At 47.7% G+C, this 140,163-nt stretch overlaps 9 protein-coding genes across 13 annotated transcripts in view; all 9 read left to right on the top strand.

The window, feature by feature from the left end:
• The window catches only part of LOC114079795 (zinc finger protein 264-like), a 21,225-nt gene extending 3,933 nt beyond the window's left edge, over window positions 1–17,292 (top strand). For 2 of the 5 annotated variants that reach the window (XM_071605140.1, XM_071605141.1), the window contains exon 4: window positions 3,516–6,490. In XM_071605140.1, the coding sequence (XP_071461241.1) occupies window positions 3,516–5,074 (1,559 nt within the window). In that variant the 3' untranslated portion in view covers window positions 5,075–6,490. Of the gene's footprint in view, window positions 1–3,515; window positions 6,491–16,199; window positions 16,278–17,209 lie in introns of those variants that run through there. The other 3 variants (XR_011705384.1, XR_011705385.1, XR_011705383.1) reach the window with 3 other exon arrangements.
• Aurkc (aurora kinase C) lies at window positions 14,687–21,238 on the top strand. The gene is made up of 7 exons (XM_071605162.1): window positions 14,687–17,685; window positions 18,064–18,103; window positions 18,323–18,514; window positions 18,807–18,945; window positions 19,650–19,798; window positions 20,613–20,787; window positions 20,972–21,238. Exons 1-7 carry the CDS (start codon window positions 17,574–17,576, stop codon window positions 21,140–21,142), a joined length of 978 nt encoding a protein of 325 aa, XP_071461263.1. The 5' UTR covers window positions 14,687–17,573; the 3' UTR covers window positions 21,143–21,238.
• A 14,165-nt stretch (window positions 21,239–35,403) lies between these two features.
• Window positions 35,404–54,449, top strand: LOC114108520 (NACHT, LRR and PYD domains-containing protein 7-like). The gene is given in 12 exon segments (XM_071604892.1): window positions 35,404–35,507; window positions 35,509–35,555; window positions 35,558–35,605; window positions 41,134–41,205; window positions 41,307–42,903; window positions 44,422–44,589; window positions 45,604–45,774; window positions 47,623–47,796; window positions 48,086–48,256; window positions 50,175–50,342; window positions 51,723–51,893; window positions 54,311–54,449. Coding segments are annotated over 12 exon segments (3,030 nt in total).
• Window positions 54,450–57,734: 3,285 nt separating this feature from the next.
• Window positions 57,735–69,304, top strand: LOC114079746 (zinc finger protein 805-like). Its single transcript, XM_027921128.3, has 4 exons — window positions 57,735–57,946; window positions 60,334–60,460; window positions 62,403–62,498; window positions 64,693–69,304. The coding sequence occupies exons 1-4, from the start codon at window positions 57,917–57,919 to the stop codon at window positions 66,318–66,320; spliced, it is 1,881 nt and encodes a 626-aa protein (XP_027776929.2). The 5' UTR covers window positions 57,735–57,916; the 3' UTR covers window positions 66,321–69,304.
• Window positions 69,305–74,230: 4,926 nt separating this feature from the next.
• Window positions 74,231–85,262, top strand: LOC114079794 (zinc finger protein 460-like). The gene is made up of 3 exons (XM_071604890.1): window positions 74,231–74,446; window positions 76,527–76,632; window positions 81,744–85,262. Exons 1-3 carry the CDS (start codon window positions 74,231–74,233, stop codon window positions 81,968–81,970), a joined length of 549 nt encoding a protein of 182 aa, XP_071460991.1. The 3' UTR covers window positions 81,971–85,262.
• A 7,767-nt stretch (window positions 85,263–93,029) lies between these two features.
• Znf304 (zinc finger protein 304) lies at window positions 93,030–101,541 on the top strand. Its single transcript, XM_027921129.3, has 3 exons — window positions 93,030–93,124; window positions 94,949–95,075; window positions 97,817–101,541. The coding sequence occupies exons 1-3, from the start codon at window positions 93,110–93,112 to the stop codon at window positions 99,523–99,525; spliced, it is 1,851 nt and encodes a 616-aa protein (XP_027776930.3). The 5' UTR covers window positions 93,030–93,109; the 3' UTR covers window positions 99,526–101,541.
• Window positions 101,542–107,275: 5,734 nt separating this feature from the next.
• LOC114079752 (zinc finger protein 548-like) lies at window positions 107,276–115,327 on the top strand. The gene is given in 4 exon segments (XM_027921141.3): window positions 107,276–108,528; window positions 110,756–110,882; window positions 112,137–113,500; window positions 113,503–115,327. Coding segments are annotated over 4 exon segments (1,608 nt in total). The 5' UTR covers window positions 107,276–108,471; the 3' UTR covers window positions 113,563–115,327.
• Window positions 115,328–123,977: 8,650 nt separating this feature from the next.
• Window positions 123,978–125,200, top strand: LOC114079793 (zinc finger protein 17-like; the record flags this gene model as incomplete). The annotated part of the gene is given in 2 exon segments (XM_034635295.2): window positions 123,978–124,116; window positions 124,119–125,200. Coding segments are annotated over 2 exon segments (717 nt in total), but the record flags the coding sequence as incomplete, so codon positions are not given.
• A 13,065-nt stretch (window positions 125,201–138,265) lies between these two features.
• LOC139702806 (zinc finger protein 773-like) lies at window positions 138,266–139,342 on the top strand. Its single transcript, XM_071605163.1, has one exon. The coding sequence runs from the start codon at window positions 138,317–138,319 to the stop codon at window positions 139,253–139,255; it is 939 nt and encodes a 312-aa protein (XP_071461264.1). The 5' UTR covers window positions 138,266–138,316; the 3' UTR covers window positions 139,256–139,342.
• Window positions 139,343–140,163: the final 821 nt, after the last annotated feature.

The following is a 140,163-nucleotide window of genomic DNA, read 5'->3' as shown; positions in this document are numbered from 1 at the left end:
TCATGAGGGTGATTGAGTTGGTACAAGGCTCAGCGGCTCAGCATGTGTAGCTGTGATTTTCACTGTCCCCAGGTCTGCGTGGGGCATGGGGAGCTCTACAGGTTCTTTCTCTCATCAGCCTGTTGTCTTATGGTTTTTCCACTATTCCCCCTTCCAGGGACACCAGTCCCCTCATGTTCCATCCTAGGGAACTAGGCATTGGCCACAGTTGGGTCCGTGTGCTGGGATAAGTGGCTGGGCTGTGTGTTCAGGGAGAACTGATGGTGTGATTGACATTTCAATCCAGTCCCTTCGGGTAGTCCTCAAATGTGCAGTCACTGTAGTCTCAGGCGTTGGGTTGTATCTGGAAAGATTTGTCACCTGCTGCATGAACACAGAACAGCAGCGTCCAAGTATAGCAAAGGGCTCCTTGAAAGTAAGCTTTATTGTTCATCTCATGTTAGTCGAGCCAATGAGAATGCCTCATATTTCCTCCGAAGCCTGAGGAAGGGGGCTTTTCTCTGCCAATTTTCTTCTCCAGCTGTGTTCTGCCTGTCCTCCTTGCCACCTCGCCTTCCACTGGACCTGAGTGTCAGACACCAGCAGACACTGCCCCTGTCTTCCTGCTTCTCCTGCTTTGTCAAGGAGACTTGGCTGGCTGTCTTCCACATTTGGGCTTTTGAGGCACTGTTGCCATCTGTGGGTTGGCTGGTGCCATGGCAGAGTCATGGTCTGTGCCCTCTGTTTGTCCCTTGGCCTGCTGAGTCAGCACGGGGGTCCTTGTGCAGTGTCCCCTCAGCCCCTCAGAGTCACCTTCTCCCCTGTTGGCCTTGGCCCTCCACTTGTGTATCTGAAGAGCCTAAGAATGAAAGCGCCAGTGACTGTTCTGCCACCCACGCAGGTTAGACTGCAGGGTGTCTCCCTCGGTCCTGACCTCAGCCGTCCAGACAGTTGCCGTTTGCCAGGCATAAGGTTCCGGCATAGGTCGCTGCCGTGTCGGCACATGTTCAGGTTGGAGATGACGCGTCCCTCTCAGTACTGCTGGACTTTCAGCCCACACACATGCGTCTCAGGCTCTGTGGCTTCTCTTCTCCTGATGGACGAGCTCCTGCCCTGGCCATAGCCAGTTCCTGTGCTCACAGCTTTCCGTGGATATTCTTCTATGCCTTTTTTTTCCTTATAATTTTCTATTTCATTCTTTCTCCAAATAAAAATATGTTATTCAAGTTCCTTATATTTGAAAATTAAACAAATGTTTGTAATTTACATTATATTCATACGTTCATTCCTTTTCTGTGTATTTAATTGTTTACATGTTTTTATGCTCCTAAGCAGTAAAGCTGTAAGTGTTCCAATTTATTGATCATCTTCACATGTGTAGGGGCATTTTTAATAATGAATCTAGGATTAAAATGATTGGATTTGAGACCACAGTCATTGAAGTTTGTGGGATCATTCTTTTTACTTTTTGGCACTGGGGATTAAACCCAGGGGCACTTTGCCACTGAACCACATTCTCAGCCCTTTCTTTTATTTTTTATTTTGGTCTAACCAAATTGCTTAGGGTCTTGCTAAGTTGCTGAGGCTAGCCTTGAACTTGTGATCCTCCTGCCTCAGTCTCCTGAGCTGCCGGGATTACAGGTGTGCACCCTACACCCAGGTGTATGATCATTTTTACTGTTTATAAAGGACCTATACCAATTTGCTCTTCAGGAAAAAATGGTGGATTCTATCAACATATTTCCTGTCCAGTATTTCATAAGCAAATTGCTCAATTTTTGCCATTAAGTTGGCACAAAATAATGATATATAATTCTTCCATGGATAAATTTTAGTTTGTTTTTCTCTTTTTGTTTATAGGGATTCTTTGTTCCTGGTCATACTTACTGTTTATCAATTGTATAAGCTACAAATATATTTTTGTAGTTATATTTCTCTTTTTGTGGCTCTCTTTAATGTGTCTTTGATTTCATATAGGTTTTATTTATTTATTTATTTATTTTTGGTTCCAGAGATTGAACCCAGAGGTGATTAATCACTGAGCCACACCCCCAGCCCGTTTTTAATTTTCATTTTGAGACAGGGTCTCATTAAGTTGCTTAGGGCTTCATGGGGCTGGCTTTGAATTTGCCATACTCTTGCCTCAGCCTCCCAAGACACTGGGATTATAGGCATGTGCAGCCATGCCTGGCCAAGGTCTTCATTTCAATAAAGTCTAACTCATGGCTTTCTGTATAGGACTAATCACTTTGTCTTATGTAAAACATGTTTTATCCTGATGTAATCATTCACTACTTAGGTTTTGCTGATCTTAGTTTGGTTCAGAACATACTGTGAGATATTAGTGCTTTCACTGTCAGTTCCCATGGGGATAGATAATTTTAGTGCTCTGTTCAGGGAACAGCTCTCCTCCTCACATTGAGCTGCCGTGCTTTCTTCTCCATCCACCAGACCTCCATATGTGTAAATGGGTCTCTGAGCTTTTGTTCTTTCTTCATTGCTAGTCTCATTGTCTTTGTGCCAGTCCCTCGTGGATTTGGGGAGAGTCATCAGTTTATATTAATTCTTTGTTGATGTAGACCTCAGTGTCTTTATATGCAGTGTTAAAATTTTCTCCATCAAAGGGCCCAATAAAATCTTCTTTCTCTTAAGTTGTTATTGTTGGGTGTTTTGGCCACAATGGCCAAATAGCTAACTGTAACACATAGCAGTATGTGCCTGGGTGTTGGTAACCCAGGAAACTCACCAGAGCCTGCGTGCCCAGGTTTTCATTGACACTTACTGACTAAGCTCAGTTGATGGAATCACCCACCATGTGGCTCAGTCTCCTGCTTCTCTCAACGGAGGTCCAGCTTACATGTTGTGTCTTAAGCCCTCCATCAGACATGTTTTGTCTTTCTGGTGTGGACAGATCTTTCCCTAAGTCATCTCTTTAGGATAAATTGTTTAGGGGTCCAGATTGAGTTAACTGTTTGCGTAAACTGTCACTTGTAATCCTGGAAGCCCACCATGATTTGAAACAGGAATTCTAGAAATGCCTAGTGTTTGAGGTTTTATGTTGATCAAATACCAGACATGATTTTTTGCTGTGATTTCTCACCATACACTTCCTGTCTTCTATGTGGGCCATGTTCCTTGCGCTTTCCTGGTGTCCCTGGAACAACACAGGATGGCGTTGGTTAGAGGAAGCTTACCCCACACGGTTTCCCTAGCCATGTGCAGGCTGCAGTTGTAGGGCCTCTCCCCCATGTGGATCATCTGGTGCTGCAGGAGATGCCTGCTCTTGATGAAGGTCTTCCCACACTCTATGCACTCCACTGCAGACCCTCTGTGTGCTGACTGACCTCTCCCCAGGTCTCCCTTTCAAGGTGTTTGGGGTCTAAGGGCCAGGAAGAAAGATGTTCAAACCTAAGGTTCAGAGGTAACAGAGTGGACAGAGAGGCTGTGTTTTGAGTTCCATGTTTTCACTGAAGTGAGGATCTTGTCCTTCTGTGTTGTTATTAACAGGCCCTGTTGTGTGTTGAATTTTCTTTCAGGTGACAGTGGAAAACCTCAGGCCACCGAACCTACTGCTTGTGAGCCAGCCTTGTCTGAGGGTGCCTCACTCCAGGGACTGTTAACACAAGGGGCCTCAGGGTGCTCCCAGGTGGTGGCAGCCAGAGGTCAGGATGGGCCATCAGCAGTGCAGGAAGGACTCTTGAGACCAGGTGTAGAGCTGCAGGAGAAGCTTCCTGGGAAAAGTATCCCTAGACCTGGTGGTTCAGGGGCAGCCAAGGACACACATTCAAGGATGGTACAGGAAGAGGAGGAAAACATCTTCAAATGCAGTGAATGTGGGAAGGTGTTTAACAAGAAACACCTTCTTGCTGGACATGAGAAAATCCACTCTGGAGTGAAGCCCTACGAGTGCACGGAGTGTGGGAAGACCTTCATCAAGAGCACGCACCTCCTGCAGCACCAGATGATCCACACGGGAGAGAGGCCCTACGAGTGCACAGAGTGTGGGAAGGCGTTCAACCGCAGGTCCTACCTCACCCAGCACCAGCGCATCCACAGTGGGGAGAAGCCCTACAAGTGCAGCGAGTGTGGGAAGGCCTTCACCCACCGCTCCAATTTTGTCTTGCACAGCAGGAGACACACTGGAGAGAAGTCCTTTGTGTGCACTGAGTGTGGGCAGGTCTTCCGGCACAGGGGAGGTTTCCTCAGGCACTATGTGGTCCATGGTGGGGAGAACCCCTATGAGTGTTTTGAGTGTGGCCAGGTCTTCAAGCACAGGTCCTACCTCCTGTGGCACCAGCAGACTCACACGGGCAAGGAGCCCTACGAGTGCAGCGAGTGTGGGAAGGCCTTCCTGGAGAGCGCGGCCCTGATCCACCACTACGTCATCCACACTGGGGAGAAGCCCTTCGAGTGCCTCGAGTGTGGGAAGGCCTTCAACCACAGGTCCTACCTCAAGAGGCACCAGCGCATCCACACCGGGGAGAAGCCCTTCGTGTGCAGTGAGTGTGGGAAGGCCTTCACCCACTGCTCTACGTACATTTTACATAAAAGGGCCCACACTGGAGAAAAACCCTTTGAGTGCAAAGAATGTGGGAAAGCCTTTAGCAATCGAAAAGACCTCATTCGCCACTTCAGCATCCACACTGGGGAGAAGCCCTACGAGTGTGTGCAGTGTGGGAAGGCCTTTGCCCGCATGTCAGGCCTCACGAGGCACAAGCGGATTCACAGTGGGGAGAAGCCCTATGAATGCATCGAGTGTGGGAAATCCTTCTGCTGGAGCACAAACCTCATCCGGCATGCCATCATCCACACTGGAGAGAAGCCCTATAAGTGCAGCGAGTGTGGAAAGGCCTTCAGCCGCAGCTCATCCCTCACCCAGCACCAGAGGATGCACCGTGGGAGAAACGCTGTCAGCGCAGCAGAGGAGGGGCCCCCTTTCCCAAGTGCTCACGCCTCCGTCACCCTCCGAGAACTCCTTATGGGAAAGGACTTTTTGAATGTAACCACCAAGAGAAATCTACTGCCAGAGGAAACATCGTCCTCAGCCTGTGATCGTTCATACCAAAGAGAAACCCCTCAGGTGTCTTCACTGTGAGGAATGTCATGTGTCACCTGAAGACTCAGTTGGAAATGGGTTGAGAGTTCATCCAGGAGAGACCTAGTGGTTTCAAGCACACAGGACGATCTTCAGCTGCGCCTTCCTCCTCGTTTACGGTGCAGTGTTATCTCAGGAACTGTTTCTAAAAGGAGGGATGTAGAAGAAGATGAAATGCAAACACAGGTGTTTTCAGAATTTTCTACTAAGCTGTGGCACTTTATCATTAATTTCTTAGATTATCTGGGGCAAGCGGTGTGTAGTTTCAGAGGTAAAAGGCCTTGACTTTTTGTGTGTGTCTTATTGGTATTGAATATCAGGAAAGTTAGTTGGGGGAGTCTGGAAATGTCATTGTATGCCTTCTGTGTTCCGTGGTGTTTCTGTACTCCTGAGGACCATGGCTTTATGAGAAATGAGGGGCTTGAGCCATGAAGTGCTGTGTATTTAAGGCAATAAGAACTCACGAGTGAGGGGGCTGGGCTGGGGCTCAGTGGTAGAGCGCTTGCCTGGCACATGTGAGGCACTGGGTTCGCAGCACCACATAAGTGCTTAAGTAAGTAAAATAAAGGAATGTGTCTATCATCTACAACTAAAAAATATTTTTAAAAAAGAATTCATATATGAAGCTGGGCTGGTGGTGCATGCCTGTCCCAGCAGCTCAGGAAGCCGAGGCAGGAGGATTGCGAGTTCAAAGCCTACCTCAGCAAAAGCGAGGTGCTACGCAACTCAGTGAGACCCTGTCTCTAAATAAAATACAAAATAGGGCTGGAAATGTGGTTCAGTGGTCGAGTGCCCCTCAGTTTAATCCCTGGTACCCCACCACCACCAAAAAAGAAAAAAAAGAATTCACATACTAATGGACTGTGGTACCAGCTAAGACTATTTAAGGGCTGACGGTTTTTTAAAAACGACAAACCCTTTTTCACATAGTTTTTCAATTTATCTTGGAGGGTTTGGTTCTGGAGATCGATCCCAGGGCTCCCACGTGCTAGGCAAGTGCTCTGTCATGGAGCTATACCAGATCCCTTTTTCTTTTCCTTCCTTCCTTCCTTCCTTTAAGTTTTGTATCATCAGGGTCTTGCTGAGTTACCCAGGGTGGCCTTCAACTTGTGGTCCTCCTGAATCTCAGGAGCAGGGATTATTGACATGTGCCATTTCTCCTGATTCTTTCTGTAGTTTTAAAAACCTAACTTGTGGACATTTTCTTGGTTTCTGTGTATTGATTGTTACAGCTGTATGATAGTTCTTCAAACTGCGTAAAGTGATTTCTCTCTATTATTTAAAACTGATTTAGCATTTCTAGTTCCTTTAACTTTTTCCATATTTGTTTTAGGATAAGTTTGTCAATATTACCAAAAAAGTCTTGGTAGACTTTTCATAGAAATTAAATCCGATGATCAGTTTATTGAGAATCCATCCATCTGGTGTGTTGGGTCTTTCAGTTCATGAATATAGTGTGTGTCTATTTAAGATCTCCACATTTACTTCATGAGTGTTTTATAACTTTTAGCATTTATAAACCCTGCACATTTTTGTTAGGGCTCATATCTAGGGCTTTTTGTTCATGTTTGGTTGTTTTAATGTCTGTGTGGTGTTGCTGTGAATTTTCAGTTTTCACATGACATTTGAGAATATGCAGAATGATGATGTCCTTGTGCACTGTTTTGCCATTGTGCAACCTTGCTTAACTAATTATTTCTAGCTCATTTTTTTCACAGAATCTTAGGGATTTCCCACCTAATAGTGTTCTCTGCAAGTCACTCTATTTCTTCCTCCTGATGTCAGTAGCATGTTTGCTACTTTTGTGTGGTTAGGGCATAAGCGAGGGTTTCTCACATGAGGAATGAAAGCCATCCTTGCCTGGTCCTTCAGACCAGAGCAGAAACATTGAGTTTCCCTTGTTACGTACACACGTTGCTTGTCGTTGCTGTGGAGAGACAGGCTGTTGTGATTGCCAGGGCCTTGCATGCTAGGCACACTCCCCACCATTAGGCTGTATCCTCAGACACAGAAAATGTCCCTCTGTTCCCAGTGTTCTGAGGTTTCGTCATTATGAATTTTGTCAAATGCCTTTTTTATATCAAATGATAGGATCGTGTGATGTTTCTTCTATATCTTATTGATATAATGTATTACATTGACAAGAATTTGGAATATTGAGCCAGGCACAGTGTGTACGCCTATAATCATCAGCAACTCAAGAAGCTAAGGCACAAGGATCAAAAGTAAGAGTTTGAATATTGAACCAGCCTGCATTCTCAGAGTAAACCACTGTTTGTAGAGTGTAATTCTTTTATATATGTATTTTTAGTTGCTGATGAACCTTTTATTTATTCACTTATTTTTATGTGGTGCTGAGAATGAATGCTAGGCAAGCACTCTACCACTGAGCCACAACCCCAGCCCTATAATTCTTTTTATATGTCATATGACATCATTCCATTTTTTTGTAATTTGGTGAGGAAGTTTTTCTCTATTTTTTCGTGTCCCTCTTCTAATTTTTTGAGTGATAATGACATATATATGTATGTGTGTATGTGTGTGTGTGTGTGTGTATTACTCCCCCACCCCCACAGTACTGGGGGTTGAACCCAGGGACACTCTGTTACTTAGCTAATCCTTGTTTTTTGTATTGTTTTGGTTTTGTAAAGACAGGGTCTGGCCAAGTTGCCCTGGCTGGCCTTGAACTTGGGATCATCCTGCCTCAGCCTCCTGAATAGCTGGGATAACAGTTGTGCGCCACTGTGCCTGGCTGGCGTGTACTGGACTGTATGTTTAATTAGTGTCATTTATTCTTGTGATGGTTGATAGCATTCTGTAGTAAACTGTTGTGCTAAGATTTCTTTTTTTTTAGGCTCTTAGGTTACTTGTTTATTTTATTAGGTATAAAAGTACTCAAAGCACTTCATGGGAGATAAGTTTTGATTTTTTTTTTTTTTTTTTTTTTTGGTGTGGTGCTGGTATCTGAACCTAGAGGCTTGCCCATGCTAGGCATGTGCTTTACCACTGAGCTATATCTGTTTCATGTAAGTTTTCTAATTTATTTCTCTTACTGTTGCAAGTATTTCCTTACTACCCTTTTGCTGACTGCAGGAATAGGTTGCCCTTGCTCTTAAGCCATCCTCCTGCTTCCGCTTCCCACAGGACGCTGGGATTACAGGTGGGACCACTGGGCCATCTTCTGTTCTCTTTTGATCTTCATCAGTCTTAGATAATCTATCATTTATCTTAGACACAGAGCACATGTGTCTTCTTGGTCATTTCAAATTAATCAGCACTTTGGGTTGTTGATTTTTTTTTCTTTTTCCTGTTTCTGTTAATTCACTCGTTTCTGCTCTGATGTGCATTATTATATCTTTTCTTCTATTTGGTTTCCTTGTGTTGGCTCTTAGCAGTTTTCTTATGTGGGAGTGATTATTGACTTGAGGCTTTTCAGTTTTCCAATGTGAGCAGTTAATTCTGTAAATTTCCCTCATAGAACTATTATTTCATTCAATACTGAAATTTCTTTTTTCATTTCTGTGTGTGTGTGTGTTGCTTATGGAGCCCAGACCCTCATGTGGGGCAAGTGTTATCCTACTGGGCCACACCCCCAGCCCCTCAATTCTGAACTTTCTTGATTCCTTTTGAGACTTAGTCTCTGATTCATAATTATTTAGAAGTATGCTGTTTAATTTCCTAGTATTTCACATATTTCCTGCTGTTACTGATTTCTGATTGTTTTACATTTGACCTGGGTTTTGTTGTTGTTGTTTGTTTGTTTTGTTTTGTTTTCATTTGTATGAACCAGCACACGGTCCATCCTGTTAGGTGTGCTGCCTGAGATGAGCCTGTGTTCTGCTTCCCTTGGCTAGAGTGTCTGTACATGTCTGCTTGTCCTGTTGATGATGGCATTCAGATATTCTGTGTCTTAGCTGATTTTCTGACTAGTATTTGTTTTTTGTTTTAAATCTTTGTCCAGTGTAGTTTTTTTTGTAAAACTTTATTGAGGATTTTAAGTCAGATATCCAATATAAGATAGCTTGAATTGTTTCAGCTTGTCTTTGTTTAAACCTCTGGTTGACCTTCACCTACTCTGGCCTTTCACAGGGCCCTGGATTTGACATTTTCCATCTTGACATCGCTTCCAGGACCTCCTTCCAAGACCTCCAGTCTTGCAGGGACTTTTGTGGAGTTCAGCTTCCAGGTCAGGCCCTCAGGGCTCCGTCCCCTCTTTCCTGGCCTGGTGTGGCGTCTTGCCTCTCAGATGGTGGCTGCTCTTGTTGGAGTTGCTCACCGCTGCAGTGCTGGGAGGTCACAGGCCCAGCTGGGGAGAAGACCCTCATTCCTCTGCTTTTCCTCTAGATTTACATCGTTGTCCCTCTCATATTTCACATGAACGAGTCTCAGAGAGGAGAACTTGTGTCGCATTTCTATCAGTTGCTGAGAGAGCCCTGTTGATGTCTTGAACTGTAATTGGGGGATTGTGTATTCTGCATTAGATTTCTGTCCCTGGGTCAGAATGTGTGAGATGATCTGAAAGGAGGGAGGTTTCTCTAGCTCATGGTCTTGAAGTCTCGGTCCATGGTTGCTTGGCTCTTGTTTGGGGCCTCTGGTGCGGGAATGCCTCACGGCAGAGAGCCTGTGGTAGAACAGAGCTGCTCACCCCGGCAGACAGCATGCAGAGGGAGGAGGGGTGCCCTGGGACCCCACGTCCCCTCTGTAGGTCCGCCTCCTTGGGGTCTGTCACTTTGCAGTGGCACTTGGGCCCGAGGAGGACAGGAAGACTTTTCCTCCCTTAAATTCCGTCAGGGTTTATATCACGTAGCTCAGTGCTCTGTGGCTTGGCACATATGTTGAAGACTGCTGTCATCATTTATTGACCCTTTACCACTGGGTAATGTCCTTTTATGCCACTGTGAGTTTTCTTGGCTGACTTCTGTTTAGTCTCTTTAATCTTGATTTAATCTGTTTTGTGTCATCATTACTGTAATTTTTTTAATGTTTGTTTAGTTTACATTTTATTTGGATTTTTTTAGCCATGTCTGTCATTTGAAGTGAGCTTTTTATGAACAGTATACGCTTGCATCATGCTTTTTTATTTATTTTGGATATTTCTGACAATTTGTATATTTAGACAATTTAAAATAACTACTGATGTTAATGCTTTTATCTGCCATTTTAATTTGTTTGTGTTCCCTATTTATTGTCCTTTCTTTTTTATTGTTTTTCTTGGTGGAGGGTGGGTTCTCTTTTCTTGTAGGTTAGTGTATTTTTTTTAGGCGATGTAAGGTATTTGAATGTGTGTATTTAATTTGCCACAATTTCATGGTATTCGCAGTTTACATTCTGTATAGCCCCTGTCGTTGCCTGTTAGGTTTTCTTTGTTTCTCTTCGGATGCTCAGCGCCATATTGGGAGATGTGCTTTCTGACTTGGCGGTCAGACGTGCCCGACAGGCATGAGAGTGTTCCTGCCCCTGCTACCCAGGCTGTTGGTTTTTCTCCAGATCCCAGGTGGTCTTCCCTTCTGTTTGGTGAGTGTCCTGGGCTTTTTTTCTGGGGTAGTTCTGCTAGTGACCGCTAGTTTTCTTCGTGTTCTTCTGTTTCTGAGGGACGTTTTTGTGAGAGATAGGATCTGGGCTCCACAGGCCTGGCCCTGGGTAAGCCTGTCTGTTCCTCTGTCCACTTTGGTTTTTTCCTTTCTTTTTTCTCTTCTGATTGTTCACTGTGGCTTCAGATAAGGAGTCCCCTTCCGTGTGGACCATTATTTTATTGCAGGTTGTCATTTCTGTCAAGCTGGGTTCAAATGTTGTTCCTTGTCTGTGGGGTTCGGAAGTTTGATCGCGTGTGTGATGTGGAATGTTTGGAGTTGCTTTGTGGCTTGTGATTAGTACCGCTGGTCACCAGAGCTCCTGACCAGATACCACTGCAGTTCTGAGGTAGTCCTGTAGTGAAAGATGACCAGGACCAGAGTGGGACGTTGTCAAGTTCATCTCCCAAATAGGAATCTGGTTGTCCAACATTGATTCCCAGATCCCGCATCTAAATGTCTTAGCAGAGATGGGACAGCAGTGGAAAGAAATGACCTAAAGGAACTCTGGGAGAAAGAAAAAACTGTTGTAGATGTTAGTTTGAAAAACCATGGATGACCCAGAATTCCATAATAGGGCTTATATCAGGTGAAGGGTAGGAGGCAAGGGAGATGTCGTATTTGCTTGGAGCAAAGACTAAGAGTAACATGATAGGGTTAGGACAGGACAGGATGGAAGTTGGCTAGGCAGACGGACTTTCTATACAGGCACCCATGTATACAGGACTGTTGGCCGCGGTACTCATGCAGTAGAGAAAAGGGACTCTGCCCACCCACAAGGTGCTGCTCCAGGGAAGCAACTCCTCAGGGATCCTCAGGGGTCCTAGGGCCACACAGGAGTATGGATACACAGGAGATGGAAGTGTGTCACGAGCCAGTGCGTCCCAGCTGGGGTCCTTTAGGATTGAGTCCTTCAAAGAGCAACTGGAAGTACAGACTGTAGCTAAAGAACGTGGGTAAGTTCAACATAGTGGTGCCTGCCTGTAATCCCAGTGGCTCAGGAGGCTCAGTCAGGAGGATCGTGAGTTCAAAGCCAGCCTCAGCAACTTGGTGAGACCCTGTCTCTAAATAAAATATAAAATATAAAAGGGCTTTGGATGTGGCTCAGTGGTTAAGCACCTCTGGGTTCCATCCTCAGTACAAAAAAGAGACATGGATAAATGTCATGATATTAATCAAATTATACTTTTATGGACGTTCAAGTAGGCCACAGTGATGACCACCGATCTCTAAAATGTGCTAATTTAGAGAAGAGAACACCTGTGAGAAGTGAAGGTGTGAACCTGCAGCTGGTGGGCCTCAGAATGAGGACTTCTGTGCCTGGAAACCCTCAGCTCCCTTCGACCACTCTTCCAAGTAAAATCTTAATGTCATTTAAGCCCTTTATGAGGCACTTGTCGTCCCTTCATCCAGGTCGTGGTCCTCCAGCTGTGTTGTGGAACACTGAGTGTTCAAGGGGTCCATGAGATGGAGGGGTAAACACTTTCACCCACCCCAAACAACGCTGCCCTGGGGGAGAGTTTAGAAATAAGAAATCAGTGGACGCACCAAGAAAGCACCCTGCGTGCAGGTCATCCTGTGGTGCGGTCTGAACTCGGAACCTCATGGTGATTTCAAGCTGGAGGAAACAAGGCTTGATCCAAGCCCACCCTTCTGAGGACCTCCACAGGCTGCTGGAGAAGGGGTGCTGGCCGCTGTGTCGTGAAGAGCCCCAGGGCATGCTCCCATTGGGTCAGACTGTCTCGGTGTCTGTTCTCTCTGCTGGAAGGCTCATTCCCAGAGCTGGGCTTGCCAGGTTGGTTCTGAGGTCCCAGATCTGGGGAGATCAGGGAGGTGGTCTTTGAGGACCCGCCAGCCCTTTCTGTCACTGTGCCACAGTCTTTGGAAGAAGCTGCTGTCGTTCCACGTGTTGTGGTCACTCACTTTGATCCAACTGTCTTCTTGCTTGACCAAGGCAAAAGTCTTAGGGAAAATCGGGTCCTCTGGGTCAGGCTCACCTCCAGTTTCTGTTCCTGGCCTGCGGTGCTGGCCAGCCGCCTGCGTAGGGCCTGGTAACTGGGTGCTTTCCCCACAGTCCAGTGAGCTCAGCTCTGCGGCCTCATCCAAGGTCTGGGCTGCCCTGTCTGCCCTCGGAACATGACGTTTCCTTCACCTTCTTTCTCTCACAGGCTCGGCCCCTGTAGCGGTCTGTGGCCTACTTGTCCCCATGCCCCCACACTCCCTTCACTCTGGGCACCTTCACCTGACTTGAGGCTCCCAAGTGCTCTTTGTCCCCTTCTCTGTTGCGTCTTTGCAGTGCTGGCCCCGCCTGGGCCTCGGTCCTCTCCTGCCTCAGTGTCTTCCCTTGCGCTCCAGGGCTCTGCAGCCTGCCCGGGCCCTGTTTCCAGGTGGGCTGGTCGTGCCTGCGTGCCTCTTGTGGGCCGAGTGCTGTGCGCACCTCAGCTCTTGCCTCTCGACCACCACTCTGGCACGTTTCCTGGCCAGGACCATTAGGCACAGAGAGTGGAGGTGGCCAGGGCTACACAGACAGGCAGCTGGAGTCTGGGGACTGGAGGCCACTTAATGTGCTGCAGGCTCCCAGCCCTGCCCGTTTCCTGGGTCTCCACTCGTGGGGAGGGTCTTTGTTCTTCTAGTCACTGTTCTGTAGGGGGTTTTGGTGGTTTTTTGTTTTTTGTTTTCCTGGCAGAAGGGATTGAACCCAAGGGTGGTGATTAAACACTGCCACATCCTCAGTCCCCACCCCCCCTCCTTTTTTTTAATATAGAGACAGGTCTCACTGAGTTGCTTAGGGCCTTGCTAAGGTGCCGAGGCTGGCTTTGAACTCGAGATCCTCCTGCCTCAGTTTCCTGAGCTGCTGGGGTGACAGGCGTGGCCACTATGCCATTTCTGTCTTTAACATGCCACTCACTCATCTGGAGCCGGCTGTTCCTGTTTGATGGTGTATTGGGGCCATCTCTTCAGGTTGGGTGAGGTCAACCAGATTCGGTCTTTGTGGTGGCATTGTCTGTCATAAGTGGAAATAGAGGTGTGGGAGGGAGGGGGTCGAGAAGCCATGACGGGTCCAGACCAGGTGTGCTGTTTGGAGTGAAGACCTCTCTGAGCTCCCAGCTTCAGCCCCATTGCCACACCGGGCGCACTGCGCCCCTCCCCTCCCTCAGTGTCCCACATCCTGCCCCTGCCCCTGCCGTTCAGGTGTGTTTGGTGCCGGCCACATGCACAGCAGCTTGTGTTTAGGAATTTTGTCCTTCAAAGTGTCACCATGTGTGACAGGTTGACCTTGAGGCATACCAGCAGGGACAGGAAGTACACAGTTGTAGAGGTCGTGATGAATGACAGTGGGAGTACTGGAAGATCACCTCTAGGTTATTGATCTTGGAAAGACCCAGGACTCAGGATTCTGTCACACTCGCAGCTGTGACTTATCACAGCCAGAGGAGACATAGCAAACCCCACAGAGCAAAGAGCCTCCTGGGGCAATGTCCAGAGAGCCAGAGTGTCCTTCTCGTCCTGCCTCAGTGAGGTCACAGATGGGCCTTGTTGGCACGTCACCTGGGACTGGCCTAGCATGTGAGAAATGTCTCCTAGGAAGCCTGTTGGGAAACCCCTGCCAGGGTGAGTGTTGGGCACACTGTCCTCTGTCCAGCACATACCAGACTCTGGACCTCCCGAAGGGTTCTGGTGTTCATTGTGAGTCCCATGTTTCCACAAAAGACCTGGCCACACAAAGCTGCCTTCTCTGGAGCTGTGGGAAGCCTCCCAACATCTCAGTCCCAAGCTGCCACCAAGGCTCACCCTGTGAGCTGCAGGGTGGTGGTCTCTGGCCCCACTGTGACTTCTCCTCACAGAGACCCAAGTGATACTAAAGCACTGTGTATGTTCGGGTGTCTGTCACTTTAAGCAAGTACTGTTTCCTTCAGTGAAAAATGAAGATCTTAATTTCGAGATGAAGACGCATATAACTGTTGTAATAAAAAATCCAAGCCACAGTGGAACGTGTTACAAACCACCGGGACAGGATTTAGTTTAGTTACAAGGTACAGAGGACACTGCTGAGAGACGGACTTGGTGCTGGTACACGTGTGTACCTGTATGTGTGTGCCCAGTGTGTGTGTACCTACTGTGTGCATGTGTGTGATACACACGAATGGCTGCGAATGGTCTGACCTGAATTCTCCCTCCACTTGCCTTTGTCTGTGAAGACAGAGTGGCCAGGGGGCGAGGTGTATTTCCATGGTTTATACTGAAACTCCCTTTACTGCTGCTATCTGAAGCCTTGGCTTCAGCGGAGAACTAAGGAATATGACACTCATAACAGTTCCTGCATCATTAAATGCAGATAACTTTAAAGGACATTATTGCAGACACTTGTGGGTCTGTTGGTTTTATGTCTGAGAGGGAGTCATTGACCCCAGCTGAGAGGCCCTCTGCAGACACTTGCTGGAAGCATCTGAGGATGGCTGTCCTGCCTCAGCTGTGGGAAGCTAGTGCCTCCTGCAAGGTCTAGTGATGATGTCACTGTGTTCTGGGGGCTAAGGATTTTCAGTCTTGGCTGGGGTGTAGCTCACTAGCACACACAAGGCCCTGGGTCCACCCCTAGCAGCAGCTCCCACACACAAGGTGTTGCACATCTTAACAGTGGCATGGTCTCAGCTAGGTCAAGTGGGCAGCTTGTCTTGCCTGCTTGGAGCAGAGGATTGTCGTGCAGGGAGGATCCAGTAGTCAGACTGTGGGTATTTCCTGTCACTGCTCTTACCTGTAGGGTGGCTATGGAAGTTCCTGGCCAAGGTAGGAAGAGACTTCACATAAAGAAATCCTATCTCCTTGTGTTTCTTGGGCTGTGGGCAGGATTCCATCCTGCTGACCACTCCCTCCATTCTTGACATAACTCTCTCCTTGGTTCTGTGCATCCTTCTCCTAGGTCACTCCCTCTTTTCCCTGCTGGCTCATCCATGGCTGGCCACCTATGTCATGCTGGAATTTCTAAGTCCCTGGTCTGCTTTGCCTACCAACACCTAGCTTTATCTCCCCAATCCTGACCTTGTATGGTGCTCTAGACCTGTACACCAATGCCTGCTGTCAGCCAGTGGGCTGTCCACGTGACTTAAGTAAGGTCAGTAAATGGTTCCCTCTTGAGCTGTGCCCTGCACCTGAGGTCCCAGCTACTCAGGAGGCTGAGGCAGGGGGATCTTTTGAGCACAGGTGTTGGCAACATAGTGAGACCCCATCTCAATGAATAAGTGAGGGCTGGGGTGTAGTTCAGCAGCACAGGGCATTGGAGGCCCTGGGTTCCATCCTCAGCACCACCCACACTCACACACAAACACCTGACCCTCTGCATTAGAATCCCTGCCACTGGGCTGGGGATGTGGCCCAAGCGGTATCGCGCTCGCCTGGCATGCGTGCGGCCCGGGTTCGATCCTCAGCACCACATTCAAACAAAGATGTTGTGTCCGCTGAAAACTAAAAGATAAATTAAAAAAAAAAAGGATCCCTGCCACTGTGAATTCTGTCTCTGCAACTGTGAGACTAATTTTTTTTTTTTTTTCCTGTACTAGGGATTGAACCCAGGAGCACTTTACCATGGAGCTACATCCCCAGCCCTTTTTATATTTTATTTGAAGACAAGAGTCTCTAAAAGTTGCTGAGGGTCTTGTTAAATCCTCCTCCCGCAGCCTCCAGAGTAACTGTGAATCTTGTTAGAAACCTCCTACCAGTTTTGCAACCCAGAGAGTCTTCCATCTCTGGCACATAAACATGGAGGTAGACAGCACCCCATCTCCCAGGTTCTGTGGGAGGGAAGGAGCCTGACTTCCCTGGGTACCTTGATCCAAGTTGCAAACTACCTGCTGTTGTAAACAAAGAAGTTTCTTCTCCCCTCTGAAGCCAAATTAACTCAAGAGTCACAAGGTAAGTTAGGATGAACTGTGTGGCAACTCCTGACATGTCCCCTCCCTTGAAGACCATTATGTATTTTGAAAACAGCATATAATGGTCTGCCTGGGCATATGAAGGGTGAGGTTTTACTCTGTCTTTGCAGTGTCTTACTGTATAGCCGGTGATGTGAATCACATTCTGACCTAGTGTTGTTCAATAATACAACTTTTCTTAAATTGGGTAGGTGGGATGACACCCGTACCCATCCCAGCTAATCTGGAAGTCCAGGCAGGAAGATCACAAGATTAAGGCTGGCCGCAGCAATTCAGCAAGCCCAAGTCTGAGAAAGGGCCGGGCATGTAGTTGAGTGGTAAGAGTGCTTGCCCAGCAGCGCCAAACAGCAATATGCCACCCGGCCCGCGCCACCCAAACCAGCGAGAGCTTCATTTCTCTACGACATGTTTTCTTGGTAGAGAGCGAGCGTTTTTACCCATCTTTCCCCAACACGAGTGACACACCCTCACTCGCAGGCTCTATCTATTGGTTACGGAGATTTTTTTTTTCAAGTATAAACGACATATCCCATTTCCCGCCTAAAAATATTCGATTTCGAATGTTCTTGGAAGCCTCCATACTTGCCAAATATGTTCTGCTTTTCCTACATTTGAGACCAAAATTGCAAACGTTACAGGGTTCGCAAAGACACCGAGACCAGGACCTGGCGGCCTGATACTTGCACCCCCAGGGTGACTGCCTCAGACCCGCACGTGCGCTTGAGCCTGCCCTGCGTCAGCCTCACCCTGGCCCCGCCCCTGCTTAGCCCGCCTGTTCCGCCTCATTGGCCCATGCTCTGATAGACACGCCCAACTCCTGTCTTCATTGGGCACGCTGCCGATGGCGTCAGAGATTTCGACCAGTGGGAATGAGGAACCTTATCGGCCCGCCCTGGAGGCTGGGGACGGCTATAAAAGGCCTACTGCCCAGCCGGTCAGGACTTCCCGCCACTTACCTCTTGCTTACTTTCGTGTTTCCTCGTGGCCGCTTTTCACAACCATATGGACCCCGGCCGCCAACTCCAAAGGGCTCAGGAGGGCCCTGGCTCCCCCTCACCCGTATCAGCATCCACCCGGAGGCGGCGGTCCTCTCGGGTACCGCGTGGACCAGCAGGTGAGGGGGGAGCAGCGGGACCTGTGGGCAGGGGCGCAAGGGCCAGCCCCTGGAGGGCTGGGTGCGCTGAAGAAAGAGTTTGACACCTCTCTCTTTCCCTGCCCCCTGCCCTCCCTCCCTCCCTCCCCATCTCCCTCCCTCCCTCCCTCCCTCCCCATCTCCCTCCCTCCCCATCTCCCTCCCTCCCTCCCTCCCCATCTCCCTCCCTCCCTCCCTCCCCATCTCCCTCCCTCCCCATCTCCCTCCCCATCTCCCTCCCTCCCTCCCTCCCCATCTCCCTCCCTCCCTCCCCATCTCCCTCCCTCCCCATCTCCCTCCCTCCCTCCCTCCCCATCTCCCTCCCTCCCCATCTCCCTTCCTCCCCATCTCCCCTCCCAGGAGCTGCAGCGGGCCAGACGCAACCCGGAACCCCCGCCGTGTGAGTGCTTAGCCTTGGCATCTGGAAGGGGAATGGAGGGGCTTCCGAGGGCGCCAAGCTCGGCCTGGGCGAGTGGAGTGGAGGGTCGGCGCCTGGACGTGCGCTGCTGTTTTCCAACCAAACACCCCTGGCTGGGCCCTCAAGACGGGGAAGAGGACCTCGGGCCCCTTACTCCCCTCCACCTGCAGAACTGGGGATCCTTTCTTCCTGTCCACTTAGGAAGCGCTTCACAATCGATGACTTTGAAATCGGGCGTCCTCTGGGCAAGGGCAGATTTGGGAACGTCTACCTGGCTCGACTGAAGAAGAACCATTTCATTGTGGCCCTGAAGGTCCTCTTCAAGTCCCAGATCGAGAAGGCGGGACTGGAGCACCAGCTGCGCAGGGAAATCGAGATCCAGGCGCACCTACGGTAAGGACAGGCTCTGCCTGCGCCTCTCACGCTGGCTCTCTACACCTGTTTCCCCTTCCTGCTGCACATCCCAACTCGGCCTTTCCCACTGCCCTCAAGTAAGCCCTTGGCCTTGATTATCTGTGCTGCTCATTCCAGTTCAACCATATAAAGTTTCCTCCCTGGGTGGACATCCGATCCTGACTACGGTCCCTGACCCCAGCACTTTTTGCCCTTGTGTGACCAGTCACTGGTGATAGCAGCAGTTTTGGGCTCAGGGAGAAGTTTGACCCACCCTCTGTCCCTCCTGCAGACACCCGAACATCCTACGCCTCTACAACTATTTCCTTGACCCTGGACGCATATACCTGATTCTGGAGTTTGCTCCCAGGGGTGAGCTCTACAACTTGCTGCAGAGAAGCGGCCCCTTGGATGAGCAGCGCACAGCCACGGTGAGGGGGCCTGGGCTCTGGGGGCCTTGGGCTCACTGCTGGCCTGTGGTGGGGCGTGGGGGCTCTGTGGCTGGTCAGATTGCCGTTTAAGTTTATTTCTGAATTTTATTCTATAAATTTTATATAATGATGCATCCTCACATTTTTACATCTTAATTGCCCCCACTGTGCTCAGAATATTGTGTGTGTGAAGTTGGATTCATTTCTCATAATCAACAATCTAACTCCACTATCTTATACAAAATATGAAAGCAAAAAACACATATATTGAAAGGCTACGAGGGATTTGCTGAATAAATGGATGGAACTGGTAACTGGAGATTTCTAGGGGGCACCAGGACAGGACCCACAGCCATGGCCATGCCAACAGCGGTGGCTGGGCCGCTTGCCGTCAGGATGAATGAGTCTTTGTTGCCTCCTGATCCTCCTATTCCCTTGGTCAGGACTCAAGTCTTTTGGGAGATGGTGATTGGCTCAGTGGAGGTTCTGTCTGGCTAATTGCTGTGGGAGGGCAATAGGATCTGTCCAATTCAACATCCATCCTTTCCCCTTCCCAAACTGGACCTCTGGTGCCACTAAAAGGTGGTATTGGGGTGAGTTGCCAAGAGCAAGATTCCTCTGCACTCCCAAGGTTCACGAGGAGCATTCTGTCTGATGGGAAGTGTGGAAGGCTTGCCTTTCAGATGCCTTCACTTTGTTCACAGATAATGGAGGAGTTGGCAGAGGCCCTGACATACTGCCACAACAAGAAGGTGATTCACAGGGACATTAAGCCAGAGAATCTGCTCCTGGGGCTGATGGGTGAGGTGAAGATTGCAGACTTTGGCTGGTCTGTGCACGCCCCCTCCCTCAGGTAGGTCAGATCGCGGTTGGGTAGGCCCCGGGTGCCAGTGAAGAGTGGTCCAGTTGAATTCATTGCAAATGTAAGACCCAGATACAAACCTGGGTTTGTACCTGAACACTGCCTTTTTTTTTTTTTTTTTTTTTAAGAGAGAGAGAATTTTTTGATATTTATTTATTTATTTTAGTTTTCGGCGGACACAACATCTTTGTTTGTATGTGGTGCTGAGGATCGAACCCGGGCAGCATGCATGCCAGGCGAACGTGCTACCGCTTGAGCCACATCCCCAGCCCAACACTGCCATTTTTAAGTAGAAAATTGTCAGATATTTTCAGGGCTGGGGATGTGGCTGAGTGGCAGAATGCTTGTCTAGCAAACATGGGGCTCTGGGTTCAATCCCCAGTACTGCAACTAAAAAGAAAACAGACTTATTGTAGCCCAACTGGAACTTTTATTTTCTGATCTTTGTTAATGTATGACTTTAGCAATAAGATTTCGTGTAAATACCTAATAACTTATGAACCATTGCCCCATACTTCCAGCAGTGTATTGTTCTGTATGAATAGATTAGAATCCATTCACTGGGTCCTTAATGTACCATCACTCTGTTTCTTGATGCTGAGAATATTTTTGTGAAAGTGTTCTGGATCATGAGCTAAATGATTGCATGAATTTCAACACACATTGTTATGGTCCCGGTCCTTCTTTCTCTGTACCTTGGTCCATGTTAAACGTTGGTGTCTTCAAACCCCGGTGCTTGGGCGGGGACTTCCAGGATTTCCCCTGATCGGGGCCTCTGCTCAGTGCTCCCCTCTCCCTCCACCAGGAGACAGACTATGTGTGGGACTCTGGACTACTTGCCCCCAGAAATAGTGGAAGGCAGGACCTACGATGAGAAGGTGGACCTGTGGTGCGTCGGGGTGCTCTGCTACGAGCTGCTGGTGGGACGGCCACCCTTTGAGAGCCCCTCTCAGAGCGAGACCCAGAGGCGCATCCTCAAGGTGGGATGGCCACACAGCGGGCATACACGGGGAGCTGGGTGGGGGCAGCTGCTGAGCCTGGGGGGGACTGGGGCACACACATGAGGTCACCTGCTACGGTCCCGAGGAGTGCCTCAAAGAGTCACAGAGAACATGGAGCAAAGAAATGAACCAGACTTCCCTTGTTTCTCCTTGGCCTCATCAGGTGGATGTGACGTTTCCCCCCTCCATGCCCGAGGGGGCCCAGGACTTGGTCTCCAAGCTTCTGAGATACCAGCCCTCAGAGCGGCTTCCCCTGGCTCAGGTCCTGGAGCACCCCTGGGTGAAGGCGCACTCCCGGAGGGTGTTGCCTCCCGGTGCTCAGAAGGCTTCCTGAGCCCATCTACCTCTGTCCTTCCTGTGCACCCAGGGAAGGCTTCCTCGTTTGTCTTTTTAAATATAGGATGCTAATTAATAAAAACTGAATCATTTACTACAAGGGCTATTTGGTTGTGTGCGATGATGCACAACTGGGCAGAGTCTTTATGTTTTTTTGGAATCAGGAAAACTGCCCGAGATGGGGCTCTCTTGGCCTTGGAGATGGTGGCAGGGTTCTCCTTGAGCTCTGGTGGATAACTTCTGATAAAGGCCCTGGAGGTTCCCAACCTGCTGCCTATCAGTGGTTCCTCCTCTCAACTATTCCCCATGTTTTCAGGACATTTGTAACAGGGACCATCATCACACCAAAGCTCCACCCTCTGGAGGCATCTGGTGTGCTGCCATTTTTGAAGTAAAAGTAGTTCACTGCATTCCAGGGCCACAGGATTCCCAAATGCACCCACAGGCACTCCGTCCTGCATCATCTCTTTTTTTTTAGAGAGAGAGGGAGAAGGAAAGGGAGAGAGATAATTTTTTAATATTTATTTTTTTTTTAGTTTTTCGGCGGGCACAACATCTTTGTTTGTATGTGGTGCTGAGGATCGAACCCGGGCCCCAGCCCCCTGTCCTGCATCATCTCTAGTAGCAAACGCAGCTTCTCTTCTGAGGTCTGTCACTGTGCCTGCAGCAATCTCAGTGTCCCCTTCCAGACTTGTTCACAGTCCCAAGTGGCAGCCTCTGTGCATCTGTGAGAAGCTGACCACACCTGAGTCCACCTCCAGACCCCAGCTGTAAGGTCCAGGGTGTTTCCTGTGCAGTGCAGCCATCACTTCCGCCAGTGGTCCTTGTGACAGTTTGCCTTGAGCAGGGTCTCCCCTGTGGCCATGTCCAGCCAACGTAGGATGATTCCTGGTATGACGGGAAGTACCAGTGTCAATCATGCAGATGATAGAGAAGAAAAGCCGGCTGGGGGCTGTAGCTCGGTGGTAGGATGCTTGTCTACCATGCAGGAGGCCCTGGGTTCCAAGCCACCCCTGCAATCAGGAGTAAAGCCCACAGTCAAGGGCCAGGCACAGTGGAGCACGTCTGTAATCCCAGCAGCTCAGGAGGCTGAGACAGGAGGATCACGAATTCAAAGCCAGCCTCAGCAATGGTGAGGTGCTAAGCAACTCAGTGAGACCCTGTCTCTAAATAAAATACAAGATAGGGCTGGGGATGTGGCTCAGTGGCCGAGTGCCCCTGGGGTTGAACTCTCTGGTACCAGAAAGCAGTCAAGTCATCCTGCCCCTCTACCTCAGGTGAGCAGCTCCCACTGAATCCTCAGCAGCAGCTCCGGGACGCTGGTTTACAATCTGCATCCTCAGAGCTTGCATCTCTGCTTTCTAGCCTTATCCTATCCGTTTTCTTGAGTTTATGTTTCAATTCAACACTTGGTGATTTTTTGAAAAGGAGCTGGCTGGCTTGTATAAACCCTGCAGTTTACACATCCGAAGAGAATAAACTCATCACTGCTTTGGGCAGGCTTATAAAGAAAGCAAAATCACTAGGGCCTCAACCCTGGCCACCAGATGGTGGTACCTTGGTTTACCTTTTAAAAAGGACCCCTGAAAACATGAGAAGAGCGAGGGTATGCTTTGGCTTACCATTCTGGAGGCTTCCATCCATGGTTGGCCCCACTGCTTGTGGGTCAGGGAAAGGACAGGGTGTGAGAGAGGAAGGGGTCCTGCCCCCTCCGATCCCCTTTAGGGGCACACCCCCAATGGCTGGAAGGCTTCCCACCTCCTCCCAACAGGATGGAGCCAGGAGAAAGCCTTCAACACTTGGGTCTCTTGGGAGCATTCTAGACATGAACCGGGCCACACAGGTCCATACTTAGACAAGGTTACACTGGGGGTTTAAAGTGCACCCAGTGTCTACACAGCTTTCCTCATTCACTGATTCCACTCTGGCCTCCCATGAAGCATGGAATGTAAACATGTTTTCTTTTAATTTTTTAAATTTCTGGCATCAGGGATTGAATCCAGGGGTGGTCAAACACTGGGCCACAGCCTCAGTGCCCCCTGCCTTTTTTTTCTTTCTTTTTTTTTTTTTTTTTTAATTTACAGACAGGGTCTCAGTGAATTTCTTAGGGCATCACTAAGATGAGATGCTGACACTGGCCAGGAACTTGGGATCCTCCTGCCTCGGCCTCCCCCATTGCTGGGATTATGGGCATGTGTCACCACCCTCAATTCAAAATGTTCAATGTCATGAGAGCCTTTTCAGCACAGTTTCCATTTTCATAACCGTGCATATCTTCATGAAAAGTTGGCTTGTGCCTAGTGTGAGCCAGGACTTCCGTTCTGTCACCTGCACCGCAAGGGAGAAGCCCCAAAGCAGTTTACTCTCGGGTTCATGATAAGGAGAAGAAAAAGGCCACTGTCGCAGGCTACTCTTGTTAGGGGAGGACATGAGTGTGGGGACGTGAGGTTAAGGGAATGAACCTATAAAAGGGGGGCTGGGGTAGTGGCTCAGTGGTAGAGCACTCCCCTAGCATGTTTGGGGCCCTGGTTTCGATCCCACCACATAAAACAAAGGTATTGTGTCCAACTACAACTAAAACATAAATTTAAAAAAATCTATAAAAGGGGCCCACTGTGCTGACCCCCACGTTTTATTTCCAAAAAGCATTTACCTGCAGCCCTGACTGGCTGAAGAGGGCAGAATGTGTCCCAGTCCTTGCCACAGTCTGGCTGGGCACAAATGCCGCAGTCTGGCTGGGCACACAATCACGAGCCACCACACAGCTTGTAGATTCAAACAGCAACTCTTTATTCCCGAACTCACACCAGCCGTCTACAATCACGTTCTCTGCCCAAATCCACCTCCACTGGGCTTCTATCTCCAAAAAATATACTGTCTGAATCACGTGAGAACTCAAGGGGAACTCAGGCAGCAGGATACGCCCTATTCCCAGGAGGAATAATCTTAAACCTTAAACCTGGAACCTAAACTGGGAACGCCCTAATCTGCCTTGGTCCTTGAGCAAGGTCACCTACATTCAATGTCGCTGCAACATGTCAGCAACATGGGGTACGCTGGCAAGGAAACTGTCATACCTATTTGGCTAATGGCTCCCAGCAAGTCCTCAGCAAACTACCTGTTATTTGCAGGAGAAATGAAAGTCTAAAATGAAGTCGCTAAGAGGAAACCAAGTTTCTCTGACAGGAGAGACTGTGACCCTTTTCATGCACCAGATCCTGAAAGTCACAGATAAGGATAAAAGATAACCATTAAATCTAAGAATACATCATTAAGAATTCAATTAGAACCAGTGACCATGGGCCAAGGAGTCCTGAGTGGCCCTGCAGTGCAGACCTGAGAGAGACATCATCCTGCTGTCAGCTGACACTCAAGAGGAAGAGTTGAGTGGACTCTGGAAATTTCCCCTATAAACCCAGAGGGCAGGAGGAGGCACACCGTCCCTCTCCTCTCTGAGAAGACCTACCCTGTCCCTTGAGAGTGTCCCTTTTCCTTCAATAAACTCATTGCCTGTTGGAAGCAGATGAAAGAGAAGACAAACGAGAAATGCAGGTGGACCTCAGTGGGTCAGCCATGCTTTATTAAACAGCCAGGGGCAGGTTTTCAAGAGGGAAAATGGCAACTGGCTGCAGTAGGGTCTAAGTTTTATAGGGCTGACAGGGACTGAGTGCTGGCAGGAAACGTGTTGGTTACAGCTGAGGGAGACCTTGGGCAGTCAGGGCTGTGGTCACAGGTGATAAGAAGAACTGCCACAGGTTCAGAGCCCACCACGCTCCCTTTCTCCTCGGGGGTTAATATTTTCCATATCCTTCACCTGTTACTCTGAGCAACATGCCTGAAATCTTCCTGACTTCCTTACAAGGACTGGGGTTTGAAGGAGCAGGTTTCATGCTGCCCAGTTTCCTGGAAGGCCCAGCTCTGTAACTCTGACTTTGCATAATGCATTTCTGAACGGAGCGTCACAATTTCCAACACAATGTTGTTGGTTTACTGTCTGCAACCACTTGATGTGTGGTGGTTCAGGGCTCACTCTTCCCATTGTTTTTTCTTTGTCTATATTTTTATGGTGGTGCTGGGGATTGAACCCACGGCCTTGCATATACAGGTGCCCTACACCTGAACTACATCACCAGCCCTGCTCATTTTATTTCCCCGTGGTCTTACCTGGGATCATGATTTGAAATAGCAGCTTCACATGTCCCAGCAGGATCCCTCTCCCAATAAACCAGGGTTGAATTGTCTGTGACCTAGACACTTTGTGGTCCTGGAGACATTTCAAACAGACAGTAGTTGGAGTCCTGAGCTTTTCGAGTCCCTCCCCCTACAGCAAAACCCTCTATGGTGCTCTGGGCCCACACACTAGGCCTCATTTGAGGGGGACACATTCCAAAACCCTTATGGTTGACTGAAACCAGACTTGTCCTGAGCCTTATAGATACACGCATCTATAAGGTAAGTGACACCTTGACACTTCAAGGAGACACTTCAAGGCTTTTGTCGCTGGATGGCGAGCATGACCTTTGCAGTGAGAGTTTGCTTTGGCTGACGGTCTGGAGGTTCCCATCCGTGGTTGGCCGCACTGCTTGTGGGTCAGGGCAAGGCCAGGGTGTGAGAGAGGAAGGGGTCCTGCCCCCTCCTATCCCCTTTAGGAGCACACCCCCAATGACTGGAAGGACTCTTAGCCCTCGACTTCCTCCTCCCCACTTCCTGCCCTAGCCTCTGGCTCATAACTTTCAAATTCGTTTTTCATTAAATACACAAAGGCAGCCCAGGGAGCCCTACACACTGCTTCACCTGCTGTCCATCATTGAGGACGCATGGGGAGGAGACGCTGCAGCTCTGGCCTTCCTGAGGCCGCCTCCCTGGGGTGGGGGGACCAGAGACCCTGACAGCACCTGCTGCTGTGCCTGAAACCTCAGAGCTGCTCAGAGGTGGGAGAAGGTGCTGGGCATGAATTGATGTAGACACACTGCCCCTGTGTCCAGGGGCCTTTCCTTTCTCTGCCCTGGCTGAGATCCTGCAGATGCTGGCCTGGCTTGGCCAGAGAGGACAGGGAAAGGTGGTGAGTGAAGAATACGCAAAATAACAATCCGCATCCCCCAGGAGAAAGGAGGGCAGTGTGACTGGGGCGAGGGTGGGAGGGGCAAGCAACGCCCTGGGCTCGGCTTTCACCCTTTCCCAGCAACAATGGGTTTCGAACTTTCCCAGCTGGTTCCCGGATTTAGGCTTTGAACTCACACAACTGCTCCCCCTGACTGCCCAGCCAGTGAATCCTGCAAATGGTTCAAATCTCACTCAAACACTATAAAAATCAGAGCCCTCCTCTAATCAGTCACCATTTTCTTTCCTGAAAATGTGCCATTCCGCTGCTAAATAAAGAAAGCTTGCTGATCCATTGAGGTCTGTTCCCCCTTTTGGTTATTTTTGCATTCAGTGAGCTAGACTAGGTCCAGGGCAGGGAACCTGTGGGGAGGAGCCCAGGTGGAGGAGGGAGAGGCCAGGGAAGGAAGGGAAGGAGGCCCTGGGTGGAAAGGGCACAAGACTGTCCAGGGCTGGTGGGTGGCTCTGGGCTGCAGCACTGGCCTAGCACGTGTGCTCCTGGGCTCAACACCGATCACTGAAAAAACAAGGCCTGATCCCACGCAGCAGGCTCCGCACAGGTGTGGAGAAGGTGCGGGTGTCCCCACAGTCTCATGGCTGTCCGGCTGGGCACTTGTCCTTCTCCAAAGACCTGGGAAGCAGGTGGGCTCTGCAGGACTTGGAGCTGGCAGGCCTGGGCTGGCTCTCAGCTGGGAGCCAGTCTACAGGGCAGGCACTTACACTGTGGTTTGCTGTCCCCCCACAGGCAAAGGGATTAAAGGCAGGGGCCTCAAGGGAGCTTTTGCAAGGATATTAGAGCACATGGGACATCCACTGTCACATGGAGGTGACAGGCTGGAGGGGGAAGCCCACCCTGGTTGTGGGAGTGAGGAACTTCTGAAGGTGTTCTCCCCTCTGTCCCTCATCCCCTCAAGTGTCCTGTGGGGTCTCAGGTATTCTGTGCCAGGGTCTCTTTGGTAGGCGGGAAGGTTGTGCACGGTGTCCAGGCAGTCTGTCCCCTCCCCACTTCCAGCCACAGCCTGATACGTCCCTCCAGTCCCCACTACTTCTCCCTGTGTCCCGCTGAGCCTGGCCTGGCCTAAGACGATTACAACATTTGCTAAGTGGGACCAGGACTGGGTCAGAGGACCAGCTGTGGGGACACCTGGGGACTAGGATGGCCACATAGGGATGGTGGAAGAAGGAGAGGAAGACAGAGAAAGGCAACACATTACTGATAGAGAGGAGAGAGAGACCATGGGCCAACGTAACTGCAGACAGACACACTCCAGTGGACCCTTGACTCTCGACAGATTATGAGCTTCTCAATAAACTAGCCATTCCACGGGGAGGAAACCCCTAGGTCAGCCAGGTGGGTGGCTCATGTCTGTGTTATGCTCGAATTCCGGACCCGCAAAGACCACCAGAGACCCAAGATCGATGTAAGCAGCAAAGAGGTGTTTATTGCGAGCTAGGTCAGTCCTCTGCGCGCACACAGCAACTGTTGACGCTGAGAGGTCCCCAGCCCCGGGTTTGCAGCAGTTTTATACATTCTTTGGAGAGGGCAGGGACCTCACATACATCATAGCATCTCTTAGCAAATCATCACACACCGCGAGAAAATCAAATAACAACTCTAAAACATGATTAGCACATTCACTGGCGGGAACAAATTGGGTAGGGGTGATTGGTCAGTACAAAAGGGGTATTCATTTGAACTGATTGGTTTAAGCCAAGAGGGGTGTTCCTGCTGAACTACATGGTTTCCCAACTTGTTATCAACCACCATAAACTACTGGGAGGGTCATCTGGCATCCCAGGTATTTCCCTGTCTCATGCTAATTGGTGGCTGCTAGGGGGCTGCTATGGATCCCCACCTAGCCTGACTGAGTCAGGGACACCTGGCGCAGCAGATCTCTCCTGTTATTTGTAGATAAACAACTTAGCAGGGTGGGAATGTGCCTAGGAGTGCTCTGTGGGTCTTTCCAAGGACAAAGGCATGTCCCTTCCTTGGACAGGCTTTGCTCTGAGATAGAGGCTGGTTTTTCAGTCTGTAATCCCAGTGACTGGGGAGGCTGAGGCAGGAGGATCGCATTAGTGAGGCCCTACCTAACTTAGGGACACCCTGTGTCAAAATGAAAAACAAGGGCTGGGGCTGGGGATGTAGTTTTGTGACAGAATGACCCTGTCACTAATGCCCCTGTCACCCCCACCCCCAACAGTAAGAAAAATTGAAGTTTCCATTAAGCTTCACATCAAGGCTTCAAAACCTGGTATCTTGCTTGCAGTAGCCCCAGGGCAGCTCAGCAGCATCACCAGTGTTGGACAGCCGTGTGCTCCATAGCCATGTGCACCTACAGGCCACCGAGCCTGTAGACCAGGGACAGGAAAGTGACTCTGGCCTTAGGAGCAGGCGGTGGTGCAAGCTGGCCTCCAGACACGGGTATTTCCTCTGAAGTGGGGGGCCTCAGAAGAGAAGGAGGTTTTGATCTTACCCAGAGCAGGGGAGTGGGCACATGGAATTACAATACCAAAAGCCCCGACCACAGAAAGGTGGTGCTGATCATCCGTCCATCAGACCCCCGCCAAGCCGAGGCCTTGTCTTCTTGCAGCCGGAGCTGCGAGGGCCAGAAAAGCCCACGTCCACAGCCGTCGTTCTGATGCCCAGATACTTCTGGTTCTTACTGACAGTTCTCAGAAGCCGTTCTTCAAGGGAACGTTCCCTTCTGTCCTTAATGGAAGTTTTTGTAGATAGGGAGAATTGAAGGTAATGACTGTTTTAAAATAGACTTACCTGGGCTGGGAAGAAAGCTCAGTGACAGAATGTGCGTTTGGCATTCAAGAGGCCCAGGATTTAATCCCCAGCCCTGTGTCCTCTTGATTCAAAAAGCAAAGGCTGTTCTAAGAGCAAAGTGAAAACAGAAATGGTTTCTTCCAACCGGAAGTGATCAGAGCTGAGCATGTTCTTCTATTTCCTGTTGTTTCCCCTGAAACTTCATCCCCAGCAATGTACCTCTTCCCCACATACCGGTCTCTTTCCACACACACAGTCACGTGTTGCTTAGAGAGGAACATGTTCGGTGAGATGAATGCATGCCTAAATGATTTTGTTTTGTGAGAACATCACAGAGGGTAACGGTGACGTCCCCTGGCAGCATGACCTACCAGGTCTCCATTGCACACTCATTGTTCATTGTTGACCAAGCTGCTGTGTGAGTGCATGTGACTGCACAGATCCACACACACAGCACATGGACACGAGTCGTGCATAGAATGACGTGAAAACTAGTCACCTCAGTCCTACATGTGAGGAATGTGTCCTCCCTCTGCCCACAGCTGTGTGTCACCTGGTCTAGCAGGTATGCATATACAACGCCATATACAGATGGACACAGAACACAAGTGTGCAGTCATGAATGACAGTCACACCACAGGCATGATTTCAGTGAAGTTTTTTGTTTGCTCAAGTACGTAACTGTCCATCATCTCCAAGGCCTACTTTTGTACACTTTTTGTTGGTGTGTGTATTTGTGTGTGCATGTGTTTGTCTACCTGTGTGTCAGGAGCCGTCTGAGGGTTGCATGTGGGTCACCATGCATGGAAGCCTTGTGGATAGAGACATCTGGTATCTGGGAATGACCAGTGGTCATTTGTTCTGGTCAATTGCCCAGGGACAATGTGAATCTCTTTGCTGCTCTGCCTTGGCCCACATAGCACCTGATATGGGTATCACCTGCCAAGATGTCAATCAACCTGCTGACTGCAAGACGTCAGGAATCAACACCTGGCCCTTGAAACCTTATCCCTACCTTTGATGTACCCCCTTAAATAAACCACCAGAGCCCTTTTGTCTTCTATCTAGTTCCAGAACCCACTAGGACTAGATCTGTCAGGGGCTTCCCATTCTGTAGACATATTTCTGAGTATTTGTACTTTGTTACTTACTGATTATCTGAGATTGTCAGTTTTAGGGTGGCTTGGATTATCCTGGGCAGGAAGAAGGACCCCTTAATGACATGCTGGCTGTTGTCCCTGATAGGTGTGCATTTGTGTGGTCTTTAAAGAACTCTGAACTAGAGCTGGGCATGGTAGGGCACATCTGTAATCCCAGATACTCCGGAGGCTGAGGCAGAAGGATTGCAAGTTCAAGGCCAGCCTCCCAGCAATTTAGTGAGGCCCTAAGCAATTTAGCAAGAGGACACTCTATCTCAAAATTAAAAACAAACAAACAACTAAACAGGACTGGGGTGTGGCTCAGTGGCTGAGTGCCTTCCTAGCATGCATGAGGCTCTGGGTTCCATCCTCAGCCCCACAAAATAAAACAAACATCCCGGACAACAAAGGTCTGCACTGGGGGTCCCCAGGAGACAGTTCCACATCATGACGTGGCCACTCTTGAGGTCCATTTCTGCCTGTGGCACACCTCTCGTGCTGAGGCACCGGCTCTGCCCTCCAGAAGCTCTGAGCCGGGGGACACGCGGCCAGCTTCCTCTTCTTGCTGACGCAGGTCTCCTCAGGTGCCCTCTGTTCTGCTCCAACCTTCTCAGTGGCTCTTTCCAGACCCCAAAGAAGAGCATGGACAGAAAACCTCAGGACTCTGTGCTCCTGATTGTTTACCCTGAGACATGTCACACCTGCTACGCGCTTGGACACAGTTAAGGACCCGAGGACTCGCTTTTTCCTAGAGAGTAGTGCCACGCAAGTGAAGAGCGACTGCCACACCGGTCACCAGGGGGCCATGTCACCCACGAGGCAGGCACGGCCCACACCTCTCCTGTCTGCACGCAGTGGGGACAGCTTCGTCTCACCCGAACGCTGTGCTTGGGGCTCCCGCCCGGCTGCTGCCTCTTCCTGGGGCCGCGTGAGCTGGCTCCTGGCTTCCGGAGTCTGTCTAGAGGCAGCCAGTTCAGACAGGGTCCTCCGAGGCAGACATCCCCCTGCCTGCGCTGGGAGCCCCGAGCTTGCGGAACTTGGTGGCCTGGGCACTCTGCTGACCTGCTCTCCCCCCGGGCGTGGAAACCCAGCCTTTGCCGCTGAGCACCCTCGGCCCCGTGGATGGCTTTGGATTGTGGCTTCTTACCAGTTCCTCAAGGGCTCTGTTCAGGCCACACTCTTCCTCTTCCACACAGCCGGTCACCTTCGCAGGCTCTGTCTACCCACCCCAGGCCACTCATCCCAACAGAAGTCTGTTTCAATCTGTCATCCTCCCCAGGGAATTACGTAACCATGGGGATGCTACCCGACATTTCAGGCCCGATTCCTGGGAAGAACAGAAGTCAGAAAGAAGCAAAAGATAACTTCTCAATCTCCACGCATCTGTATATTTTAAAACCTCCACAGGCTGGGGTGGGCTCAGCGGTGGAGCGCCTGCCCAGCGTGCCGAGGCCCTGGGTCGGGTTGCTAGCACCACAAAGTGTAACAGATAAAAATGTCTTTTAAAAAGGCTGACTTTGCCAGTGCATCTGTGATCCTAGGGACAAAGGAGGCTGAGACAGGAGATCCCAAGTTCTAGGTCAGCCTGGGCAACTCTGTCAAAGCAAAAATTAAAAAGGGCTGGGGTGTAGCTCAGTGGTAGAGCGCTTGCCCAGCATGTGCAAGGCCCTGGTTTTGATCCCCAGCACGAAAAAACAAAATGTGGAAAGACCTTCACTGGGACCACTGCCAGGTTCACTGCCTGGTTAACCACAGCCAGGGCAGGGGCCAATTAGAGCCAGCCAGGGGGTGGGCATGGATGGAAAATAGGAAGCAGCATTAGGGATGGGGTCCTCACTAAGTGGGGCTGGGGGTTCTTGCTGAAGGCAGGGGTGACCAGCGGTCACCTGGGGGTGGAGGATGGGACATGGAGTGTGAGCAGGTATGGCGGTGGGGTTCTGGCTACACTGACTTGCTAAAACTGGATTTCCCGGGAGGCACACGTGGGCCTAGGGGAAGGTTCCTAGGGGAAGGTTCGGGAGCCTGACAATTTGGTCAGAGAATCTTTGCCACCCTCCCATCCCCCTTCTCAGTTCAGATGCCAGTCGAGTGCCCCAGGCTCTGCCCTGGATCTGACCACCTGCCTCTGAACTGGGGGCTTCCGTGACCCCTCCTGGTGTTCAGTTAAGTGGCTGGATGGGCTCGCAGAGCTCCGGGACACGTTCTCACGTAGACCCACTTCTTACAAAGCTGTTTTAAGGTCCAGGTGGACAGCTGGAGGCCGAGGTGCTTGGGAGGGGCTCCCTGGAGCTCCCCTGCACCCAGGGAGTTGGGGGGCTGCGTGCTCCTGGACACATGTGAGTGTTTTCCCGGCAAGGAGGCCTGTTTTGGGAGCTTCCTCAGGTGGGCCTGGTTAACCACATTATTGGTCATCAGAATTTCCCAATTTCTACCACTGGTTCCCTGGTAATAACCCCACCTCCCGTGGCACGTGTATCTAGGGGCTTTCCAAATAGCACCCATTAACACAAACTCAGGTGCGCCTGATAGAGCGTGTTCACGAAGAGCAACAGACATCTCCACTTTGTGTGTGTGACCGACCAGGGATTAAACCCAGGGCCCTCTGCACGCTAGAAAAGTGCTCTTCTGCTGAGCCATGTTATGCTCGAATTCAGGACCCCCAGAGACCTAAGATCGATGTAAGCAGCAAAGAGGTGTTATTGTGAGTTAGCTCGGTCCTCTGCGCACACACACAGCAACTAGTGATGCTGAGAGGCCCCGAGCCCCGGGTTTGCAGCAGTTTTATACAGTCTTTGGGGAAGGCAGGGACTTCACATACATCATAGCATCCCTTAGCAAATCATCACACACCGCGGAAAAAATCAAATAACAACTCTAAAACATGATTAGCACGTTCACTGGCGGGAACAAGTTGGGTAGGGGTGATTGGTCAGTACAAAAGGAGTATTCATTTGAACTGATTGGCTTAGGCCATGAGGGTGTTCGTGCTGAACTACATGGTTTCCCAACATGTTATCAACCACCATAAACTACTGCGGGGTCATCTGGCATCCCAGGTATTTCCCTGTCTCATGCTGATTGGTGGCTGCTAGGGGGCTGCTATGGGTCCCCACCTAGCCTGACTGAGTCAGGGACACCTGGCGCAGCAGATCTCTCCTGTTATTTGTAGATAAACAACTTAGCAGGGTGGGAATGTGCCTAGGAGTGCTCTGTGGGTCTTTCCAAGGACAAAGGCATGTCCCTTCCTTGGACAGGCTTGGCTCTGAGGTAGAGGCTGGTTTTTCAGCCACATCCCCGGGCCTTTTTTTTTTTTTTTTTGGTACTGGGGATTGAACCCAGGGACACTCGACCACTGAGCCACATCCCCAGCACTATTTTGTATTTAATTTAGAGAGAGGGTCTCACTGAGTTGCTTAGTACCTCGCCTTTGGTGAGGCTGGCTTTGAACTCGAGATCTTCCTGCCTCAGCCTCTCAAGCCACTGGGATTACAGGAGCGCGCCACCACCCACGCCCAGCTCCCCAGGCCTTTCGATCTTTGCTACAGGTCTCTCTGAGTTGCCCAGGCTGGCCTTGAACCTGCCACTCCTCTGCCTCAGCTCTGCCTCTGCCTCAGGCGTAGCTGGGATTATAGGCGTGTGCCACTGTGGCCGGCTTCTTTCACTGTGTTCAACCTTGGGAGCTGTTTCTGGGAGGGGGGAGACAAAAGGTCAAATATTTAACAAAAGACACACCTATTAGAAAAATCCTAAAAGGCTTTTGAGAGAGCCAGGGGCCCTGCACAGAGCTCAAAGTGTATGTCTCCTATTGCCTCCTGATCGCCCACCGGACCCAGGGGATCCAGAAAGGGGCTTGGACCAAGGATCCTGATTCCTAGTCCCCCAGGCCAATTAAGTTAGATGGTCCCAGGGCAGGCCAGGTGCCTCCTGTGAGTCCCCATCAGAGGTGAGGACCACCCAGCAGCAAGGCCTGGGGTGGGAAGGAAGTCCTGCCCACCCCGCCCAAGGGCCAATCGCAGAGCCAGGCTGGTGGAGCGCCTCATATAGCCCCATCCTCTCCCTGGTGCACGCGGGAGCAGGTCCTGGCCCTGGGGAGTCAACTCCTCATCTCCTCTGGGGAGCGGCAGTTCCCGGTGGGATTCGACCCTCGAACTTCTGAGTCTGGAGCATTGCTGTGAGCCTTGGAGGATTTGCGAGGGCCCTCGAGCTGAGCTCTCCCCTGGTGAGTACAGATTTGGAGAGAAGAGCCCCCAGTGATTCTGTAGTTTTTCCTAACATTGGTCTTGTCTGAGTTTTATAAAATGCACTTCTTCTAATATTTTTAGTTATTGATGGACCTCTATTTTATTTATTTATATGCGGTGCTGAGAATCGAACCCAGGGCCTCACACATGCTAGGCAATCACTCTATCATTGAGCCACAGCCCTAAAGTGAAATTTCTATCCCATTAAGTTTACCCACTTTAGATGAAGAGTAGCTTTGATTGGGTTTATGCAGTGGAGCAAATACCACCTGGGTTAGGACAAAGGGCGCACTCCTGACAGAGGTGGGAAGCAAACCTCAGGTCAGCAGGCTTTTCTCTATTCTGTATTTAGTGGCAGAGTCAACCGTGGACCCTGGCATGGCTCATTTTCAGGGCAGAAAGTGGCGGCCAGCTGAAGCCAGGGTCTGGGTTATCTGGGCTTCCTTTAGGGTGGAACAGGAATGTGAATAGGGAGTTCCCTTGGCTTATTGTATTGGCCTCTGGTGACCCATTAGGGTGGAGGGTGTGGTGCCAATCAGGAGAAGTTCCTCTGTGTTCCTTTGCTCAGGCTGAGGCCTGGGGTTTTAAATGACAAAAGCTTAGGAAAATGGCCTCAAACTTATTTTCTATACCCTTCAACTCCCCCCTCATTGGGCAGCATTTGCACCTCCCAGAGAAGGTCCCTTGGCCCTCCACTGCAGCGGAGGCCTGTGCCTGTAGTTTTGAGCTGGTGCCCTGTCTACAACTTGGACGATATCTTGATCCCCCAGGACTTGGGTAGAGCTTCACAGAGGCTGGGGGCAGTGACCTGTGCTCAGGAAGGTCACAGGTCTGTGTCCCACGCCCCACACCTGTGGGACTGTGCTTGCAGGAAGGGGAAGGCTGAGCAACCAGGTGTTGTCCAAGGGCCCTGCCATCCCAGGCTAGAGCAAGCAGGTTGCTTCCTGCGTCTTTGCAGCCAGAGTTTAACCTGCAGGCCCTTCTGCAAAAGCTGACCTGAACGAAGATGAATGAAGGAGTTTTAATCTCCATTAAGGATCCTCCCGAGCCGGAGGACGACCTACAGAGGCCCTTGTGGTGTGAGTGGAAGAGGCCACCAGCAAAAAAACTGACAAATTCTGATCCACAGATTCCCAGACAATTGGCTACAGAACGCGACCTGCACATCTTGGAAAAGATGAGTTGCACAGAATCGTCTCCAATCCCAGGTAAGGACACTGGGCTTTTGTAACCCAGAGCCGTCGTCCCCAGGGGGTTCAGAGATGCCTGGAGTGTTGTTGCAACTTGCAGCCCCTGCTCTGATGTCAGGAGGTGTGAGGGCCACCTCGCTGGGGGGTCCTGCCACACGTGTTTCTCATCCTCTTCTGACTACCCCAGGCTTTTCCCCGCTCCGCTCTCCCTGTTGTGGTAACTTGATGATTGCAGCTGTATTGCACCAGTATTTGTGATTTTATTTTACCTCCTTTGATGGTATGTTCCACATTTTAAAAGCTATTTGTTTTGGAATAATGTTATATTTATAGAAAAGTTGCAAAGACGGTACCAAGAGATCCCATGCACCCTTCACCCAGCACCCCCTAATGTCTGCAGCTCCCCTTTGTCAAAACTAAATAGTAAACTTCATGATGCTGTTAATGAAACTCTAGACAGAGTTCATTGGCCTCTCCCTAATAACATGTTGGTTTCCAGGTCCAAAGCAGGAACTCCCCGCCCATTTAGAAGATGTCTCCCCAGCCATGAGTACTCACTTTCTCTCTTTCACGAGTTATGTGGGGTTTTAGGGTTTGTTATTTTGTTTTTCAGTACTGGGGACCAGACCCAGGGCCTCATGCATGCTAGGCAAGCACCTACCACTGAGCTGACCCCAGCCCTTCAAGTTGTGTGTTCAGTGTAATTGAAAAATGAGTTCCTAATTAGCTTCCATTTAAATCGGCATTCTGTGGATGCTCCAGTTCCCACATAGAAGAAACCCACCCAATTCTATTTCTTTGAAAGAAAAAAGTCCACTCAGCATCTCCTCCAGGGTAGGAGGGGAATTTCTTCTGTAAAGTTCCAGTAGTAAATTATTTCAGGCCTCAGACCGTGTGGTCTATGTCAGAATTGCACAACTTAATTCTTGTACCATTTATGGGTTGCAATCGCTGCACAATTCTGTCTTCTGTAGTGCTGGGGTTAGAACCTAGGGACTTCCCGGGTGAGGCAAGTGCTCCACCACTGAGCTGCCCTGGCCCTGCTGTTGCGTTTGGTGATAAATGGGTGCAACGTTGTACCAATAAGACGTTATCTGTAAAAACGAGAGGCAGACCACACCTGGACTGTGGCCAGTTTTCCAATCGCGCACTCAGGCAGCTGATCTGCACAGGCTATCAGAGAATCCTAAATACTGTTGTGGTCCTACCCAGAGAGATTCTGGGGAGTCGGGGAATTTGAGTGCTAAAAGCTCCTGTGTGGGGCTGACGTGTGGGTGAGATGGAATCTCGGCTCCAGGTAGGTGCGTCTTACCTACGGCTGGGATACCGTCAGCTCCCTGCTCCTGTTTAGCAGGAAGACCTCTAACAGCCAACGCTTTTAAAAGTTAGAATGTTCCAAATATGATCATTTCAACATGTAAATCATATAAAAATTATATAAAATTATTAAAATGGGGGCATTATAATTACACAATAGTGGGATACATTGTGACAATTGTAGGTGCACAAACTACAACCTGCCAGTTTGCTTCCAGTCCCTCCCCTGCCCTCTCCTCCTGCTCCCTGGTTCTCTCCCCACCACCCCCTCCCCCTTCCTCCTCCCCCTCCTCCTCCCCCCTTCTCTTCCAGTCCCTCCCCTGCCCTCTCCTCCCGCCCCCTGGTTCTCATCCCCCCCTTTCTCTCCCCCTTCTCCTTCCCCTCCCTGGTTCTCTTCTCCCCCCCTTCTCTCCCCCCCCCACCCCTGGTTCTCTTTCCCCCCCCACCCCAGGTTCTCTTCCAATCCCACCCCCTGGTTCTTTTCCAGTCTGGCCCCCTGGTTCTCTTCCCCCACCCCCTGGTTCTCCCCCCCTTCTCTTCCCCCCTTCTCCCCCACCTTCTCTTCCAGTCCCGCCCCCTGGTTCTCTTCCCTGTTCTCCCCCCCCCTCTCTTCCCCGAACCCCCGCCCCCTGGTACTCTTCCCCCCCTTCTCTTCTCTCCCTTGTCTTCCAGTACTGCCCCCTGGTTCTCTCCCCCTCCACCCCGCCCCCTGGTTCTCTTCCCCGCCCCCTGGTTCTCTTCCAGTCTGGTCCCCTGGTTCTCTCCCCCCCCTTCGCCCCCTGGTTCTCTTCTCCCCCCATCCCGACCTCTGGTTCTCTTCCAGTTTCTACCCCCCCTTCTGTTCTCCCCCCCCACCCCCTGGTTCTCCCCCCCCTTCTCTTCCAGTTCCACCCCCTGGTTCTCTCCCCCCACTGCCTGATCCTCTTCCAGTCCCGCCCCCTGGTTCTCTTCCCCCCACCACCTGCTTCTCTTCCAGTCCCACCCCCTGGTTCTCTTCCCCCCCTTCTCCCCCCCCCCCGCCCCCTGCTTCTCTTCCAGTTTCTACCCCCCCTTCTGTTCTCCCCCCCCACCCCCTGGTTCTCCCCCCCCTTCTCTTCCAGTTCCACCCCCTGGTTCTCTCCCCCCCCCCCCCCCCCCCCCCGACTGCCTGATCCTCTTCCAGTCCCGCCCCCTGGTTCTCTTCCCCCCACCACCTGCTTCTCTTCCAGTCCCACCCCCTGGTTCTCTTCCCCCCCTTCTCCCCCCCCCCCCCCGCCCCCTGCTTCTCTTCCAGTCCCGCCCCCTGGTTCTCTTCCCCCCCTTCTCCCCCCCCCTGGTTCTCTTCCCCCCCTTCTTCCCCCCCCCCCGCCCCCTGCTTCTCTTCCCCCCCTTCTCCCCCGCCCCCTGCTTCTCTTCCAGTCCCGCCCCCTGGTTCTCTTCCCCCCCTTCTCCCCCCCCCTGGTTCTCTTCCCCCCCTTCTTCCCCCCCCCCGCCCCCTGCTTCTCTTCCCCCCCTTCTCCCCCGCCCCCTGCTTCTCTTCCAGTCCCGCCCCCTGGTTCTCTTCCCCCCCTTCTCCCCCCCCCTGGTTCTCTTCCCCCCCTTCTTCCCCCCCCCCCCGCCCCCTGCTTCTCTTCCCCCCCTTCTCCCCCGCCCCCTGCTTCTCTTCCAGTCCCGCCCCCTGGTTCTCTTCCCCCCCTTCTCCCCCCCCCTGGTTCTCTTCCCCCCCTTCTTCCCCCCCCCCGCCCCCTGCTTCTCTTCCCCCCCTTCTCCCCCGCCCCCTGCTTCTCTTCCAGTCCCGCCCCCTGGTTCTCTTCCCCCCCTTCTCCCCCCCCCTGGTTCTCTTCCCCCCCTTCTTCCCCCCCCCCCCCCGCCCCCTGCTTCTCTTCCCCCCCTTCTCCCCCCGCCCCCTGCTTCTCTTCCAGTCCCGCCCCCTGGTTCTCTTCCCCCCCTTCTCCCCCCCCCCGCCCCCTGGTTCTCTTCCCCCCCCTTCTCCCCCCACCACCTGCTTCTCTTCCAGTCCCGCCCCCTGGTTCTCTTCCCCCCCTGCCCCCTGGTTCTCTCCCCACTTCCAGTCCCGCCCCCTGCTTCTCTCCCGCCCCCCTTCTCCCCCCTTCTCTCCCCCCTCCCCCCCACCCTGCCCCCTGGTTCTCTTCCTCCCTGTAGAACGCTCCCTAATCTCCAGACGTGCAGGTTCTTTGCCTGCTCTTCCTGACCTGGCAGCACCCGGTGGCCAGCGGGCTGCTTTGCTGCCCTTGTCCCAGTCCATCTGTCATTGAGCTACCTGATGCCTCCCCAGGCCCTGCAGCCAGTCTCTCTCGCAGGGGGCCGCTCCTGTGATCCTCTAGGTCCCAGGGTAAGTTCAACTCTTCCCCATCAAACCCCGCCGGCCGGTGTGTGCCTCCCCTGCCCTCTGTGCTCAGCCGCCTGCACCTCCCCAGGCCCAGGTCACAGTCCCTCTCTGTGACAGTGGAGAGGACCCCTGAGGCCTTTTCTCCTTGTGCCGAGCCTGGTGTTGAGTGGCATGTGAATTCCCTCCTGGCTCCCTCTAGAGTAGGGCGCCACGGAACCCTGAAACGGGGTTCCTCCGGCTCTGATCTTCAGCAGTCATGAACCCCGTGCTGGGGACTCAGTGATGGGCTCTGGTGCCATAGTGACACTGCCCCCAACTGTGTATCCGGTGTCCCTGGAGCCTGGATTAGCTGCTGTATAAAGGCTGGAGGGAGCAGCTTTGGTCCTCCCGTTTGCGCCATGGTGAAGCGTCAGAAGCCGGCGCCAGGTGAGGGGACCTCCCAGCACCTCCCTCTTGGACTTTCTAGCCTCCAGAACTGAGAAGGTCCCATTCTGTATCAACCACTGAGCCTCGGGTATCATGGCACAGCAACAGGAGAGGATCGGACCCCCAGAGCCGGATTCAAGATGTCTTCCTGGTGTGCGTTTCAGGGGTGCTGTGACAAAAAGCCCCACTGCCCTCACTTTCAGAGCTCCCTGGGGCCCCAGACTCTGGAAACCTCTGCAGGAGAACAAAGATGACTCAAGGGAGCAACGGGCTGGGATCATGTTACCGGGGGCTGGGGCGGCGTGATAAGTGACAGCCCAGGCTCCGGTGCTCTCTGCCGCCACCGTCCACAGTTGATGGTGTCCCCTGTGTGTCATGGGGCTTGGTTCCTCATCAAACCAAGAGGCCTCATGAGCGGGAACCCAGCCTCCTGGAAGCCCAGCAGTGCCGGGCCTGTGCTTCTGGTGGCTACTGAGGGTGCTGGTCTCCTCTGCGCGGGCTGCCAGCGCCGAACACCGCAGACCCGGTGCCTTCTGCAAAAGCTATTTTCTCACGATTCTGGGGGCTGGATGCGCCAGATCAAGGTCTGCGGGCTGGCCTCTCCTCGTCTTGCAGGAGAGCTGCCTTCTCTGTGTGCCTCCTGGGCCCCTTGTTACCAGGACACATGTCCCGTCGGCCTCATTTGTCCTCCACGGCTTCTCGTCTTCAGAGTGTTGGGGTTAGGCCTTCAGGGTCAACCCCTGGTGCACAGAGTTCAGTCCATGGTGCCTGCTTTAGACTTCTGATTTTTCTCCTGGTTAATTAGCATGTTTTCCGGCAGTTCGGTGGTTCTACAAGAATAGAATCACGTCTAACTCGGCAATTCTCCTAGGTATATGTGCAAAAGGGTTGAAGATGGGTATTGAAACAAGAAAATGTGAGAGTGTACGTTGGCAGCATGAGTCACAATTCCCAGAAGGTAGGCACAACCAGATGTCCCCCGTGGGTGAGTGGACGAATGAAATCCCTGTCCATGCCATGGGCATTCCCCGCCACAGAGGGCAGGACACTGCAGCTTGGAAGGGCAGCCAGCGCTGTTCAGGGAAGGGAGTCACAGAAGGCCACTCCCTCAGGAGCCTGTTTATATAAAACTCCCCAAATAAACCCAGAGACGAGATGAGGGTCAGTATGTACCAGGAACTGGGGAGGGGTGATGGGTGGTTCTAGGTGTGAGGGATTGGAAGGAGTTTGGGACAGACGGTGGTGATGGTCTCGACACTGTGGAAGTACCAATTGTACACGTTTCCATCTTTCATGGTGCTGGGGACTGAACCCCAAGTCCCCTGCTGAGCTGTCCCTCCAACCTGAAAGTGGTCGGTCTTGTGCATTTTGCCACAATAAAGCAGACCCGTCCCGGAGGCCTTCTTTGCCTCCTTTGACTGTTGGTGCAGGAGAACCCATGGCCCCGCAGTCCAGCTTCTTCTGTGTGTTACAGAGGATGCCCAGGGGCTCACGATGGAGCACGCCATGCTGCGAGACCTGGAGGAGTCCTTGCAGAAAGAGGCAGGTGGGTGAACTCCCTCTGATGCCACAAATTTGGTGTTTGAGGGCACACAAGGTAAATCGCCTTCCTGGCTTTTCTTGTTCCTGGCATTCTATGTTTTTCAGGAGAGGAGGAGGACGGGAAGCCCAGCGTTCTCAAGGATAAGCCTGCTTCAGCCTGGAAAAGTACATTTTGGCCTGAAGACAGTGACATATTCCATGACATCACCCCGAGAAACCAGAAGCTGATACCATTCTTGAGTCCCCAGACAGGCCCTGAGGCCAGGCCGCACACAGTGGTGCTGCACGGTGCTGCAGGCGTTGGGAAGACCATGCTGGCCAAGAGGACTTTGCTGGACTGGTCGGAGTTCAGTCAGAGTACTCAGCACTGCGCCTTCTACCTCAGCTGCAGGGAGCTCAACCGCATGATCCCATGCACCTTCGCAGAGCTGATCTGCAGGGACTGCCCCGAGATGCAGGACCTCGCGCTGGAGGTCCTGACCCAGGTGGAGAACGTCCTGTTCGTGGTGGATGGCTTCGAGGAGCTGAAGGTGCCAGCAGGGGTGCTGACCCATGACATCTGTAGTGACTGGAACCAGAAGAAGCCAGTGCCCGTCCTGCTGAGCAGCTTGCTGAAGAGGAAGATGGTGGCCAAGGCCACCCTGCTGGTCACCACGCGGCCCGAGGCCCTGCGGGAGCTCCTGCTCCTTGTGGAACAGCCGCTGCTGGTGGAGGTGGAGGGCTTCTCGGAGGCTGACAGGGAGCTGTTCTTCCTGAGACACTTTGAGGACACGGACCAGGCCCGGCGAGCTCTGGACACCGTGAAGCACAGCCCAGCCCTGTTCCACCTGGGCACTGCGCCCGCCGTGTGCCAGCTGCTCTGCGCAAGTCTAAAGCTCCTGATGGACGGCGGAGAGGACCCTGGCTTGGCTTGCCAGACCACCACATCACTGTTCCTGAGGTTCCTCTGTGACCAGTTCCCGCCAGCGCCCGGCGGCCATCCCCAGCACCACCTGCGACGCCCTCTGAAGGCCCTGTGTCTCCTGGCTGCCCAGGGCCTGTGGACCCGGGTGTCCCTGTTCGACACAGAAGACCTGGAGCCACTTGAGGTGGAAGAGGCCGACCTCCGTCCCTTCCTGGACAAGCATGTCCTCCAGAGGGACAGGGACCATGAGGACTGCTTCTCCTTCATCCACCTCAGCATGCAGCAGTTCCTGGCGGCCGCCTTCTACATCCTGCGGTTCCCGGGGGACAGCGAGTGGCCGGGCTCCAGGTTGGACATCAGGGGTGTGCGGGAGCTGTTCTCCACGGAGGCCAGAGCAAGGAGTCCCCAGCTGGCCCAGGCCGGCCGCTTCCTGTGGGGCCTCCTGAACGGGGCCAGGGCCAGGGAGCTGGAGGCCACTTTCGGCTGCCGAGCGTCCTTGGAGGCCGGGCAGGAGCTGCTGAAGTGCACGTCGGAGGGGGAGGAGCCCGTGCTGTGGGCAGTGGGCCTTCTGGAGGTCTTGCACTGCCTCTACGAGTCTCAGGACCCAGAGCTGGTGAGCAAAGCCACGGCCGCTCTGAAGGACGCATCCCTGCACCTGACCACCAGCCAGGACCTCCTGAGCTGCGCCTTCTGCCTCCGGCAGTGCCAGGACCTGCAGAGGCTCTCGCTGCGGGTGGCCAAGGGGGTGCTCCCGGAGGAGAAGATGGCGGCGCTGGAGCCCTGCCTGCGGGGTGTGAGGTGAGCCGTTTCCTGTACCAGCTCCTCCACCTCCTCAGGTCCCATGAGGATGAGGCTGGAGTCCCCTGTGGTCTTGGCTTAAGCTCCCAGCGTCCTTCCCACTGGGTTCCCTTCCTGTTTAGCTCTCGACGTGGGAGGGGATGTTGCAGCTTGGTAGGGCCTTGGAGTTGACCTTGCTTGGTGCCTGTGTTCACGAGTGGACGGGGCCCTGGATCCTCTGTGGTCCTATACCCTTTTACATATTCTCTCCATCAATACCTGACATTTTTCCCACTTTTTGTTTTTCTTAACACTTTTTTAGATTAAAAAATTTTAGTCTTTTTTTTTTATTTTTGAGGGGGGCGGGCTGTGGGAGCGTACAGGAATTAAACATGGGGGCACTGAGCCACGTCTCCAGGCCTATTTCTTGTATTTTATTTAGAGACAGGGTCTCATGGAGTTTAGTGCCTCCCTTTTTGCTGAGGCTAGCTTTGAATTCATGATCCGCCCGTCTCGGCCTCCCAAGCTGCAGGATTATAGGCATATGCCACTGCGCCTAGCTTAAAGACTCATTTTTAATTGGCAAGTAATAACTATACATACGTATGTGTGGGACACAGGATTGTGTTTTGATTACATGGAGGTGACAGATATGTTAATGAACTTGATCTTGGTGTAAAACATTTACTGTCTACTCTTGGAAACATGGATCCTTATAGTCCACACTCGGGACACTGGGCCCAAAGCTCATTCCCAGTTACTGAGGGATGCTTACGTGCAAAACGCTGGGCACCGTCAACAGGAGGGGCCACACGTCAGTATTACCAGTCAGTGCCTTAAACCTATCTGCCACCTCCCATAGATTCCTCTGCCATCTTATTATAAAACTTAAGAGATCTATCCTTTTAGTAAATTCTTGCACACTGGATGCAGATTTTTAACTACAGGCATTAGCCTTTTTAAGAAATTCTTTTTTTTTTTTTTTCTCCTTGTAGATGGACACAATACCTTTATTTTATTTATTTGTATTTTGTGCTGGGGATTGAACCCAGTGCTCACACATGGTAGGCAAGTGCTCTGCCACTGAGCCACAGCCCTGGCCCAAGACTTTTCACTTTTGAGATGCAGTCTGGCTGTGTTGCCCAGGTTGGCCACTATCTCCTGGCCTCAATCGATTCTCCTGTCCCTGCCTCCTGTCTTAAGACGCTGGGACCAATGCATGTGCCAGGGCACCCAGCTGGGCGGCGTTCTATGCCTCTGAGTGATGCAGTTTCAAGTTCTGGTCAGAATTATGTAAAATCACATGGCTGAAGCTTTCCCCACGGGACAGACCCTCACATCAACACGCCTTAGACTTCGTTAGGCCACAGAAAGTGGAGTGCTCTCACTGGGTGACAGTCCCTATGACCAGCATCTGAGGAGCTCTGCGGTCACTGGCACGGACTAGACTAGTCGGGCCTGGAAGGGAGCAGTCATCCTCGAGACCTGCTGCACCCCACTGCTCTCTCCAGTCTGCTCCTTTCCGTCCCTTCTTTGCAGGTCTCGGCCAGACAGTGACCCACTCTGCCTCTGGATGGACCTCTGCTCTGTGGTCTCTAACAAGAACCTGCGTTCCCTAGACATCAGCAGGAGCTTCCTGAGTGAGCCAGCCGTGAGGCTTCTCTGTGACAGTATGACCCACATTTCCTGCCGTCTGCAGAGTGTGACGTAAGTAGAGGTCTCCACGGAGAGCCTGGGGCAGGGCTGAGCTTTGCATCTTGAAGACAGGAGCCCTATTGGAATACCTGACTGGACTCTGACCAGGTGCTCAGAATATGAAGAAAGGAAATGGTTCCCGTCCTCAAGGTTCGGGAAAATTGGGTCAAGAGCTTGGATGTCTGCCAACCTCCCCCGTGGGGTGTAGTTTGAACCCAGCAGATACGTGACTGGTCACCATGGGGTGCAGGTGGCCACTGAACTTCTTCCTGTCTGAGATTTTTTATGCTCCAATCTTTCTCCCTCCAGCCTTAGCAGCCATCATTCTCCTCTCTTAACATGTCAAACTCGGAGGTAGAACGATGGTGGGTACCTTAGGCTAAGCCAAATAAGCCACTTTGATTAGAAAAACCCTGCTACTCTATACCAGGTGAGAGTCACTCCAATCCCTCTGACACCTCCACAGCTGTTACAGCTAATAGGAAATTGCTAGAAACAGCCCTTAAGCCATCTAGAAGATCCTCCTGGACCCAGGCCCTCGGCATGGGTCACTCCATTCCTATGGACAGGGAATTTGGACTGGCCTAACTGAGGCCTGGCCACAGCCCAGGGACAGTGAGAGGTGGGCCATGCGAACAGCATAGTGGGCAGGGTTGCTCCCACACCTGCCTCATGCTGCAGACCATCCTGGCTGGGGGCCCACCTGCCCTCCATCAGGGGGTTACAACGTGGCTTCTTGCTGCTTTTAAGTCAGGGGGAAACTGACTCGGAAAGATGGTGCTACCATCTCAGGAGTCGGTGATGTCACCACCTGTGAGTGCCCCACCTCCCCTGCCCTGTTCTCTTCAGCTTGAAGGAGGTCACGGGCCTGCTCACATTCGGGGACACGTCCGTCCACCTGGGTTCTTGCGAGGTGGCTGTTCCCAGGGATGTCGCCCTGTCATCCTTTCTCCCCAGCAAACGCTTGTTGGAAATGAAATAGGGCTCATCATGTCCCCCGTGACCTCCGTCCTCCTGTCTCCCCAGGGCTAGGAGCGTCTTCCCTGAGACTGCTTACCAGGACTTGTGTCTGGCGCTGGTTGGCAAGACGACCCTGACTCACCTGACCTTGGGAGGCAGCGTCCCGGAGGCACAGTTGCTGCTGCTGCTGCTGGGAGAGACCCTCAAACATAATCGGTGCCGCCTGCAGTGCCTGAGGTGGGCCCTGCGGTCACTGCTGCCCCCTCCCCTGAGGTCCTCAACGTGGGCCACAGGGTGTTGCGTGCTGGACCAGGAGAGGGGAGTGGCTCTGACTGAGTACCACGTGGACACGGAGCTGCTTCCCCAACAGAGTTGGGCGCCTGGCTCTGGATGTGATCCCCGGGGGCAGAGCAATGCCCAGGAGGCTGTGCCCCTGACTGTGGGGCATGGGGTGGGTGACATTGCAGGCTGCCTGTGGTGATCCAGGACAGCCATGGGCCTTCATGGGCCCCACAGTGACTATGCCCAGTCACGTGTTCTGGCTCCTGGGTGGCTCCCTGGCTGGAGAAGCTGCTGTCACCCGGCTCTCAGAACAGGTGCTCCCCGAGTTGTCTCCACAAGTGGTCACCAGGGGCCTCCTTTCCCTTTGATTGAGGACACTGGCTGGTGGCACAGGTTTCAGACTGAGAAATGCCATGTCCTGACCTAAGTATGTGTGAGCTCTCGTCATCCACGAGGGGGACTTTAAGAAGTGGGAGTGACTTGCTTTCCTTGGGCCAGAGGGAAGCTCTTGGTATTGATTTCCAAGCAGGCTGTTTTCCGTTTGTTCCCCTGTAGCTTTAAGATTGATAAGGTGACCTCCTTAGTGACACTGAGTGAGGGCAGGCTGCGTGTCTCCTGTGCTCCTTGGACTTGAGGCCCTTACAGTCCCACTTTCCCTGGGCTCTGGAGTGGATCCACAGTCTGGGTGGTAGGATCGAGTCCAGGGCAAGGCGCTGACCTGCGCAGCAGTCCTACGTGGCAGACACTGCGCTAAACGTACCCTTCCTGTGGCCTTGACTTGGCTGGCATGGTGTTCATGTTCATGGTGTAGACCACCCAATGTGGGAGGAGAACATCCCAAAGGCTAAGCCCGGGGCAGAGCGTGGGCTTGGGCAGAGCTGTGGGGTGGGCAGTCCTGTCTGATCTGCCTGGAGTATCCGGTGGAGCTGGGGCCGCTCGGCAGGGTGGGTTTGAACTGCAGCGTGGGGGAAGGGAAGAGCTGGGCCTGGAGCCCGGTGCACCTCCTGACACCTGCGTCCGGGCCACCCACACCCATTGGCCAGAGCCCCAAGTTCTCTATCCTTGTCACACTGAAGCCCAACACGCCTTGGACCTGGCTGCTTGGGTACCAGGTTGCACCTTGTCACTTCCACCTTCTCATGTCCTAATAACTTTTGAAACAAGATGTCTTCTGTGTGGACAGGCGACTAAATCAGGGTCACTCCAAGTGACTTTGGGCTGATTAAAGACACAGAAAGTACCTTTTCTTGGGTTCAGTGATGGCTCCTCAGCCACAGCTCCCACAAGGTATGGGGCAAGACCGGCAAGAAAGAGGGAGCACACTGGGTTTTACTGGGGAGAAGTCATTCAAATGAGGCAAGGGAGAGGGCTACAACAGACAAGTGGGTGTAATCCACCCCCATAGGGTGTCGCCCACCCCGAGCTGCACCTCTTATCTGAGCGGAGGTGAGGTCCAGTTGCATTGCAGTGGGTGCAATGCCAGTTCAGTACCTCTTTACTCGGGACTTCAAGGTGTGCACGGAGCTCCTGGCCAGAGCGGCTCCCAACAGCCTAGAGTACTGAGCATCAGCTTTAAGCCGGCTGTGTTGGTGAATATCATAGAGTTGTATTAGCAGTTTTATTTTCTCTCTTGGAGACCAGGCAGGATGTTGGTCAAATGGCCGTGGGATACTTGAACAGGCAGGGCAGGCGGGGCTGATGGTGGAGGAGCCAGATTACTCAGGGCACACCAGGCAGTGGAGCACGGTGAGCTGACCTGGTCTCTGTCCTCCCAGGAAATGACGGGCTCCATCTCCCCCACAGGCTGGGGCTCTGTTCTGCCCCCACCCAACAGCATTGGTCATACCTCTTCGTGACCCTCCAGTTCAATCACTCCCTGACGTGCCTGGACCTCTCCGACAGCGAGCTCCTGGACGAGGGGGCCAAGCTGCTGTGCGCAGGGCTGAGACACCCCACGTGCCCCGTGCAGAGGCTGTCGTAAGTCTGCCCCCTCCTGGGTGTCCTGTGGGGTCTGGGGACGCAGGGGAAGAACGGTGGCCCTGGACATGCAGGCAGCCCTGTGACCCTACGCCTGCTTCCTTCTCTGGTCCAGGTGAACAGTTCCAGCCAGCATCTCACTGCTGTTCTTCCCGTCCCCACGGGGTCACCAGCAGGGTGGGAAGAGGACGAGGAACTGAGACGGGCTTTAGGGACCCCCTGTTTGGAGACGGCTGGGAAGACTGGTGTGGGGTGCTCTGCTCACTGCCCTTTCCTGTGACTCCTGCAGGTTGGAGAACTGTCAACTCACAGAAGCCTGTTGCAAGGAAATGTCTGTCACTCTGGTCGTCAGCCAGAGGCTGACACACCTGTGCCTGGCCAGGAATGACCTCAGGGACAATGGGGTGAAGACCCTATGTGAGGGCTTGCGCTACCCCTACTGCCAGCTGCAGGCGCTGGTGTAAGTCCTGGGGCTGCCGCGTGCGTGAGGCCCGTGGGTCGGTGTGAGCTGCCGGGAGCACTGACAACCCATTCGGATGGGACTGAGAGCCTGGTGGGAATTGGGGAAAGGGCAGGTGGTCACGGGAAGGGTGCTAGCATTTGCCTGTTTTTCCAACGACTCTTCAGCGTCGACTTGCATAGGCAGGTGGTTCTGCGTCAGGCCTTGTGTGTGTGGTCGACCTTCATACCATGCCCTCGCCCTGCAGTGCTGATGAGATGGAGTTTACGGTGGCACCAGGGAAATGTTTTGTGTAGAGGGCCAGAGGGGTGACTGTTCCTGGTTTGCTGGGCTGTGAGGTCTCTGTTGTGAGCCTGTGAGGACGAGGCCGACTGTTCCAGTGATGCTGGGCAGGAGGACTGGGTCTCACCCGTGGACTGTGGCTCTCTGGCCCTTGCCATGTGGAGGCAGGTCCGGCACAAGCCACATGTCCATGAGCACAGCTGTGACAGCACTGCTGAGATTGCACGGGGCTGGAGACCTCTTTCTGTTCAGAAATTCTGTCCTCTTCTGGTTTCTCTGGGGCTCCTGCTGCCCCATAGACCTCTTGCCTACAGGCTTGCACTGTGGCTTCGAGGGACCGAGAAGCTCCCAGTGGCCTACCCCAGGATCACCGTAGGTCCAGGCATGTCCCAAACACTGAGATTCAAGTGTTCAGACTCCAGGGGCAGATGCGAGGGGGAAGGTCGTGTCTGTACCCAAAGATTCCTCAGCAGAGTGTGGGCTTGATGTCACGCAGGTCACCGCCAGGCAGAGGGCCCTGTCTTGGAGCTGACTTGGGCATCTAAACAGTGCAACTTGCATATGGGGTCTATGCTAAATTTTTCAAGTATTATTTTTCAAAATCCTCACAATCTTCTGAGAGTGATGCCTTGATCTTTCTAACTATAGAAATCTAAAGCTTGTCCACGAAGCTTGCCCATGGCTACATCTGTGAAGTGGGCATGAAGCCCACTCTATAGGCAGAGTTGTCAGTCATTACTCTAAATGTGTAAAGTCATCTTCTGACCACACTTGTATTTCTGTAGCCTGTTGTAACTTCATTTGGTCTTTGGTTTAGTATTTGCTCCCCAAACACTCTAGGTTCATACACAGCTTTGGGACTCTGCACAGTATGAACTGGTAGCTCTTGTCCTGGTCTTTTAGTGTTCCTTGAGTTCTGTGGCCTTCTGCGATGCTGGGCTTGGGCACAGGGTGGGAGGGCTGAGATGCACCAGTTGGCCCTACGGTAGGATTGTCTGTCTGGCAGCATCCCACATGACATGAGGTGTCACATGCTGCCGATGACTCTGTATCTGCCACTCAAATCTGAACAATCCTCAGTGCTTGGGTACAGGCTGTGAGGTCCAATTGCCTGGATGTCTGATGTCACTGTCCTCTAGTGAGGCATCCCTGACAGGAGCACTGGGGAAGTCCAGTCTTACCAGAGGGTCTGCAATATTCAAATAGGAAGTATGTTCCCTGAGTTGTGAGGAACGTCCAGCTTTCTAGGTGCCCCTCAATTCTGCTGGGCCAACAAAGTCTGAGATTTGGAATAAAACAAAAGGACAGCAGATGGACCTCAGTGATGTAGGGATGCAGGAAGTGAATGAGGCCCTGGCTCCTTACAGGTCTGGAGGAACCCGGGCCCAGGCAAGACAGGCTGTGCCTGAGGAAAACCTGTCTCTTAGGAGGTGTGCGTTTCCCTGTAGGAAAGGTGCTAGACTAAGGCCAGTCCTGTCCCCTGCCACTTGGGCTGGGCAGAAGTGTCCTGTGTCTGCAGTGCTGTGTGTGCACATCCACCTGGAAGCAGCGGTCTCCCATGAGGCTGAGGTGCTGGGGGCTGGGCAGGACGGGGGCCTGGGAGGGTGTCGCGTCTCTTCATCTGATTGCTCTGCAGGCTGCGGGACTGCAATGTGGGGAAACGTGGATGCAAACTGCTCTCGACGCTGCTCCGGGAGAATTGGAGCCTCACACACTTGGACCTGGGCCTGAATCCCATAGCTGCTGGGCTGTGGTTTCTCTGTGACGCCTTGAGGAATCCAAATTTCCAGCTAAAATACCTAGGGTAGGTGTTTGTGCTCTTCTAAAGTGTTTGAAAGCTTTAGTTGCTATATTCCAAAATACCTTGGATTGTGGCAATGTGTATCACCCGAGTTTTTAGGATTGGACCCCTCCCGGGGGAACATAGGTGAGTGGGAGCTCACATTTATCAGAGGTGAGTTTCAGAAATGTGCTGCTTCTGCTGGGATCCAGGATCAGGAAGCAAAGCCGGTGCCAGTTCAATGCCCAGGGGCTGAAGATGGGCTCCTGCCCCTTAGGATACCCATCAGCCCCATAAATAGGTTGGTGATCTCTGCCTCCCTTCTCAGCCCAGCCCTCACATTGATGCCGCCCTCTTTGCAACTGGACAGAGGATCTGCAAGCTGGAAAGGTGGTCTGGGCTGTGTAAGGACTTCCTCGCTGTGGTTCAGAGACCAGAACAGACACAGAATACTGGTGCTTCTGTTTTGGGGTCCTGGCTGTTCCTGGGGAAATCTTGGCATTCTGGTGGTCAGGATCCAGTGGAGCCACATGCAGACTCGCATGATGTGCCTTTTCCCTCACGGAACCTCCCCACCTTCCACAGACAAAGGCAGCGTGGTCTCCAAGGGGCTCTGTGGAAAGCGGGGGATGTGAGGTGACAATAATGTCATACATTCTAATGACCGATTGGGCTCTCAGCAATAAGGTCTATAAAAGCAACCTGACCATCCCCCGGCTCCGAGCACTACTCATTTCTCAGCTGGTCCAGCTGCCTGGGATCCGACCACCTGTCCCTCTGTGGCAAACCCTCCTCTGAACCTTCAGCTCTCCCAGGGATTGTGTTTCTATCTCGGACGTGACCTGCACGTTTCTCTTCTTAATTTCCTAGCAACTCTTAACCGATCACCCCGAGGGACCTTTCCAGTTGCAAGTTATACCACAGCATCTTTATTTCCAAAGCCTCAAATCTCATTACAAGTGAAACAAAGACTTTTATAATAAACATCTTTCAGGATCTTATGGATCCTCCTTAGGAGCTGACTCTAGGTGTGCTGTGTGTGGGGGCATGGAACCCAGTGCCTGGCACAGCTAGAAAGGGCTCTGCCACTGAGCTGCACCCCAGCTGCGGAGCCCAGATCTCCTGCATTCCTCCTCCCCTGCTCGCGGCTCCTCCCCCAGTTGCCATATACTACAGGGTCTTCCTGTCTTGAAGGTCCATTCTCATGGAGGACTTCCTGCCCACTATAAGTAAAACCCTCTCTGGCCCACTCACCTGTTTTGTTCCAAGACCGTCCACGTCACCCCCCGCCCAACCACGGAGCTGATCACCTGCCCCATTTGCTCCCGGCTGGATCCCAGGACAGTGTGTGCACCGGGCGGCCCACTGGGTTCTAGTAAGTGAGCAGCTCTCTGCCCTCCACAGGCTCTGGGGGTGCTCCCTCACCCCTCTGCATTGTCAGGAGCTGGCATCTGCCCTCGTGAGCAACCAGACGCTGGAGACTCTGGACCTGGGCCAGAATGCCTTGGGACTGAGCGGAGTGACCGTGCTCCTGGAGGCCCTGAGGGCCAGCAGCGGGCCCCTGAGGACGCTCAGGTATGGTCTTCCTGCTCCACACGTGGGCTTCCCTCGAAGAGATCAGTGCTGCCCAGGAAGGGGAGGCGGGTGACACACCCCTTTCCCAGCAGCCCCTCGCCTGGGGGATTCCGCCCACTGCCCTCTTCTCCTAAGCGCTTCTCTTGGATTCGAGTTGTCCAGTGTTGTCCAGCACACGTGGTACTGGGCACGCGGATGCTCAGACCCCCTGGGGCACAGGCTGGAGCTTGCCTGTGGGTGCGCAGGACTGGCATGGGCGCACCGCACACCCAGCCAGGACGCGTGGTTCCTGCTTTTGCCGTCTCCGGGGTCCCAGGGTTGCCGGGGTCCCAGGGTTGCCTGGGTCCCCGCTGAGCGAAGCTGGTTCTCCAGGGGTTTCCCTGACAGGGGAACATCTGCAGCCCTCCAGTACCTTGACCTGTCTTTGGCTTCCTCGGGCCTTTACCCAAAGCCCTCGCAGATGGCTCCTCCCTTCCAGCACAGCAGACCACATTTCCTGCTCTCGGGCCACAGGTGTGCACACTGTTACCAGAGGCCCAGGGAGAGGAGAGCGGCCGTCCCCACCTGCCAGGTGGAGCAAGGCAGAGGAGGAGGGCTTTATTTAAGATACAGGCAGGACAGGATCTGGCCGGGAGCTGGCCAACCCTGCTCTGGTCCTCTGTGCACCGTCCCCACCTCCACTGCCATCTCTTTTCGGGGAGGATTGGGGTAGGGACCAGTAAGCAGTGTTCCTCTTTCTCACCCCTTGTAAAAGTTGTGGAACCTGTGACATCCCCGGTGGCCAGCCCACTGTCATTCGCTCCAGGAATGCAACTCCTGCTTCACAGGAATGTCCAAGCTGGCCTCATTCAGGGGCTGTGAGTTGTAGACATGGCGACCACTCAACCTGGTTTGCAGTGCAGGGGTGTCTCCAGGGCTGGAGCAAGCCATAATGCCACCAAGAAATATGGTGGGACCTCGAGTCCTGTGGCCTCCCGCCTCATGTTGTGGTCTGGACCTATTTCTGTCCCCTGTTATCCCTCAGCGACACCCTCCGCCATCCCATCGCACATGAGCAGGGCTGGACATGGCGGCCACGTGGATCCAAGTTGATGTTTCACCCTGGGGTTCGCTTTGGGATTGTTCTACTGAATGGTGCTTTTTTACACTAGAAGGGTCCAACCCAGTGCCCCATGTGTGCCAGGCAAGCACTGAATGGTGCAGGGTTGGGGAACTTATCCCCTGAGCCACATCCCTAGCTCTTTTTATTTGGCACCTAAGTTGTTAGGGCCTTGCTAAGTTGCTGAGACTGGTTTGAACGTGTTTGAACGTGCTTCAGCCTCAGCTGCTGGGATGGTGAGTGTACCCAGCTCTACCGAATATTTGACTAACCAATATCTTCTTTGCTTTAGAAAATAATTTATTCATTCACTCAAATATTGAATATTTTAATACATATATATGAGGTACAGTGTAATTGGACGTATGTAGTGTGTACTGATCAAATCAGGTTCTTTAACGATTCCATTTTCTCTGAACGTTTAAAAATTTTTAATTGACATATAATAATGCTACATATTTTGGGGGTACAGTGATATATTTTGAGGTACTAGGCATTGAACCTACAGGTGCTCCACCACCGAGCTGCACCCCAGCCCTTTGTCCTTTATTTTGAAGCGGGGTCTTCCCACGTTTCCCCGGTTGGCCGTGTGAGTAGCTGGGATCGCGGGTGCGCCCGCCCTGGCTGGCATGACGCTGCACTACACGTATACAGTGAGTGCTGACCCAGTGGGCACGGTTCACGTTTCCATGTCCTTATCACCTTGTGGAGCCTTTGGGCTCCTCTTCTAGTGACTCAGGATGTACACTAGGCGCTGTGAACCACGGTGCCCTCCCTGTGCCGTGGAACGCCAGGGCTGTGCCTTCTGTTTGGTGCTGTCCAGTCTCCTCTGTCCTCCTGCACCTTCCCGCCCTCTGGGAATCTCTACTCTGCATCCAGATGGACTTCCAGCTTCTGCGCTGGGGAGACGCGTGGACGTGTCTGTCTTAGCCATCCTTCTTGGGAGGTCATCTGGCTGGGGTGAGCGCCTGTCTCTCCAGCGGGCAGCACCTGGGCTGCTCCCACCTGGCTGGACAGGAAGGTCAGTGGGAGGGGCTGCCTGAGGACAGGTGTGCCAGCAGAGGGGACGGGAGCGAGGCTCTGTGTGGTGATTACAGAAACGACTGCGGCTGGGGGAGCCCGTGGCTGGGTTCTTGAGGTCTTTGCAGGACGTGTGTCTGCACTTGGACGTTTCTCAGTATGGCTATTTTTGTGGATCCAAAAATGTCTCCCGCCGCAAGTATCCTGAAACCTTCCTGGGCACTTGGGCCGTTTGTGGTGAATTTGGGGACAACAGAACTAGCTTTTCTGTTAATGCTGATGTCCTCTGGTCCCCCAGGTTGAAGATGGACAAGTGGAACGCAAAGGTCCAGGAGGTGCTGAGGGAGGTGAAGGAGAGCAACCCTGGCCTGACCCTGGACAGTGCCGTGGGGACGAAGGCTCCCTCCTGCTGCCAGTTCTTTTTCTCGACACCCTGAGTCTTTCTCCCTCCTCGCTGTGTGTCCCAGGGGGATCTGGTCTCGCTCTCATGGTGGAGGTCAAGGGGCCAGGTGGTGGTGGTCCCTGGGCTGGGGGTCAAACGTAGGCTTGAGCATCGATTTCTTTCTTCACAGTGAGTTCTGATCACGGGCACCTCGGTGGGTAATAAAGGGAAGGTCCTGAGCTTGGAGCTGCCTTTGTCCATGTGCTGGGGGGGTCACAGGGGCGTGGCTGGCGTATTAGCTGGGAAAAGGGCGGCCTGGGAGTGTGCTCAGGACAGTCCATTCCTCTGTCCTTGGCCTGATTCAGTCGCTGCCTGGTGACTACAGGATTGGTGTATGTATGTATTTTTACATATTGTTTTGGTTGTAGATGGGCACAATCTTTAGTTTTGTGTGGTGCTGAGGATTGAACCCAGTGCCCCACGTGTGCCAGGCAAGCGCTCCACCACTGAGCTTGTTTTTATATCCTAAGTTGGGATTTGGCAGATTTTTTCCCCAAAGGGCCAGATAGTCACTTTTAGGCACTGAAGGCCACGTGGGCCCCGCCACGCTGCTCAGCCCTGCGCTCAGAGCAGGGAAGTGGTCACCCTGGGTCAACAGATGGGTGGGACTCTGTGCCAATGGAACTTTATTTACAAAGCCAGTGTGGGCCAGTTTGGCCTAGAGCCACGGCTCTCCGAAGCTGCTCTTGGCATCCTGTTACTTGGGAAGCACAACTCCGGCCACATCATGTCTCACTGGAAACCTCCTTGTCTGTTCTCTCTCCACCCCTCAGCAATTTGAAGGGAGAATGGCCCGTCCTGTACTAGTGTGACTATTTCTGGTAATTCATAGAAAACACATCAGTCTACTTCAGAATTAAGAGTCCAAGTCCCTGTTCAAGCAGTAATTCTCAGGCCTGACCGGACGGTCTGTCCATTTCCCCACTACCTTCCACCAAATGTAAGGTGCAGGTGACAGGACTGATCGTCTCCACCCCACCCTGGGGTTTCCAAAGTCCCTCTCAGAGGTAGGGGCCTCTGGCCACTGATTGGGTGGAAAGACTAAATGGCAATTCTTTTCATGTCTCAAATATGGAGGTAGAATGAGTCAGCCCTCAGAGCAGGAGGGAGCCCATTTCCTTCACTCCTAGCATCACAGTCCCTGGTGGGCCCTGAGCGAGGAAGGTCGTCTTCAGTGCTCCATGGAGGTGCGGTCACTGTGGTTGTGCTCGGGTGGTGTTAACCTGGGCTTGGGGGTGCCTGTCAGTGGGGTGTGGTTAGACAAGGATGCCCGGCCACTCAGGTGGTGCAGGCTGCTGCTCTGGCAGGTGCCAGTTCTGTGAATGGCAGCGACACCCCTGATGACTGGTTCCTTGGGCATTGCTTCATCCATTTCATCCCACAAACGTCCCCCAGAACTCTGGGGTGTTTTCCAGTGCAGGGGGCATTATTTTGGCTGATGGTGGATACACAGCAGCCAAGTGCTTCTCTCTGCATGCCGAAGACCACCTGCAGCGTGTTTGTCAGCCCTGGAGTAAACACCTGCACTTGGTGGCCTGTTAGGTTGCCACAGACCGGGTGGCTTGAGCAACCTATGTTTCCACAGGGTTCTGGAAGTTGGAAGTCCAAGGGGACAGTCTCCTTGTGTCCTTATGTGCTCTTTCCTCTGCATTCATGTGCTAGGGTCCTTTAGCGTGTGCAGGCTAGACTTCTCCATCTTCCCAAGTCAGATGGAACTGGGGCCCACTCTATCATCCAACCCCATCAGAGGTGATGATAAGAACTGCCACAGGTTCAGAGCCCACCACGCTCCCTTTCTCCTCGGCGGTTAATATTTTCCATATCCTTCACCTGTTACTCTGAGCAACATGCCTGAAATCTTCCTGACTTCCTTACAAGGACTGGGGTTTGAAGGAGCAGGTTTCATGCTGCCCAGTTTCCTGGAAGGCCCAGCTCTGTAACTCTGACTTTGCATAATGCATTTCTGAACGGAGCGTCACAATTTCCAACACAATGTTGTTGGTTTACTGTCTGCAACCACTTGATGTGTGGTGGTTCAGGGCTCACTCTTCCCATTGTTTTTTCTTTGTCTATATTTTTATGGTGGTGCTGGGGATTCAACCCATGGCCTTGTGTATACAAGTGCCCTACACCTGAACTACATCACCAGCCCTGCTCATTTTATTTCCTCGTGGTCTTACCTGGGATCATGATTTGAAATAGCAGCTTCACATGTCCCAGCAGGATCCCTCTCCCAATAAACCAGGGTTGAATTGTCTGTGACCCAGACACTTTGTGGTCCTGGAGACATTTCAAACAGACAACAGTTGGAGTCCTGAGCTTTTCAAGTCTCCCCCCCACCCCATGGCAAAACCCTCTATGGTGCTCTGGGCCCACACACTAGGCCTCATTTGAGGGGGACACATTCCAAAACCCTTATGGTTGACTGAAACCAGACTTGTACTGAGCCTTATAGATACACGCATCTATAAGGTAAATGACACCTTGACACTTCAAGGAGGCACTTCAAGGCTTCTGTCTCTGGATGGCCAGCATGACCATTGCTGCACTTTTTGGCTATTAAGTAAAATAATTGCTACTTGGTCAGAAAAAACTATGATATCTGGAAACTGGAAACCAGTCTGACAACCAAGGCAGCTACTTTATTTAAACACATTCTGTTTATGTGACCAAAAGGGTGGGCCAAAACGTGAAGATGGCGGGTGGAAGGGACCAGGCCTGGAGGTGTTAATTAACAGCTCCCCGCAGGGAGGAAGAATGCCCGGGGCAGTTACCTTAGCGACAAGTTGGCGGAGGGGGGAATCGTTCGATTTTCTTTGCTTCCCAACCTCCTTCATCTTCCAGATCGAACCTAGTTATCTACCCGGGTTATCTCTGGCCCCCGCCCCCCACCCCGCCTCCAGACCACTGTCCGTTGGCATCCGTTCCCACAGCCCGTGCAGGTGGGGAGAGCAGGCCTTGGAGGACGGCCAGGGCTTCGGCCACCTGCGGGCCGACTCCGCGTCTGCGCGCTGGCCCTGAGCAAACAGTGCAGCTGTCAGAGCCTCCCCTCCCCGGAGAAGAAAGGAGAGGCCCGCCTGCCGCGCGGTCCGTCAGAGCTGGGGCCGGCCCCGGACCCCGTTCTCTCCGCGCCTGCGCGCTTCACCGTCACCCAGAAGGCACCGCGCTCGTCCTCGGCGGCGTTGGCCAATGGCGGCCCAGGACGGAGGCACTTCCGGTGGGCCTCGTTACCCGGGCGGAACTGCCCGACCATCGGCGATGACGTCACTGGACGCGACGGTGCCGTCCACGCCGGCTGTGGGTAGCCCAGCCGTGTTCGGCTGCCACCTTCCCGTGGCTGCTCGGAAAGAAGCGGGAGGGCAGTGGAGACTGGCCTCGGTGCCTGGGACCCCGCCGTGAGCCTCCGGGGCTGGTGGAGGGCGGCCGGCGCCCAGGGTCACCCCTGAGGCATCCCGGCCCAGGATGGCCGCGGCGCTGGTGGACCTGGCGCAGGTGAGTGGCTGGGGTTTCGGCTTTGCGACTTCTGTGCTGGTGGGGAGAGGCTGGCAGCCGAAACGGCCCCGGGTTTCCCTTTGCACTTGTGTTTACGAAAAGCCAGCTCATACTTAAAAACGGCACTCTGTGCAGTCTGCAGCAGCCGGCCGGGAAGCAAGCCCCGCTTCAGCCGCAGCTGCAGTCAGCCTGCGCTGTCATGCTTGCGTGAAGCCAGGATGCCATCTCTAGTGATAGTCGAGGAAGGTGAAAGGTAACTTCTGTCATCTGGTCCACTAGGTGAAGGACTTGACTAGTAACTCTTTCCCAGTTTTGTTCCGGGTAATAATAGGACCTACCAGGGAAAGCCATATATGCACTCTTCACCAATATGGTAGGATATACTCTGCGAGTTAGCTCTTCTACACTTTCCTCTTACACTCGTATCACATCTCTGACAGTTGCTCAATAATTGGTTGAGGTTCTACACCATGGGCTCCTATCACAGCATAATACAACCTCTCAGCTATGGTCTGCAGGTCGCTACCTCATCCGCCCTGCTTGACTACTTCTGATCTTGCCTCCTTCCTATCGTCCTTGCTCACTGCTCTTCAGATACACCAACCTGACCATAGAAAGTTCTCTTTAGTCTCCCATCCATTGCTCTTTCAGTTCACTGGGCCTCAGACGCTGTTCTCGGATCTCTGTAAGGCCATTCTTTGCATCTTTTTGGCTCTGCTCAAATTTTACTTCTTTGGAGAGGTCTTTACTGGCAGTGCAGGCTGAAGTAGGTCCTCTGCTTGTCCTTGGCCTGCCTTTGTGTGTGTGTGTGTGTGTGTGTGTGTGTGTATGTGCAGACAATCTGGCAGAGTTTTAAATGTTGCTAAATTGAGGTTTTCCATGATGTTGGGAGGCCAAATGAAGTAGGTAATAGCATGAGGCCCCTAATAGCAGTCCTTCATTGTCTCTGATGTAAGCTGAGGGGAGGCATCATTTACCACCTTACTTAATCTGATTTCAGGTTCAGTTACTACCACTGTTTAACATCAGAATAGTTCAGGACTTTGACACCTTTATTAAACTACCCAATGTCACACAGCATTGAGGTAGCAGAAACTGACATTTAGCATACAGACCATCAGAGCCTTTGTTTTTTATACTAAGAAGGCTGGAAAGCCCTGGAGGTGACAGCTAAGGAGAACTATGCAAGTTGAGCAATGCTCCTCTAGGAAGTTGCTTTGGGCATTAAAGTGGAGGGCCAGACATCTAAGCAGAGAGAATCGTTTAGACAAAGGCAAGGTTGTTTAAGGAGATCTAAGAGGGCCTGAGAGGGTGCCATGATTCTGTCCCTTTTCCCCACCTGCTGAAACATGTTTCAGAATGGTGAGATCCTGTGATGGTTTGTTCCATGTGCATGCCACCTTGACTGTACAGCATTTTGACCAGTCACAAGCCCATGTTTTCCGGATCACCACCTACATTATCCTTAGTTGTTTGGATTTCCTGTCTAAAAGTACTTTGGCCTTAGGGTTATCAAAGGGTTTAGCACCCTGTGGGTATTTTCCATGCACTTGGTGGTGATGGATTTACCCATATTGTAAGTATTTTGAGGAGCTACTGAAAAAAATTGAACAGTAAAATTTAGTGGGAAAACTTAACCACCTTGTTACTATAGACTTACATTGGTGGTGGAGTAATTGACATTACAATCCTCAAACCGGGGCTCAAATGCCATAACTGCTCAAACATGAAACTGGGTGAATTGGTGGGGTCCTTCAGGCTCAGGTCACTGACTGCCATGTAGAGGTGAATGATGCTGGTGTTTACCCCAGAAGCTATGGAAGGATTAATAGAAATCCTAAAGGCCATGCATAGAATATTTTCTTTTTCAGCTTATGACTTTCATTGATAAAGCGTTCCTGTATCGCTATGGAAATGAAGGCTCAGAGATAATGAAAGCTCCCTAAGGTTCCATAGATGGCAAGTGCCAATTTCAGGAGTTTGGATTCTATCGGTCTGACTTTGAGCTGGGGACTGGCAGTCATTTGAACACAGAATGTTCTCAGCCTGGGGCAGCACCTGCCTGCACCAGGAAGATGCAGATTGCACTGGTGGGGTCATTATCATTGTTTCCTCGCTCCTCTGACGTCCTAGAGCCCTTCTGTCTACATCTCACAGTGCAGAGGTTGATCCCATTGACTGTTCTTCATAAGCGGCATCTTTCCCTTACATGGTATTATGTTGAAGCAGCTCCTCCTTCCTTCTCCGGCCCAGCATGGAGCATGGCCCTTGGGAAACACCATGTGATTTAGGCCTTGATCTCTTTGCATGTTTTTCAGTGAAACAGACTCTCCTGTCTCTTGGAACAGCCCCACGACCAACAGTGTTCCCTCTGTTTGACTTTCCAGGGGTCTGTGACCTTTGAGGATGTAGCTGTGACTTTCACCCAGGAGGAGTGGGGACAACTGGACCCAGCTCAGAGGACCTTGTACCAGGAGGTGATGCTGGAGAACTGTGGGCTCCTGGTCTCACTGGGTAAGGCCTTCCACCTCCAGCATGCAGCGGACCTGCTGCCTCCTTCACTCCACCCTGTGGCTTCAGAAGCCTCTGGATCCAGCTTCTTCCCAGGGCTTCAGTCATTTACTAGACTCACCTCTTCCTGTCTGGTGTCCCGTGTCTCTCTGGGCAGTGGAAGTAGGGCCCTTGGGCTCCCAGGGTGCTGTGGAGAAGGCGACAGTGGAAGGAATGGGGAGGCTTTCAGGACCCAAGGTGAGGTTTCGAGGGAGAACCTGAAGACCACCACAATTTCTCCTGGCTCCTGCCAGCATATCCAAACAAGGGCCTTTTCGTCCTGAGCCAGTTTGCAGCATGAGTGGCCTTCTAATCCTTGCTGTGTGTGACCACCAGATTCCTGGTCCTATTGGCTGCATGTTTGTATTTTTCCTTATTTGCTGCTGGCTTTTGTGGGACACCCTTGAGGCAGCAAATGGCAACTATGAGCCATCCTTCCCTCAACCTCTCACTCGGTGCCCAGCGTGGATTGGCCCCAGTCTGTGGTTCTTTTTTATGCCATCTTTCAGTGGGGAGTCTGACTTAGGAGCAGGGTTGGATCAGGTGTCCCCAGTAGCCCAGTGTGCAGGGTGGTGTGGGATGCGATCTTTGCTAGGAAGGGGTTTGATAGAATTAGATACGTAAATTCTTAACAATAAGGAGTCCTCTCTAACCCAGCCGACCTTCGCTCACCTTTGGTGCTCTGGCCCAGACTCCCCACACTCCAGTCTTTGCAACTTCCTGCCCTTCCTCCCCTGCCCTCCTGCCTGCCGCAGGACAGCACTTGCAGTTTTCTCCTTGTCCTGTGGTGTGCTCAGGGTGATGCAGCGTTCCACTCTGCTGCCCTTTCTCAGCATCTGCTCACCAGAGCCTTCCTGAACACAATCTCCAGGAGGCCCTGCCCCCATCACATGCTGCTTCTCCCATCTCCCTGTATTTATTTCTCTCCTCCTAAGCCAGAGGTTCTCAAGTGGGGAGCCCTTCCGCACACATGGGGTGACGTGGGAAAATGTTCTTGGTTTTTACGTTGAGTTGGGGGTATTACTGGCATTTAGTGGGTGGAGACCTGGGTGCTGCTGAGCGTCCTTGTAATGCACAGGACAGATCACCACTGCACACGGGACCTAAAAATCAGTTGGTGGAGGTTGGAACCTGTATGAGAGGAAGCACAGACACCCCCTCACCTGGCATCAAGAGACCCCTGGAGAAGCCATTCTTGAGGACTAATCTGGTCTGGAGACATGCCCTGGACAAGCAGTTCCTTGAGCACCTTTTTCCTGCCACTGAGATTTGTTGAATGAAAAGTCTGGGTTTAGAGCTGAATCTCAGTCCAGCCCCTTTCCCTGACATTTGCTGATCCCCTTTCACCAGAGGGGGAAAGTACAGAGGTGGGACTCAGGTGGAAGGTCATAGGGTCGTTGTCGGCACTGCCCTTGGAAAAGATTAATCTGCGTTAATTTGCCTGAGTTGGATGTGAAATCTCCAAAACCGTGTGCTAAGTAGACCTCTGTTGTTTTCATTGTCAAGAGTTAGGCATTAGATGAGGAAAGGAAAACTGACTAGTACACATACCTTTGCTTTGAGTGGAGAGAGATCTTAGATGTCTGTTTTCCCCTAAATTACTGCTTAAATATTGTTCAGGTTTGAGCTGACCCAGTGCATTCAACCTGCTTGCCTAGTCCTGTGGACGTGGTTAGCCCCGATATGTGCCAGCTTCTGAGTGCATACTGGGGCACAGTGGTCATCCAGTGTGGATGGCCAGCCTTGTTCCAGGTCACGTGTCAGCTTTCTGTTTGTTCCGGTGGGAGAGGCTTCATCCTAAGGACCGGCTGCTGGGCTTGAGGCCTGAAGGAGATGGAGGGTGTTTACTGCTTTTCACAAAATCCATGTTTCTCCCTTTTTTTTTTTTTCTTTTGTCCCTGAATAGGGTATCCTGTTCCCAAACCTGAGCTGATCTTCCAGCTGGAGCACGGGCAGCAGTTGTGGACAGTGATGATAGACCTCTTTCAGAGCACCTGTCCAGGTAGGAGCCATGACCTTGGCTAGTGGAGGCCCCGCAGGCTTGAGGCAGGGAAGACACTGGCCTTGGTATCTCTTGGGAAGCATCGTACTGTGGCCTCTGGATTTTGTAGCCATGTTGCCCTTTGACCTGTACTCCTCTGGTCAGCCAAACCCATCAGCTTGTTCCAGGTCCTGGGAAAGAGTGAGGTTGGTGAGCTAACACCTGGCCAGGGCTCCAGCTGTGTGGTCATGAAACCTGGCTTGGCCATCATTAGCTCTGAGGCCCTACCTGGCAAGGTGGAAGACTCTGGTGGTTTGTACATGAGGGTGATTGGTTGGCACAAGGCTCAGCGGCTCAGCATGTGTAGCTGTGATCTTCACTGTCCCCAGGTCTGCGTGGGGCATGGGGCTCTACAGGTTCTTTCTCTCATCAGCCTCTTGTCTTAAGGTTTTTCCACTATTCCCCCTTCCAGGGACACCAGTCCCCTCACATTCTACCTGAGGAACTAGATATTACCCACACTTGTGTACAAACTGTGGGATATATGTCCAAGAAAACAGACAGTGTGTTGAATATCTCAATTCTCTCCTCTCAAGTAGGTGTGCTTATTTCAGATTAAGTGTACATATTAGAAGAAGTGTGAATTGTGGGACAGAAGGGTGTCCAAGCAGGAAGCTTCTGTGTCCTCAGGGATTTGTTAACCATCTGGTTTCTCCCTGTGACGATATATAGGTGGTATGTTGCTGACTTGGGATGGTCACTGCAGTATTGATGGACATTCTGTTGGGTTTCATTATATATATATATATATACACACACATACACACACACACACAGCTGATTAAGTAATTGATTATGTAAAACTGTCTCTAGCAGTGTCCCCTTTTAAGAGCCATAATTGGTACTTTTTTTTTTTCTTAAGGTACTAGGGGTTGAAACTAGGGGTGCTTTACCTCTGAGCAACATCTCCAGACCTTTTTACTTTTTATTTTGAGACAGAGTCTTGCTGAGTTGCTTTGGGCCTCACTAAATTGCTGAGGCTGTCCTCCAACTTGCAATCCTCCTGCCTTGGCCTCCCTGGCTGCTGGGATTATAGGTGTACACCACTGCACCAGGCTTTGGTTGCTACACTGTGGCTTAATGCTCTCATGGTCTTCTTACTAGTTTTTCTGGTTTTGCCAGACCTTAGCCTGATTCATTTCTTTAGAATACATTATTTAGGGGCTCACAATGAGATAACTTTTTGTAAATTGTCAATATGGAATTGAGATAATTTCTCCCTTAAAGACTTTCTGTCCCTTCACCCAGCCTCTTCATTTGGTCTGGCTTTCAAGGAGTCAAGAATTAAGAAGTGTCTGAATGTGGTGGATACCCTATATCCCAGCAGCTCAGAATGGTGATTCAGGAGGATCTCAAGTTCAGTGCTAGTCTTAGCAATTTAACCCGACCCTATCTCAAAATGAAAAATAAAAAGGACTGGAGATGTAGCTCAGTGGTAGAGGATCCCTGGGTTTAATCCCCAATGCCGTCAAAAAGGTAGATATATAAATTCTACAACTGATAGAGAGAAGGAAAGAAATTAATCACAAAACTCGGGTTTAACAGATGTGAACCTTTCCAAAAGGCCCAGCAGGTTAGATGTTGTCGCTCTGTCTCTGATCACTGTTTCGTCTCTCTGGTGTGGGAGATCTTCCCTGAGTGTTCTCTTCGGGATAACTGATAGGGGTCCAAAGTGGTACGAGGAGCCTACCTGGTATGAAGCAGAAATTCCAGAAATCTAGTGTTTGAGGTTTCCCATTGATCAAACACCGAATGTGACCTTTGCTGAGATTTCTCATCGTACGCTTCCTGTCTTCCATGAGGGCCACCCTCGTTGTGCTTTCCTGGTGTCCCTGAAACAGCATGGGATGGCGTCCTGTAGAGGAAGCTTCCTCCACATGGTTTCAGCGTGGCTCTGTCCAGCCACGTGCAGGCTGCAGCTGTGGAGCTTACGCCACTGCAGACCCTCTGTGTGCTGACTGACCTCTCCCCAGGTCTCCCTTTCAAGGTGTTTGGGGTCCAAGGGCCAGGAAGAAAGATGTTCAAACCTAAGGTTCAGAGGTAGCAGAGTGGACAGAGAGGCTGTGTTTTGAGTTCCATGTTTTCACTGAAGTGAGGATCTTGTCCTTCTGTGTTGTTATTAACAGGCCCTGTTGTGTGTTGAATTTTCTTTCAGGTGACAGTGGAAAACCTCAGGCCACCGAACCTACTGCTTGTGAGCCAGCCTTGTCTGAGGGTGCCTCACTCCAGGGACTGTTAACACAAGGGGCCTCAGGGTGCTCCCAGGTGGTGGCAGCCAGAGGTCAGGATGGGCCATCAGCAGTGCAGGAAGGACTCTTGAGACCAGGTGTAGAGCTGCAGGAGAAGCTTCCTGGGAAAAGTATCCCTAGACCTGGTGGTTCAGGGGCATCTGAGGACATTTGTTCAAGGATGGTACAGGACCCTGTCTGTCTAGGAGATGCTCTTCATGACTGTGACCCACCGATCACTGCTATGGATCCCATGAGTCAGGAGAATGAAAACATCTTCAAATGCAGTGAATGTGGGAAAGTGTTTAACAAGAAACGCCTTCTTGCCCGACATGAGAGGATTCACTCTGGAGTGAAGCCCTACGAGTGCACGGAGTGTGGGAAGACCTTCAGCAAAAGCACATACCTCCTTCAACACCACATGGTCCACACAGGGGAGAAGCCCTATAAATGTATGGAGTGTGGAAAGGCCTTCAACCGCAAATCACACCTTACTCAGCATCAGCGGATCCACAGTGGGGAGAAGCCCTACAAGTGCAGCGAGTGTGGAAAGGCCTTCACCCACCGCTCCACTTTTGTCTTGCATAACAGGAGCCACACTGGAGAGAAACCTTTTGTGTGCAAAGAATGTGGCAAAGCCTTTCGTGATAGGCCGGGCTTCATTCGACACTACATCATCCACAGTGGGGAGAATCCCTATGAGTGTTTTGAGTGTGGCAAGGTCTTCAAGCACAGATCATATCTTATGTGGCACCAGCAGACTCACACTGGGGAGAAGCCCTACGAGTGCAGCGAGTGTGGGAAGGCCTTCTGTGAGAGCGCGGCCCTGATCCACCACTACGTCATCCACACTGGGGAGAAGCCCTTCGAGTGCCTCGAGTGTGGGAAGGCCTTCAACCACAGGTCCTACCTCAAGAGGCACCAGCGCATCCACACTGGAGAGAAGCCTTACGTGTGCAGTGAGTGTGGGAAGGCCTTCACCCACTGCTCTACTTATATCTTGCATAAAAGGGCCCACACTGGAGAAAAACCCTTTGAGTGCAAAGAATGTGGGAAAGCCTTTAGCAATAGGGCAGACCTCATTCGCCACTTCAGCATCCACACTGGGGAGAAGCCCTACGAGTGCATGGAGTGTGGGAAGGCCTTCAACCGCAGGTCAGGCCTCACGAGGCACCAGCGCATTCACAGTGGGGAGAAGCCCTATGAATGCATCGAGTGTGGGAAAACCTTTTGCTGGAGCACAAACCTCATTCGACACTCTATTATCCACACTGGAGAGAAGCCCTATGAGTGCAGTGAGTGTGGAAAGGCCTTCAGCCGCAGCTCATCCCTCACTCACCATCAAAGGATGCACAGTGGCAGAAACCCTGTCAGCGTTGCAGAGGAGGGGTCACCTTTCACAAGTGCTCATGCCTCTGTCAACATTCAGGAACTTCTGTTAGGGGATGACTTTGTGAATGTAACTGATGAGGAAAAGCGTTTGAAAGAGGAAACATCCTACATGGCATCTGATCATTCATACCAAAGAGAAAACCCACAAATGTCTTCATTATAAGAAAACCTTATTATTTGTTATCTGAAGACTCATTAGAAATTGACTTAGCTTACAACACTGTTCTCCATCTGAGAATTCATCTCAGGAGAGAGAGACAGAGGTTATTTGCACTTAGGACTACTTTCAGATGCATCTTTCTTCTCATTTACAGTGCAATGTTATCTCAGGAATGTTTATAAAAAGGAAGTGATATAGAGTGAAACATAGGCACTGCTTCTTTCACACTATTCCACTCAGTCTATGGGACTTGTTCATGGATTTCTTAGTTTATTTGGGTGGAGAGGGTTCTGGTTTAGGAGACAAAGAACCTTGACTGTCTTGTATATGCATTCAGTGCTGTCCAGTGTTGAGAGTTAGAAAATTGAGGGCAAGTCTAGAAACTTACTAAATGTCCTCCTTATTGTACAACATTGTCTCTGTTCTTGTGGAGCATACATTTTTAAGAAGAATATGAAGGTGTGAGTGCAGTGAGTGTGGGAATACTTTTATATTTAAGGGAATAAGGAAACATGTTTTTATGTTTGTGTGTGTAGTGCTAGGAATTGAACCCAGGGCCGCAAGCATATTAAGCATGCAATATACCACTGAGCTACATCCAGCCCCAGGGTATACAAATGAATGGACACTTGTTATGGCACCACTTAAGACTGGCAAACTCTCTTTAATATGGTTTCAAACACCACTCAGAATTTTTCTTGATCCCCTCTTTTTCGTTTACTTGAAGCTATGTAGTAAGTCTTAAAATTGGGTAAAATGATTCCTTTTCTTTCTTTTATTTCAAGTTGATTTAGTACTTTTTTTTTTTACTTTCCACTTTAGGATTTGTTTTTCTGATATCGTAATGAAATACCAGATATTTGATAGATGTTGAGTTAAATCTAGATCAGGTTTTTGAGAATTGTATCTTTCTATTGTGGTGAGTCATCCATTTATGAATGTGGTTTTATGAACATGGTATATCATTTTGTTTATTTAAATATTCCTTGACTTATTCCTTTACTGTTTTATAATTTATATTATATAGCTCTTGTATATTTTTAATAAGATTTATACCTTTTTTTAGCAGTTATAAAATTAATATTTAAACTTTCAATTTCCACATGATGTTTGGCAGTATGCAGAAATGTAATTAGTTTTTGGATATTGTCTTACTATCCTTCAACTTTGCTGAAGTATATCTAGCATTTTTTATATTTGTTTTGCTAGAGAATCCTTTGGATTTTAAACAAAGAAATGTCCTCTGTAAATAGAATCTTTTCTTTCCCATCTTGCATATCTTTTATTTCCCTTATTTTATTGCACTAGCTAGGATTTTCAGTATGATGTTGAATATGATTAGTGAGAACTCATCCATACTAGTAGGGAAGAAATCTTCAGTTTCTCATAAATAATGATGTTGAACATAAGATTTATTTTAGCCAAAAATAGAAAATTTTTTTCTATTCTGAATTTGCTGAGATTTTTTTTATTACTGATTGTTCAAATTCGTCAAATGTTTTTTCTCAATCATTTGATATGATCATTATATGTTGCTTCTATATTCTGTTGATATGATATGTCATATTAATTTGAGATTTGAATAGCATCCATGACTTGCATCCATGGAATAATCCCCAGTTGGTCATGGCATGTGATTTTGTCTACCATTATTCCATTTGCTAGTGTTTTGTTGAGGAAAATTTCCCTGATTTCATTAATTATAAGGAAGCTGTAGTTTTCTTCATTGCTTTTGGACTGTCTTCATCTGGTGTCAGGGTGGTGCTCATCTCCCAATATGAATGGGGAACCATTCTTTTCTTTTCAGTTATTTGGAAGATAATTTGTAGAATTGGTGTAATTCCCGTAATGCTTGGTAGTATTCTCCAGTGAAGCATTTGGACCTGGAGGTTTTTCTTTAAGATGTTTAATTATATATTTATTTTATTTTATATGTATAGAACTTATAAGAGTATTTCATATTGGATAAATTATCATGGTTCTTTTCAAGGAATTGTTTTATTTCATGCAAATTATTTAATTTGTTTGAACTATTTTCTATTATCCTTTGATTGCAGCAGGATATGTTCTTATATGCCCTGTTTTACTTCTGATATTGGAAATATATCTATTTTCTCTCTCTCTCCTTTATTTCACAGTACTCTGGATGGAACCCCAGGGTGCTCTAATGCTGAGCTCCATCCCCAGCCCTTTTTGTTTTGAGACAGGGTCTTCCCTAAGCTGCCCTGGCTGGTCTTGAACTTATGAACTTCCTGCCTCAGCCTCTTCAGTAGCTGGGAGTGTATCCATTATAGCCATTCTCTTTTTGTCTTTGTAATCTTTTTAGATTTTTTCAATTTTCTCGGTTATTTAAAATTGTATTGATTTTTTTTCTCTACTATGTGTTTTTAATTCAACCCATTTCTTGGATCTGTGTTATATCCTTTCTTCCACCTAATTTATTTATATTTGGCTCTTATTAATTTCTCAAAGTGGGTGCTTCTTGATTTGAAGCCTTTTTCTTTTCTAATGTAAGCATGAAATTCTTTGAATTTGAATCACAGTACTGTTAGCTTCATCTTAATTAGTTTTAATTATATTTCTCCAATTTTGAAATTCTTGGTGAGACTTCATTTTTAATGAATGAATTATTTAGAAGTTGTTTAATTTCTTACTGTTTTGAATATTTCCTTTTATCTATTTATTGTTGATTTCTAACTTGTTTCACATTTGCCCTGTTTATATTTGTTAAAGTCTTTCATGACCTGTTTTGTATGGCTTCTTGCAAAAAAAAAAATGCATGTTCTGCTGTAATTGGGTGGAATTTCTGTAGAGGTCCAGATGATCCTGTTTGTTGGTAGTGTTATTCAGATTACCAAGAGAATGGTGTTAAACTCCTGAACTATATGAATGGAAGTATCTGTTCCTCCTTGTAAGTTCTATCAATTTTTCTTTCATATACTCACAGCTCTGTGTTTGGTACGTACATACATGTAAGTTTACTAAGACTTCTTTGTGTATTGGCCTTTTTATAACTTTTTCTGGTGGAGGTGGGGTACTGGGGATTGAACTCGGGGCCACTCAACCACTGAGCCACATCTCCAGCTCTTTTTTGTATTTTATATAGAGACAGGGTCTCACTGAGTTGCTTAGTGTCTCACCATTGCTGAGGCTGGCTTTGCCATCCTCCTGCTTCAGATTCCCAAGCCACTGGGATTACTGCGCCTGGCTTTTATCATTTTTTAACATCCTGGTTTTGCCTCTGTAAGTACTTTTAGCTCTGAAGTATACTTTATCTGATATTTGTATATTCACTCTTACATTTTTTTTTTTTTGGCTAATCCTCATATCCTTTATATTTTTTCATTATTTTATTTCAGACTCTTTACATATTTGAAACAAGTTTCTCATGAATAGCATACACACTGATTCTGCTTTTATATCCTTTTTATATATTTGTCTTTTAATTGGTATATTGAGGCCATTTAAAGTAATTATCGATTTGCTAGCATTCACAGCTCCATTTTATGATTTGAATTTATTTTCCCTGCTAACTGTTCCTCTCTTGTGTTTGTTGTTTTCTTCCCATTGGTTAATTCACCTTATTTTAGAATTCCATGGATGTATCTGTAGTGTTGTATGTATTCTATCCAATAAGCAATTTTACTTCTCAGGGTCATCATGGCCATTGTTTTTATAATTTTTCTTGTTCCCCACAAATGAATGAATTCTCCTGAAGGCATTTTACTGTCAGTGGTCTATAGAGCTTCCCAAAATCATGTTTCCCGGTTGAACATTTCTCATGTCCTTTACCCACTGATCATCCTGCATCTTACTGTATTCATACACACTGATCCCAGTATGTATGTATCCACCATGTGGCTATAGGTGAGCAATCATATAAGATCAAGCAAACATGGTATTACTATGTGTTAGAGATTGGGAAGTTTTACATGTACCAACTGTTTTTGCCGCAGTCTGGCTGGGCACAAAATAACGGAGCCGCCACGAAGCACTTGTAGGTTCAAACAGCAACTCTTTATTCCCGAACTCCACCAGCACACTCCACACACACTCCTGGGAACTCTCTCACCCTCCACCAGGCTCCGGGCGAACTCTCGGAACCCGCTAGAACTCCACGGGAACTCCAATGTAGCGGGCACCCGAGGCAGCAGGACCCGCCCTATTTTCGGACAGCAGGGTCCATATACAACTCAATACACAGTCTGTTTCAATCCAGCATCATCCAGTCACAGCAATTATAATTATCATCATCTAATGGCTCGCTCTTAACCACTCCTTCTGGCGCCATCCAGACTCGGCTGTGGCCCTCAACAGTTCTAACCTTTATAACATCCTTTTTTTTGGGGGGGTGTTACTGGGGATTGAACTTAGTACAGTAATTACAGGGACGCTCAACCACTGAGCCACATCTCCACCCCTATTTTTTTTTTTTTTTTAAGAGATAGGGTCTCACTGAGTTGATTAGTACCTTGCTTTTGCTGAGGCTGGTTTTGAACTCACAATCCTCCTGCCTCAGCCTCTTGAGCTGCTGGGATTACAGGTCTGTACCACTGTACCCAGCTCCTTTATAACATCTTTATGTATTAGTAATTTTCCCATTTTATAGAAAGATGAGGGAATATGCCAAAGGTTACCCATTTGTGAAACTTGAGCTTAGGGACTGGAGGCAATGTTGGTTGACTCCAGAATAAAAAACTTATTGCCTATTATGGGGTGGATCTTCGTTCTCCTGGTCATTATTCATTTTTACTAGAATGGATGAAACAGGCTTATTTATCTGAAACCTTCTATTTTTAAACATTTAAGAATACATCTTGGCCATCTCTTCAAGCAAGTGAGATGAACCATACTCTTCAAAGGGGTGTAGTCTGTTGTAACTGTGGAAAATCTAGATAATGCCTGGGTTTGAGAAATAGGGGAGACGGGAAGTAAGGAGGAGCAGAAAAGGGCCAAGGCTTGCATTTGTCTTTAGATGTTTTTTTGAGGTGCCTGAAAGACGACTCTGTTAATCTGCCTAACTTTTGCTTTATTGCCTAAACCAGATCACGGTAGCCCTCTCTCCTCTTCCTTTTATTGTCCCCATAGTGAGCCTCTGCTCCATTCTGTGCATTCTATCTTTTGTTTTTTTAGTAGACACTTAACTATTTGTTAGGTGAATACCCACATATAGCAGGGTGTTTTTGTAATGATTTTTGAGTCCTTCACAGTGTTCACCCTAAAAAATGGGCACCATCTATGACATGATGACCTTAAAGAAGATATGCATAGACTTTTATGGACAGATGTGCAAAATTTCAGAAGTCATAATGAGTGACTGTTGGAGTCCTCCAAGTTTGATTTACTAGGAAAATTCAGAGAACTCATCATATCATGGTCAGTGGTTATAATTTATTATAGCCAAAGGATGTAAAGCACTTACTAAAGGGAGGAGACTCATTGGCTGAGAAAACCAGGCACTACTTTCTTGAGCCTGTCTCAGTGAAGTCATATTAGATGTGCTTAATTTAAGCTTTATCTGGAACTTAACAATCACATATGAGATTCTATTAGGGAATCTTTTGATGCTCACTGCAGAGAATTTGCACTGGACATGTTTTCCAGAACATACAATTCCAGACCTCCAAAAAGATAGCAGGTGTTCCTCATAAGCCATATTGTTGACACAAACAATTAAGGCACATGGACCTGCCCACTCTTCATTTCTGGGAATAATGTGCAATCTGAAAAATAATGTCCCAAACTCCAGCCAGGTGTGAAACTTGGAAGCACAAAGGATAATCAGTCTCAAGCTTACTATGTTGTATCTTCAGTCACTTAAAAGGCACTCAGCTACTAAATTCAAAATTCTTTATCATTAAGCAAATATAATTTTCTACAACATATATCAGTTATAGCTTTCAGATGAAGCCTTACACATATAAACCATTAATTTAATAAGTGGCAATTCAATTCTTAAACTAGTATTTAATTTAGTAAACACAAGGTACAGCTGGGTACCATGGTGCATGCCTATAATCCCACAACTTGGGAGGCTGAAGCAGGAGGATTGCATGTTCAAAGCCAGCCTCAGCAACTTAGCGAGGCCTTATTTTAAAATAAAAAATAAAAGTGCTAGTGATGTGACACAGTGGTTAAGCATCCCTGCATTCAATGCCTGATGCAAACAAAACAAAAAACAACAAAAAAGGAGGTAGTCTGGTGAGAAAAAACCTTTTTCTCTAATATGTACACAATGAAACATTGGCAAGTGGTCTGACTTGTAAATATTCCCTGTTAGCCTTCCTTTCTGTAAAGATGTAATACCCAGATAAATGCTGTGTATTTCTATATCACGTCAGTAATTTCTCATCTTTGTTCCTGCTACTGAATGTTATATCCTCTGGGTATAGCAAAGATTAAAGAATATGGGGTTCATGAAGACTTCTTGCATCATTAATTTGAGATTAAAGAACATCTTGTTGCAGACTTAGTCACTTACAGGTCTGTGAGTCTCTTTTGGAGGGAGTGAGCACAGTACGCTCCACCTAAGAGGGCCCTCTACAGAGACAGGCAGGAGACCTAGAGGAATCCAGTCTCTTACTGTGTGTGCAGCTTACTTTTCACACTGGCCCACACCTGGCTTTTCCTTTCTGTACTTGTCTCCATAGCGTTTAATGATGTGCTTCAGTTTTAGGATTAAAGACAATATTTGCTTACAATTTTTAAATTTTAATCATAAGCAACAATGTGTTTATGTTATGCATTTCACAACAAAATGGTCTTAGTTATGTTATTAGATGTCCACTTTATTTTGCTTCCTTCGGAGCAGCATCAAGGGCATTGACCTGGCAGTCAGACTATGCTTTCTGAAAATTTTTATCTCTTCTGCCTGTTTATCAGGGTCTGTTAAACGAAGCCACCAACTCCCTGCCATTACTACCCCAGGGCTAGATGTCAAGGAAATAGGATGGTCTCTACTGACTAATTAGCCAATCCTAAACCTTACTTGGCTTACTTGCCTTGCCTACTCTGTGCTGAAAAAGCACAATAAAGGCTCTTGACCCTGCTTTCCCCTCACTTGGTGACCAACTCTGTGCTTTTCCACCTGGCCCCTCGTTATGGTGTGTGACGTTCCTCTTGGGGACCTTAACAAAGAACCAAGACATGTCTTGGCAATTGTACCAAGGTCATTTGGCTCACCACCCCTGGGCAGTAAAATTGCATTTAGAAATAACCCACCAAGTCATTAATGAGTTGGTAAGTTTAAGTTTAGTAAAGCAAACGAGCTTTTTCGGCGGGATTTTCAACAGGGTGTTGGGGATCAAACAAGACAAGATTAAGAACTATGGACGGAAGAGGGTCAGTGCCGAGGGGAACTGTTCAAGTAGTGACCAGACACCCGAGGTTCTAAGTGGGCTTTCAGAAAGGGAGCCTCCCCGTGGCCCGTCACTTCGACACTGCGGGAAAGGGTCGACCAACTCCTCCGGGGTCTCCTACACAGACGTCCTCCGGACGCACTTCCGGCCTTTCCGAGGGCGCCGTCCCGGGCCTGCCCAACGCTCCCCTCCAGGTGGTCTCGCCGTCCACAGGAGGCCCAGCCATTTCCCCCGCACAATCACTCGCCCGTCTCCGGCCGGTCGGTCGGTCCCCGCGACGACCCAGGCAGCGATCACCTGCTTTGCCTTCACTCTCCTGCTCCGACTTCGGCCTCGGACGTCGTCAGGACGCCGCCCACCCCTCATCTGTCCACCTTCCCGAGACTCGGCCTGGCTGGGCGGACAACCGACGGTCTGGGCCCCCGGTTAAAAAAAATAAATAAAAGAAAAACCACCACCACAAAAAAGAACAGCGCCTGAGGCGGATTCGCACTTGGGGGGCAGCCTTGAGGCCAGGCCGCGCTACCCAGGAAGCACTGCGGCGCGCTCTGGCCCATGAGGGCCCGCGGCAGGCCGCTTCCGGCGGCGGCGCTACGTCACTTCTCGGCGCCCGGCAGCCCGGGCCCGGCGCCGGGACTGCAGCCCGGGTGCAGTGTTTCGGCTCGGCCGTTTTTGGGTCTGGCATCCTGCACCCCGCCGGGTGTCCAGGGCCGCCTGCCCGCCCGCTGGGAGCCGGGAGACATGGCGGCGGCGCTGCTGGACCCCGCGAAGGTGAGCGGCCAGGGTTCGGCCTTGCCGCTCCTCTGCTAGTGGTTCCTCCGGCCCCGCGGGCCTCTGACGGTGCTTAAAGGGTGAATGAGGCTTCCTCCTGAGGTCTCCAGCCGGTACTCTTGACTCACAAACCTGACAGACGGTGCTGAGTTCCCTTCCGCCTCGTCGCCCTTGCCCTTGCCCTTGCCTTTGTTTTGCCTGGGACACTGCCTCTACGTCTTTGCAGGGCTTCTCATGTTCTCTGGTTTCTGCTCAGGCTTACCTTGTTGGGAGAGGCCTTTTCCTAGCAGTTCAGGCTAAAGTGGCCCTTCCGTGTCTACTCGGTGTCTGGAATTTTTGTGCAGGGATTTTGGTAAAATTAAAGGCGCTTGCTGGGTTAGTTTGTACAGAATGTTGTGGGAGCAAAGAGGAAAGAAGTAATTGCAGAAGAGCCGTAATATCCGTCCTGAATCCATTCTTTGCTGTGCACTGATAGGAATTAGGTATAACTTCATTTAATTGCCATCATCTTAAAGTTAGGATCTTTCATCATTACTGTTTTACATAAGAGGAACTTGAGGTTTACAGAGGATGAGTTACCTGCCCCAGAGAATGATAGTTTTTATATATTGTAAACTAATAGCTATTAACAGTGCCTGTGTTCTCTACCCAGAGGGACAGGGAGGCTGGGGTAGACACCTAAAATAAACTTTGCCAGGGGAGCATGCTTTCTTCCCAAATGTAACATTGGGCACGTGGTGACGTGGCATTTCAGGCAGGTGGAACTGTGTGTGGACACAAGAAAGCTGTATTGGTTAAAAGGACTCCTCAGAGGACCTGTGTGGTTCCTTGCCCCCAACTGATGACACATCCTAGGAGAGATGGTGAGACTTTTTGATGGCTGTTCCATCCTGCATATCCAGAAAAAACATGTCCAGTCAAGGGCCCATGTTCTCAACCACCACCTGCTGTGTCCTCTTTGACCATTGTACCCCGTTCCTGAAGTGTCCTGGCCTCAACAATGAGTGCTGGCAAAATTCAGGTAGGAAAAAGAAGCAATGACTCATTATCCATTCTCCCTGGGCATCTTTGAAGCCCAGGAGGAACAAAGAAAGCCAAGGGAACTTGTTTAGGCCCTGCTACTTCCCAGGCAAGGGCCACAAACTCAGATGATTCATCTTTGAGGTGGGTGATGGTGATTTCTCTTCTGCACTCTTCTGCCCACCCATGTCTGTGGAACTATTTTCAGAAGTGCCTGAGATGAGTGTAACAGTAAAAATTTATCTGGAGTTCTCTATATCTTTATCAACTGAGGATTAACTACAAACAGAAGAGTGTGATGGTTGCATAATTAGACTGTAGACTAGAGGAACCTGCGTCCAGATTCTGCCCCTGCAGGTGAACTTGGGGTGAGCTCATAGAGCTTCCTGGACTTCAGGTCTCTGAGGTTGAAATGGAAATGATGATGGTGTTGACCTCAGGGGCTGTGGCCTGTTATCTGTGTTTCTTTAAAAATACTGTTAATTCTTATGACTGTTCATAGTGATATAGAAAATACTGTTGCATTTATCTGGGAGTAGATGCTCAGACAGATTAAATAAGGGCTCCACAGTCACACATACGAGGAAGCAAGTGTTGATTTCCAGAGCTTGTTTTTAACCCTAGAAATCTGGCTCCTGAGCTGGGGACTTCAGATACTTTAACATATAAAGTCTCCAATACAAGCCAGGTGCACAGTGGGGACCAGTAAGACTCAGGTGCTGTTGCTCTTGCTTCTGACACTGTTTTTACTGTTGTTATTTTCTCCATTCCTTTGATATCCCCGAGCACTACCTTTCTGTGCCTCATAGTCCATTCAGCATTGTCCTACCCCTGTTTTGAGTCCCAGTGTCTTTCTGCTAAGAGACTTTGCTTTCCTTTGCTGCTGTAATATGTCCAAGGCAGTGTCACCTCCTTGAGCCCAGTATAGAGCTGGGACTTCTGGAGGCATTTGGTGATTGGGACTTTGGGTCTCCACATTTTTTATAGTGCTCAAGTGACAGGTACTAATATTATCCAGCAGGCCCACAGCAAATACTACTGCCCGTCTTTGACATTCCAGGTGTCTGTGACCTTCACCCAGGAGGAATGGAGGCAGCTAGATCTGACCCAGAGGACCTTATACTGGGAGGTGATGCTGGAGACCTGTGGGCTTCTGGTTTCTCTGGGTAAGTTCTCTCCTTTTTGTCATATGGGCCACCAGAAGCCTCCCTTCCTCCCTCTGGCTCAAGGGCTGCCTGGTCAAGAAGGCCTCAGGAGCTGCCTTTCCTGTTCTCCACAATTTGGGGCTTTGTGTATGTTGTGTGTGCTCACCTCTTTTTTTTTTTTTTTTTTTTTTTTGAGGGAGGGGATAGCAGGGATTGAACCCAAGGGCATTCAGCCACTGAGCCACATCCCCACCTATTTTGTATTTTATTTACAGACAAAGACTAACTGAGTTGCTTAGCATCTCACCATTGCTGAGACTGGCTTTGAATGTGCCATCCTCCTGTCTCAGCTTCGCGAGCTGCTGGGATTACAGGAGTGTGCCACCGTGCCTGGTTTGTGTTCATCTCTTCTTGATCTCCTGTGTCTCAGCAAGAGTTGGGAAGAGAAACAGTTTGGCTCGGTAATAGTCAAAGGAGAGGGATGTGATGGAAGGAAATTTGCGTGTTTTGCAAAACCCAGAGGCAGCATTTTCAGCCAGGTCCCATGGGGAACTGGGACAGCACCTGGGAGGAGCATGACTGTGCTGTGACTTCTGAGTCTCCTTCTGCCCCTGTCTTTGCACAGTGGCTTTTTTTTTTTTTTTTCCTGTCACTTGGATTATCTCTGAGGCCCACACATTCCTTGCCTATCTTTCTACATATTTATTGTTTATTATTATTATTGTTTTTCCTGTTTACATTCCTTTTAAAAATTCTTCTAGCAAGTATGTAAATAAGGCCATTACAGTGAGTCCCTCCTTCAGTTTAATTCATTTACTTTAAGAGAGAAACTTTCACTGCAAGATGCCATTGTTTGTGTTTGGTAGTAAAAGTTATTTCTGAGCTGGGCATGGTGGCACATGCCTATAATTTCTGAGGCCTGAGGATCACAAGTTCAAAACCAGCTTCAGCAAAAGTGAGGTGCTAAGCAACTCAGTGAGACCCTATCTACAAATAAAATACAAAATAGGACTAGGGATGTGGCTCAGTGGCCAAGTGCCCCTGAGTTCAATCCCCAGCCCCCCACCCCCAAAAGTTATTTCTGTTGTGTGATATTGATAATAGTAGCTGATATTTGTGCAGATATCTATATGTACCGAAATGACCATGTGGGATTCCCTCCCAATTTTTTACTTTTTAGTGGTTCGTAAAATATTGAAGGCTGGAGTCACTGCGCTTTACTCTGGCCTCTGTTCCCTGAAGAATTAATCTTCCTAATGATGGCTGCTTCTCATCTCCACAGCTCAGTTGGTCTAAGGCTGTTAACTCCACACAGATGTGCTTGCTGGCTCATTAGTGTAGCACTGGGAAACCAGGGTCAGGGGCCAGACCCCAGAGTCTAGGCCCACTTGTACTGCTCTTGAGCTGTGTATTTCTGAGAAAGTTACTAGACCCCTCTGTGCCTCAGTTATCTCATGGGTAGAATGGGTCAGTGTAGCACTGCACAAGGCTCTCATGCATGTACATGACTCACAGTAAGTGCCTGGTGAGACCAGCCTTGTGCAGGTTATCAGTTTTGACCCCCTGTTGCTGATACCATCAACATATCATTCTTGTGGTGATCCTCTTTACTCTCAGGAATGAGATTGCATAATTTTGTCATCAAATTGGCCAGATGCTTGAGGCAACTTAGGTTTCCATCTTGGCCCAGCCAGTCACCATTTCCCTAATTCTGACAGTCAGTATCTTCCCAAGCCTTGGTATCTTTATCTGTGCAACAGTGCTAATCACAGTGTGTACTTTAGGTGCGTGCTGTGAGAAATTCTCAGGACAAAATATTTTATGCAAGGCCAATAGGAAAAGCAAAGTAACATTTTGCTTACTACATAAAAAAGACTAGATCAATAAGGACACATACCTTCTTTGTGAATGAAGAGATGTAGTAATACTTTAAGTGGTTTTTTTTTCCTACTGCATATATTTTAATTTAGAATTCACAAAATGTTGTGGATTTAAATTGCTAGGCATAGTCCTTAAGGGGTATATTTGACTCCACCATGTAAATATCAGGTTTTTACTTAGTATTAGGAGTGAAAACTCCATGACAGAGTGGCAGATTATGTCATGGAGTGACATGAACTCAAGAGCCACACCAGTGAAATCTTCTCAGGAAGTGACATCTGTCTCAGACTCTTAAGTTTAATAGTTAGCTAGAAGTGGCAAGGTATAGGTGTAGTGGCATTTTGATAGAAGGACTGGAGGACGTGATGGGGACTGCAACTGCAGAGCTGAAGGAAGGTCTGCCTGATCACTGAGTCCAGTGTTGGGCATGTGGCAGGCACAAGTGACCACTTGCTTAGTGATGACTGATGAGTTCTGAGCTATAGTTTGGGATCTTTCAGGTGAACCTTCTGTGGGTCTCTGTGCCTCCAGAGTACTGTGTCTTTAACCCCAGCCAATTTGTGAATAAGTATTTGGCTGCAAGTGACAGAGTACCTCAGTCTTGTAAGGAATGTGTTATCCTACCTCATAAGACTCCTGGGTTACTGTGGCTGACCCAGTTATCTGGGGTTTATTGGGTTGGATTTTGCTTGTTTTTTGTTCTTTTGCTTCCTCTACTTGGTCTATGTCTTTAGGCACATGCCCTCACAGAAGTCCCAGAGTGCCACAGGTAAGAGGAATGGAAGACCCCCCCTCATTTAGCCCTTTTTGGAATACCAGCTTCCTCTTTCTTCAGTCACTGGTGTAGGTCAGCTGCCCACCCCAGACTTCGAAGCATGAGGGAATGCTGTGTGCCAGAGGGATATCAGGATGCTTCTACCTCTTTGGGGACCACAGTAACCCAGAATGTTTAGTCTGATGCCCAGGCTTCCCACAGAGATTTCCAGTTGGTCTGAGGGGCAACAAGACATTCCTAGGTCTTAGCAGTTCACACAGGTCAAATACATGTGACTTTGAGTGGTCAGAAAATAACCTCCAGGAAATCATCTGACCATGCTGAGCTTTGTAGGTGGAGACTGGAGTTGGGTCTCTCTCAGCTGTTTCTCTTGTCTGCGGTGTTGGGACCCAGAGTGATGCTTTGCCTTTTGTTTCCAGGAAGCAGTTCAGCGTCTTGCTCACTTGGATGGGAGCAACTTCATTTCAGGTTTTCATCCCTGTCCTGAAGCTACAGGCTAGACCGAGGATTTTCTTCTCCCACTAGGTCCCTGTGTCCTTAGTTCTCATGCACAGACTGTCCTCTGTTTAAATCAGAGCTGATCTACTAGTTGGAGCACAGCCAGGAGTTACAGAGGAGAAGAGGGACCTTTCCCAGGCTCCTGTCCAGGTGGGTGCCAACAGCTGCAAGGGTGGGTTTGTGACAGCTTGAAGAGTTGGAGGTGATATTGCCTTTGAACTTTGAGGGAGCCTCTTTTTTTTTCCTTGAGGCCTCTCTGGGGACTTGGGCCTTTTAACCTGTGGTTTCTTCTGCCCTCTATCTTCAGCCACTTATGCCCCACAGCTCCTGGGGACTCAGCAGGCACAGTCTTTAAATCAGGCACTTTGCTCTGACTGTTCAGCCTCAACAAGTAGCTTTGACACAGACAGCCTCATGAATTGGGGAAATTGTAAGCCTCATTGTGCCTTTGTGATTTCAGCTGAGGTAGATCTAATTGCACTAACAAATGTACTCAGATCTCCCTGGTTTGGAATATAAAAACTATTTTTTCACCACTGGGACCATCTGGGTTAAGGGGAACTCTGTACCACAGTCTTTCATGGACCCAGGTGTCTTCTGTGTGTAGCACAAGGAGTCAGTGTGTCCCTGGCATGCTATAGTTGGCAAGGGGCAACCAGGAAGGTAAGATGTCGCACCCTCTTTTGTGTACATGACATCCTCATGTTCTACTGACAAGATAGCTGGACACACTTGGGTGCATGGAACTGTGTCAGAAGAGAAGAGTGAGTGTACCATGTGGTGAACATCTCAATACGCTGCTCACCTAAGCAGTGGTGGTAATGATGGTTTGTACGTCCTTGTGTTGAGGATGTGATCAATCGTGTGGAACGACTACACAGTGTGCCTGACTTCAGTGAGTGGTTCAATAAGAGAAGCTGTTAGCATTGCTCGTGCTCTGCTAGTGCTAATGAATATTGATTTTCTAAACATACATGCATGCATACACATATGTAGTTTGGTAATATGGACTGACTCAGGGGTATTTCACCACTGAGGTAAGCCATACCTCCAGCGATTTTATTTTCTGAGACAGGGTCTTGCTAAGTTGCCCAGGCTAGCCTTGAACTTATGATCCTCCTGCCTCCTGAATTGTGTATAGTGGTAATATATGATGTTTCCTTCTGAACTTGAAGAAATGAGGCCCATTGAAATTCTCTGTGCTCCATCTTTTCCTGCCTCAACCCTTTCACCCTCCAAGTGTCAGTCACACTCAGAGGGTTCCCTGCTCTGTCTTTTCATTCTTCCCATTTGGTGGAACCTCAGGTGACGTTTGGCCTCTCTGCCCCAGATCTGGGCTGCTGAAGGCACTAGGGCTGTGGTGATTGGCTTCACCATTGAGTCATGGCCTCTTGCCCAGGCCCCTTTGGCTGTGTCACCATTGCCCCTTCCCCACACCCATCTTTGTTTGATTATTTGTGGTGCTAGGGATGGAACCCAGCTGCACGGTTGCTAGGCAAGCCCTCTGCCACTGAGCCACAGCCACTGTGCCCCCCGCCCATCTTAATGCAGATCAGGGGTCCCCTGTCCCAGCCACTTCTGGATTTTTTTTTTTGTTGTTGTTGTTGTTGTTAAATCTCAAGACTTCTATGCTGGGTTGTGTTGGATATTATGTCTTTGTAAATGAATGCGGTAGAAATGAAGATGTTGGTTGATAGAGTATTGATTTTCTGCATTGTCAAGGCATTTCTAACTAATAATATAACAAAGTTACAGGTGAGATTTCCGCATTTAATAGCAAAATTGTGTGGTGTTCTGTGGAAAGTGAAAAAGTTTCAAGAGTCCAAGGAACACAGAGATTTTGCAAATGTGAATCCCAGGGGTCTCAAACAATACCAGGCATGGAGCCATGTTTCCATCTCCTTGTTCTTACTGAATTGTTGATTTCCTTGATGTTGTCATCTCTAATGAGCCCTTTTGATCATTGTATTTCCTTCAGGTAGCAACACAAATCGTAAAACCACAGAGCTCACCCCTGCTTTTCTGGCCTGGCCTGAAGAAGCCTCACATCAGCAACAACTGACACTGAGGACGTCAGGGGACTCCCAGTTGGGGCAGTATAGGGGTCTGGATGGATTTCTGAAATGCAGAAAGGACTCTCGAGACCAGGGATTGAGAAGCTTCCTGAGCACATGGGCCTGGACACTGTGGCATGAGAATGGCTGATTCTGTATATTCAAGGATTATGCACATCTCTCCAGATGATCTTCTGTGTGTCTGTGACACAGTGGACCACATGCAGGTCCCTTGATGGATATAGGGGAAAATTCCTACAAATGCAAGGACTGTGGGAAAGTGTTTAATAAGAATTGTCTCCTCATTCGGCACGAGTGGATCCACTCTGGAGTGAAGCCCTATGAGTGCACGGAATGTGGGAAGACCTTCAGCAAGAGCACACATCTCCTCCAGCACCCGATGATCCACACCGGAGGGAGGCCTTACAAGTGCTTGGAGATCTGCCTTCAACCGCAGATCTCACCTTATAAGGCACCAGCGGACCACAGTGGGGAGAAGCCCTTTAAGTGTATGGAATGTGGGAAGTCTTTTTGCCGAGTGCAAACCTCATCCAGCATGCCATCATCCACATTGGAGAGAAGCCCTATTAGTGCAGTGAGTGTGGAAAGGCCTTCAGCCGCAGCTCATCCCTCACTCAGCGCAGCAGAGGAGGGCCCCTTTTTACAAAGTTGGAAAGCTTCTGTCAACATCTCAGGACTCATGTTAAGGAAAATTTTTTTTTAATGTAACCACTGAGTAAAACCAGTGGTCAAAGGCAACTTCCACCTCAGCCTCTGGCCATTCTTGCCAAGAGAAACTCCTTTAGTGACATCTCTGAAAAAAGATGTCACAAATCACTTGTCATCTGAAGAGTCAGGTTTGAAATGGACGCAGCCTAGACTTCTACGCCTGAGAGTTCCTCCATGAGGGAGACCCAGTGATTATTATGCTCTTAGAAAAACCTTCATCCACATCTTTCTTCTTAGTTTAAATTAAAATGTTATTTCAGGTGTATTTTTTTAAAGGAGGAGGATAAGGCTTGGTGTGTAGCTTCGTGCTTCACGTGCAAAGTCCTGGGTTCAGTCCTCAGAGACAGCAGCACCACCGGGAGGTGATGGAGAAGAGGAGGAAATGCAGGCACATCTTTGTTCAGGCCTCTTTGATAAGCACTTTGCCATCTCTTCATGATTGTACTTGGGAAAAGGAAAGTGTTGTTTCAGAAATGAAAGAGCCCTGTTTCCAGTGTGCACACTCATCGTGTCCAGTGTCAGAACAGACTGGGAGGGTGGGAAGACCTGGAAAGCCACCTTTGTCCCCTGAAACATTAGGGGACAGAGGCAACACTTCTGTCTGAGGAGCCGGAGCACAGTCTGTTGGGAGACTAGAGGCTTGTGTTGTGAAGTGCTTCTGTTCATGGAGATGAGGCTGCACACACAACTGCACATCTTCACTGCACTTGTGTGTGTGTGTGTGTGTGTTGCTGGGGATTGAACCCAGAGCCTTGTGCATGCAAGGCAAGCACTGTACCAACTGAGCTATATCCCCAGCCCTCTTCACTGCACATTTAAAGCTGATTCTTTTTAAACAACTATTTCTTATGCCTTAACCCACCCACCTCATACTTTCCTGATCCCAGTCTGTACATAGTCTTTATTTTCCTGTGGGATGGGGATGATAGTGTTCCTGACACACTTAACTCAGCTGGGGCCCAGTTCTTCCCTCAGATTCAGCTTTCTCTCTTCTTATCCTTCCTCAGGCTTCTGCATGTCCCCCCAAGCAATTTTCTAGAGGTCAAATTAAAGCCAAAACAAAATAAAATGCAAGGCTAAATTAGGTTAAAGGAGCAGGATAAACACTTTAAGAAACAAAACACAAAAGGAATCTTATTTTTAATGTTATAAAAGATTGTGTGAAGATCCACCATGGAGGGTCTGTAATGTCAACAGGTGAGCCTGCAGTTTCAGAGAGTCACCTTCATCACCAGGGACTTGGTCCCTGTTGATTACTAGTCCTACTATGGATCCTCTTTTGGAGCGTAGGTTTTGAGCTACATGAAGTAGTATTACTCAGCATTAAAAAGGATGTTGTACAGAAGGATAGGAATAATCACATGTTTACTTGGAACTCTCCACTGAGCTGTTGAGGTGACCATGGGTAATTCACACTGGCACTGTAGGGAGCGTCATTTTGGGTTGTGTTAATCTGTGTCGTCATTGTTTTGGCAGTTCTTTGTTCCTTTCATGTAGTGTCTTAGAACTCTTCACCAAATTGTCGGTCCTGTGAATTTTTCCTTCGTCCTTTCTTTCTTGTAGGTCCTGCATATTTATTCTTCCTTTTCCCTTCCTTTCCCTTCTCACTTCTTTCCTTCCTCTCTCCCCCCTTCTCTCTCTCCCTCCCTTTCTTCTTTCCTTCCAGGATCACTTTCCCACTGAGCCCCCTTTTTATTTTGTGAGACAGGGTCTCACTAGTTTCTTAGGGCCTCCTTAAGTTGCTGAAGTTGGCTTTAAACTTGCTACCCTCCTGCCTTAGCTTCCAGAGTGGCTGGGATTATAGGCATGTGCTCCAGCACCTGGCTCTCATATTTTATCTTAAAATTTTACCTTTTTTGTTTGAATCTCTGAACCATACTGTTAATTTTGTTTTACTGCACGAGGTTTTAGGTTTTTTTCTCTTGCTGTTGCCTATGAATGTTCAGTTCCAGCACCATTTTTTTTTTCCTAAAGACTGACCTACCTATATTTAATTGCTTTTATGGCTTAGTCAAATATCATTAGGTTTCTTCATGTTGGTCTCTTTCTGCATTCTCTATTTTATTGATCTAATTGTCCATGTTATTGGCAGAGGCCAAAACTTCTGCTCACCAAACTATCTTGTTTTACTATGTTGGGTCTTCCAGTCCATAAATATGATGTCTCTTGTTTAGATCTCCTTCATTTATCTCATGTTTTGTAATTGTGGACATATTTTTTTATAGACTTTTGTAGATATATCCTATGGAACCATGTTTTTGTGATATTTAGGGTTTTATTTAGTTAGTAGTTATGGGGTGTGCTGGGGATTAAATCCAAGGGCATTTTGCCACTGAGCTATATCGTCAGTCATTTTGAGACAAAGTCTCACTAATTTGCTGAAGCTGGTCTTGGAAGATCCTCTTGCCTCAGCTCTCTGGGTCACTGGGATTATAGGTGTGTGCCACCATGCCCAGCTGTTTTTGTTTTGCTCTTTCTTTGTTGTCCAGACTGGCCTCGAACTCCTGGGCTCCTGTAGTCCTTCCTCAACCTACAATCCTGGTAGGTGCTGACCACACCAGACTCGAAATTGAGGTTTTAATTTGATGTTGCACATGATCTTTGCCTTTAGAGGGAAATATAATTCTTACATATTGACCCTGTAAGTTCTGACTTTGGTGATCTCACCTATTAGGTCTAGCTGTACGTTTCAATAGATTCCTCAGGATTTTCTTTTTTTTTTTTTTTTTTTTTTTTTTTTTTTTTTTTTTAAATTTTTTATTGTGGGTTGTTCAAAACATTACAAATTTCTTGACATATCATATTCCACACTTTGTTTCAAGTGGGTTATGAACTCCCACCTTCACCCCATACACAGATTGCAGAATCACATCAGTTACACATCCATTGATTTACAAATTGCCATACTAGTGTCTGTTGTGCTCCACTGCCTTTCCCATCCTCCACCCTCCCCCCTCCCCACCTCTCCCCTCCCCTCCCCTCCTCTCTCTCTACCTCCTCCACTGTATAACCCTGAGGGTCTCCTTCCATTACCATGCAATTTCCCTTCTCTCTCCCTTTCCCTCCCACCTCTCATCCCTGTTAAATGTTAATCTTCTTCTCCTGTTCTTCGTCCCTACACTGTTCTTAGTTACTCTCCTTATATCAAAGAAGACATTTGGCATTTGTTTTTTAGGGATTGGCTAGCTTCACTTAGCATAATCTGCTCTAATGCCATCCATTTCCCTGTAAATTCTATGATTTTGTCATTTTTTAATGCAGAGTAATACTCCATTGTGTATAAATGCCACATTTTTTTAATCCATTCGTCTATTGAAGGGCATCTAGGTTGGTTCCACAGTCTTGCTATTGTGAACTGTGCTGCTATGAACATCGATGTAGCAGTGTCCCTGTAGCATGCTCTTTTTAGGTCTTTAGGGAATAGACCAAGAAGGGGAATAGCTGGGTCAAATGGTGGCTCCATTCCCAGCTTTCCAAGAAATCTCCATACTGCTTTCCAAATTGGCTGCACCAATCTGCAGTCCCACCAGCAATGTACAAGTGTACCCTTTTCCCCACATCCTCGCCAGCACTTGTTGTTGTTTGACTTCCTAATGGCTGACAATCTTACTGGAGTGAGATGGTATCTTAGGGTGGTTTTGATTTGCATTTCTCTGACAGCTAGAGATGTTGAGCATTTTTTCATGTACTTGTTGATTGACTGTATGTCCTCCTCTGAGAAGTGTCTGTTCAGGTCCTTGGCCCATTTGTTGATTGGGTTGTTTGTTTTCTTATTGTCTAATTTTTTGAGTTCTTTGTATACTCTGGATATTAGGGCTCTATCTGAAGTGTGAGGAGTAAAGATTTGTTCCCAGGGTGTAGGCTCCTCAGGATTTTCTTAATAAAATATGTTAAAATATGTTCGTAACAAATAGAGAACCAATTTCTTGATCTATATCCTATATCCCTTCATTTTCTTTTCCTCTCTTCTTTACTACCTAGATCTATATGTGTTGAATAAAATGGTTTAAAAAAAATAATAAGATAAGAATTGAGGCCTGCACAGGCCCCAACTTCTCTCTATGGTTTGGGAATGCTATCTGCTTTGTATAACAAAATGGCACTTTTGTTTTCTGGAAACAGTCATCATGTTCTCTGAAAAATCCTCCTACATGTTGTCTTTGGCATTTGCCAGTGATAGTAGGGCTGGGTTGGAGGCCTTGTGAGTCTAGGGGTTCTGTTGAGGTCTGGAGTGATGATAGTGATCGTTACCAAAAAAATCCAGAGTGGGGCATAGATACCTCCAGAGCCTGGGATCATGGCAAGCATAGAAGTGTGTTCCTTAGAAAACCGGTATAGTTCCAAAAAAAATATTGTGATGTATCATACACAAAACACATAGGTGAAATTTTCAATAAGGTCATTACTAGGCGGACCTCATGCATTGGGATAAAGGACAGAATTTTGGTCATGTATGTGGTATGAACTGAGGGAAAGCAAGTTTGTGTCTGGAAAGCTACTGGGAATGTTCTGTCTTTTGCTCTGCCTGAGATTACATGGGAAACATGTAGGGAGCCTTCGATCTGTGTACTGAATATGTGTCTATTAATCTCATTGATACATGTATAAAAAGAAAAATGATTTTACTTGTGGACTCACACCTTTTCATTAAAAAATGGAAAAAGCTTAGCATGCCCTGCATGAGCTCATTGGATTGGAAATTCCACCCAACACTGGAGAGGAAAGTGTCCTCCAGAATTCACTGATTTTGTTGCTTTTCTGCATAGTTTGTTAAATGTGTACAACTAATAGTAGCTATGGTGTTTTGTCTGCTTTGAAATTTACATGAATAGTGCTATAGAGATTTTTTTTTGTATTTCCAGGAAAAAGTACTGTATTCAGATATTTTTAAATGAATGTACACATTTCTAATTATCAGAGTTTTTTTTTTTTAACAATAGGTAAATGAAATGGTATTCCTTTACACTTCTTTTTTTTTTTAAATATTTTATTTACATTTTAGTTTTCAGCAGACACAACATCTTTGTTTGTATGTGGTGCTGAGTATCGAACCCAGGCCACACGCATGCCAGGGGAGCGCGCTACCGCTTGAGCCACATCCCCAGCCCCTCCTTTAGACTTCCTAATGGTACTTCATGAAAATGATGCAGATGACATTATTTAGTGTTTGTCATATGCAACCCTTCAAATTGAATCTCATCATAATTTTAAAACAAAACAAATCATATATATATATTTGGCTCAGTGATAGCACACCCCTGGGTTCAATCCTCAGTACTGGAAAAAACAACAAACAATAACACAAAAAACAACTAGTACACTTGTGCCTTTATGTAAAACTTTACTCAGTATCTATGTGGCTAGTTTCCAAATCAGGGAGTAATTTTATATAATATTTGCCAATAATACTTGCCAAGATGTATCCCTGACAGAATTCCTCAGAATATATGTGGAAATGTGTTAATGCTAATGAGAACAATAATAGTTTTTTATTTATTGGTCAGTGTGTGAAGAGTAATTTTAATGTAAATTTTATGGGTAATTTAGTAATATTTCTAATTTCCAGTAATGAGAGAGTTTGTTAAGGCTGAGTGCTCAATTCCAGCCCCCAAATTTATTTCCTTTTCCCTTCCCCTCTCCCTCCCTTCCTTCCACCTCTTCTCCTCCTTTCTTTTTCATGGAGACTGAACTCAGGAGTACTCTACCACAGAGCTACTGTCCCAACTACCCCCTTTAAAAAAAAAAATAATTGAGATAGGGTTTTACTAAATTATCCAAGTTGGCCTTAACTTGGGACCATCCTCCTTCAACCTCCTGAGAAGATGGAATTACAGGTGTGTACCATCATGCCCAGTTTACTCTCTGCCCCCTCCTCATGCCACAGGAGAAGAGGTGCCTCAGAAGAAGGGTCTAAGGAGTTCCAGGAGAGAAGGGGTAACTTAACTAAGTACCAGTGGGACCCTTGGCTTAGGTGATAATAATTTTAGCATTCACCACTGGGAGGCATAGAGGTTTATTTAGGAAAGTAGATTCACATTCATGGCTATCTCAAGTGAAAGATGGATTTTTGTAGTTCCTGGCTCTTTTAAAGGTAACTTGGTGAGGGCGTGTGTATGCGGGAATGATATCCATCTAATTATTTCAAGATTATCCTTAGGCTGATGTGGTCTTTAATAGCGTTTTTTTTTTTTTTTTATTCCCAGAAGCTGAGTATTTGAGATTAAGGTCGAGGCTGATAAGATTCTAGCACAAAGCTTCCTCATGAAGGACATTACCATAGCAGCTAAGCATTGAGCATGAATTAGTCATCTTATTAGTTCCATGGAGAAACTGTAGAATATTCCAACTGTGGAAAACAGAGTACCTTGTTACCCTCTGGGAGTTTGCTCACCAGAGGAATGCTGCCTTGTACATTTTTAAAAATATTTTATTTTATTTTGCAGTACAATTCTCATTACACATACAGGGCACAATTTTTTGTATCTCTGAATATAAAGTAGTGCCTTGTACATTTCCATAGCCAGAATCCCCACACTGGAAATCCTTACACTCTAAATTATAGGTTTTTCAATATCTCTCAATCTATTCATTTGGGAGTTAGTACAGTACATAGGTAGATTTTAGATTTTCCATAAAGTTGGTAGTAACAGACCTGGGAAAGAGACTAGCTTAGGGAATGACAGGCCTGGAAATATAAGCAGAACTTAAATGTTTTGTTTCCTTGGCCTTCATTTATTTCCCCCTTCTACCTATTTCTTATTCTTTCTGCTCTGCAATAGGTAGAAACTGAAGTGTGAGCCTTTCTCCCTTGCTTCTCCTATTGGCCAAGAATAAATGTCCTTCACTCATCAATCAGTGCTCCATCTTATTATTGGTTCTACAGTTTCAAGCAGGAAAAAGAACCCAGTTTGGTGTAAAAATTAGTGACACATCTACTGGAGTTCTTGGAACCTATCCCCACTGTACAAGGGGAGATTTTTGTACTTATTATCAAATGCATTCCTGTTATCATTATTATTCTCTTTTCAATTATCACTGATTGTTGGCCTAAAACATCACAGTACAGGTCAGCAAATTCCCATGGTGATGGCCTAATGAGGAAAGCTAATAATCCTTAGGGTTCTCTAGGTAACCACCTTTGGCAAATTAAAGAAAGGCTGTGGAAACCAGTTTTGGCATATTACAGATTTATTGATAGTATCATTGAAAGAAGGGAAATTCCAAGGAACTGGCCTTCTAGGAAGACAGAATTTCAGGTGAGTCCTGGACTTCAGGGTGGTGGAAACTAATCAGCACTAGAGCAGTGAAAATTAATTGTATTTTGTGGGTTAAAGTGAGCCGGAAGACCATGTTTCACAAAAGCATCCAGTTGCTACATTTGAGAACAGAGGACACAAAAGGAAGCTGAAAACCGAAGATACTAGAAGAGTCTCTGGTAAAATTCCCCTGGGAGGAAATTTCAGAGAAACAAAGGGATCTGGTTGGAAAATGAAGGAGGCAGAGAATGCAGAAGATGAGAGGCCAGGAGAAAATCGTGGAGGCACTGGCAAACAGTTTGACTTCATTCTGGCTATTACAGGAAAAAATGGTGAATTTAAGTAACGACTGATAAGACTGGGTTTACTTGTTCAGCTCTTCCGGACCAAAGACAGGACAACTGCTTGCAGTGGACTAGTGAAGAGGATGGAGTAGGAGCTGGAACTCACGGCCCCATACCCAGAGTGTTTGAGTTAGTAGTGGGTTCAGAAAGCCTGCATTTTTGACCACTTCCCAAGTCTTGCGTACTACAATTTCTCTCTTTCTTTTTTTGATTCATGTGTTTTGAGATGGGAGTCTCGCTAAATAGTCCAGGCTGTCCTCCAACTCTTGGACTCTAGCGATTCTCCCACCTCAGCATCCCAAGTAACTGGTACTAAAGGTCCTCGTCACCTTCTGGAACCACAACTTTGTAAAACCAAATTAAAGTAACGTGTACCAGTGCTATTCCCAAGGTACAGTTGTTTCTGTTTTCACGATAACTCTCGGTCCTCACTTCTCAGAATTGTGAAGCAGCTTGCCCAGGGCGAAACAGGCAGGACGGCCAGGGAAGGGGTCTTCTGTGCCCCTCGGTAGCCACGGAAATTTCAACAGTTCTTTTAGGAAGCAAAACTCGACCTCTATCGGAGCTCTGGAACGTAATTTCCTCTTAAGGGCTGTCCCGGCAGTGCCGCTTGGCCGTTGCCCTGGAGAAGGCAACAGACGCAGCGTGTGGGCGCCTAAAGCGCGGGCGCTAGGGTGCCCCCAAGCCCGTTCCCTTGTGCTTCCGCCAGCGCACAGCCCAGGGAGACACCGGAAAGGATCATTTCCCGAAGGGACGGGCTTCCGGCTCCGCAGAAGGAGACTCTGCCGTTTCTTCAACACCAGCCTTGTAGACTGGAATGTGTGACAGGGACAGCTTTCCTGGAACAGAGCAAGAAAACAGCCGGGATGGCGTGAGGGAGCCCGCCTCGGTGTCGTTTGGAAGACTCCATCTCGCTCAGCGGCTCCTGAGTGAGACTTGAGGCCCGTGATCATCCTTCTCCAGGGCTTTACTTAGAGATTCTACACCTCCTTCGCTTTGACCCCCACAGGCGGCGCCCTGCGCCTGTCAGCAGTTTGAGAGCTACAGATACAGTGGAGAGACTCGGGTCCTAGATTTCTCCTAGAGGGAATTTATCGTGTTTATTCAGTGTGCTCGCGGGTGGTGGGAATATCTGAAGTCATCTTGCTGATGTCATTTCACTTAAGAACGCTTAAAGGTTTGATTTTAAAAACTAAACCCAAGAAATGAAATTTTAAAAACTAAGCGTTTTTCATGTCATTTAAAATGTCTATATGACTCTCATATTTCTTTATTTTGATATATTTGTTCATTTATTATTTTCTCTAAAGCATGATGGTGATCATGTAGCTGTGCCATCTTCACAGGTGACTCCTAATCATTTCTTCTGATGTGTTTTTCTTTTTAAAAAATTTCCTTTTGTTTTTAAATTTCTTGAGACCTTCTCCAAGTCAGCATTTTCCCAGGGTTTTATTTTGGCTAAAATAAACACTGCAAAACACCTATTCAAATTGAATTTATGATAAATCCTGCAAAACACACATGGAGAAGGGATTCCATTGTTTAGTTTCCTGAGATTGTTTCGTGTTGCTATAAAGAAATGTGATTGGCACCAGAGGCATCAAAATGTGCAAAGGTATAGGTGTGTGAGCCATCTTGGTGCTTTTGAAAAACTTATGGGGAGATCAGGGGCTCAGTACTGTGTTGGTCTAGCTGAGGGGCTGGTTTGAGAGGTTTCCCAGAGGAAGTGGATACTGAGCTGGGACTAGCTAAGAATACATAAATCCCAGTGGACTCGTTCCAGGAATGCCAAGGGGCTGGCATATCCTGAGGGGCTATCAGACAACCCTGAGGTCAGTGGTGACTGGACTGTGGTAAAAGAAAATACCTGGGTCTGGTGCGCGTGCATTAATCAATAGCAGGCATTCTGTAGATGTCATTAATAGAGCTATTCATTATCCCTGCACTGAATATTTGTCCATGTTAGTAAAATTACACATATGTTAAAAGGTGAAAATAGGCCAGGCCTGATGGTACACCCTGTAATCCCAGCTAACTAGCCTGAGTGAGGCAGGGAAGTTGCAAGTTCAAAGCAAGCCTTAGGATCTTCGTGAGAGAAGGGTTAAAACGTAGAGTTAAAATTAGAGCTAAACGAAAACTCTAGTTCTCAAATATGAGATTGGGCTCCAACCCCAAGGGAACATATAGATTGGGTCCCAGGAGTTTCATTTTTATGTCTGGCAATGCAGATGTTGTGAAACCTGGGACCCCAACTTAGGAATCAAAGAAGTAGAAGGGCATTTAATGTTGGTACCCAGAGTCCCCACGAGGGAGGTGTATTCGTTTATGACAATTTAAGTCCAGTCTCCAAAAGCTGAGAGTTGAGGCTGCACTACCCGGGCCTCAGAAGCAGGAAAGATTGTAGATTGAATCACCTGCTGGAGACTTCTGAGGCCTGGCATCGTCCCATGTGACGACGGAAACCCGAGTACCCCCCAGTAAAGGGAGCCCGTGTCTCCCAGATACTGTTTCCACCCTCTTTCTCCCCTACCTGCTCCTAAGCGGTGTTCTTGACGGTGGACCTGGAGCACCTAAGGGTGCCCAGGGTCGAACTGCATTACCCAGAAGTCTGCGCGGAGAGTACGCGGCTGAGTCGGGCCCACAACCGCGGGGGGGGGGGGGGGGGCGTTTCCTGCCACCGCGGCGTGGAGGCGGGACTTCCGGCGTCGCTCTGTGACGCGTCTGCTGCGCGCCTTGGGGTACACCGGCCGGGCGGGCGTGTGGCGGGCCGCGTCTCTTCCCAGCTTCGCGGCGGGCGCGCGGCGGTGGGTGACGGTGCTCGCCGTCGCCCTGCGAGGACCCGGGATCCGGTCTCCATCTGTCCAGGAAGGCTGAGGCGCGGCGGAGGCTGGGGTCTAGCGGGATCCGCCGTGTTCGCCCGCGTGTCGCTACCCGGTCCCTCCCGTGGCGGCGTCCGGGCTGATGGACGCGGCGCAGGTGAATAGAGCGTCCCTCGGGCCCTCGCTGACCCGGGAATCGGTGGTGTGTGCCGGACGCTTCGCCCCGAATGTAGCGTCGGCCTGGCAGTGCGACGAGACGCAGGTTCCCACGGCCCGGGAGCCGCGGGGCGTGAGGACGAGTTGGGAGGTTCCAGGCGCAGGTCCGTGGTGCGGAGCCAGCAGGGCCTCCGTGTCTGGCCTTGAGTGGCAGCTCGAGGAGCCCCGCTGCTCACCCGAGGGGCGGGAGCCGCGAGGCGGTCGGTGTGGAGACGACAGTGCTCCGGGCCGGCTCAGCAGGCTTCCTCTGGCCGCAGAGTGAGGAGTGCGGGTGTTGGCTGGAGGACCGGCCGGAGCCTGGGGCAGCGGTGTCGTGCGCGTTGACGGTGTGGCCAGTGTGGCCAGCGCGCTGGGGAGCTGTGTCAGTGTTCACGTAGACTCATGAGGTTTTCTGAGGGGGCCTTGATATGGTAGGACTCTTCAGCTGCCCTGTCTACAGGGAAGTCTAAGCGCCCTGCATGGGTGTCATTTCTAGCCGGAGGTCCTGAATCCAGACCAGGTGTTTATGGAGAAGATCCCACTACTGGTAGTCAGTGGGAAGACACATGGAAAGGCGTATTAGACCCAGGAAGTGGCCTGTGCAAACGCTTGGACAGAAGATTGAATTGGGAATGCTGAAGGAACCACTGCTCTAGTATATCTACTGGGAACAGAGAGCAGGGGTAGGGGTGAGAGGAATATTAGGTTGCAAAACTGGGCCTCTCTTGTGAGTGTGGTGAAGGCCATGGGAGATTTGGAGCAGATGAGAGAGATGATGAAACTCAGATTTAAACAGTTCCTTCTGCCTTTCAGATTGAGAACTGACTGTGGGCATGGGGAGGAGTCTACTGTAATATTATTGATGGCATCTGACAGAGTTGTGGATGAAGAGGTGAAAGAAGTTGGTGAACTTCTTATCTGTGTTTGAAGAATTGTGGCAGGTTTTTTTTGATGTGAAGGGTGAAGTAGAGAAAGTTAATTGTCATGGGTGATCCAAGGTTTCTTTTGTTGTGCTTTATTTGGTAGAGTGATGAATGTGCTGTCATCTGAGATGGAGAAGTTCTTGCAGTGATTTTTGTGTTTATATCAGACATTCTACCATGTTTAAGGAGTCCTAGAGACTCCTGGTGGAATTACCAAGCTGGATAGCCAGGTTTTTATTTCTGGGGAGGGTTTCTGTTGAAGAAATTTCAAAGGCAACAGCCAATATGTGGAGCTATGGGAATATCTTCAAGTCATGGTAGCAGTGCAGTTAGCAAATAAGAAAGATGAAAGTGAGGATGGAGAGGTGAGTCTGTTGCTTAGGTGCCTTGGTGGCAGTGATACATATTTATGTTGGCTTGGGAGGAATGCCATGGAGATGGTATGGGTCAGGAGTTGTGGTGCTGGGTGTCCCAGATGTGAGCCAGGTTGATCCTAAGACTGATGTACGTATTGGAAGGAATGTGAACTGACAGTCTTCCAGCTCTAGTATTGGTGGCTTCTGGGAGAAGGTTGAACAGAGGTTAGGTTGTGTCTGGCACCCATGGTATGGATAAAGCAGTACTGGTTGTCAGTTGAGTGGCGCGCTTCATGCCAGGCCCATAGTTTAGGCAGCATCTTCACACTTTCCTGGTTATACTCAGGTTTGGACGTAGTGGTGAAAAAGACATGAGAGCAGGCACTAAGGGGTTCAAGGGAGACTGGCCAGGAGAGGGACCAAGTGCTGTGTGTTATGTGAGTGGATAAACTGGGGGACTCTGGGGAGAGATGCTGCCTGAGGGCTCAACTCTCCTCATCATGCTAGGGCTGTGTGACCTTCGAGGATGTATTTGTATACTTCTCCTGGGAGGAGTGGGAACTCCTTGAAGAGGCTCAGAAATTCCTGTATCGTGATGTGATGTTGGAGAATTTTGCACTGGTGGCCACACTTGGTAAGTTCCTATTTTAGTTATGTATTGTTACATGGCAAATCACTCCAAAATTTAGAGGCTTATCACAATGAGAACTACTATGTCTTAGTTTAGTGCCTCAGATATCTTGGTCACAGTTTATGTGGGTGTTTTTGGCTCAGAGTCTCTGTGTGAGGTTTCAGTGAAGTGTCAGCCAGAGCTGAGGTGTCATCTAAAGGCCTTCCTTGGGAAGATTCTACTTACAAGCTTGCCCCTCATCTCCTTTTTTTGGTGGGGGGGGGGGGCAGTACTGAGGATTGAACCCAGGGCCTTATGCATGCAAAGCAGGCACTGTACCACTGAACTATATCCCTAGCCCAAGTTTGTCCCTTCTTGAACTGAGAGCATGAGTTTCTTGCTGTCTGTTGGCCTAAGACCTCCTAGTGTACCTCATATCATGGAAGCTGACTTCTCTGAGAGCAAGTGAGCAAGAGAAAGCACCTGGGATGGAAATCCAGTATTGTAACTTCATCTTAAAAGTGACATTCTATTTCTTCTTCTTCTATATTCTCTTTATAAATCAGTCAGTGCAGCTTATAATGAAGGGAAGAGGCTTACATGAGGGTCAAATTACCAATAAGTAGTAGGAATCACTTTCTGCCATCTTTGAGGATTTCATCCATAGAACATTATGCTTATCCCATTGTCCTTGAATTGATTTTCCCCCAGAGGTAGCACTTGTAAGCTGTCATATCAGTGAATTTTCCACACATCCCACCACTTTTTTTTCCATTACTGGCCAGCAAACCCAGGGCCTTGTGGTTGTGCTAAGGAAGTGATCTACCAGTGAGCTACACCCCTAGCCCACCCTCGCTCGCTTCCTGGGTTACCAGAGTGGATGGTATTTCTTGAGCAGTCTCAAGATGTCCAGCTGGCTGTGAAAGGGAAAGCAAAGAAATTGCAAGATTTAGAGCTTGAAAGAGATATGTATCTCCCCCTCTCTTAGCCTATTATTTGGCTGAAAAAGTGGAAGACCACATTATTAATCTAAAAACCATAGCCTGGTGATTTCTGCAGCTTGTGGCAAATTACTGAAAGGAAACTCATGTGTGAGCTGTTGTCTCATGACCAGAATGGGGTGCAAGAAATTGGAATCCCTGAGAGGAAGAAAGTGAGGAAGGACCTGAGTGATAGGAGATGTGGACCCCCTTGCTGTCTATGAGTCCTGCTTTTCTTCTCAGCTGTTAATGCAATGAAAAGTAGAGGATAGCATATTCAGTTGCAGGAACTCTGGCTACTTGGGAATAAATTGGTAGCAGTATTGCCAGATATTGCAAAAACTTTTAAACAATTACCCTATGACTGTCTACTCTTATCTACTCTAATAAAGCTCAAATTAATGTCTGCTCTGATCCTGTCCCTTGTGTAGGTGATATACAAGGTTGATATATGTTACTTTCTATAGGTGATACATGTTGCAGAAGAGAGAGGCGTGTGAGATTGTAAGATTCAGTTCAGATGAGTTGAAAGGGATTTAGCTTGACTTGACTGAAGCCATCTTGAATTATAACTACCATGATCACATGAGTAACCGTAATCTAATTTTCCCCTGTGGTTTTCTAGCATGCTATAAACAAAACCATTAGAATGGTATGTGGAGCTCTATGACTGGAACCTGGTGCTGTTACAGCAGAAATGTGGCTGATGTCTTTGATAATAGCTTGAGATAAACCAGGTACATTTCAGGTGGATGGAGTCACTTCCGCCCTGACAAGTGTATTAGCTGTCTGCCTCTGAGCCATATCCTGGTCTGAACTGACACTCTTGACCATGCTTCTGTCACCAATAAATTGCACTCATCATTAAGGATCCTCTAATCTGCCTGCCACTTCAGAGTTATAGCACCTTGTGGCCAGGTGCTATAACTGGGACCATTTTTTTCCTGGAATTCTGTTACCACAATTAGAGGTACTAAGTGGTAACTGGACTGTTTTGACAAATTCCCCTTGGGTTTCAGGGTTTGTTTTACATTTGTTTACTTCTCTGTAGGGTGGGCTGACCTGGGCTGGTCACTTTCTCTTTCTCTTGCAACTTTTCTTTTCTAGATCCTGTATAATGCCCAGTGGCATAGGGGCAGAAGACTCTGGGTGTCTGGTTGAGCCAAATTTGCTTCAGTTATAGTAAAAGAGAACTGTTGGAGACCTGCCCACCCCTCAAAAGGGAGCTGGATTCAGATTCACCTTGAATTGTTATGTTCTGATCCCTATTGAGCCTGTTTTTCTTGGTACTTTGTCCACTTATCATTTCTGTCAACCATCCCTTGGTTATTTCCCCTCCTTTGTGGCCTCCATGTGTCACTCTCTTTTCTTCACTCCCTCTGAAATGCTGTATGACAACTGGCATATCTTAACATGTCATAAGTTGTGCACATTGAATAGTCCTTGAGTATCAACTAGTACTGGAGTCAGATTTTTCTTGTCCCAGACACATCCTTCTGTGCAGGGTGTGTCTACTTAACACTAGCAGCTGAGCCCTGCTGAAACCCTTTTGCAGAGGAGTGAATTAGATACCTTCCTTCGACTCTCTCTCCCATATGCCATCATTAGGTCTTTGCTCATCATTAAGGATCCTCTATTCTGTGACTTGTAAAGTCAAGTGGTCCTTGCCCACCTGATCCTGGCTCCCTGGTTCCTCCAATAAGCCAATTTGACTTTTTCTTCTAATGGAGTTACTGTTTTCCACCAAAGTCAACATGGTCTTCACCAGCATTTCTTTGCTTTCAGGTTGTTGGTGTGATGCAGATAATGAGAAGGCACTTTTTGAGCAGAGCATTTCAGTAGAAAGACAGTTGGAGATAAGACATCCTGAGTCAGATCTCTTCATCCAGAAAGCCTACCCATGTTTTATGGGTGTCCCACTCTTGAAAGACATTTTGCACCTGGATGAACACCAGGGATCATGCCCTGTGGAAGAACTGCACATGTGTGGGCCATGTGGGAGAGGATTCTTGTTTAATGAAAAATTTTACCAGCCCCAGAAGCTACAGTCTATAGAGAATCCCTTCCGAAGGGATGATGGAAGGACCTCATTTATGAAGACCTGTACACCCTACACACCAGGGACACTCTTTTCATGCAGGGAAGAAGGGATAAACTTGCCGGATAGCTTTGGCTTCTTTCAGCACCAGCCCAAGCACAGTGGATTGTGTCCATACAAAAGTACTGAGTACATGAAGCCTCTTTCACAGAGTTCCAGTCTCAGGAAACACCAAGGAGACCATGATCAACAGATGGTTCACAATTGGAGAGACAATCAAAAAACCTTCTTGAACACCTTCACTTTTTTTGACAAACAGATAACTCATAATGAGGGGAGACCCTTGAGATGCCTACCATATGGAGATGTATTCAAGGACAAGTCAATTCTTTTTAATCACAGAAAAATTTACAGTGGAGAAACATCTTTTGTGTGTAAGGAATGTGGAAAAGCCTTTGTTCACTTGTCCCACCTAAAAATGCACCATAAATTTCACACTGAAAAACAGCATTACACATGCAGTGAATGTGGGAAAACCTTTAGCCGCAAAGACACACTTGTTCAGCACCAGAGAGTTCACACTGGAGAAAGACCTTTTCAGTGTAGTGAATGTGGGAAAGCTTTCAGTCGTAAAGACACACTTGTTCAGCACCAGAGATTTCATACTGGAGAAAGGCCTTACGAGTGCAGTGAATGTGGGAAATTCTTTAGTCAAAGCTCTCACCTTATTGAGCACTGGAGAATTCATACTGGGGCAAGGCCATATGAATGCACTGAATGTGGGAAATTCTTTGGCCATAAATCCAGCCTCATTAAACATCAGAGAGTTCACACAGGAGCAAAGTCTTATGTGTGCAGCAAATGTGGCAAAGCCTTCAGCTGCAAAGATACACTTATTCAGCACCAGATAATTCACACTGGAGCAAGACCTTATGAGTGTAGTCAGTGTGGGAAAGCCTTCAGCCGTAAAGACACACTTGTGAAGCATCAGAAAATCCACACTGGAGAAAGACCTTATGAGTGTGGAGAATGTGGGAAATTCTTTAGACATAGCTCCAATCTCATTGTACACCAGAGAGTTCACACTGGAGCAAAGCCTTATGAGTGCAGTGAATGTGGGAAATGCTTTAGCCACAATTCCAGCCTCATTCTACATCAGCGAGTTCATACTGGAGCAAGGCCTTATGTGTGTAATGAATGTGGGAAGGCCTACATTAGTAGCTCTCACCTTGTTCAACACAAGAAAGTTCACACTGGAGCAAGACCTTATGAATGTAGTGAATGTGGGAAATTTTTTAGCCGTAACTCTAGCCTCATTCTCCACCAGAGAGTTCACACTGGAGAAAAGCCTTATGTCTGCAGTGAATGTGGGAAAGCGTATAGCAGAAGCTCCCATCTTGTGAGACACCAGAAAGTTCACATTGGGGAAAGGCCCTGTGTGCAACAGTTTTGGTGACTGTTTAGCTGTATTTCTTAAATTTGTTTAGCAGCAAAAATGTCACATTAGAGGGAGGTCTTACAAATGCAGAAAATTTGCTATTTCCTTTTTCAAGTAATAGTGCACACATCAAATAAAATCTCTGGGTTCCTTTCGTGAGAGAATCATCAGCCTGCATATGAACCTTGTACATTGTTACATCTACTCTGGTGAGATTTCCAGTAGGCACACATATGCATGATCTTTTCCTGAGGTGTATAGGAGTTTCTAGACTGTTCGTGACTCCAGAGTTAACATCACTGCCAGTACCTGTGGCAGAAGCCATCTTATTGCCACCAAGTCTATGGATGATCCCACCATTCTGCCCAAGGAAGGCAATCTCTTCTTGCTCTCCTGTTCCCTACAGGAAATCATGAGTGTTCTGGTCCATTGAGGGACCTCATTTCTCCCCTCAATGTTAAGGTCTGAGCTAGGGTCTGCTGAGCATTTTGAGACAAATTTTCCCTTGATGCAACAGTGTTGGCTGTGAACACAATAGCCATGGCTTATTTTTCCTACTGCCAAGTCACAAAATGTTGCAACTACCTGTTCCATTCTACTGTTTTATACAGTTATAAAGGCACTTTATGTCATTCTTTTTGCTTTGTTTACTTTGTGGAGTGAATTGAAAAAAAAAAATTGGCTCCCGCCAACATGAAGAGAGGAATACTTTTTGTGTGCACAACTTATATTTGCCTCAGGGGGGACCACGGGAGTGCAGAGAATGGTTCTCAGTCTAGTTTACTCTGTGTGTGCTGTTGCCATTGGCCTGCTAGTGAAGACTGAAGAGTTTTATGTGCTCTGATTCTTTGCTCTGGATGTAAGGCTTTCTTTTTCATTCTGAGGAAGGAATAATTGGTATGATTATCTCTCATGCTCCTAAAATAACATGAGTCAGGTTCCCTAAATGTCACATCCTCCAGCATCTCACATGTTGAGGGATTACCATGTCTTGAACCTGTTCAGGGGCCAGTATCTTATATCCAGCATCTCACAGGCAAGTGCATTTACTGTTAAAACATACAGGGTAAGGCAGGAGTAATAATTATAGAAACAATGAAATACTGGAGTGGATAGGACTGGCAATCAAAAGATTTGTACATTCTGACTGGTTGCCCACAAATACCCATGAGTATGGCTGTGTAGAATGAGGATGTATGGAAATTCTGAATCTTTTTAGATATTGATATTATTTCCTGTGGCCAAAGCTACTATCAGAGTAAATAAGGTTTGTGGATTTCTGTACCCTCCACCCCAGCTATTGACCTTATGGCCATCACTGCATAGGTGGGGACCACAGAACTGATAAGAAGGATAGGGTTTCTCTGATCCCACCAGCACTCCTAAATAGGGAAATGAGTATGGGACAGCCAAAACAATTGGCAGATCTGGTTTTCCATGAAGGAGGCTTGAAAGAGATTTCTATGAGGGAATGTATTGTTATTAATGGCTTTATCAGGGTATGATTACATGCAATACATTGCAAATATGTAAAGTATAAAATGTGTGCTGCTACAGCATGCACATACAGCTGTGAAACAGTCATAATCAAGTTACTGAATATGTCCAACACAAAAAAATATTCCTTTTATCGCTATAATCCTACCAGTTCTTCCTAATTCTTCCATATTAACAACAGTGAGCAAGCATTTTGTAGGATTTCATAAATGGAATGGTAATTTTTTTTGAGAATGAGGGCTTTTTTCACTAACTATTTTGAGATTAATCCATCTTGTTGCATGCATCAGTAGTTTGTATTGCTGAGCAGTATTGCACTCTATGACACATTTTCAAATCCATTGTGTTGTTAATGGATGTTTGGGTTGTTTCCAGTTTGGGGCTGTTACAAATAAAGCTACTGTGTAGATTTATGTTCAAGTTTTGAGGTAATACTTTATTGTATAGATGGGCCACAGTTTGTTTATACATTCACTTATTGAAAGACACATTAGTTGCTTTCGAGATTTGACAATTATGAATAAATCTGCCACAAACTTTTGTGTGTAGTTTATGTGTGGACATAAGTTTTCAACTCATTTAGGTACATGCCAAGGAGCATAATTTGTTGGATCACATATTAAGAGTATATTTAGTTTTTAAACTGCCAACTTAAATTTTAGCCATTCAAATAGATGTATAGTGTTACATCATTGCATAGTTTGCAATCTCCTAATGACAAATCAAGGACACCTTTTTAAAACATGTCTTTAGCAGAGAAGTTTTTAGTCAAGTCCAACTTACGTGATTCTTTATGGATTTTTTTTTTTTCTGTTTGTATTAGCTTTGTGTCACTGTAACAAAATTCCTGACACAGGGTATTTGTGAAATAAAGAGTGGTCTTTAGATTCATATTCAATATTGGACATTCCTATTGGTTTGAGTCTCATCAGGAGTTCATGTTGGAGTAAATGTTCACATCTAGAGCCAAGAAGAGGGCTGGGGTAAAGAATGGCCTTACACTGTTAAGTTCCCAGGCCTAGTAAAGAACTGAACAAAGGAGGTACAGAGGGATATAGGAGAGGTGGTTCAACAATAACAGTTTTTGGGGGGACAAATCTGCAGCAGGGGGTCCCAGTGTAGCCTGGAGCTTGTCTTCCACATATAGCTGAGGGAAGTTATAGGGGATTGGAAAATTTTTGCAGTATGGCTACTGCTTTGGAGTCGTAGGGAAGGGTTCTTATGGTTGTCTGTTGGAATAACTTTTGGTTTGCAGCTAGCAGCTATGAGCAGCTTGGAGTGCTTGAAGAATCTACGCTTGTTCAAGCCTGACAGGAACACCTGCAGGAAGGGGTGCTCTGCTCTAGCAAGCCATAAGTGAAACCACATCCTCAGCACTTGTGGTTAGCGTTGCCAAACTACCAGGCCAGGAACCGATAGTCAGGAGCTTCAGGGCTTGAAACCCCTGACTCAGAAGGCCCCCTCCCCTAGGGACAAAGACCCTTCCAGACTGCTTTCCACCATGACAGCAATATTTAGAGCTTCCTCATAGTGCGGCTACATTAGGCATAAGATGATTGGCTTATGAATATTATCCTGCTTATCTATGATTGACAGGCATGCCCCACTCGTACCCTATAACAATCGGATGCATTCCAAAAATAAATGGGCTGCTGAACGTCGACTGAGGTTTATTACCAGCCAGCTTCTCACCAGCCCCTGGTGTCTGGGTATTGACTCCATGTCTACCCCCGACGACTGAGGTAGCCGAGTGACCAATTGACCCCACCAGTAACCAGAACAACCACAGTTATCACCATCATTCCTTGTGGTCATTACTGTTCCATTTTGAACAGGGTATTTCTCAAGTTTTAGTCCCAGATAAGAATTCTTGTTAAAGGGTATTATCTGGGGTTTAGATCAGGCTGACTTGTTTTGGATCAGAGTGACCGTGGGGTGACAGTTGTTCTAGGATGGGTATGTTCTAAAATGGCATTGCCTAAGTTATTTTCCCTAAGAGGTATCAGTTCAAGACTTCTGACTAAATTGAGACTCTCATATTAATTCACAAAGGTGAATTCAAAAAGGTAATTGAATATGTAAGGAAATGTACTTTTTAATGTCACCTGTAACCAAGTTGTCAGATGGTATTTTATTCACTTACCTGGGCAAAATCCTAGAATAAAAATGGTAGGGTCACAGATGTGGTCAACACTTGTTTTAATCTATTTGGGGGGTATTGTCCAGTTTGCTAAAATATTCCACAGGAAATATGAAGTCCTATATTCTGCCAGTTCACTACTGCCCTAACCCACACTTTTTTCTTTTTGTAGGATCTGATGTTAGTGTTTTAATTTGGGATCTTTCAGACTGAAAGCACTCCTTCAATAATCAGGATGCACAAGATACAAAGTTTCTATTACTTACAGATATTGAAGTAGAAGGGCACACTCAGCAACCACACAAATGGAGTCAGGGAGCCCATGCAAGGAGAAGGTGTGTGTAGAAAGAGAGGAAGACAAGAATAAAGTAATGGGCACTATGAGTTTTGTGTAAACTATAAGGAATAATTAGGTGAGGGACATCCCCATTGGGCAGGAAGAGAATATGCAGGTTAGGGTTTGTGGTTTTCAAACTGGAGTCTCTCCACTTCTACAGGTAGGCCTGGTCTGCACAAGCTGCTAGCTTCTACAGCTGAGAAAGCTTGTTGTAGTGTTCAAAGCTAATCAAGGAAGGGGATCCTGCCAGCATCAGCTCTGAGGGTCACATCTGGCAAAGCCTTCACTGCAGTTCCTCGCTGCCATTCAGGGGTGTGTTGTGGCTCTTAATGTCAGGCTATGCTTTTCTGTGTTGCAGCAGACCCAGAAACTCACTGCCAATTTCTTCTTTGTGGGTTCTTGTGGATTTGAAGAATGACATTTACAGATGAGGAAGAATGAATGTAAAATATTAGGATTTATTCATATGAGAAGAAAAGAGAGCTCTCACAAGGTGAGAGGGGTTGCTGCTTGTGCTGGTCTAGACGTTTATATAGAACTTGGGTCAATGGCCATTGCCCAAATTTATACTAGTGAGAGTTTGAAAAAAAAAAAAAAAGACTTGTTAGTCCTCCAGTCTCCATTCAGGTCTACCCAACTTCCACTTTCCTGATGCTCATCAGGAAGCCAGAGTTTGAGGTCTGTGGTGCAGTGCTGTGTGAAGTAGGCATTTGCACTGGGGCCAGGCTGGCCCACAGTGGTGTGACAGGCTGGTGTACCCTGGGTTGTCTTGGCCTTGGCTCACATGCCTCAGGCCTGGGCCAGAAGGGCAGGCTTCACAAGCAGTGCAGCCCATTCTTGCCGCCCTCCCTCCACCAACCCTGGCCACTGCTCCACTCTTTCACCATTGCCTCAACAATGGCTATTGCAGCTCGGTGATCAGGGAGCCAGGTCACTTTGGGGGACTACAGTATGAGTTCTGCATACACAATAACTACACAATCATTAAAAATGGCTCTTGGTAACATCCTTTTCACAAGAATTTTCCGAATTTTAACAATGTGCAGATAGTGTTGCATTTAAAAATACATGCAAGAGAGAGGAAAAAACTTTGTTTGGTCCTGTGATTAATGAATGCCAAGTAGACAAATTCTGAATCTAAGAAAACAGTTCTGTAAACAGAGAAACTGGAAACCCTACACCCAATGTGTTCAGTGCATCTACTATTGTGCCTGAAACATTACATACTACATTTGATAAAGCAGTAAATACTCATCACTGCATTTTAACCTGTGACAAGTCTCTCAGTTTATTATCCACTTCTTCCACCAAACAGTTAATGAAGAATGAAAAAAGAGCCAGGCATTCTGTGCATGCCTGTAATCCCAGTGACCTTCTAGGCTGAGGCATTGCAAGTTCAAGACCAGCCTCAGCAACCTAGCAAGACCCTGTCTCAAAAGAACTGGGGGTATATTTAGGTGGTAAAGTGGCCCAGAGTTCAATCCTCAGTATGTGGTTGGGGGAGACAGACAGACAGGTTCAAGGAGAAGGGGAAGAGGAGAAGAAGAGGTATCACATTAAAACATGAGTGTGGCAAATGTTTCTGTACAGTAACAGGCTCAGCTTAATTTTCTGATTTCTTGGACTTAGTTCTCTCCAACTTTACTGAGCTGGTCATACTGAATAGATATTATTCTCTAAAACTGGTTTTGAATAACTACTCAATCATTAAAAATGGCTCTTGGTAACTTCTATTTCACAAGTGTTTTCCGAATTTTAACAATGTGCAGATAGTGTGGCATTTAAAAATGAAATGAAAACCACTTTTCAGCAAGATAAAATGATAGAATCTCACACCTTTTCTCGGGGTTAATATTCATGCTTTGCACATGTGCTTCTACTACACAAACAGCACACATTGTTTTGGAAGGAAATAGCACAGTGATCAGTTCTCTCACTTTTATTTTGAGAGTATTAAAATAGCTTGAAACTATTTTATATATTAAATAATTATACATTATTTGAATAAAACTGTTGTTCCCTAGGTAGGAAAACAATCACTGACTGTACAGCCAGGAAGGATGTTTGCTCTTGGAATCAAACACACTTTTGCCCTTTCAATTCACATCAGTACATCTTATCATCCCTCCTCCACATTCCCACTGCTAGTGTTTCTTTCTTCTCCAAGGCCAAACGTATGGAAGATTATTGTTACTGTTATTATTTTTATATTAGTGGTGGAGACTAAACCTACAGTCCCGCACATGCATCACAACTGAGGTATATATACACTTCGTCCCCCTTGAAACTATGAAATAACTCCAAAGCTTATCTCTACATGTATTTGAAAAGCAACAAGACAACCAAACACTTTAGAGGATGTGGAGCCCCTTTATGGCGTAGTGTATCCCTTTAGATAAGCAGTCTTTTAGGATCTTATGCTTCAGAGTCTGAAATAATGGGTTTCTAAAATTTCTGTCAGACTCCTACACTCCAAGACAACTTGATATGTCGCCTTTAAGAAAAAGTTTCCTATCTTTGCAGCACTGGAACCCCACTTCTCAGGGTCCCACCAGTGCCACCCGGCCTTTAGCAAACAAGGCGTGGCCAAATCACTGAGAGGAGACGGGCAGCGGTGTGCAAACTCCATTACCCAGAAGTCCTAGCGGAGGTCGCAGCGACTGACCCAATGAAAGCTTGCGCAGCGTCATTGACGTGCGTGCGCAACGCGCAGGGCGGGACTTCCGGCGGCAGTCATTTTTTGTTTGCTCTTGGGTTTCTTAATCCCTTCGGGCCGATGGAGGACTTGGTTGTCACCTCGGTGACAGCGGGAAAGCGCAAGAGGTTTGGCGCCCACACCCGAAGCCGGAGACGAGCCTGAGCTGATCCTGGCTGGCGAAGGCGGCACTGTTCCGACCCAAGGCCTCCCCCAGCCCTGCCTCGCTCCCCGCTGCCCGGCTGCGCGGGCGGAGGCCTGAGCTCGGCCTCCCTGCCCGAGTGCCCGACCTGCCTCGGACAGCGTGCCGGAGCCGGCAGCCAGGGCCGGTCCGGAGCAGAGGTGCTTCACGTGGGGTCAGGTTCAGCCATGTGACCCGGCGTGGAAACGTCCCCGTCCCCGCCTCGTAAGCGAGTCGGCAGCATTGGGGAAACGGCGTGGGCCGGCAGAGAGCAGGTGGGACGGAGGGTGCGCAGGGCCTCCCGCGGGGCAGCCGCGGACGGTTGTCGGCGGGGCCAATGGGAGGGGCGCGTCCAGAGGAAGCAGGTCAGGAGAGAGCAGCCGGGCGGCCGGCGGAGGCAGGACCCGAGCGAGCCCCTGACTCCAAGTGAAAAGCAAAATAGGGCTGGGGTGTGGCTCAGTGGTGAGTGCCCCCGAGTTCAATCCCCGGTACCAAAAAGGAAAGAAAGAAAAGAAAAAGGGAGTTTACAGAGAGAAAAGATGGGGAATTAAGGCAGAGGGACTGGTGAGGTAACAGCAATGGACCCCAGGAATATTATGGTAGGTGCTTGACAAGAATGGTGCCCGTATAGGAGTAGTGTGATGAGGTTTTAGAGATCTTACAGACAGAGCCTAAAGGGTTTCCTGGGGAAGTTAGGAGGGGGAACAGGTTTCAGGAAGAAGATCACGGATTGTTTTAGCCATGTTCCTCCTATGTCTCAAGGTGGAGAGAGCAGATAGATAGGGGGACATAGGGGCCTACAGTGTGAGGAAGAGGGCTGGGCCTGAAATATCAAAGGGATGGAAAGTGTGGCCAGGGCCCAGTTGGGTGAGGAAGTCTTCAGGTTTTAAGACTGGGGGGGGGGGGGCTCTGTGGGGTTGGCTGAGACATGAAGCAGACCATGTGCCGATTCTTCAGAGAGCTGCAAACCTGGCCAAGGAGGGATTCTGGACCATGTATGCAAAAAAGGAGATTTGGCTGGGCAGGTGTTGCATGCCTATGATCCCAGCAACCTGACGGGATGGGGCAAGAGGATTCAAGTTTGAGGACAGTCTTGGCAACTTGGAGCTGGCCTGGGATGGAGACCAAGATGTTAGATTGTTCATATTCTCCACCTGAAGACTTGGCTGACCTTTAGGATCGCTGTAAAACAAAAGAAAGGTCATGTAGGCTAGTGTAGCAGATAGACTCCAGACCAGGACACTGCCTCTTTTCCTCCCTCACTTTTTAAGGCAAGAGGGGATAATTTGCTGTTGTAGTCAAGAGACACCAACAAGTTCTCTTCCCTGTTACGTAAGCAGGCCTGGTTGCAGAAAGGACAAGTAGCTGACTTGCCTGTTCAGCCTCTTCCTACAGCTCATTATTCTGACAATGTATGAACTACTTATTGATTTAAATACTAATTAACCAGTATCTTTCTAAATGTATATATATGTATGTAGGCAATTAGAAGTGAAATCATTTAGCTGGGTTCCACCGTGCATGCCTGTAATCCCAGTGACTTGGGAGGTTGAGGCATGAGGATTGCAAGTTCAAAGCCAGCCTCAGTAACTTAGTGAGGATGTAAGCAACTTAGTGAGACTCTGTCTCAATAAATAAATAAATAAAAGTGAAGTTACTCAGTAAGTGCAAGTTCTGCAAACTTCATGATTAGTTTGACATTAATTTATCTCTATTTGCTTACTATGGAAAATTTCATATCACATCCTCTACAACATCAAAAAAAAAAAAAAAGCTGAAAGGATGCATCCAATTTCAAAGCCATAGTACTTCATTTGTACTGAAAACTTATAAAACAATCCTATGGATAGGATTATCTGATATGTAGTGTGTGCGTCAAATGTTTGATACCTATATGACCCCTGTAAGTAGGAACCATTCTTCTCCTCTATTTAGAGATGAAGCCCAGGGAGGTTTAGTTCTTTCCCAGAGTCACAGATCTGTTAAGCCCCTCTGAGCACTGAGGTCTGAGAAGCTGAGTTCATAAAATCAGCTTGAGGTCAATTTGATCCAAGGCGGGCAGAGAGGTGGTGGTCCAACTCAACCTGTAGGTTCTACTGTGATTGTGATTTCTCATGACCTCCCTCTTCCCTCAGGGTCCCCTGGCAGTGGCAGAAATGAACCCTGCACAGGTGAGTAGAGGGTTCCCTTTCAACCACCCTGTTACCTCCCATATGGCTCTGGCACCCCAATATAAGAGACTATTTTTCTGCCCTTCTCCCCTCTTTCATGTCTGAAGAATGGGTTCCACCAGGTCCAATATCCTATATTTGGTCTTGGGTCATTCCTGTTTTTGACAGCTGATGGGGTAAGGTACAAGGCACGGGATCTAGAATATTCAAGTGCTTGGAGGTGAAACAGAGCAGACATTTTCAGGGAACTGCAAGTCTCTATTATGTGTGGTAGGCGTGGGGAGCAGGGAGAGGGGTGGATAAAGGCACAGACATCAGGCCTAGAATGACAGCCTCAGGTTCTGTTCCTCTTATTTCAGGGGGGTGGGATCTAAGAAGATTTGAAGCAGAAGAGGGCCATGTTATGACTCAGACTTAAAGGACTCCCTCTGGCTTTGCAATATGTTTTGTACTGGAGCTGCCCATATTTCACAATATAGAAAGTGATAAGTGGGGCTGGGTTGTGGCTCAGTGGTGGAGCATTTGCTTGGCATGTGTGAGGCACTAGATTTGATCCTCAGCATCATATAAAAATAAATAAAATAAAGGTATTGTGTCCACCTACCACACACACACGAATATACACATTTATTTAAAAAAGAGAGAAAGTGATGTGGTGGCTCCTGGTGGAGTCCATATTGGAGACATGCACAGCATGGTGGCTGGTGTGGGACTGAGAATGAAGTTGTGGGTCAGAACTAGAAGGCAGCGTCTGTAGGTTATTGTGGTAATGCCATTTAAGGATAAGGAGTGAGGGTCAGGGGGACTGCGAACTGCATCTCTCAGTGGGATGCTTAGATGCTAGTGGTTGGAGTTACAAAGTACCGATGAGGATTCGGAGTGTGAGAGTGTATGTGTGAGATAGCGGGGTGGAGGAATAAGACAGAATGAGGAGCAAGTGAACATGATATGGATACTGTGGGGAAGGGGGAAGGGGATCAATAACCTTGCTGAGCCTTGATTGGGGTGAGGTGGGGTGAGGGTTTGGGTGAAGGTTTGAAGGTCAGTGCAGCTGGGTTTTGAATGAAGTTTCGGTGGAGAGCAGATGGTCATGACTGCTTATGGGACAAGAGATGCAGTGCAGAAGCTGGATGGCCATAGGGTTTGAGGTCCCTGCATAGGCTTGGGTGGCTGAGTGAAGTTGAAAAAGGGGCTAGAGTGGAGACCGTCACAGCAGGGCTTTGATCAACCCCTGGTGCTAGGGAAATCTGGTGTTATGTTCCAGGACTGGGGCCGAATTGGTCGCTAGTTGTATTTGCTCTATGCTACCTTGTTTCCTTATTGCAGAGTAATGGAAATATCTGTGGTGTGGTCCAGGAGGTGTCTCTGGAACTGTAGTAGTGGAGGAGCCGAAGCTGTGATCAAAGTGCAGTTCAAAGAGTGATGTGTATGTTGGAGAATTGTTAGTGATTAAGTCTAGGCCCTGAACTGGGCACAGGAGGGAGAGGGGTGAGTCCAAGTTTGGTTGTCTGGGAAGCAAGATCTGGGGGGCCCAGGGAAACTGGCTGGCTTGAGGGGATAGAGTTCTGTATACCAGGCCCACAGCCTGTTTTTCTGTGTGCTAAACACAGTGGGGATCATGACAATGAGCTGCTCTTCTACTTTGGGAGGTGTGGAGGAGATTTAGTAGTGAGTGGTTGTGGGGAAGGACTGGAAACTGGACAGAGGTGTAGCAGTGATTGAACCCATGGGGCGTAACTTTATGGATATGAATGAGTGACGACAGGTATATGCCAATGACAATAAAAGAAGGAATTTATTCCTTACATTTTCCCAAGAACAGTGCATGCCACATGTTGCAGGGCCACATAAAAGAATTGATTGGTCAGAAGGCATAAGTCAGGAGCAAAGGGGAAGTTTAGGCCATGGTCATTATTGGGGTTCCCAAGGAAAAGACAAGTCAGGGCAGGATGACCAGCTTAAATTTGGGTGTTAAATAATTCCAGCATTCCTGGGGCACCAGGGTTTGGCCCTGGTTTGACTTAGGACAAGGGGACTATGGGCTTGATCTGTGAGAGTTAGATGAGGAGGTCACTCTGAATGTGGGCTTAGCATGGCCTAGGAGATGTAAACAAACCTGTTAGTTTAGCCCCGTAATTAATGGGTGCCACATAGATCAATGTAAAATGTAACACAACCCAGCTTGAAGAGAAGGCTCTCATCTACTGAACTTTTTCTACTGTGGCAGGGTCGTGTGGTCTTTGAGGACGTGGCCATATATTTCTCCCAGGAAGAGTGGGGGCACCTTGATGAGGCTCAGAGATTCCTGTACTGTGAGGTGATGCTGGAGAATTTGACACTTTTGTCTTCACTAGGTAAGGCTCTCACTTCTACACAGTATCTTTGGTTGGGCTCCTGTCCCTGTTACCCAAGGGCAGCTCTGTTTTCCTGGTATGTTCATGGGTCTACTTCCTTCCCTGATTTCCAAGCAGGTATGTTGTGGGGGCCAGGCCGGGGCTCTGTCCACAGCTCCAGTTCTACCCTAGCAGCCCATCCCCCACTGCTCTGAGGGCTTGCAAGAAAGACTCAAGTCAGAAATGTCCAGTTTATCCAAGAGATTCTGCTGACCTTGCCTGTCCCTTGCCAGGTTATATTTGAACAGATAGCCTGGCCTGGAACAGGAATTCTGGCACTGCAGTGATCATTAATTCGGGGGCCACGGGGTTGATCCTGCAGGACTGTTCTCTGACATGCTTATGATCGTGGAATGTGGGATGTCATGGGGTGGATCTCTGTCCAGTTTCCTTCTTTTCCCTGGGACCAGCCTTTTCCAAGTCTCATGCAATTTTTCACCTTGAGTGATAGGGAGAGCCCCGGGTACCTGAGAGGGTGGATATTACTTTAGCAATTGTAATAGAGTCTTAAAGGGGTTTGGTTCTGTTGGCTGGTAGTTGAGAAAGGGTGATGTCAGAGCTGGGTTCAGATCACACTGGGAACCTTCCCTGAGCTCACCATTGTTTGATGCCAGGGCCAGAGGCCACAATTTATACCTTCTCTTCTCCATTGTCATATCTACTCTGAGGTCCTGCCCTTGTCTACCACTAGTGCCACACATCCCCTCCCCACCTTTTGTGGCCTCCACCTCTCACCCATTCCCCCCAATGTTCCCTTTGCAGGGCCCTCCAACACGTGAGCTTTACTTAAGGAGTTGTGAAGTCTGCATGCATCTCCACATTGAACACCTGATGCTGTCACCAATAGTGTCCCCAGGTCTGGATACAGCCTTCTACACATGTTCACAGTCACAAACAGCCGTGCCTCCTACATACTGTTCACCCGTCACAAACAGCCATGGCCTGTTGAAATCATTTGCGGAGCAGTAGGTTGGAGGGCCTGCTTCTTTCCCCTACACCATAGCCCCATTTTGTGTCTTTATCCATCGTCAGAGCTTTCCACCATGGAAGCTTGCCAGGCCCAGCTCTGTGCTGCAGGCCTTCCTCACTGGCTTTATATCCACCTCCTGTCAGCAAAGCCATGAACTTATTCATGGACGTCTGACACACATTTATGATGGGGCTCCCCCTGTCATCAGAGTCAACTTGCACTTCATCATATTTCTGTCCTTACAGGTTGTTGGTATGGAGCCGAGGCTGAGAAGGCAGCTCCTGAGCAAGGTGTTTCTGTAGGAGCACCACAGGTCAGGACTCCAAAGCCAGGTTCATCCACCCAGAATGCCCAGCCTAGTGAGACATGTGACCCACTCTTGAAAGATATTCTGCACCTGGCTGAACAAAACAGAACACAAACTGAACAAAAGATACATATTTGTGAGTCAGAGCCGTACCAGCCCCAAAAGCAGATTGAAAAGAATCTTTCCAGAAGGGACAATTGGAAACTTTCATTTTTGAAGAACCACGGAGTTCACATGGCAGAGGGGGCCCTCACGTGCAGGGAAGATTGGAAGGAATTGCCAGCCACCTCACGCCTTCTCCAGCACCAAGTCTCTCACTGTGGGTGGAAGCCAGACAGGGAAACTGAGGGCAAGGAAGCCCTTCAGAGTGGACACAATGATTACATATGCAGTCAATGTGGGAAAGCCTTCAGATACAAACATTCAATGCTTGAGCACCACAAAAGCCACAGAGGAGAAAGGCCTTATGAGTGCAGCAAATGTGGGAAATTCTTTAGGTACAATGCCAACTTTGTGAAACATCAGAGGATTCACAGTGGAGAAAGGACTTATGAATGTAGAGAGTGTGGAAAATCCTTTATGTACAACTATAGACTCATGAGACATAAGAGGGTTCACACTGGAGAAAGGCCTTATGAGTGTGACATTTGTGGGAAATTCTTTAGGTACAGTTCCACATTTTTTAGACATCAAAGAGTTCACACTGGAGAAAGGCCTTATGAATGCAGTGAATGTGGGAAATTCTTTATGGACAGCTCCACACTCATTAAACACCAGAGAGTTCACACTGGGGAAAGGCCTTATAAGTGCAGTGAATGTGGGAAATTCTTTAGGTACAACTCCACACTCATTAGACATCAGAGACTTCACACTGGAGAAAGGCCTTATGAGTGTAGCATATGTGGGGAATTCTTTAGGTACAACTCTAACCTCATTAAACATTGGAGAAATCACACTGGAGAAAGGCCTTATAAGTGCAGTGAATGTGGGAAATCCTTTAGGTACCACTGCAGACTCATTAGACACCAGAGAGTTCACACTGGAGAAAGGCCTTATGAGTGCAGTCAATGTGGAAAATTCTTTAGGTACAACTCCAACCTCATTAAACATTGGAGAAATCATACTGGAGAAAGGCCTTACGAATGCAGTGAATGTGGGAAAGCCTTTAGCCACAAACATATACTTGTTGAGCACCAGAAAATCCACACTGGAGAAAGACCTTATGAATGCAGTGAGTGCCAGAAGGCCTTCATTAGGAAATCCCATCTGGTTCACCACCAGAAAATCCACAGTGAAGAGAGGCTTGTCTGTCCTGTAGGTGTGGGGCTTTCTTTAAGTACAGCTCCAGCTTTATTAAACATTAGAAATTTCACAATGAAGAAAATTTACCATTGACCATTTTAAATTGACAGTTAATGCTATGTAAATTCATATTTCAAATGCAGTTGATCTCAGAAACCTTTTTATCTTGCAGAAGTGATACCCTATTCTCTTTCCTGGTGTCCCTGACTAGTACTCTTCTATACTCTGTTCTATGGATTTGTTACCTATTAGCATCTTATATAAGTAGAGTCATACAACATTCATCTTTTTGTGAAACACTTATTTCACTTAGGATAATGTTCTTAAGGTTCACCCATTTGTAGCATGTGTCAGAAATCCTCACCCCACTGACTTTTTCCCCAGTGAAATAATATTCCATTGTATGTACATAACACATTTCTTTATCTATTCATTGGTTAATGGACATTGGGTTTCTTTTACTTTTTGACTACTAGGGAAAGTGCTGTTATGAACATAAACGTACATACATAGCTTTTTGAAACCCCACTTCAGTTCTGTTTGGGTATTAGAGTATATGCTCAGAAGGGGAAATTTTGGATCATAAAATATTTTTAGGGACTGTTTTCCGTACTACCTGCACCAGTTATGTTTTTACAACAGTGCAAGGGTTTCATTTTCTATATCCTTGCCAGTATGCCAATACTTCAGTTCTCTCTCTCTCTCTCTCTCTCTCTCTCTCTCTCTCTCTGGAATTGTTTTTGTTGTTGTTGTTTTATAGCAGCTATCTTGGGTGTGAGGTGGAGCCCTGCATTTTCTACTTTTATACTGCTAACCATTAGTGACACATCTTTTCCTGTGCTTGTTCAGATTTGTATATCTGAAGAAATATCTTTTCAAGTCATTTTCCCATTTTCTAATGGGGCTATTCGATTTTTTTTGTAGACCTGTAGAAATTTTTTAAACATTTTGGATTTTAATTCCATCCTAAATATATGCTTTTCAAATATTTTCTCCCAATCCATAGGTTACCTTTTTGTTTTGTTGATTGTGTCCTTTGATGTTGTTTGAAGGAATTTTGATTGTCATGTAGTCTAGTTAATTTTTATCCGTGTTTTTGATGTTATAACCAAGAAATCACTGTCAAATTCAGTGTCATGAAGCATTTTCCCTAAAGCCTTATGTTTATGTCTTTGATGTTCTTTTGAGACAGGGTCTTGATACGTTGCCCAGTCTGAACACCTGGGCACAAGTGATCTTCCCACCTCAGCCTTTGGAGTAGCTGGGACTACAGATATGTGTCATTGTGTGTGACTTAGGTTTATTTTGGTACAAAATATTAGGCCAAACTCTAACTTCATACTGTTCCATGTGGGTATATAGCTTTCTAAGCACAATATATTGGAAAAGATTGTCCTTTCTCCCTATTGAGTAGGCTTAGAACCCTTTTCAAAATCATTTGACCACATATGCCAGGGTTTATTTCTGAATTCTGTTCAATTGATCTGTATACCTTTATGAGAGTATTACAATTGGATACATACTTTTAAATTTTTTTTAATGAATATAATGCTGAATCCATTTGGCGGCCTAGGCTAGAAGTTTGTCAGTTCCTCTTTTGGAGCAGCTAATTATATCTATATCCAATTACTTAAATTAGCCCATTCACAGGGAATCTGGGAAACAGCTAATTCAATCCAGTAGTCTCATAAACTGTCCCCTACAACTTCAGGTTGCTGTGGCTGCTATGATGCTATTCCCTGTGGGGCCCTGCTTGAGTTTTCTCTTTCCTAGCTGTAAATAATAAATACTTTTGCCTTTAATATATATTAAAGTGACATTATGTTATTTCTTGCCATGAAGTGAACTTTGTTTCAAAAAACAATCCATACCAAGAAAGGTATTAAAATTGCAGTGGGCAGGGGAATGTAGCTCAGTTACGCAACATGTGCAAAGCCCTGGGTTCAATTCTCAGCAACACATACACATACAAATGCAGTAGATGTTGGAAAATTCTTTAGCCATTTTTCTGACCTAATTCAACACCAGGAAATTCACACTGGAGAAAGGCCTTAGGAGTACAAGCAGTGCATTCTTTCCTCGTTCAACATAACTCATTACAGCAAATCTCTAGTGATTCGTTCTCTAAGGAGGTAGTCAGCAATTGATCCCCTACTGTCCACATTAGTATTATTTGCTGTGTTGCCACATATATGGAAACTTTGTGAACTGTGTGGCACTACGGAGTTTGGCACTTTTGTCAAAGTTATTTCATTTTTACAAAAGTCGTCTTCCCTCTAGCAATGTGCAGAGAACCACAGTGTGTAATAACTTTGTCACATTAAAATGCTCAGATATGACATCATGCCGTGCTCTCTTATTTCAACTGGAGGATTCACCAATTACTTGACACCTTTGGGCCTCATGCCTTCCTTCATGATTGGTTTGGTTTGTGGATGTCAGCTCTGGACAAAAGACAGGGGCTGGTATTGACTGGAAGATTGTTCGAGTTTTCCTTCAGGGCATTATTTGTCATTTTGTGACTCCCAGGATGGATTTTTCCAAGCTCCAAGTCAACCATACCATGAACTCCTCCCTGCTCTCCAGTTTTTGTAATAATTTCATAAGCTACCATAAGTCTTAGGTAGCTACTGTGTGCTATTAGTTTAGCACAGAATTGGTCTCTGCTAGAATAAAAGGATGAACTTTTTTTTTTTTCCTTTTGGCACCAGGGATTGACCTCAGGGGCAGTCCACCACTGAGCCACATCCCCAGCCCTATTTTGTATTTTTACTTAGAGACAGGGTCTCACTGAGTTGCGTAGCTCCTCACCTTTGCTGAGGCTGGCTTTGAACTCAGGATTCTCCTGTCTCAGCCTCCAAAGCCACTGGGATTACAGGAACGAACCACTCGCTGGCCACCACTAACTTCATTTGTAATGCTATAGTTTAGATTTTCTAATAATTTAGGTCAATGAGATCCTACAGTTACTCTCGTATGGATGCTGATATAGCATTTAAAAATATTTATCCATGTTTGTGCAAAAACCAGCGTCTAGTTTTCTAAGAGGGAGCAAGGGGCTGCACTATGCATTATAGGTGCATGGGGAATAAATAGCAACGTGCCTTGATGTTTGACAATCGCTCTGAGCAAAAACATTCCTTACTATAGGAAAATAAAGCTTAAGTAAGTTATATTTAGGTTCAGTTAAATATGAAGGGATTGTCAAAAATTGTAAACTAGCCACATCCCAGTGACTCAGAAAGCAGAAGAATTCCGAGTTCAAAGTTAGCCTCAGCAATACAGCAAGACCTCGTCTCAATAAAAAGTAAAGGGACTGGGGCGGTGGCATGTAGTAAAACGCCTTGCGTTCAATCCCCAGTACCATCCGCACCCCACACCCCCCGGTTCAGAAGACCTTTGTTTTATTTGTTCCTTTGGTGGCGCTGAGGCTCGAACCCAGGGCCTCACGCGTGCTAGGCAAGGGCCCAGCCCCTGAGCTAAGGCCCAGCCCCCAAACGGAGGCCCTTTCTCAAGGCCTCCAGCGCAGCCTGGCTTTCACCCCAAGAGTCAGGCGGGATCTGCCCTAGGGAGCGGCGGGCAGAGGCCTAGGGGCCGCTTTCCCCAACACTGCGGTGCCAGGAGGCCCAGCTCGGGTCGCTGGGGGCGCGCTGCGTGGGGGCGCCTTCCTGGGTCCCGAGGTGGAGGACCGGCCTCCACCCTGCCTGCTGCCCTGGGCGGGGCGCCCTTGGCTGCCCAGGAGCTCCACTCGGTGGGGGGTGCGTCCCGGGGCCAGGCCCCTGTCCACACCCGGGGCTCCTGCGTGGGGTCGGGTTCCAGCCTGTGACAAGGCGTGTGCGTAAAGGCTGTCGGCGCTGCCCAGTGGGCAGCCCTGCAGGGAGCGGGGAGCTGGCGGGGAGCCCTGGAAGGCTGGCCGGGAGATGGGTCAGTTCCACGGCGGCCTGCCCAGGTGGGAGGTTTACAGTGGGGTGGGAAGGAAGGGAGAGAAGGTGGGGTGGTGATAAGGAGGTCACTGCGGAAGACCCCAGGTGAACCGTGTGCCAGAAGAGGGAGTGGGTGCAGGATTCCTGCCACATTCCCTAGGGCTAAGGGCAGTAGGGAATAAAGGTCCGGTCCATCTCATGGTTTTCTTTCTTTTTCTTATTTTGCCTTGAAAATCAGAAAGAATGGAGTTGGGGAGCCTCTTTCAGTGTGGTCATAAGGTAGATTGTGGATATGGTGATTCTGAGATGTCACAGGTGGAGACATCCCATGGAACAGGATGTTCCAAAATCAGGGAAAGTAGCAGATCTGGAACTTTCAAAGGGTTAGAAGATGTGCATAGGACCAGGGCTTGGCCTCCGGATCAGATTGAAAAGGAAAAATCTTGTTTTATGTCACATGGGCTCTTTAATGAGGAAGGTGAGGACTCAGACTTAGGAGGTACACTATGAGGAAGGCAGAAGAATCCCTGAATTCCCTTCAGAAAGGAGTAGATTGATTGATGGATGGATGGATTGGTGGTACTGAGGACTGAACCCAGGGCTTTTGCACATGAGGCAAGCACTGTACCAACTGAGCTATATCCCCAGCCCAGGAGCACATCCGAAGTAAGAATCCTGTTTGTACAAAGAGAGTCCTGGATGAAGTACAGATGCCGGGAGTGGAGGTGTAAGTTGTTATAAACATGGTGTCCTGTAGGCTTCGTAGACCCCTAGGGTTGCTCTGTGAACAAGGGAAATATAAGTTGGGATAGTAGAACATTGGACCAGACCTGGGCATACTTTCTGATCATCTACCCCAGTCCCGGGACCTCAGCAAACATTCTTCAGAATATTAATGTAACAGAGTTGGTTGGTGAAGGGACCAATCACTGAGCTGCCTGCTCAGCATCTCCCAACAACTTAAGAATTTATAAAATATTTATTCACTAATTAAGCAATATTCTACATGTGTATACATAGCTAGTCAGAAGTTAATGCAACCAACAGGTTATATTTAAGTACTTCATAATTGTTGGGATGTTCATTTACCTTTAAGTATTTGCTTACAATGAAAAGTGTTATATAGGGCTGGGGATGTGGCTCAAGTGGTAGCGTGCTCGCCTGGCATGCATGTGGCCCGGGTTCGATCCTCAGCACCACATACAAACAAAATGTTGTGTCCGCCGATAACTAAAAAAAAAAAAAAAATTAAAATTCTCTCTCTCTCTCTTTAAAAAAAAACCAGAAAAGTATTATATATTACATGTTTTCTTAATCTTAAAAAGTAGGGGAAATATCCAAATTTTCAAAATTCTTCCACTTCTTTTGCACTGAAAACACATAGACCTTTAATCTATAAACTGTAATTGCCAATGCAGCAATGTCTACTATGCCAACATGAACCTTATGGTGTGGAAACCATTTTTATCCCCATTTTACAGATAAGATCACTGAGGCTGAGGGGAGGTTCTGTCCTTGTCTAGAGTCACAAAGGTGCTAAGCTTAGCCTTAGGTCACTTTGCTCCAGGCAGGGCAGAACCACTAGTATCCATTTTCCATGGTCTGCCTCTTAGCCCTTTTAACTCACCTGGTTTCCTACAGACTATAGCTAGCTCTGTGTACTGTACCCACCTCTCCCTAAATAGTTCCCTTCTCTGCCACTCCAGCTTTTAACGCTCAGGAGTCAGAAATTTTATTTAAGATAACCCAAGAACCTTGCCTGTTCCTGGTCAGGTTTCTATTCAGGTGAATGAAAACTGTGCCTTCCCTCCATTTATGTTGCTGGCATTCTTAGGGCCTGCCCATGCCAGAAACTAGGTAGTTTCTTTTAGGCCATCAGATCACTTTGAGGGAAAGCGGAATCAGCCACAAACATGGCTAAGCCTAGAGTGAGAATGTGGAGCTGAGTGCAGCTGATCTTTGATTAGAGATAGGTAGAGAGAGAAGGTTCCACCATGCGACCAGCATGCTGGCTTCATACTAGAGGCTCGTAGCATAGAAGTTAACTAGTGAGATCAAAATAAACACATAAAACTCAATTTACCTTTTTCTTTGACCAGGTCTGAGACGGCTCTCCCCTCTGGCTCCTGCCTCGAGCCACCCGGTGGGGCAGTGAGGCTTACTCAGGACTAGCAGGAGAGAGAGAGAGAGCACGCCAGGGAGTGGCCTTTTATTGGGGGACAAGAAATTCAGGGTAAAATTCCATCCGATGAAGGTCGCGGGGGACAGCATTCCAAGGTCAGGGTCAGTGATTGGTCTCAGGGTCAATGGTCAGTCACACCCCCACACGGATGGGCTCTCGCACCTAGAGTGGGTGGGGATTAGTTATGACACAGTTTAGCCAGAATGCCTCACACCCAATCAGGGAGGTGCCCAATCACGTGCGAGAATGGCTTCCCACAGAAGGTCATACTGTTAATGGGACAGCATGTGCGGTGTAAATCAGAGGACATCCCAGATCTGGTATTCAGTGGAGGTGAGGGAGAACTGTGAAGTTGTCATGTAGGTTTGGTAATTGAATTTAAAGCAAGAAGCAGGGCAAAATTGGAGACCTTTAGAGCAGGGGTTGGGGCTGCTCCAAGCACTAGGGAAGCTTGACATTTTGGTCATTACATGTGCAGCTAGGATTTTTGTTGCATCTGTCACGTGCCTCCTTGATTCCATGTACAGAGTGCTGTGTTGGGAGGTCACATATAAATGCCTGTGGTGCAGACTGAAAGAGTGGATGAAATGGGTGGAGGAACTGGAGATGTGAGGGAGGTGCCATCCAGGGTGGTGTGCAGTCAGGATTGTGAATGGATGGCCCTCCAGGCACTTAAGGGAGAGAAATGAGCCTAAATTTGATTCTCTGGAAGACAAGAATGGAGGATCCCAAGGAGACTGGCTGATATAGGAGGGTTAGGGCCCCACTTAGCAGGCTGTGATGAAGCTTTTCTTCCCTCTTTCACACCTCTTTGTCCTAATCAGTGGAAATGAGGGAAAAGCAGGCCGCAGGACCACCAGAACCTGTTACTTCTTCCTCATTGGGGTGGGCTAGAGGCTTAGTAGGGAATGGATATGTGGGTTGCAAAGGGGGAAGCCAGAAGATCCTGGAGAGGAAATGCATCATTGTTTGCACCCACAAAATTTTAATTTTGTGAATTTGAATGATAGCTAATGATATTGAAAGGAAATTTATTTCTTATATTTCTCCAGTGCTAAGGATGTACCATGCAACAAAGGCCAGAAGGGAAGCAGTAGATGTGGTCTATAGGCAGATGCAGGGTTGAGAGAAAGGATGCCTCAGAAGCTCCATGAGGGTCTTGGCAGGAAAGGCAAGGCAGGGCAGAGTGAAACGGTTTTAAGATTGTCCAATTTGACTAGTCTGGCAAGCTTTGGGGCATAGGGACTATCCCTGGTTATAAGGTTCCAGGCATCAGGTTGATTTAGTGTAGGGAAATATTGATGTGTGCGCCAAGTAAGGAAGTGGTTCAAAATATGGACTGGATCCCAGTGGAACTGGAAACAAATTTGGCCATTTGGCCCTACAATTAATAGATGCAGAACAAATATATACAAATTTGGAAACACAGAACAGGAAGCTGCTCATAATTGATGTCATAATTTTGGCAGGTCCATGTGGTCTCTGAGGATGTGACCATATATTTCTCCCAGGAGGAGTGGGAACTCCTTAGTGAGGCTCAGAGGCACCTGTACCATGACGTGATGCTGGAGAACTTTGCACATTTGTCCTCACCAGGTAAGTCCCTCAGCCAGTGCCTGAGGTGGGCGCTCCCCCCCCCCCCAGACAGAGCTGATCTTAAGTTCTGTCTTTGCCACACCAGGCCATGGGTGCTGTCTCCTTCCTTGGTTTCCTACCAGACTATTGTGGGAGCCAGAGGTTGGTTCTGTGCACTGTATCCACTTCTGCCCAAATAGTCTCCCCTGCTACTCTAGCTTTTAATGCTCAGAAGTCAGAAATGTTTTAAGAGAACCCAGCAACCTTGCCTGTTCCTGGTCAGGTTACTCTTCAGGTGTATGAAAATTGTGCCTTCCCTCCTTTCATGTTGCTGGCATGCTTAGGGCCTGCCAATGCCAGGAATTTCAGGCATTTACCTGGTCACTACATGTGAGGATTAGCGAGTCATTTCTGCAGGACTCTCCAATGGAAATCCTTATAATTTTAGATGGAGAATATTCTGGGTTATATGCTCTAGGTATACGCTGGCTTTTCCCTTTTCCTCTTTCATCTAGAACTGGCCAAGGCCAGGCTTAGGTAGTTGCTCACCTTAAGCACGGGACAGTGCCTGGGTCCTGTCAGGGTGGAATGCCAGGATTTACTCCACAATGACAAGAGAAGTTCAACCATCATAGCCCTGGCGGGTAGGAGCTGGGAAGAAGATTGATGAGAACTGAATGCAGATCATACTTGTAGGCCAGCTCAGTTTTATGCCCTTGCCTGTGACATATTTGTTTCTACTTCTCCTCCCCATTTCATTTCCCCCTCTTACTTATGGCCCCTAGTTCTTCACATCTCTGGCCTTCACCTCTTGCCAAATCTCTTCTTTTTAACTCTTTCTGGTTCTCTTAGCATTTGACTCAAGGTGTTTTGAGATCTTATACACCAGCCACTCTTACATAAGTCAGCTATATCCCTGGGTCTGGACACGACTTTCTATATCCGCTCACCAGTTATCGGTATCCATAGCCTCATTTAAGGCCATTTGAAGAGCAGTCAGTTGAGGGCTGACCCTCCTCCCTATTCTTTATCCCTCCTTGCATTTTTACCTATTGTAGGGCTCTCTGGTGGTGGGAATGTGCTAGGCCCAACTCTGTCCAGCAGGTCTTTCACTCATCGACTTTAGTGTTTAATTTATGTCAGTAATCCCCTGGACCAATCTGTGTGTGTATCCGAAATTTACTATGGTTCTGCCTGTTTCAACTAAAGTGATCCTGCCTATTATTAGTATATCTATTCTTACAGGTTGTTGGCATGGAGCTGTAGATAAGGAGATTCCTTCTGAGCAAGGTGTATCTGTAGGAACATCCATTCAGAAGCCCTGTGAGACATGCAGCTCACTTTTGGAAGACATTTTGCATCTGACTGTGCACAGCAGTGGAACACATCCTGAACATAAGTTGTTAAGTGTTTGGCAGAGCTTTACCAGCACCAACAGCAGCTGCTTAGATCAAATCACTGTGGAAGAACCATGGAGTTCACATAGCAGAGAGGACCTTCACAAGCAGGGAGGATGGAAAAGACTTTACTGCCAATTTCGATCTTTTTCAGAAAAAAGCTCTTCACAGTGGTTAGCTGCCGCAGTCTGGCTGGGCACAATTCCGAGCCACTTATCAAGCAGAAACAAACTTTATTTTTACAACACATGCTGCACCACTCCAGCTCTTCAGGAATTTCCTCAGAGCCCAACTGCCACCACCTGCTTCCCACAAGCCTCTCAAACCCCCCCCACCCCCCACCCCACTCCTCCTGCTCTTGAGGCCGATTGGCTGGGTCACGTGGGCAGAGCCAAAAGAGTCCCCCAATGAGCAGCTCCGTGGTCTGAAAGGGCGGAGAAACAGCCCAATGAGCATCACTGCAGAGGAACCAATCAGCTGGCAGCTGGAAGTTTGCTGGGGCCACAGTGAGCCAATCAGCTGGAAGTTTGCTGGGGCTCCTTCGGCTGTGGCTCTCAACAGTTAGCCCCCTCGGGACACCCAGGACAAGGAGGCCTTTCAAAATGGACAAAATGATTATGGCTGCAATTATGTTGGAAAGACTTTTGCCACCAACTTATGTTTTTTGAGCACCAAAAAATCCACACTGGGGAGAGGCCTTATGAATGCAGTGAATGCGGAAAATTTTTTAGGTACAACTTCCGCCTTATTAAGCATTAGCAAAATCATACTAGAGAAAAGCCTTACAAGTGTAGTGAATATGGGAAATCCTTCAGTCTCAAATATAATGTTGTTGAGCACCAGCAAATTCACATTGGAGAAAGGCCTTATGAGTTCACTGAATGTGGGAAATCCTTCGTTAGAAAGTCCCACCTTATTTAGCACCAGAAATTTCTTTATAAAAAGATCTGACCTCATGGAGCACTAGAGAATTTCCAGGCCAAGGCCTTTTGAATGCAGTCAAAGTGGGAAGGCTTTTATTACACAGTCGTACCTTATTGGTGACCAGAAGATCCATACTGGAGAAAGGCCTTATGAGTGCAGTCAATGTGGGAATGTCTTTATGTTACATTCCACACTTATTAGACATCAGAAAGTTCACACTGGAGAAAAGCCTTATTGTTGTAGTGCATGTGAGAAATTCTTTATGTACAGCTCCACACTTACCATTCATCAGAGAATACACACTGGAGAGAGGCCCTTTGAGTGCAGGGAATGTGGAAAACTGTTTAGATACTACTCCATCCTCATTAGACATCAGAAAGTTCATACTGGAGAAGGGCCTTATGAATGCAACAAATGTGGAAATTCTTTATGGACAGCTCCACACTTATTATTCATCAGAGAGTTCACATGGTTAAAAACCTTACAAATGCAGTGAATGTGGGAAGTTCTTTAGATATTGCTTCACACGGAGTAGACATCGGAGGCTTCATTCTGGAGAAAGGCCTTATGAATGCAGTGAATGTGGGAAGATTTTTATGGACACTTCACACCGAATAGTCATCAGAGAGTTCACACTGGAGAAAGACCTTATGAATGTAGCAAGTGTGGAAAATTTTTTAGATATCACTCCACACTTGATACACATCAGAGAGTTCATAGTGGAGAAAGGCTTTATGAGTGTAGTGAATGTGGGAAATTCTTTAGCCACAACTCAAATCAAATTAGACACTGGAGAAATCACATTAGAGAAAAGCCTTATGAGTGCAACAAATGTGGGAAAGGTTTTAGCCAAAATTCCCACCTCATTCGGCACCAAAATGTTCACATTAGAGAAAGAAATTATGAGTGCAGCAAATGTGAGAAATTCTTTACGAACAATTCCACAGTTCTTAGTCATCAGAGAGTTCATGCTGGAGAAAATCCTTCTGAGTGCAATGAATGTGGGAAAGTTTTAGATATAACTCAAGCCTCATTAAACATACGAGAATTCACATCGGAGAAAGGCCTTATGAGTGCCGTGAATGTGGGAAAGTGTTTAACCAAAACTCCCATCTCATTCAGCTCCAAAACATTCACATCAGATAAAGAACTTACAAGTAAATGTAGAAAAACTTCAGACAGAAATATGCTCTGATTTATAATTGGGAAGTAGTTTTTTTAAAATTCTAAAATGCTGACAACAAAATTTATCATCATTACAATGTTAAAGTGTACAGTTCAGTAATTGTCCACATTGTGCAATGAATGTTCAGAAGTCTTTTCATCTTTTTTTTTAGAAAGAGAGAGAGAGAATTTTTTTTAATATTTATTTTTTAGTTCTCGGCGAACACAACATCTTTGTTTGTATGTGGTGCTGAGGATCGAACCCGGGCCGCACACATGCCAGGCGAACACGCTACCGCTTGAGCCACATCCCCAGCCCAAGTCTTTTCATCTTACAAGATAGGGAAAACTCTATGTCCTTTATTAACAACTTATTTTCCATTACACCCAGCCCCTGATAGTCAGCACTCTGAACTTCATTAGTACTCTCTCTAAGGAAAATTGTTTTGAATCTTATTATTTTGTGCCTCATTTTACCCATCTTCAAAGGATTAGAATTTCCTTTTTAAAGCTGAATAAAATCCCATATATAACACTTTATCTATACATAATGAGAATTTCTTTGCATTCATTTCATGTATTTGCTATGGAGGATAATGACTCCCTTGAGTATATAAAGATTTGAGGTTTTGCTTTTTAAAAATTTACATATATATTTGAGGGTGCTGCTGGGAATCAAACCTAGGGCCTCACAAGTGCCAGTCAGACATTCTACCACTGAGCCACATTCCTACCCCTCTGCTTTAAATTCTTTTTTTTGGTGTAGAGGCAGACATGGAATTGCTGTTTCATAGGATATGAGACATGGTTTTCATAGCAGGTGTACCATTTTGGAGTCTCATAAATAGTACAAGTGTTCTGATTTTTCACACCACAATTCTTTCTCTTTTTAAATAGTTATTTAAATGGATGTGAGGTATTTCATTGTCACTTTGATTTGCATTTCCCTAATGATTACTGATGAACATTTTTTATCTACCTCTTGCTCAATGTTCTTTAGAGAAATGTATATTCAATTCTTTTAATCCTCTTTTCTCTTCCCTCTCACTTTCTCAATGTTGGGGATGAAATCCAGAGTCTCACACATGCCAGACAAGCACTCTGCCACAGAGCCACATTCCCAGCTCCTTGTTGTCCATTCTTTTGCATGTGACTATCTAGCTTTTGAACACTTTCTTCAAAAGACTCCTTTCCCAAATCAGTCCTTTCTGCACTTTCATCACATATCTGCATAAACATGAAGGTTTATTCCTGTGCTTTTCATTTTGTTGCTGTGTCAGCTTCTCATTACTGTAATAAATAACAGTAAAATCGATTTAGGAAGTTTGCCAGGCACGGTGGTGCATGTCTGCAATCCCAGCAACTTGGGAGGCTGAGGCGAGAGGATTACAAGTTCAAAGCCAGCCTCAACAACTTAGTGAGGCCCTGTCTCTAAATAAAAAAGGGCTGGGGATGTGGCTCAGTGGTGAAGCACTCCTGGGTTCGATCCCCAATTTAAAAAAAAGAATTTTGGAGGTTTCAGTCCACATTCACTTGGCCATTGCTTTTGGGCTTGTGACAAGTATATCATGAGGGGAGTGTGGCAGAGGAAGCCACTTCACGGCAGCCAGGGAGCAAGAAGGGGACAGGTTGGGGTTCCAATAACCCCTTCAAGGGAACACCCACATAACATAACTTCCTCCCACTAGCTCTTGATTTTTAGAGATTAGTCATCCTCTAGTAGGGGCCACAAATCGGTAATCGAGCACATAACACATGGAACTTTAGGGGACACATAATCATCGCACTGGATAGTCAATGAACTACCCATGTAATTATGAAGAAAATGCTAGTTGTACTACAGGAAAATCAGTAAAAATGTACCCCTACTGATTTCTTTGAAATATTTACAGAATTGAATATTTGGGGCTTAATGGGTTATGAGGAAGTGGAGTCCTGCCCCGTTTGGATTCCCAGAATTTCATTTCTTGGAGCCCTTTCCTGGGCATTGGACCTATAATCACCAGGTAACTACCCAACAAGTCTCAGAAGCTTGAGGCAGAGGCTGGAAACTTATCCAGAAGACTGTGGCGGAAAACAGGAGGGAGTGCTGCTGCGCATGTGAATCAGTGGACACAGGACTTACTGCACCTGCAGCAGTCTTAGGCTTTTCTCTTGCTTTAAACCTGTTCAGGGACTTTGGCTTAGACTGAGGTGATGAAGCAAGAAAGTGGAAGAAAAGGCTGTTGTCCCCCTGCCCTGGGATGAGTGTGAGGTTCAATTGAGCCAGGCTGGGGACTCCAATGTCCTTGTCCCCATCTTGATCACTTGCCCCATCTTCTGGCTCTTCCCTGGCTCAGCTGATGGAGGTCCATCTCGTGAGGTGGTACGAGGGAGGGAGTGCTTCCCCAGGCACTCTTGAACCCCCACACACAATGCTAAAACCTGGGTGGAGGGGTGCCTGCTAAGTTCTATGCAGATCTGGTCCTTATGGCCAGAAGATAGGCAGAGAGACCTTTGAGGCCACTGCAAAACCTCCAGGGGAATATTGGTTGAAGTAGAACTGGTGGAGTGGAAAGACGGGATACATCATAAGATCTCAGATAGAGATCTTGGAAAACTAGAGCCTACAGATTTCCTGAAACATCAAATGTAACTGAGAAAGTGGGGAGTGAAGGCCCAGCCCATATTTTTTGCCTTAACATCTGAGAAAATGGAGCAGGTTTTGGAGAACTGAGTTTGGAGCATGGCGATTCTCTGACATTTCAAGTCATAGATGTTACTTCATTGACCAGTGGTCATTAAGGTTTGGAGTTAAAGTGGACTGAGTTGGAGCTTTGAAAGTGTGGAGAATAGGAAACACACCAGGGCATGCCATAGATATCAGGTTTAGGAAGGATTCAAAAATTGTAATTTCAGATAGGCCCTGTGGTGAAAAAGGGAGAGCTGAGACTGGAGAGCAGAGCTCTCCCTCTAGAAAGGAGGAGACCTACTATAGGAGGGATTTGGTGCTCTGCCTACAAAAGGAGACCTGGATGGTAAGGGATAGAGACTGAAATATGCAATGGTAATGCATCTCCAACAAGTAATATCTCACTAAATAATTAAAGAGGCTGTTAATTTGAGGATCTTTTTAACGAGATAGTCTCTGCTGTTACATAAGCAAGCCTGAATTTAACCTGAAAATGTTTCTTGTAACTAACTTAAAAGAAACAAACTAAAACGAGCATCAGGCTGTCACAATAGGCAATCAGTTACTGGTTATACAACTAAGGACCTCCTTCAAACTACATTCAAATAAAGCAAATGCCTCATCTTAACATACCCAAGTAAGGCAATACCTAGCTATAGCAATTCTAATGAGGTCTTTGCTCTTCTTGGGTATAAAACTTTCCACTCATGTGGAAAGTGGGCAGTGCTCACTGGATCTTTCTCAAATTTTGAGTGTTGCCCTGTGGGGAGCCACAAAGAATGCCCACACTCTTCCAGGCCTGATGCCGCAGATTCTGACCAACCACTGCATTTGCTCTGGTTTGGGCGGGGTCTAGCCTGGATAGTACGATGGTCTTCTTTTTGGGATGTGCCCCCAGGGTTGTGTTACACTGACCCGTCCCTTGTATCCCTGCCCCTTCTTCCCTTTTCTGGATAGAACTTTCTAAGAATGAGAGTCCCCCCAATAAAAGCTCATTTCCCAACGTGTTTCTCTCCTCCCCGCTTTCTCTCCCTCCCTGTCCCCCCCTTTCTCTTGCTCTCCCTCTTGGGGAGCCTGAGGCGAGAGCAGGGAACCTGTCCTGAAGCTTGTGTAGGGTAAATCGTGTCTGTGTCTTACTTGGTGCCCCTGCAGTTCACAGGGTGATCTTAAATCCAGCTACCCACGCAGGTCCGGGGCAGCACTGTCCGATTCACAAATCCTTCTTTATGCAAATAAACTCTTAATACATATATATATATTTTTAAATCGGGGAATGAACTCAGGGGCTTTACCACTCTGGTACATACTCTTTTTTCTTGGAGAGAGGGCCTGGGTTAGTTGCTAAGCTGCCTCACACTTGCAATCCTCTTCCCTCAGCCTGTGAGCGCCATGTTCTCGTGTGTTCCACGGTGCCCAGCTCCTAGCCATCTAAGGTTCGGTGCTTCCTTTCTAAATGGGCCTGGCTGTGTAGTAGTCCTGGACAAAACTGGCAGGTAAGCCTCACATCCTAAAAAACAACGGTAACTGAATATGCCTCAGGATATGGAGTGTCCGTCCGTCCGTCCGTCGGGGTCGCTCCCAGGAGGACACACTCTGGCTGTGCCTCATTTCCGACGAAGCCAGAGCTGCTTTCTGTCCCTCCACGTCCCTTTCTCCTTTCCTGTCAAGGCCTGTTTGGTTTTCACCCTGCTCCGTCAGCAAGGCCTGAGGACACAACTTCCCAGGCCCCGACCGTGGCCAGTGCCAAAGCCCAAAGGTCTGGAGAGGGACCCTGGCCAGAGCCCAGGGCGCCGCGGGAACGGTATTACCCAGACGCCACTGCGCGAGACACGTTCGTGGCGTTGGGCCAAGGGGGGCCTGGGGGAGGGGCGTTTCCGCCAGGTGGAGCGCTCCTGGGCGGGACTTCCGGCGTCCTCCTCGGGGCCACGCGCGCTCGCTGGAGACTCGGGCTCGGGCTCGGGCTCAAATTAACGGCGAGAAGGCGCGGTCCTAACGCTCGCTGGCTGGACGCGGCCGCGCCGGCCGAGGAGGGGCGCAGAGTCCGATGGCGGCGGCCGCGCCGCGGGGCCCGGCCCGGGTAAGGCGGCCCCGGAGGTCGGCGGTTCGCGTTTCCGCGCGCGCCCGTGCCCGCCGGGTCCCGCCCTGACGCCTCTAGTCCCGCTGGGTTCTCGCGAGTTGGAAACGCGCGGGAGCGTCCCGTGCTGCGCCCGCGGCCGCCGCGGAGCTGGTGTCGGGCCGGGAGCGAGACTCGCGGGCCGCGGCCGCCCCAGCGGTCCCCAGGCGGCGGGCAACTGCCCGCTTTTACGGTGTCCCCTTAAGCTTTCTGCTCTGTTCGTCTGCACCCGCGCCCCGGGGCACGTCTGTACGTGTCGCTCGTTGTCATTTTATTCCTTGGATGAATAAAATGTCGTTGCGTGTCCGCCGAAGGCCTTTGGGTGTTGTCCCTCCGTGGGCCACGCGCGGTGTCAGCGCTGTCCCTAGCCCCCGGCCGCGGTTGCCGGGCTGCGAAGCCGACTCCGTGGGCGGTGTCGAAGGTAGGAACTCCTTTCCCACAAGTGGTCAGAGGGTTAACGCTAGGTTTTTTCCCCCAGGTTTTTCCAAAATTTCACAAATGAAGACGCCCACTAGTAGTTTGTGATTTTTTGCTTAATTCTACAGCTTTAGAAACCTTGGGCTGTAAAGGTCAGGCGAGCGTCGGAGGAAGAGACCACCAAGAGACTGTCTCATGCAACAGCAAAGGGTTTATTGGGGTCCAGCATGCTGGGGCTCAGAGCTCACTTGAATAGAGCAAAGAGCCCTGAGAACAGCTTAAGCAGAGCTTATCTACTTTCCTTGGAGAGGGCAGGGAGGGAAGTTCATTGGCGGGTCAGGGCGAGTGGGCGGTTTGCCTGCAAGGGGTGAGGGGATACATTCTGCAGTTTGGCAGTTGGGGACAGCGCATGCTGGGAACAAGATTAGCAAACAGTTCTCAAGATTATTAACCTTTCAGGGCGATGTAAACCCTCAGCAGATTTTTCCAATCCGATGAGATTTTTAAAAAATTTACATTTTGCTGATTACCGTTAAGTTAAAATCTACATTTTAAAAGAAGAGTACTGTTGGCATTCCGTGATTATAGTACATGCAGGCAAGCTTTGCACTTTTTTGAGTTCAGATTTTTCTCTCACTGATTTGTGGGATTATTTACTAAGTTCACGCATTTACTTGTACATTGACATTTATAGTTTCAAACTGTGTAACTTCCTATTTCAGTTGTTATGGTTTAGTATGATAGTAACAACTGTGAACTTTAATTTAGTCAGATTTATTATATATGTCTTTATATAATACAAGTACCTTGTATCTTTGGTCTAAGAAATCTGCTGTACACATGTTGCAAATGTATTCTCTTCTATTAACTTTTAAGTGGTCTAATTTTTATCTTCCCAGTTAAGTTTTATCTGGCCAAAATGACTTTTTGCATATTTTGTAGAACATGTGGTAAGTTTATATTTTGGGTAGTCCGTTGCCATAGAACAATTTACTTAAAAGCTACCTTTTAATGCTCTTTACCAACACTATGGTCAAAAATCAAGATCAACCATGTGCTTCTTTGTGAGCTCTGTATTCTGTCCCATTCATTGTTCAACCTACTTTTTATGTCACAGTGTCAACATCACACTTTTTTTCTTAGTAGCTTTGTAGTATTATTATCTCTTTACAGAAATCACTTTAACCTTGCTTTTTAAAATGACTTTGTCTGTTCTCTGTTACATAGTGCCTTTTTAAAAATGGTTTCTTGAATTCTAAAGCACTTGGGATTTTCTACTTTTACTAGCTGCTCTCGAGAACTGTTTAGCAATAGTTCATAGTTTTTATTGCAGCATTACTAAGCATACCAGACTAAAATCTAACACTGTCAGTATGTCAATATTTTATTTTTTACATGATGATAAACCATGTTTTTTGCCCCTACTTGCCATACTTATTCCACACCTTACTGACTTGATAACTCTTTTTTTGTTGTTATTTTGCTTTTGGTGGTGCTGGGGATTGAACCCAGGGCCTTGTACATGCAGGGTAAGCACTCCACCAACTGAGGTATACCCAGCCCTCTTTCTTTGAATATGTCCTCCAAGACATTACAGACAATAGTTTTGCAGCCTCCGTTTTGACATGCTTTTCTTCCTTCGTGTTATTTTTCTTTAGTAACTTACTTAGTTTTGCCTTTTTTCCATGTTTAAAGATGCTGTTTGTGGTCTTTCTTCTTATTATTAGATATATGTTATTCAGGTTTATTTATTTAATCTCTGTTTATATTATATATATTAGCTCTGTTTGGTTTTTGAGGGGGAAGTGCTGGGGATCAAACACACACCCTTGCACATGCTACATAAGCACTCTAGCACTGAGCTGTGTCCCACATTGAGGTGTGTTTATTGCATGGGTGTTATGGGGATAGACGTAGATCCTTTATATTTTTCTCATACAATTTAATGTGTGTTTTTTATAGAAATTATTATAGTTTAACATTTCCAATTTTTTGTTCTTATTTGTACTATGTTACTAATTTTATCTTTTTAGCTTTTGAATAGAACTATTATTTTGGGGGGTTCATTTTCAACACACTTATATATTATATAAATTTACAGTGTATGCACATTCAACAGAGTTTTCATTTTTTAAGTGTACTCTTCTAAAAGTCTTAAATCATCTCTGATGTCATGACAAATCAAGATATTTTGCTAAAATACTTGTTTTTAAAGTGCAGAAATTAATCATTGTAAGGACAAAAAGTAATAAAGTTTCAAACACCAATAGAATGCTTAGAATTGAGAAGATATTTTGTTCTCATAGCAGGATTATGTTTTTTATTTTTTATCTTTTTGTATAGCAAGGATCAAACTAAGATGAGGTGCTAGCTTCCTTTCTTTTAAGTTTAACCTTAAACTGTTGGAGGCTAAGTATATTTCCTTTGGCTCTGACCACAACTCCTTTAATAAAATTTAGGTTTGACAGTAATAAATATTTGAGAAGATAAGGGGGGAAATATTTTTATACTTTTGGTGGGATTTTAAGTTAGTACAACCATTACAGAAATCCTTGTGGATTTTCCTCAAAAGTCAAGGAATCGAAGCACTTTATAACCTAGCTATATAAATCCTTGGCATTTATCCTAAAGAATTCAAAGTCATCATGCTATAGTGATACATGCATACCATGTGTATAGCAACACAATTCACAGTAGTCAAATTATGGAAGATCAGATGTTCATCATTGGATGGATAAAGAAAATATACAGACACACACACACACACACACACACACACACGTATATGCACATTCATACATACAATGGAGTTTTATCCAGCCATAAAGAAGAATGAAATTAATGTCATTTGCAGGTAAATAAATGGAACTTGAGAGCATTATGTTAAGTGAAACTAACCTAACTCAGGAAGTTGAGAGTTGTAGGTTTTCTCTCTTATGTGAAAGCTGGAGAGGGCAAATGAAAAGAAAGGTGGATGGCACTGTCTTATGGTAATCAAAGGGAAACACTAGAGGAAGGAAAGGGACCTGCGGGGAGAGTGTAGGGGAGGAAGGAAATATTGGCAGCTTTGACTAGGTTAGCTTTTTGTTGTTGTCATTGTTGTTGTTGCTGCTAAAATACATGAAAAGGACAACTTAGAGAAGGAAGTCTATTTTGGCTCACAGTTTCAGAGGTTTAGTCCATGGTGGACTGGCTCCATTGCTCTGGGCCAAGATGAGGCAAAACACCATGGTGGAATAGAATGGCAGAGGGGAGCTGCTCATGGTAGCCAGGAAACAGAGAGTGGAAGGGGACTCACAGAAGATGGACACTTCCAGAGCATGCACCCATTGACCTGCCCTTCCAGCCATACCCCACCTGCCTAGAGTTATCACCCAGTTAGTCCACTGAAACCAGAATGGACTGATTAGGTTCCAGTTCTCATAATCTAATCATTTCAACCTCCTACATTAACAGTTTTTGGATGACACCTCATATTCAAACCATGACATTGACCAAATCACATTGTTAAATTGTGTGTACATATGAACGTGTAATAGTAAGTCCCACCATTATGTATAATTATAATATACCAATAAAAAATATGGGAAGAATATTAGTTTGAATGCAGTCAGTAAATGGTTCGGAACTACCACAGCAGGGAAAAACATCTACAGAATTAAAGGTATAAAGTATCATTCACAAAAACAAAGTGAATGCATTTTAAATAATCTGTCCATATATTTTTGGAAAAATCTGACTGTCAAAAATATGAATAGAAGCCCAGCACAGTGGTGCATGCCTGTAATCTCAGTGAATCAGAAGGCTGAGACAGGAGGATCTCAAGGTCAATACCAACTTAGACTCTTTCTCAAAATAAAAAATAAAAAGGGCTGGGGAATGTACCTCAGTGGTAAAGTGCTCTGAGATTAGATCCTCAGTGTGTGTGTGTGTGTGTATGAATTGATACTAAAAAATATTTTTGAATTCTCTCATTTAGTGCTATACTAGTTTAAATTTATCAGAATTTATTTAGCCAGATTTGTGATTTGGTCTGTGAACTAGGTAAAGAGGAATTTTCATTAATTGTTATAATTTTTATATAAAATAATATATGATAAAACCAAAATAAGTATAAAATGGAAGTACACCAAGTCACATAACTGTCTATCTATAAATACTGACTATTAACTATGAGCTAAAGGAAGAGGAGAATATATTATTGACACAAGAAGAGATGGAATATGATGCAGGTGTCAGAAATAGACTTGGACATCTAAGTACTTAATTTTGATATATGTAGGCCTAAAACCACTGAATCGTGTTAAGTAATATGTGCCACTGCTTCTCCTCCAGCAGCCTCCCTTGCTCTTTTGGCTTATTGGGCTCCAGCCACACTGGTGTTGTGGGTGTTTCTCAAACACAACCCCAGGAGGAGGACCTTGAACGTGTTTTTGCCACTCCCAAAGCCTTTCCTCAAGATACCCACATGACACGTGCAGGAATTCATGACTTCTTCTCCCCTTGTGTGTACTGTATCTTCCCCTTCAGCATTTGTTTTTACCTGAAATGTTAAATGTTATACTATCTCCTTTATTATCTCTGCCCCTGCTGTGAATTACAGTGACATGGCCTTGCTCTCCCCACAGGTTCTTCCTGCGGCAGAGGCGTGTATGAACCCTGCACTGGTGAGTGACAATGTCTTCAAACTCTGTTGTCACTCTTCTTACCCCTGGTGTCTGGGGCTGGTAGAGAAACCTTAAGCCTAGGTTTCTAAGGCAAGGTTAGAAGTTACATGGAAAGGCTTCCATTTGGGGCAATCATTGGAGTGAGGTATGAAAGGTTATTTTAGGTGCAGAGATCAGCAGGTACAAATGCTTGGAGATAAGACTGAGATTGGAGTGTTCTAGGACTTGTAGATGGGGACAGAAGGCAAGGGGTTCAGAGTTAGGCCTGCAGTGGTGTCCTGTGAAGTTGGGTAACTGTCTTGAGAATGGTGGCAGCCATGGAATTTTTGGAGTAGAGAAGATCTGATTCAGGTCCTAATATGCTTCCCTTGGTTGCATAGTACAGAATGCAGTCAGGGAGAGGAACAAAGAGAGACCGTTAAGGATACCACTTACATTGTCCGGATCTTACTGGTTATGGCAGACTACAGTGGTGGATGTGGAGATGGAAGACACTTTTGGCTTCTGGATTTATTTTTATAATAGGGCTGACCAGATTTTGAAATGGGGAGCATGACAGGCTGATGAGTCATGGAGGTGTCCTGGAAGAATGGAATGTTATCAACTGCAATGGGAAAGCCAATGAGTGGTACAAGTGTTCTTCAGTGAGAATACTAGGAGTCAGGGTTTGGTTGTGTCTCAGATGTTTTAGAGAATCCCAGAGAGGAGTGATGAGTAGATAGCTGGATATGTCTTGAGTTCTGTGGAGAGCTTCAAAATAGACTGATCCATTGTATGACATTTGGGATGTGGAACAAATTGGAACTCTAGGTCCATTATAGGAGGGGTGTATTTTTTCAAGTCATTGTGATATTGCTGTTAGGGGACAATGAAGAAGAGGGTGGTAGCTGTTGAGTCTCTTGCTTGGGCAACTGGAGGGGGATCACAAATACAAGGAAGATTGGTGGTCATCAGCAGGAAAGGGGAAGGAGAAGGTCCAGCAGGTGGTCAGTGTTTTCATGGGCAAGTGGATATGAGGTGGATGAGGAGGCAAAGCAGTAGTCGAGGTAAGTAGTGAAGTTGATCTGGTGCTGTTTCATGCTTCCATGACTCACCAGTTTTTTGGGTTTTTTTGTTTGTTTGTTTTTGTTTTTGGTGCTTTTTGGTGGGACTTGAATTATCACAATGTCAGATTAGTTGACCTAAGTCTTGGTGTTAGTATAAGTATTCATTGAGTGATGGTGGACAGACATTGTAACTGGCAAACAGACATTATGTATAATAGAAAAGTTAAGGACGTCAGGGGTATTTAGATCTGCATGTATTTTGACTAAAGTCACACCAGTTGGGGAAGCTTTCCAAGTAGGACTGGAGGCTGCCATTGGAGTTCTGGGGCTTAGTAGGGTCCTGTTACCTTTGCCAAGCACTTTCTGGGTGTTGCATGCATGACAGCATATAAAGAGGCCAGAGAGAAATGCCAATTTTGTGATCTAGGTGGTGGTAGTAGAGATCAGCTAAATGTGGGAGATATGATCTAATGAGTGATATACTCAGGGGATGAGTGTGAACTAATTTTCTCAAGGCTCTGGAAGTAGGACCTTAAGAGAGAAGGATGAGATCAAGTTTGGTCATGTCTGGGAAGCTTGGTCCTGGGTACTCTCAGGCTGATAGTTCGACAGGAGAGGTTTGAAGGCTCTGCATACCAGGCCCAGAGCTTAGATTGCATGTGTTTGCCCACTTTTGTGTTGCTTAAGGTTGGACCCATGATCAATGAAACATGAAATGAAAACGGGTGTATTGCCCTTTAGTTGGGAGATGATGAAGATTATGAGCAGGGATTTATTGTGGGTTAGGGTGGGTGCGTGTTCATGGGATTCCAGGGAGACAATCTGCTTGGAGACACCACTCTTTTCATCATCACAGGGCTCTGTGACCTTCGAGGATGTGGTTGTATTCTTTTCCCAGGAGGAGTGGAAATCCCTTGACGAGGCTCAGAGAGTACTGTATCGTGATGTGATGCTGGAAGCCTTTCACTTGTCGCCTCACGGGCAAGGCCCTCATCTCCACCTTACGCATCCTGAGCTGGGCTCTGCCTTTCCTCTTTTTTCCAGAGGCAGCTCTATTCCTCTCATACATGGACAATGGGCACAGCTTCAGTTCCTGGTTCCCTTTTGTAGGTGCTACAGGTGTCAAGGCTGGGCTGTGTATACTGCTTCCTTTTACAAGAATGCCCAACCTGGGGCTGGGGATGTGGCTCAAGTGGTAGCGCGCTCGCCCGGCATGCGTGCGGCCGGGGTTCGATCCTCAGCACCACATACAAACAAAGATGTTGTGTCCGCTGAAAACTAAAATAAATAAATAAATATTTAAAAAAAAAAAAAAAAAAAGAATGCCCAACCTCAGCTGCCCTGATGCCTTCTCAGGGAAGATTTGTGGGTCAGGAGACTTGGATTTAGTCCAGTGGATCCTCTCTGTCGTAGTCTTTCCCTGCTAGAATCACACTCTGCACCATTCCACCTCTGTGCTTCAGGTTCTCCCCACTTCTAAGTGATATTTTGGGGGGTCTGACTGTATCAGGAATTGTAAAGACCCAACATAGTCACATTAGTGGGGACCACTAGGCTTTTTCTGCAGAATGCTGCTTCATTATGTAATGCTAATTTTCTTTCCTAAGGTTGTTCTGCAACTGGTTGCCCTCAGCCAGTGCTGAACTTTCACCTGTTCTGACTTTTCCTTAGGACTTACATCTTCTGGGTCCCATGCCATTGTCCAACTGGAGCTGGGAGGAAAACCCTGGGTACATGACAGAGTAGACATGACTCCAGGCATAGCAAGAGGGCCTCAAAGTAGGCCTGTCCTGGTGATTAGCATCAGGGGAAAGATGTGATATCAATAGCTGTGTTCAGATTATCACAGGAACATGTTTTGTGCCAGATACTTTTTTGGTGTCAAGGCCAGGGGCTGTATACCTCATTTCTGTCTTTTCTCATTTCTGATATTTTTCCACCTATCATTTCTACTCTTAACTTTTGATCAGAATTATCTCTCATCTCTCTCTCTTCTACTGCCTAGGCTTCTATCTCTCCTCTTCCTGTCTACTGCTTTCTATGCTATGCTCTTCAGTATTAGCCTCCTCTTAATGTGTCATGAGGTTTGCTCATATCCTTAAAATAGTCTTGATACTAGTTACTCGGGTACAATAGGATTTTCCTGGGCCTGAACACACTCTTCCACAAAGCATGCATGTATCACCAGCCAGCCAAGAGCCTGGTGAAAACTCTTTCCAGAGAGGAGTAGGCTGTGGACTTTGCCTCTCTTCCTTGTACTGTAGCCTATCCTTGTGTTTCTACTCTGTGACACTTATAGGCCCAGTACTGTAGAGCAGCCCATTACTGAGCCTAAACCCAGATGCTTCATTCTTATAAAAATCCTATGGATTCGTTCCTTGGAATATTGGACACATTTGTGATGTTGCTGCCCCGTCTTATTGATGTTAATGTATATTTCACTAGCATTTCTGTTTATAGGTTGTTGGCATGGAGTTGGGAATGAAGAGGCATTTTCTGAACAAAGTGTTTCTGTAGAAGTGTCACAGATAAATACTACAAAGGCAGATCTGTCCACCCAGAAGCCCCATCCCTGGGAGATATGTGCCTAGACTCAGAAGGTGATGTGCATCTGGCCGAGTGCCTAGGGACCAGCTCTGGGAAGGAACCCTGTGGGGCATGTGGAAAATGTCACCCACACCAGAAGCAGCACAGTGAAGAGGAACTCTTCAGAAGAGATGAGAACAGGGTCTCCTGTATGAGGAGTTGCAGTATCCATGAGTCAAAGAAGTGTTTCATTTCCTCGGAGGCCAAGAAGGACTTCTCAGACAGCTTGAACCATCTCCAGCTTCAAGTCACTCAAAGCAGAGGGAGGCAACAAAAGAATATTGAGTATATGGAAGCTTTTCACAATGGACACAAATGCTATAAGTGCAGTGAATGTGGGAAAGCCTTCTGCCAAAAATACAGACTTGCTCAGCACCAGAGAGTGCACACTGGAGAGAGGCTTTATGAGTGCCATGAATGTGGGAAGGCCTTCAGCTACAAACACATACTTGTTCAGCACCAGAGAATTCACACTGGAGAAAGGCCTTATGAATGCAACAAATGTGGGAAGGCCTTCAGCAACAAACCAACGCTTGTTCGGCACCAGCGAATTCATACTGGAGAAAGGCCTTATGAATGTGGGAAATTTTTTAGCCAAAGCTCCAGCCTTAGTGAACATCAGAGGATCCATACTGGCTCAAGGCCTTATAAATGCAACGAATGTGGAAAATTCTTTACCTCCAATTCCAATCCAATTAAACACCAGATAGTTCACACAGGAACAAGGCCTTATGAATGCAGTGAATGTGAGAAAGTCTTTAACCAAAGCCCCAGCCTCATTAAACATCAGAGAGTTTACACTGGTGAAAGGCCATATGAGTGTAATGAATGTGGGACATTCTTTAGTCAAAGCTCTACCCTCATTAAACATCAAAGAGTTCACACTGGATCAAGACCTTATAAATGCTTCGAATGTGGGAAATGTTTTAGTCAAAGCTTTGGCCTAACACAGCACCAGAGAGTTCGCAGGGGAGAAAGACCATATGAGTGCAGTGAATGTGGAGAATTCTTCAGTCAAAGCAGCCAACTTACTCGGCACCACAAAGTTCAAACTGAGAAATGCCTTATGAGTGCAGTAAATGTGGAATAGTCTTCAGTCAGTGGTCTGCTATAATTGAGCAGTGAATGTGGGAAAGGCTTCAGCCAAAGATCCAACCTTATTCAACACCAGAAAGTTCATACTAAAGAAAGGCCCTAGAATGATATTGCATCAACACATTGGAAAGCCTCAGTAATGGAGTCATCAGCAGGAAGTGAACACCATGCATCTGAACATTCATGGTGGGGACATTTCTTATGAGTACCAGGCTCAGGCAGCTTTTAAGCAGCTATATTTTGTTTTCTGGGTACTTTCACACTGAATTTCTACAGTAGAAGCCATCGTCTCAGTTGGTGTTTGCTAGTCACCTCAGTGTGCTCAGACTTCTTTGCTGTCCCCCTCTCCAGAGGAATCATAAGTAGCCTGGACCTTTGTTTATTGTCATTCCACCCGACTAGGCTATGGCCCTAACCAGCTTTGACCAACAAAACCCAGTTTGTCTTCTGCTGGTGCCAAGTCTTTCCTTCTTTGGCCACATTATGAGACACCTATGATCTTTATGATGAATTTTTCTAGCCTTCAGGTCATCAGTCTGGGAACTACATGCATGTGTGAGAGTAAAAATTTAATGTTTAAGCCACATTCTTTCTCCCTTCTATTTCTAAAAAAATTTTCATTGCTGGGAATTAAATGCAGAAGCCCTCTACCACTGAGCTACATCCCTAGTCCTTTTTATTTTTTTTTGAGATAGGATCTTGCTGTTCTGCTGAGGCTGGCCTTGAACTTAGAATCCTCCTCCTTTAGCCCAATCATGGGGTTATAGGCATGTACCCCCACACCTGAGTAAGCCATATTTCATCTCAAAAGTTTCTGTTCACTGGCCGAGATGGCTTGAGAACAGAATTGGGCTTTTCTAGCATGAAAGGACAAACATTTTTGTGGGTGTCCCAGACTTTGTG

The sequence above is a fragment of the Marmota flaviventris genome, chromosome 18, assembly GCF_047511675.1.
Source record: "Marmota flaviventris isolate mMarFla1 chromosome 18, mMarFla1.hap1, whole genome shotgun sequence".
Taxonomy (NCBI): Eukaryota; Metazoa; Chordata; class Mammalia; order Rodentia; family Sciuridae; genus Marmota; species Marmota flaviventris.
Note: the sequence above shows the minus strand (reverse complement) of the source record. Positions and strands in the feature narration are given on the sequence as shown.

Excerpts from the sequence above, each read along its gene's own strand:
- Aurkc (XM_071605162.1), top strand. The coding sequence starts at position 17,574 with ATGGACCCCGGCCGCCAACTCCAAAGGGCTCAGGAGGGCCCTGGCTCC. Across the intron at positions 18,104-18,322 it reads CAACCCGGAACCCCCGCCGT|GAAGCGCTTCACAATCGATG; the intron begins GTGAGTGCTTAG and ends CTGTCCACTTAG. Across the intron at positions 19,799-20,612 it reads GTGCACGCCCCCTCCCTCAG|GAGACAGACTATGTGTGGGA; the intron begins GTAGGTCAGATC and ends TCCCTCCACCAG.
- LOC114079746 (XM_027921128.3), top strand. The coding sequence starts at position 57,917 with ATGGCCGCGGCGCTGGTGGACCTGGCGCAG. Across the intron at positions 57,947-60,333 it reads CGCTGGTGGACCTGGCGCAG|GGGTCTGTGACCTTTGAGGA; the intron begins GTGAGTGGCTGG and ends TTGACTTTCCAG. Across the intron at positions 60,461-62,402 it reads TGGGCTCCTGGTCTCACTGG|GGTATCCTGTTCCCAAACCT; the intron begins GTAAGGCCTTCC and ends GTCCCTGAATAG.
- LOC114079794 (XM_071604890.1), top strand. The coding sequence starts at position 74,231 with ATGAGGGCCCGCGGCAGGCCGCTTCCGGCGGCGGCGCTACGTCACTTC. Across the intron at positions 74,447-76,526 it reads CGCTGCTGGACCCCGCGAAG|GTGTCTGTGACCTTCACCCA; the intron begins GTGAGCGGCCAG and ends TTGACATTCCAG. Across the intron at positions 76,633-81,743 it reads TGGGCTTCTGGTTTCTCTGG|GTAGCAACACAAATCGTAAA; the intron begins GTAAGTTCTCTC and ends TATTTCCTTCAG.
- Znf304 (XM_027921129.3), top strand. Across the intron at positions 95,076-97,816 it reads TGCACTGGTGGCCACACTTG|GTTGTTGGTGTGATGCAGAT; the intron begins GTAAGTTCCTAT and ends CTTTGCTTTCAG.
- LOC139702806 (XM_071605163.1), top strand. The coding sequence starts at position 138,317 with ATGAGGAGTTGCAGTATCCATGAGTCAAAGAAGTGTTTCATTTCCTCG.